Below are 121896 nucleotides of genomic sequence, written 5' to 3'. Positions count from 1 at the left end.
AGGTGCAGCGGTTCTTAGGGTTTGCCAATTACTACCGGAGGTTTATCCGGGGCTTTGACCAGGTAGCGGCTCCTATTACCTCACTGCTGAAGGGGGGGCCGGTGCGTTTGCAGTGGTCAGCAGAGGCGGACGGAGCTTTCCGTTGTTTGAAGGCGCTGTTCACCAACGTGCCAGTGTTGGCGCATCCGGACCCTTCTTTGGTATTCATAGTAGAGGTGGACGCATCCGAGGCTGGGGTTGGAGCTGTGCTCTCACAGCGCTCGGGTACGCCGCCGAAGCTCCGCCCCTGTGCTTTTTTTTCAAAGAAGCTCAGGCCAGCTGAGCGGAATTATGATGTGGGAGATAGGGATGTATATCCGATCAGCTAGGAGACTGAATCCTCGTCAGGCAAGGTGGGCCATGTATTTCACCCGATTTCGTTTTACGATCTCGTATCGACCAGGTTCCTTCAATACTAAGGCCGACACGCTGTCCCACCTATATGACACTGATGACCGGTCCATCAATCCTACTCCCATCATTCTGGCTGCCAAGCTGGTAGCACCGGTAGTATGGGAGGTGGACGTGGACATCGAGCGGGCACTAAGGGAGGAACCTGCGCCTCCACAGTGCCCGGAGGGTCGTAGGTATGTGTCGCTCGCTGTACGTGATCAATTGATTCGGTGGGCTCATAGTCTACCCTCGTCAGGTCACCCGGGTATTTCGAGGACTGTGCGAGGTCTTAGAGGGAGGTACGGGTGGCCTACCTTGTTGAGAGACGTGCAATTCTATGTCTCCTCCTGCTCGGTGTGCTCCTAGGCTCCTAGGCACTTGACACGAGGGAAATTACAACCCCTCCCCGGTCCACAAAGGCCGTGGTCCCATCTATCGGTGGATTTTCTTACTGATCTTCCCCTGTCTCAGGGGAACACGACGATCATGGTCGTTGTGGATCGGTTCTCGAAGTTCTGCCGTCTTATCCCGTTGCCCGGTCTCCCTATGGTCCTACAGACTGCGGAAGCACTGTTCACCCATGTCTTCCGGCACTACGGGGTGCCCGAGGATATCGTTTCTGATCTGGGTCCCCGGTTTACGTCCGGAGTATGGAAGGCGTTTATGGAGCGTCTGGGGGTCTCATTCAGCCTGACCTCGGGTTATCACCCAGAGAGTAATGGGCAGGTGGAGAGAGTGAACCAGGAAGTGGGTAGGTTTCTGCGGTTGTATTGCCAGGACCGGCCAGGGAAGTGGGCGAGATACATCCCCTGGGCTGAAATGGCCCAGAACTCACTAAACCACTCCTCTACCAACATGTCACCGTTTGAGTGTGTGTTGGTGTACCAGCCGGTTCTGGCACCATGGCATCAGAGCCAGACCGAGGCTCCTGCAGTGGAGGAGTGGGTGCAGCGCTCTAAGGAGACATGGAGAGCCGTCCAGGAGTTATTGCGTCAGGCGAGTGGATGGCAGAAGAGGAGCGCTGACCGTCACCACAGTGAGGCCCCCTTGTTTGCACCGGGGGACAGGGTCTGGCTCTCGAACCGAAAGCTGCCCCTCCGCCTGCCCTGCCGGAAGCTGGGTTTGCAGTGTGTAGGGCCATTTAAAGTCCTGAGGAGAATAAACGAGGTGTGTTATTGATTGTTACTCCCTTCGTATTATCGTATTAACCCCTCGTTTCATGTGTCTCTCCTCAGGCCGGTGGTAGCTGGTCCCATGCAGGGAGGTGAGGTTCCGGAGGTCCCTCCACCCCCTCTGGACATCGATGGGTCCCCGGCGTACACGATACGGGCCATTCTGGGACTCGAGACGCCGGGTGAGGGACCTGCAGTACCTCGTGGACTGGGAGGGGTACGGGCCCGGAGGAGAGGTGCTGGGTCCCGGTGGGGGATATATTGGATCCAACTATGCTAAGGGAGTTCCATCACCTCCATCCGGATCGGCCTGCGCCTCGCCCCCGTGTCGTCCCCGAGGCCTGTGTTGGCGCGCTGCGGGAGCCGCGCGTCAGGGGGGGGGACACTGCCACGATTGTGCATCTGTAAAAGTTTGTCAGGGTTTTGGGTTTCACCACACTGTCTGTGTGGTTGGACCATTTTAGTTTGTCTGTGATGTGTACGCCGAGGAACTTAAAACTTTCCACCTTCTCCACTGCTGTCCCTTCGATGTGGATAGGGGGGTGCTCCCTATGCTGTTTCCTGAAGTCCACGATCATCTTGTTTGTTGAGGTTGAGTGAGAGGTTGTTTTCTTGACACCACACTCCGAGTGCCCTCACCACCTCCCGGTATGCTGTATTGTCGTTGTTGGTGATCAGGCCTACCACTGTAGTGTCATCTGCAAATTTGACGATTGAGTTGGAGGTGTGCATGGCCACACAGTCATGGGTGAACAGGTAGTACAGAAGAGGGCTGAACACACACCCCTGTGGGTCCCCAGTGTTGAGGGTCAGCGAAGTGGAGATGTTGTTTCCTACCTTCACCACCTGGGGGCGGCCCGCCAGAAAGTCCAGGACCCAGTTGCACCAGGCGGGGTTGAGACCCAGGGCCTCCAGCTTGATGATGAGCTTGGAGGGTACTATGGTGTTGAATGCTGAGCTGTAGCCAATGAACAGCATTCTTACATAGCTATTATTTTTGTCCAGATGGGATAGGGCAGTGTGCAGTGTGATGGCGATTGCATCATATGTGGACTTGTTGGGGCAGTATGCAAACTGGAGTGGGTCTTGGGTGGCCGGTAAGGTGGTGGTGATATGATCCTTGACTAGCCTCTCAAAGCACTTCATGATGACAGAAGTAAGTGCTACCGGGCGGTATTAATTTAGTTCAGTCATCTTTGCCTTCTTGGGTGCAGGAACAATGGTAGCCATCTTGAAGCATGTGGGGACAACAGACTGGGATAGGGAGCGATTGAATTTGTCCGTAAACACACTAGCCAGCTGGTCTGCACATGCTCTGAGGATGTGGCTAGGGATGGCGTCTGGTCCAGCAGCCTTGCGAGGGTTAGCAAGTTTAAATGTTTTACTCACGTCAACCACGGAGAAGAGACGGTGGCACTGTATTATCCTCAAAGGGGACAATGAAGGTGTTTCATTTGTCTGGAAGCGTGACGTCGGTGTCCGTGAGGTGACTGTTTTTGTAGTCTGTGATTTCCTGTAGACCCTTCCACATACGTCTCATGTCTGAGCCGTTGAATTGAAACTACTGGCATTTTGCTTGTTTGATTGCCATGCAGAGGGAATAACTACACTGTTTAAATTCAGCAATATTTCCAGACCTCTTTCCATGGTTAAATGCGGTGGATCGTGCTTTCAGTTTTGTGCAAATGCATCTTCGGTTTCTGGTTAGGATAGGTGTTAAACGCACACAGAGTCAAGGTATAGGTCAATGTTGTTCTCTGAGGCTGACCAGAACATATTACAGTCCGTGTGATCAAAACAATCTTGGTTAGACCAGCATTGAATGGTTCTCGTCACTGGTACATCCTGTTTGAGTTTTTGCCTATAAGACGGAACGAGCAAGATGGCATTGTGGTTGGATTTGCCAAAGGGAGGGCGGGGGAAGGCTTTGTATGCATCCCGGAAGTTAGAGTAGCAGTGATTGAGAGTATTAGCCCTGCAAGTCGTGCAATCAATATGATGATAGAATTTAGGTAGCCTTGTTCTCAAATGTGCTTTGTTAAAATCCCCAGCTACAATAAATGCATCCTCTGGATATATGGTTTCCAGTACGCATAGAGTCCTGTGAAGTTCCTTGAGGGCCGTATTGGTGTTCACTTGAAGAGGAATGTACTATGACTATAACTCACAAGAATTCTCTAGGTAGGTAAAATGGCCGGCATTTGATTGTAAGGAATTATAGGTTGGGTGAACAGAAGGACTTGAGTTTCCTGTATGTTGTTATGATTACACCATGAGTCATTAATCATAAAACATACATGACCGCCCTTCCTCTTCCCAGAGAGGAGTTTATCTCTGTCGGTGCAATGCATGGAGAAGACCGGTGGCTGAACCGATTCTGACAACAAATCCAGAGAGGGCCATGTTTCTGTGAAACAGTGAATGCTGCAATCTCTGATGTCTCTCTGGAAGGCAACCCTTGCTCGAATTTTGTCTACCTTGTTGTCAAGATGCTGGACATTGGCAAGTACTATACTCGGAGCGGTGAGCACGTCTACAGAGCGTGACCAGAAGGCCACTCCGTCTGCCCCTCTCTGGTGCCCCTTCTGCGGATCCATTGTCCTGGGTGGTGGTCTGAACAGAGGATCCCCTTCGGTAAAGTCGTATTCCTGGTCGTAATGTTGGTAAGTTGACATTGCTCTTATGTCCAATAGTTCTTCCCGGCTGTATGTAATAAGACTTAAGATTTCCTGGGGTAACAATGTAAGAAATAATACATAAAAATCAAAATACTGCATAGTTTCCTAAGAACGCAAAGTGAGGCGACCATCTCTGTCGGCACCATGTTACATCAACATCTTTACGTCATACCACAGATTCTCAATTGGATTGAGGTCTGTGCTTTGACTAGGCCATTAAAAGACATTTAATTGTTTCCCTTTAAACCACTCGAGTGTTGCTTTAGCAGTATGCTTAGGGTCATTGTCCTGCTGGAAGGTGAACCTCCATCCCAGTCTCAAATCTCTTGAAGACTAAAACAGGTTTCCCTCAAGAATTTCCCTGTATTTAGCGCCATCCATCATGCGTTCAATTCTGACCAGTTTCCCAGTCCCTGCCGATGAAAAACATCCCCACAGCATGATGCTGCCACCACCATGCTACACTGTGGGAATAGGGTTCTCGGGGTGATGAGAGGTGTTGGGTTTACGCCAGACATAACGTTTTCCTTGATGGCCAAAAAAAATCTATTTTAGTCTCATCTGACCAGAGTAGAGTAAGTTCTTCCTTCCAATTGTGTTTGCTTATTTTTTTCTTTAAGCAATGTTTTTTTCTGGCCACTCTTCCATAAAGCACAGCACTGTGGAGTGTACATCTTAAAGTGGTCCTATGGACAGATACTCCAATCTCCGCTGTGGAGCTTTGCAGCTCCTTCAGGGTTATCTTTGGTCTCTTTGTTGCCTCTGATTAATTAATGCCATGAGTTTTGGTGGGCGGCCAACTCTTAGCAGGTTTGTTGTGGTGCCATATTCTTTGCATTTTTTAATAATGGATTGAATGGTGCTCCGTGGGATGTTCAAAGTTTCTGATATTTTTTTATAACTCAACCTGGTCTGTACTTCGTCACATCTTTGTCCTTGACCTGTTTGGTCTTCATGGTGCCGCTTACATGGTGGTGCCCCTTGATTAGGGGTGTTGCAAACTCTGGGGCCTTTCAGAACAGGTATGTACAATGCTCCAAAAAATAAAGGGAACACTTAAACAACACAATGTAACTACAAGTCAATCACACTTCCGTGAAATCAAACTGTCCACTTAGGAAGCAACACTGATTGACAATAAATTTCACATTTCTGTTGTGCAAATGGAATAGACAACAGGTGGAAATTATAGTTCTGCAGGGGGTGACCAAAATCAAATCAAATCAAATTTATTTATATAGCCCTTCATACATCAGCTGATATCTCAAAGTGCTGTACAGAAACCCAGCCTAAAACCCCAAACAGCAAGCAATGCAGGTGTAGAAGCACGGTGGCTAGGAAAAAGTCCCTAGAAAGGAAACCTAGAGAGGAACCAGGCTATGTGGGGTGGCCAGTCCTCTTCTGGCTGTGCCGGGTGGAGATTATAACAGAACATGGCCAAGATGTTCAAATGTTCATAAATGGCCAGCATGGTCGAATAATAATAAGGCAGAACAGTTGAAACTGGAGCAGCAGCACGGCCAGGTGGACTGGGGACAGCAAGGAGTCATCATGTCAGGTAGTCCTGGGGCATGGTCCTAGGGCTCAGGTCCTCCGAGAGAGAGAGAGAGAGAAAGAGAGAACTAGAGAACGCACACTTAGATTCACACAGGACACCGAATAGGATAGGAGAGGTACTATAGATATAACAAACTGACCCTAGCCCCCCAACACATTAACTACTGCAGCATAAATACTGGAGGCTGAGACAGGAGGGGTCAGGAGACACTGTGGCCCCATCCGAGGACACCCCCAGACAGGGCCAAACAGGAAGGATATAACACCACCCACTTTGCCAAAGCACAGCCCCCACACCACTAGAGGGATATCTTCAACCACCAACTTACCATCCTGAGACAAGGCTGAGTATAGCCCACAAAGATCTCCGCCATGCCACAACCCAAGGGGGGGCGCCAACCCAGACCAACACAGTAGGACATAACTGATACCACATCAGTGAATCAACCCACTCAGGTGACGCACCCCTTCCAGGGACGGCATGAGAGAGCACCAGTAAGCCAGTGACTCAGCCCCTGTAATAGGGTTAGAGGCAGAGAATCCCAGTGGAAAGAGGGGAACCGGCCAGGCAGAGACAGCAAGGGCGGTTCGTTGCTCCAGAGCCTTTCCGTTCACCTTCCCACTCCTGGGCCAGACTACACTCAATCATATGACCCACTGAAGAGATAAGTCTTGAGTAAGGACTTAAAGGTTGAGACCGAGTTTGCGTCTCTGACATGGGTAGGCAGACCGTTCCATAAAAATGGAGCTCTATAGGAGAAAGCCCTGCCTCCAGCTGTTTGCTTAGAAATTCTAGGGACAATTAGGAGGCCTGCGTCTTGTGACCGTAGCGTACGTGTAGGTATGTACGGCAGGACCAAATCAGAGAGATAGGTAGGAGCAAGCCCATGTAATGCTTTGTAGGTTAGCAGTAAAACCTTGAAATCAGCCCTTGCTTTGACAGGAAGCCAGTGTAGAGAGGCTAGCACTGGAGTAATATGATCACATTTTTTGGTTCTAGTCAGGATTCTAGCAGCCGTATTTAGCACCAACTGAAGTTTATTTAGTGCTTTATCCGGGTAGCCGGAAAGTAGAGCATTGCAGTAGTCTAACCTAGAAGTGACAAAAGCATGGATTAATTTTTCTGCATCATTTTTGGACAGAAAGTTTCTGATTTTTGCAATGTTACGTAGATGGAAAAAAGCTGTCCTTGAAATGGTCTTGATATGTTCTTCAAAAGAGAGATCAGGGTCCAGAGTAACGCTGAGGTCCTTCACAGTTTTATTTGAGACGACTGTACAACCATTAAGATTAATTGTCAGATTCAACAGAAGATCTCTTTGTTTCTTGGGACCTAGAACAAGCATCTCTGTTTTGTCCGAGTTTAAAAGTAGAAAGTTTGCAGCCATCCACTTCCTTATGTCTGAAACACATGCTTCTAGCAAGGGCAATTTTGGGGCTTCACCATGTTTCATTGAAATGTACAGCTGTGTGTCATCCGCATAGCAGTGAAAGTTAACATTATGTTTTCGAATAACATCCCCAAGAGGTAAAATATACAGTGAAAACAATAGTGGTCCCAAAACGGAACCTTGAGGAACACCGAAATTTACAGTTGATTTGTCAGAGGACAAACCATTCACAGACACAAACTGATATCTTTCCGACAGATAACATCTAAACCAGGCCAGAACTTGTCCGTTTAGACCAATTTGGGTTTCCAATCTCTCCAAAAGAATGTGGTGATCGATGGTATCGAAAGCAGCACTAAGGTCTAGGAGCACGAGGACAGATGAAGAGCCTCGGTCCGATGCCATTAAAATGTCATTTACCACCTTCACAAGTGCCGTCTCAGTGCTATGATGGGGTCTCAAACCAGACTGAAGCATTTCGTATACATTGTTTGTCTTCAGGAAGGCAGTAAGTTGCTGCGCAACAGCCTTTTCAATTTTTTTTGAGAGGAATGGAAGATTCGATATAGGCCGATAGTTTTTTATATTTTCTGGGTCAAGGTTTGGCTTTTTCAAGAGAGGCTTTATTACTGCCACTTTTAGTGAGTTTGGTACACATCCGGTGGATAGAGAGGCGTTTATTATGTTCAACATAGGAGGGCCAAGCACAGGAAGCAGCTCTTTCAGTAGTTTAGTTGTAATAGGGTCCAGTATGCAGCTTGAAGGTTTAGAGGCCATGATTATTTTCATCATTGTGTCAAGAGATATAGTACTAAAACACTTGAGCGTCTCTCTTGATCCTAGGTCCTGGGAGAGTTGTGCAGACTCAGGACAACTGAGCTTTGAAGGAATACACAGATTTAAAGAGGAGTCCGTAATTTGCTTTCTAATAATCATAATCACTTCTCAGTTCCTATGCTTCCTGGCTGATGTTTTGGTCACTTTTGAATGCTGGTGGTGCTTTCACTCTCGTGGTAGGACCTCTACCTCCGCCTTTGTGCAAGGAGGAGCAGGAGGAGCACTGCCAGAGCCCTGCAAAATGACCTCCAGCAGGCCACAAATGTGCATGTGTCTGTTCAAACGGTCAGAAACAGACTCAATGAGGGTGGTATGAGGGCCCGACGTCCACAGGTGGGAGTTGTGCTTACAGCCCAACACCGTGCAGGACGTTTGGAATTTGCCAGAGAACACCAAGATTGGCAAATTCACCACTGGTGCCCTGTGCTCTTCACAGATGAAAGCAGGTTCACACTGAGCACGTGACAGACGTGACAGAGTCTGGAGACGCCGTGGAGAACGTTCTGCTGCCTGCAACATCCTCCAGTATGACCGGTTTGGCGGTGGGTCAGTCATGGTGTGGGGTGGCATTTCTTTGGGGGGCCGCACAGCCCTCCATGTGCTCGCCAGAGGTAGCCTGACTGCCATTAGGTACCGAGATGAGATCCTCAGACCCCTTGTGAGACCATATGCTGGTGCGGTTGACCCTGGGTTCCTCCTAATGCAAGACAATGCTAGACCTCATGTGGCTGGAGTGTGTCAGCAGTTCCTGCAAGAGGAAGGCATTGATGCTATGGACTTGTCCGCCCGTTCCCCAGACCTGAATCCAATTGAGCACATCTGGGACATCATGTTTCGCTCCATCCGTTGCACCACAGACTGTCCAGGAGTTGGCGGATGCTTTAGTCCAGGTCTGGGAGGAGATCCCTCAGGAGACCATCTGCCACCTCATCAGGAGCATGCCCGGGTGTTGTAGGGAGGTCATACAGGCACGTGGAGGCCACACACACTACTGAGCCTCATTTTGACTTGTGTTAAGGACATTACATCAAAGTTGGATCAGCCTGTAGTGTGGTTTTCCACTTTAATTTTGAGTGTGATTCCAATGTTGTGTAAAATCAAATGATACAAAAAAAAACTAAATCAATTTTAATTCCAGGTTGTAAGGCAACAAACAGGAAAAATGCTAAGGGGGAGGGTGAATATTTTCGCAAGCCACTGTATGCCATTCCAGTGAACTACAGTGCATTCAAAAAGTATTCAGACCCCTTCACTTTTTCCACGTTTTGTTACATTAAAATGTATTAAGTTGTTTTTTTCCTCATCAATCTACACGCAATACCCCATAATGACAAAGTGAAAACAGGTTTTTTGACATTTTTTCAAATGTCTTAATTATAACTTCTTAACTCCTTAATTTTTCCCAATTTTCGCCTAAAATGACACATCCAAATCGAAATGCCTGTGTCTCAGGGCCTGCAGCAAGGATATGCATATTCTTGGTACCATTTGAAAGGAAACACTTTGAAGTTTGTGGAAATGTGAAAGTAATGTAGGAGAAAATAACACAATAAATCTGGTTAAATATAATGAAAAGAGAAAAACAACCGTCTCTTGTAATTATTATTATTATTATTATTATTTTACCATGATCTTTTAAATGTAAGAGAAAGGCCAAAACATATTTTTCCAGCCTAGATTTTGGCCACTAGATGGCAGCAGCGCACATGCAAAGTTTTGGGCTGATCCAATGAACCATTGCATTTCTGTTCAAAATGTTCTATCAAGACTGCCCAAATGTTTCAAATTTGTTTATTAATAACTTTTCATATTCAAAATTGTTAACTCGCCTAAAACAATAACAGGGTATTCTTTCACTGTAATAGCTACTGCAAATTGGACAGTGCAGTTAGATTTAACAATAATTTAAGCTTTCTGCCAATATCAGATATGTCTATGTCCTGGAAAATGTTCTTGTTACTTACAACCTCATGCTAATCACATTAGCCTACGTCAACCATCCCGTGGATGGGACACTGACCCTCAAAATAAAAAAACAGAATTACCTTATTTACATAAGTATTCAGACCCTTTGCTATGAGACTCGAAATGGAGCTCAGGTGCATCATGTTTCAATTGATCATCCTTGATGTTTCTACAACTTGATTGGAGTCCACCTGTTGTACATTCAATTGATTGGACATGATTTGGAAAGGCATACATCTGTCTACAGTTGAAGTCTGAATTTTCATACAACTTAGCCAAATACATTTAAACTCAGTTTTTCCCAATTCCTGACGTTTAATCCTAGTAAAAATTCCCTGTCTTAGGTCAGTTAGGATCACCATTTTATTTTAAGAATGTAAAATGTCAGAATAATAGTAGAGAGAATTATTTATTTCAGCTTTTATTTCTTTCAACACAATCCCAGTGGGTCAGAAGTTTACATACACTGAATTAGTATTTGGTAGCATTGCCTTTAAATTGTTTCATTTGGGTCAAACGTTTTGGGTAGCCTTCCACAAGCTTCCCACAATAAATTGGGTGAATTTTGGCCCATACCTCCTGACAGAGCTGGTGTGACTGAATCAGGTTTGTAGGCCTCCTTGCTCGCACACGCTTTTTCAATTCTGCCTACACGTTTTCTATAGGATTGAGGTGGGGCTTTGTGATGACCACTCCAATACCTTGACTTTGTTGTCCTTAAGCCATTTTGCCACAACTTTGGAAGTATGCTTGGGGTCATTGTCCATTTGGAAGACCCATTTGCGACCAAGCTTTAACTTCCTGACTGATGTCTTGATATTGCTTCAATATATCCACAATATTTTCCTTTCTCATGAAGTCATCTATTTTGTGAAGTGCACCAGTCCCTCCTGCAGCAAAGCACCCCCACAACATGATGCTGCCACCCCCGTGCTTCACGGTTGGGGTGGTGTTCTTCGGCTTGCAAGCATCCCTCTTTTTCATCCAAATATAATGATGGTCATTATGGCCAACCAGTTCTATTTTTGTTTCATCAGACCAGAGGACATTTCTCCAAAAAGTATGATCTTTGTCCCCATGTGCAGTTGCAAACCGTAGTCTGGCTTTTTTATGGCGGTTTTTGGAGCAGTGGCTTCTTCCTTGCTGAGCCTCCTTTCAGGTTATGTCGATATAGGACTCGTTTAACTGTGGATATAGATACTTTTGTATCTGTTTCCTCCAGCATCTTCACAGGGTCCTTTGCTGTTGTTCTGGGATTGATTTTCACTTTTCGCACCAAAGTACGTTCATCTCTAGGAGACAGAACGCATCTCCTTCCTGAAATGTATGACGGCTGCGTGGCCCCATGTGTTTATACTTGCGTACTATTGTTTGTACAGGTGAACGTGGTACTTTCAGGCATTTGGAAATTGCTCCCAAGGATCAACCAGACTTGTGGAGGTCTACCATTTTCTTCTGAGGTCTTGGCTGATGTCAAGCAAAGAGGCACTGAGTTTGAAGGTAGGCCTTGAAATACATCCACAGGTACACCTCCAATTGACTCAAATGATGTCAATTAGCCTATCAGAAGCTTCTAAAGCCAATACATCATTTTCTGGAATTTTCCAAGCTGTTTAAAGGCACAGTCAACTTAGTGTATGTTAACTCCTGACCCACTGGAATTGCGATACAGTGAATTATAAGTGAAATAATCTGTCTGTAAACAATTGTTGGAAAAATGACTTGTGTCATGCACAAAGTAGATGTGCTAACCGATTTGCCAAAACTATAGTTTGTTATCAAGAAATGTGTGGAGTGTTTGAGAAACGAGTTTTAATGACTCCGACCTAAGTGTATGTAAACTTCTGACTTCAACTGTATAAGGTTCCACACTGACAGTGCATGTCTGAGCAAAAACAAAGCCATGAGGTGAAGCAATTGTCCGTAGAGCTCTGAGACAGGATTCAATCGAGGCACAGATCTGGGGAAGGGTGCCAAAAGATTTCTGCAGCATTGAAGGTCCCCAAGAACACAGTGGACTCCATCATTTTTAAATGGAAGAAGTTTGGAACCAACAAGACTCTTCCTAGAGCTGGCCGCCCAGCCAAACTGAGCACTCAGGGGAGAAGGGCCTTGGTCAGGGAGGTGACCAAGAACCCCATGGTAACTCTGACAGAGCTCCAGACTCTTCAAAAGGTTCACCTTCCAACAGGGCAATGACCCTAAGCACACTGTCAAGACAACACAGGAGTGGCTTCGGGACAAGTCTCTGAATGTCCTTGAGGGGCCCAGCCAGAGCCTGGACTTGAACCGATCGAACATCTCTGGAGAGACCTGAAAATAGCTGTGCAGTGACTCTCCCCATCAAATCTGACAGAGCTTGAGAGGATCTGCAGAGAAGAATGGGAGAAACCCCTCAAATACAGGTGTGCCAAGCTTGTACCGTCATACCCATGAAGACTCAAGGCTGTAATCGCTGCCAAAGGTCGCTTCAACAAAGTACTGAGTAAAGGGTCTGAATATTTATGTAAATAAGGTATCTTTTTTTTATAATACATTTGGAAAAGTTTGTTAACCTGTTTTGGCTTTGTCATTATGGTTTATTGTGTGTTGATTGATGAAAAAAAAATGTTTCAATCCATTTTAGAATAAGGCTCTAACGTAACAACATCTAGAAAAAGGGAAGGGGATTGAATACTTTCCAAAAGCACTGTAAATAAAGTTTGATTTGATTGATGACTGTCAAGGATTTCCTCCTCTTCATCTGAAGAGGAGAGGCGAGAAGGATCGGAGGACCAATATGCGGCGTGGTAAGTGTCCATGGTTCTTTTAATATGTAAATGTACACATGAACACTACAAAACAATAAACATGGAACGTGTGAAACCCTAAACAGTCCTATCTGGTGCAAAGACAGAGACAGGAACAAACACCCACAAACAGACAGTGAAACCCAGGCTACCTAAGTATGATTCTCAATCAGAGACAACTAATGACACCTGCCTCTGATTGAGAACCATACTAGGCCGAAACATAGAAATACCCAAATTATAGAAAAACAAACATAGACTGCCCACCCAACTCACGCCCTGACCATACTAAATAAATACAAAACAAAGGAAATAAAGGTCAGAACGTGACAATGACATTACAGCTGTAGAATATTTAATACTGTAATTTTAACTAGGACAAGTTCAGTTTTTCTATGAACTTTTAATTGATAACTTGACATATCTATCCTGAGCTGGGCCTTCTCCTTGGCAGAGGGTAACTTGGGGAGAGGAATGAAGTGGGCGGCATTGGATAAAGCGGCGATAAAAGTTGGCAAACCCCAGGAAGTGTTGCAGCTCCACCCTGGACGTAGGCTGAGGCCAATCCTCCACCACTTTCACCTTCTTGGGATCCATCTGGACACTCCCAGCAGAGATTATGTAGCCCAGAAAGGGAATGGTGGGGTGATGGAACTTGCAATTTTCCACCTTAACGAACAACTGGTTCTCCAGAAGGTGCTGGAGAACCTGCTGGACATTTAGCATGTGTTCTTTGGGGGAGTGGGAGAAGACGAGGATGTCATCAAGGTAGACGAAGACGAACTGGTTCAGCATGTTGCATAGAACGCAATTCACCATAGCCTGGAACATGGTAGAAGCGTTGGTGAGGCCAAAGGCCATGATCAGATATTTGTGGTGGCCGCGTTGAAGGTGGTCTTCCACTCGCCCCCCTCTCATATCCACACCAGGTGGTAGGTGTTTCATTCATCCAGCTTGGAGAAGATCATGGCCCCCTGGAGGTGCTTGAAGGCTGAGGAAGTGAGTGGTAGTGGATAACAGTTCTTCACTGTGATGTCATTGTGTCCCTGGTAGTCAATGAGCAGGGTCTTGTCCTTCTCCACGAAGAAGAACCCTGCACCAGCGGGAGAGGAGGAGGGACAGATAAATCCTGTAGCTAGGGAGTCCCCAATGTAGTCCTCCATAGCTTTGGTCTCTGGTCCCGACAGCGTGTACAAGCGTTTCCGGGGAAGCGTGGTACTGGTGAGGTCAATCCCGCAGTCATGGGGTGGTGCGGCAGAAGGGAAGAGGCCCGGCCTTGCTGAACACCTCCTGCTGGAGGTCCTGGTAGTCTGCGGGAATGGCAGAGAGGTCCGGAGCCACCTCCGAGGTCCCAGGAAGATATCCCAGGGCAGGATGCACCGATTTCAGACAATGGGCGTGGAACAGACTCCAGCCCATGATAGCCACCGTAGACCAGTTGATGAGTGGATTGTGTAACTGGAGCCAGGAGAATCCCAAATCCCAATCCCATGTGAAATCTGGGGGGACTTGATGAGCAGGAACTGAATGGTCTCGCTATGATTCCCTGACACACGAAGGTTGATGGGAGTGACGGTATGGGTGACGCAACCTATAGGGCGCCCGTCCAGCGCTCTAACATCCACGGGACTGGAGAGAGGCTGAGTGGGGATGTTCAGCTCGGAAGCCAGTGTGGCATCCAAAAAGCTCTCATCGGCCCCAGAGTCAATGAGGACCCGGAGACATTTGGACTGGTTTCCCCACAGCAGAATGACATGAAAAGGGGTGCGAGTAAGGGAAGCAGAAACATTATCCATATGGCCCTCCAGAGTACTCGCTCCCTGGTGAGCCTGGTCCTTTACCGGGCACGAGGACACAACATGACCAAAAGTCCCGTAATACAGACAGCTCCTTTTGCTGATCCTGTGGTGCCATTCCGCTGGCGACAGCCCAGCTCTGCCTAGTTGCATGGGCTTGGGAAACAGTGCCTCGGGCCCTCTTCGTTGACTCTCGAGGACGGTTGGGAAACCTCGGGTGCTCTCGGCCACGTCGGGTTCATCCGGGATGGCTCAGATGCAAGGTGGAATCCCTGGACGTGTGAGTGACATTGAATTCCCTTTCCATCTGTCGTTCCCGCAGTCGCCCATCGATGCGGATGGTCAAAGCGATGAGGGAGTCAAGAGTCGTGGGTAATTCCCGAGCCGCAAGCTCGTCCTTAACCTCCTCTGAGACGCCGTGCAGGAACATGTCAAACAATGCTTCCGGGTTCCATGCACTCTACGCTGACGTGTAGAAATCTATTGCATAGTCGGCCACTGTGCGGGTGTCCTGCCGGAGCTGGATTAGCTTCCGGGCAGCTCCTCTCCTGGAGAGCGGGGCATCAAAAACCTTCCTCACCTCCCCATGAACCCCTCCAGGCTCATGCATATGGTCGGCCCAGGTGAGAGCCCTTCCAGACATCAACATGATGAGGTAGGCTATTCTGGAGCAATCCGAGGGGAAGGAGGAGGGCTGAAGCTCAAAAATGAGGACTCACTTAGCTAAAAACCCCTGCCAGGTGCTCGGCTCTCCATTAAAGCATTCCGGGGGAGGTAACTGGGCTCCCAGGAAGGTGGGGTGGACGGTGAGGCGGCGCTGCTAACCGCCGAGTTAATGAGTTGCGGTTACCACCGTGCAGGCTGCCCCCCAGCCAACCCGCGGAATTGCTCCTGCAGCATGTACAACGCCCAGTCATGTTGCTCAGCCAACGTTTGGACCCCCTCCATCAGCCCACAAAGAAACTCCTCATGCCTACCAATGGAGGCTCCTTGGGAGGAGATGAAGTTAAGCACCTGGCCTGGGTTTGCTGGGTCAGTCATGGCCAGTTCGTATTATCAGGTTTAAGGTAAGACCCCGATGCAGACCGTGTTGAATAAACAATAGTTTAATGATCCAATAGGGGCAGGCAAGAAAGGTCAAGGCAGACAGGGGTCAGTAACCAGAGGTGAGGCAACGGTACCGGACGGCAGGCAGGCTCAGAGTCAGGGTAAGCAGAGGTCAAAAATCCAGGGGGGGGGGGCAAAGGTACAGGTAGGTAGACAGGGTCAGGGGCAGGCAGAATGGTCAGGCAGGCGGGCTCGGAGTAAGGACAGGCAGAGGTCAAAACCAGGAGGAAGAGAAAAGAGAGACTGGGGAAAAGCAGGAGCTGAGAAACAAATCGCTGGTTGACTTGACAAACAAGACGAACTGGCAACGGACAAACATAACACCGATATATCTACACAGGGGATAATGGGGAAAATGGGCAACATCTGGAGGGGGGTGGAGACAATCACAAGGACAGCTAAAACAGATCAGGGTGTGACACATATAGTGGGAAGGATACTATCAATCAAGACTGTGTGAATGCAGGTACCACTCCATATAAATAAATACTGTGCTTTTGAAGATTTGTCTCTGGTCATGCAACCACAATGCAGGCTGGATGTCTAAATGTCAATTCTGAATGTCAATAGACATTTAGACTCATTCTCATCAGTGACAACATTCTAGAACTGAGTTATCACTCATTTAAGTCTAGTATCCGGGGTAATCTGGTTAAGGATTATATAATTAATGAATTGTATTTCTAAGATGCTCAAACTTAACTTAATAGCTACACTCACCGACACAGGATAAACTTTATCCCTCATGCTGGCCCTGACCAAACCGGTAAGTTGCCTCTCACTATAGCTGCACTTCTCCACATGGGCAGACTTATCGTGGTCTTCTCCCCTTTTAATGGTCTCGTGCTCGTCCTTGAAAATTGCCATAAGATCTGAAATAGACTCCAAAGTCGACATACTGCATACCAAAAGATCTAGGTTAAGTAATAGAGAATAAATGTTTTGTCTACTGCTCTGCTAACTAGCTAGCGAAAGTGGCTAGCTAAGACAGAGCTAGGGGACTGAAGATGTGAAATACTTTATTCAATTCATTTCAATAGAGCGCACGGATTCATCAGGTTTTCTGATTGCGCTGGTGAACGGTAGCTGACAGTGTCGGCTAGAGATGACATGCAGGATCTTCTTGCAGGAATTTGTAGTCTTGCTGAGGTCTTCTCTGTTGCTAATCAGCATTTTGAATTTTGAGGCAAATATATTCATAGAATATTGTCCGAGAAAGAATTACATGGTTATCAAACATCACACCAAGATAAGCCTACACCAAACACAGTAATGATTGGAACCACTTCTGTGTTTGACCACTAGGTTTTATGGGATGCATCCACAGTGGAGGACAATAAATGGTCTCTGGCTTGTGGTCAGACTCGCTCAGGTGGAACAAACTTAAATTTGGGCCTTTTCAATTCTTATTTAAATGTCATTTAGAAAATAAAATTTGTCAACAAAAAAAAAATCATTCTTTCTGAATTAAAATTAATCAAAAGTAACTCTAATCTGATTACAGTATTTTAGCTGTAGTTAACTGTAGTCCAGTTACAGTTGATTTGTAATCCGTTACTCCCCAACCCTGGATACACAGCAGCAATGACTCTTTCATACTGCTGCGCAGAGTTTTCACGAGAGTGGTGAGTGTAGCCTGTTCGTCCAATTACAAGTCATCAAAGTAGCACTAGCTTCTGGCTCTGTGTGTGACGTGGCAAGCATGTTAGGAGATCGAACCCACCCCCTCCTGTTTGCACTGGCAATTGAACCGCTTGCAGAAAGAATTAGACAGGACCCAAACGTAACAGGTATCAATATTGGTAAACATGGATATAAACTAGCCTTATTTGCAGATGATCTCCTGATATACCTGACCAATATTGAAAACTCAATGCCCCCTTTTGCAAAACATATTTTCAGGAGATATAATGGCAATAGGAAAGGAAAAACAATAACTCACAATGTTCAGCAATCCCTTAAGTTGACCACAAAAAAAATATTAAATAATTACAATACTTAATAAGTGACAAACAACAAATATATACATATACATTTATTCCATTACTTAACGATATGAAAGCAGATCTAATTAGAGTGAATAATCTTCCCATAAATCCTATAGGTACAATAAACCTCTTTAGAAAGACATGTCTGGAGTTTCTGTATTTAAATGTTCAATAATACCAATTACCCCACCGAAGACATTCTTTGAAAAGCATACTCAGGTCATAACACTTTATATGGGCAAAGACAATTCAAAGAATAAAACGTCTGAGGGTGGTTTTAACCTTCCAGACGTGGAATTGTATCAACTTGCTACCCAAGGCTTTTACTTGCGACATGATGTCTGGTTAAATGCACTAAAGAGGAACAATGGGTACATATTGAAGATGTGTATGCTCATGCCCAGAAACTTTTTAAGTGTCTAGTTTCAAAGGATAAAGTTTAGAACAATAACAACTTCATAGTTAAGAACAATATGGAAGAAAATGAAACATTCTACAATAACCAATATCACACTCTAAAAACACAACCTCATGGAACAATCCTTGGATAGCATTTCAGAATTGACTGTTAAATTGGTCCACATGGAAAACTAAAGGCATAGAATCCATCCATTACATTAACAGGAAATTCTTTTTATTTCTGTCATGGAAATAATTGTATGTTTTGAACTGACCAAATAGTTTCAAATGACATGCAACTTAACAGTTACACATCACAAAATGTCAATTTGAAACATTTTGGAAATCAGAACAACCTTGAGGGCATCTTATTTGAGTCAGAAAATGATCTTCATATGATAGGGAAGATATGCTCTCTGCAAGCTTTTGTATATCTAATTGACAATTAGAAAACAATATACACTGTTGGAACCAAGACTTAAAAAGAACTGATGCTGGCACAAGATGGAAGGAAAGTTGGAGCATAACTAACAAAATTGCAGTTAATGAAAATGTACGCTTAATCCACTATAATCTAATATATAGAATATATTATACAAGAGACAAAATTAACAAATTCTACAGCACAACGGCAGAGTCATGTCTTAAGGTAAAACTAATAATGACTCAATAATCCATACTTTTTGGGAATGCTATAAAGTCCAGAAGTTGTGGGCGGAACTAGGAAGTTGGTTGTCAGAAGTATTATAATGTACACCTTAATCCGTTTGTCTGCATATTTCAAGACATGGCATACGGGGTTGTAGTGAGACCCAATGGGCTGGACGATTTTCTTCTCATCACTTAACTTGAAAAAAAACGTGTACTAAAAACGTGGAAATCAATCAATCAGCCATCATAAACACAATGGAAAAATCTCAAGAGTGACTGAGAAAAACAAATTGGTTCAATTTAATAAGGCCAAGTGGCAAACAATAATGCAGGCAATAGGGATGGGGATGTGAGCATGCATTTCTGGGAAGATGAGATGTAGTCATTGTTTGTGTGCGTCTTTAATTTGTTGTTTGTATGTATAAGTTTGTATCTGGAGTGGATTTTGATTTAGATTTTATTTTAAAAATATATACATTTAAAAAAAAGTTATTGTGTAGCTAGGACAGGGAAAACGTTGCCTCAATTAGCCCACTGTCGTGTCTTTGGCTATGACGGATTAAGTGATATGACATGCTATTCTATAAAATAATTTCTCCGTAATTAATATTATCTGATTGAGCTAATCATGTAAATGTAATTAACTAGAGAGTCAGGGCACCACGAAAGAATATTTATAGAGCTGTTATCTTCCGAAGAAACTCTTAAAGACCTAGTAATATTTTACATCAATAGCAGTCAATATTAATCCTCACCTTAATTCAGTCTCATCTGAAAGTTGTACAATCTTGGTTATCTGCATGAACCCTGCCTAACAAGTTGAATCAGCAATACAAAATTGGGTTTAATTATTTATTTACTAAATACCCAACTAATCACACAGAATTATACATACACATAATTAATCATAACTTGATTATAAATTACATCATAAAGGAAAACGTCCCTAGCGGGCGGAACAGATATGACACTTGTTACACAAAAGAAAAGGGGCTGGGTTTGAGTGAAAGAGCGGGAAGACTGAGGGACACAGGGAGAAGCTGTCCTATCATAAATATCTTATGCATTCTAAATTACCGCCCATTTGGAAAAGGAAAATGCAATAATGGCGACCCGTCATTCAGGGCAGGTGGGGCACCTGTTTTGAGCCTCACATTTATTGCATCTTTTTTTGTCAAATGAAGAGAAATAATGAAGATAAATTATAGATAAACCGTATTGGTGCTCATCGTCCATTGGACATAAACATTACATAAGTTTGAAATTGCAAATTCAACAATGAGTGGTTTGGAAGGAATCATGACAGTGGCTAACTGCAAGCAATGCAACTGGGAAATCATTAATAAACAAGCTCAAACTGGGAAAATGTGTTTTGAATGTCCAACTCGTAATTGTAAATCCAGCCTCTCTTTCTTTGATGCCTCCTTCCTGTTCAAGTGAGCACATCACAACAAGGTGAGTCCTATAATGTCTTATATGCTGCTGCATAAATGATGTAATATGCCATGGAGATATGTATACTGTAGCTAAGAAAGTAATACTAAGTGTATGTTGTCTAGTAAGATATTAGTAGCCCATGTGCCTCACCCTAATAATTTGGTATATTTTCACCTCTTAATTTCGACTACTGTTCTGACTTGGTGGTGCACATCTAGCCTATAACCTGTTTTTGAGAAATGTAGTCATCGAATATTGTAAGAGCTTTCATTGTCTGCTTGTATGCCCTCTTTATTTATCCTACGGTTCTGACTTGGTGGCAGTAAATGAGGCTGAATGAACTGTTTTGCTGCCAGACAAGGTTCCACTGATAGCCAGGTGTAGCAGTGGTAAGGTGTTGGGACTGCTGTTGGGACAGCTTTATGTAGGCCCTAACAGTTTGTGGGAACCGTTTGTCATCGTTATAGTGTAATTAATGTTTTGTTTAATGTTGTGTTGTGTAGTGGCTTTGCTGGCATGCATCCCACTTTCTTTTTTTTTTGCCCCACCAAGATTTACATGCTGAAATTGCCACTGAAGTTATTGCATAGCTTCAATAGCACTCACACATAGGTGCCAGGCCTACTGTAAATTGCATTATGGCTGAGCATGGACACGCAAAACATTGCCAATAAGCAAGATTAAATGCATTGATAAGGCATAAAAAGATGAATAATTCTAATCAAATTCTAAACAAAACAGCAACTTGCTTTAAATAGCCATGTCACACTTACAGGCCCCATCTGTAAGCGAGAATGTCCACTCATGCTGCTACCAAATAGGCCTATTTTATATGAACATAATCGTAACCATTTTACAGATCAGATCACATTCACACATCTCCAGACAATGCATTGCATGTGCCCAACGGACGATGCACCCATAAATACCAGGGAGGTGAATCATTCTAATAAGATTGGTTGTAATAAAAGTAAATGAAAAACAAGCAATCTGTTTTTTTTTTATAACAACAACAATAAATAAACGTAAAATGTAATTATATCATAAAATCAGCAGGATAAATAAGACACATATTGCTTTTGAACCAGCCTTCTTTATAGTAGGCTGAAGAAAGGGCTTGGGTTTTTGAACATATGAAAGGGAAAAAAATACAATCAATTTTTGCAGGTTAACAGATAACTTCTAAATTACGAGGGTTACTGGTATTCGCCGAGGTTCTAATCTCTCGTTTCATGATGGTCATGGACACGTATAACCTACATCATGGAGGTGGTTTTAGGCATGTGCTAAATGGGCCCTGCATGGCTAAAATAATGTGGACCTGCTTACAAAGTGTAGATAAAAAGGGAATGTCAGCTCACTGTTTTACTCTCAAACTTTATATTCTAATAAAGCTTCGGTGATTAAGCTTCATTTCCAAGAGGTTTCAGGAGCCAAACCCTTTATCGGCCATCTCGACTACTTTGTGATTGCATTGGGCAGGACAAAAAAAAGGGGAGGCTATGCTTGGTTTTTAACCAAATAAAACAAAACGGGAAAAAACATATTTTTTACATTTCTAAATATGAGGTACAGTATAAAGGAACCTAAAGCACATTAGGCTACTCATGTTCCATGCACATACGGGCAAAGTGCGTCACGGCTGGATAGGCTGCATTTCCCCTGTCAAGATTCATGCCATAACAAACTGCGTTACCACTAAAACCAGCTTGTGGTTGGTCTTAAATATCCCTATCAGCAATACCTGAAATTTGCACTTTGCTGAAATGATCACTTTGGATCATGTATTTCCTTCATGTTTCCGCCCTTCCCGTCTGAGTGCAAGCGAGCTGATATAAGACAGGTAAATTGCCGAACCTGGCGTTCGGGTTGGAAAATGCCAGTGCGGCAGTTTTTACATGCAAACTAACAGGTGTTTGACACTAGTGCCGCAAAAAAAAACACGTTGCCTTAATGCCAGTGAAAATAGAGCCCAGTGTCCTCATGCCATCTTCTTCCACACGGCAGCCCTCACACATGCATTGTCTCTCATCTACCTCAGACCACAAAATAACACACACACAGTGAGAATAAACAAGCCAACAGCCCTGAGGTCCCATCTGACCTAACTAGCGCACACACACACACACTGAGAAAACAGGCTAATCCTGGCTAGCAGGAGGAAGGACAGCTAACAACCTCATTACAGACACTGCAGAGAGGATGTTTACCAAGCAACAAACAACAGTTCCTTCCTCTCACCAGGAGCCTCCTTAAGTGTGGAGAGAACAAATAGCCTTCATGCTGAGTTCGAAGACAACCATGAAGTGAGAGAATCAGTTTAAAGGCTCAGTGCAGTCAAAAACGTGATTGTACTGTATTTTATATATATTTCCACACTCTGAGGTTGGAATAATACTGTGAAATTGTGATAATGCCGATAATGCCATTTCCCTATTAGTGTAAGAGCTGTTTGAAAAGACTGCCTGAAATTTCTGCCTGGTTTAGAGGGATTGAGTTTTGGCCTTTCTGGTGACATCAACAGGCGATAAATGTGTAAACAGACCGCAAATAACAGCTAGTTTTGCCCTTTTCCTTCCCCACTCAGAACACTCCCAGACAGTCCTCGAAAAATTATTGGTTGAGAAATTGCTATTTTTGTTTCACTTTGACAATTTTACAGTAAGGTACTTAATTGTTACTCAGAAATGATTTGATATTGAGATAAAAACAGCTGCATTGGACCTTCCCCAACCAAAGTGGGGAAAAGTAAGTGCCAGGGAAAGATGAGTGAGAGGGTGAAAAGAGAAGAGGAGGTCCAGAATGAAGGTCCAGAATGAAGGTCAAGGGAGAGACAATGACAATGGGCTCGATTTTAACAAACCTAACGCAATGGTAAATCTGAGAGCTGGCGGTAGCGCTATAGGTCAGGGGGTGTGTCAGAGATATTTTTGCTATTTTCACAGCCAGAATTATGAGCGGAGTAGCATTGTTGTAATTGGCTTCAACAAGCCTAGCCGTATAGGTCTTTACGGATCACAATTCTGCTAAATAAGAATTACTAGGCTTCCGTCGATTGTATTGTATGTCTGAGGCATGTTCTCAATAAGCAAAATTTAGCCTAGGCCTATACCATAAGAGGCTTGTGGGAGGAGCTATAGGAGGACAGGGTCGTTGTAATGCCTGGAATGGAAAACAAGCTGTTTTTTAAAACAACAAAAATATTTCTAAATAGGATGGGGTCAAAAGGGTGATATCATCAATTCCATCTTTCGTTTCACCTAGGCCTAAATGTCATTACTCATAACATTCATAACATTCGCACATCTATACAAAAACTAGACTCCTGTCAATTTTATTGTTACCTACAGTGCCTTTGGAAAGTATTCTGACCCCTTGACTTTTTCCACATTTAGTTACGTTACAGCCTTATTCTAAAATGTATTACATCGTTTTTTTTCTTCCACTCAGCAATCTACACACAATACCTCATAATAACAAAGCAAAAACAGGTTTTCAGAATTTTTTGCAAATGTATTAAATGTCATGTTTTTACAAGTATTCAGACCCTTTAGTCAGTGCTTTGTTGAAACACCTTTGGCAGCGATTACAGTGTTGAGTCTTCTTGGGTATGATGCTACAAGCTTTACATACCCGTAGTTGTGGACTTCCTTTCTCTGCAGATCCTCTCAAGCTCTGTCAGATTGGATAGGGAGGGTTGCTGCACATCTATTTTCAGGTCTCTCCAAAGATGTTTGATCAGGTTCAAGTCCGGGCTCTGGCTGGGCCACTCAAGGACATTCAGAGACTTGTGTCGAAGCCACTCCTGCACTGTCTTGGCTGTATGCTTAGGGTCGTTGTCCTGTTGGAAGGTGAACCTTCACCTCAGTCTGAGGTCCTGAGCGCTCTGGAGCAGATTCTCATCAAGGATCTCTCTGTACTTTGCTCCGTTCATCTTTCCCTCGATACTGAGCAGTCTCCCAGTCCCTGCTGCGGAAAAACATCTGCCACCACCATGCTTCACCGTAGGGATGGTGCCATGTTTTGTCCAGACGTGGTGCTTGCCATTCAGGCAAAATAGTTCAATCTTGTTTTCATCAGACCAGAGAATCTTGTTTCCCATAGTCTGAGAGTCCAAGCAGGCTGTCGTGCCTTTTACTGAGGAGTGGCTTCCGTCTGGACACTCTACCATAAAGGCCTGATTGGTGGAGTGCCACAGAGATGGTAGTCCTTCTGGAAGGTTTTTCCATCTCCACAGAGGAACTCTAGATCTCTTTAAGAGATCGGGTCTATCCAGTACCACCTCCACACACCAGCCCTCCGGTGGCAGCTCCCCGCACCAGCTCTAGGAAAAGTCTTGGCGTTTTCAAACTTCTTCCATGATGGAGGCGACTGTGTTCTTGGGGACCTTCAATGCTGCAGAAATGTTTTGGTACCCTTCCCCAGATCTGTGCCTGGACACAATCCCATCTCGGAGCTCTATGGACAATTACTTCGACCTCTTGGCAATCAAGTTGTAGAAACATCTCAAGGATGATCAATGTAAACAGGATGCAACTGAGCTCAATTTTGAGTCTCATAGCAAAGGGTCTGAATACTTATGTAAATAAGGTATTGCTGTTTTTTCTATTTAATTTATAAAAACCTGTTTTCTCTTTGTTATTATGGGGGTAAGGTGTGTAGATTTCTGAAGAATTATTTGATTGAATCCATTTCAGAATGCGCCTGTAATGTAATGAAATGTGGGAAAAGTCAAGGGGTCTGAGTGCTTTCCGAATGCATTGTATTAATATGTCATTATAGGAGGACTGAATAGTTTGGACTGGAGGAGCGTGACCTTGGTAATCGGTCGAGGGGCGCTCTTTGAAAATGAGGCTGGATAGCCTACTTGAACAAGCAAAATTAAGGGTGCAGGTATGTGAATTGTGAATTATGAAAAAGCCCGATGGCCAAAAACTTAAAAAAATATTCCAAAGCACTCTCAGTAGACCATTTAAAACCATTTCTTCATAGGCTACTTTGCTAATTGCCTTAGATAAAACGTTACACCTATGTGATTCCGCTAAACCAGGTTAGGCTACGCTTGGTTTATAATCAAATTAGACGAAATGCAGTGTCAACCAATCGTTTTTTAAAAGGTTTCTAAATACGACATTCACCGGCACAAAAGGCACATCTCTCTTCCACTGTGCATCATGGCTGAATAGACTGTGCTTCCGCTCTCAAATGCATGCCATTATCAACTGGGCTACGGTTAAGTCCTGCTTTTTGTGGGTCTTAAAACTTCCAATTAGCGCTGCATAAAATGGTGGCTTTTTTTTATTAAGGTCACACCTCAAATATTGCCACCCCTCCCACATCAACACAAACGAGATGATGTTACACATTAGAGCGTTAGACCTGAAAAATGCCAGTGGACCAGTTTTGTTTTTAATGATGGAATTGCGAACTAACTTGCATCTGACACTTGCGCCTCCTTAGTGCACGCCGAAGATAGAGCCCGGAGTAGCGTTAATACCACACTCGCACACTGTCGGAATGCCTATGTCTGGGCGAGAGAGATATGAGAGAGATATCTCATCCATATGGACGAGACTCTGAGGTGAGGACTGCTTGTTACACCCTGACCATAGTTTGCTTTGTATGTTTCTATGTTTTGTTTGGTCAGGGTGTGATCTGAGTGGGCATTCTATGTTACATGTCTAGTTTGTCTATTTCTATGTTTGGCCTGATATGGTTCTCAATCAGAGGCAGGTGTTAGTCATTGTCTCTGATTGGGAACCATATTTAGGTAGCCTGTTTGGTGTTGGGTTTTGTGGGTGATTGTTCCTGTCTCTGTGTTTGCACCAGATAGGGCTGTTTTGGTTTTTCACGTTTCTTGTTTTGTTAGTTTGTTCATGTGTAGTTGCTTTATTAAAGAACCATGAATAGTAACCACGCTGCGTATTGGTCCGCCTCTCCTTCACCGCAAGAAAACCGTTACAGAATCACCCACCACAACAGGACCAAGCGGCGTGGTAACGGGCAGCAGCAGGAGCAGCGAAATAAAGACTTCTGGACTTGGGAAGAAATCCTCGACGGGAGAGGACCCTGGGCAAAACCAGGGGAGTGTCGCCGCCCCAAGGTGCAGCAGGAGAAGCGGCAGCAGGAGCAGCGCGAGGAGGAATGGACATGGGAGGATGAATTGGACGGAAAAGGACCCTGGGCACAGCCAGGAGAATATCGCTATTATATCGCTAATATGGGCTATTCCACCTCGCCGCACTGGCAGGGCGACCGGGAGCATTCAACCGGGTAAGGTTGGGCAGGCTCGGTGCTCAAGAGCTCCAGTGCGCCTGCACGGTCCGGTCTATCCAGTACCACCTCCACACACCAGCCCTCCGGTGGCAGCTCCCCGCACCAGGCTTCCTGTGTGTGTCCTCGGCGCAGTACCACCAGTGCCAGCACCACACATCAGGCCTACAGTGCGCCTCGCCTGTCCAGCGCTGCCGGAGCCTTCCTCCTCTCCAGCGCTGCCGGAGTCTCCCGCCTGTCCAGCGCTGCCGGATTCTCCCGCCTGTCCAGCGCTGCCGGAGCCTTCCTCCTGTCCAGCGCTGCCGGAGCCTTCCTCCTCTCCGACGCTGCCGGAGCCTTCCTCCTCTCCGACGCTGCCGGAGCCTTCCTCCTCTCCGGCGCTGTTGGAGTCTCCCGCCTGTTCGGCGCTGCCAGAGCTCCCGCCCCTCAGTCCAGAGGCGCAAGATCCCCTCAATCCAGAGGCGCCAGAGCTCCTCAGTCCAGCGCTGCCAGAGCCTTCCTCTCCAGCGTTGCCGGAGCTTCCCGTCTGCCCAGCGCCATCTGAGCCGCCCGTCTGCCCAGCACCGCCTGAGCCGCCCGTCTGCCCAGCACCGCCTGAGCCACCCGTCTGCCCAGCGCCGCCGGTGCCGCCAGTCTGCCCAGCCCCGCCGGTGCCGCCAGTCTGCCCAGCGCCGCCGGTGCCGCCAGGAGCCGCCGGTGCCGCCAGGAGCCACCAGTGCCGCCAGTCAGCCAGGATCCGCCAGTGCCGCCAGTCAGCCAGGATCCGCCAGTGCCCCCACTCAGCCCAGAGGCGCCAGAGCCCTCACTCAGCCCAGATGCGCCAGAGCCCCCACTCAGCCCAGAGCCCAGAGCTTCTGCCCCTCTGTCCCGAGCTGCCGCCCCTCTGTCCCGAGCTGCTGCCCCTCTGTCCAGTGGGGTCTATTAGTAGGGTCGCCGTGGTTAGTAGGCCACGGAAGCGGACAATGGGGCGGACTAAGACTATGGTGAAGTGGGGGCCACGTCCAGCACCAGAGCCCCCACCGCGGACAGATGCCCACCCAGACCCTCCACAATAGGTTCAGGTTTTGCGGCCGGAGTCCGCACCTTGGGGGGGTACTGTCACACCCTGACCATAGTTTGCTTTGTATTTCTCTATGTTTTGTTTGGTCAGGGTGTGATCTGAGTGGGCATTCTGTTACATGTCTAGGTTGTCTACTTCTATGTTTGGCCTGATATGGTTCTCAATCAGAGGCAGGTGTTAGTCATTGTCTCTGATTGGGAACCATATTAAGGTAGCCTGTTTGGTGTTGGGTTTTGTGGGTGATTGTTCCTGTCTCTGTGTTTGCACCAGATAGGGCTGTTTTGGTTTTTCACGTTTCTTGTATTGTTAGTTTGTTCATGTGTAGTTGCTTTATTAAAGAACCATGAATAGTAACCATGCTGGGTATTGGTCCGCCTCTCCTTCACCGCAAGAAAACCGTTACACTGCTTGGGAACGTAATCCAGCAATTCTGAACGAATGTCACAGGGCGGGCTCCCATGCGTGCGTTCACACACACAATCTTAGGTAAAGTGCTGTCTGAGTGCGTTGGTTCGTTTTGGAATTCCACAGGTGTGTATGTTGGGGCTGTGTCACACGTGGAAGTTATATTTGGAATTAATAGTTTAAGTTCTAGGTAACCACCATCCCTTACACACATACAAACAGACACACTCACTCACTCACTCGCACGCAGATGCGCGTACACACACACGCACACACACCTCTACCCTCCTGTTCTTCATCCCTTTGCCTGCAGGCGGATACTGTGTACACACACATAGACACACACACACCTCTACCCCTTCCTTCCTTGTACTTCAGTCATACATTATATTCATCAGTATTCCACATACAATCTCAGACACACAGAGAAGCTTGGGGTTTGTCGCAGATTATGGTCATATCCAAGCCAAGATCCAAATGTTTCTTTCATCTTTACACATTTCCTATTGTCAAGATCTCTCAGCCCAGTCCTGCACACCTGTAATAGTCATGGACCAACTTTGAAAATGGTACTTCGGTCAGCCAATAAAGATAAACTAAACTCCATGGACTGCATTTACCCATGCAGCCCAATTCTGATCTCTTGCCAATGTCTTTTGTCTTTTGACAAATCAGATCCAATCTTTTGCCAATAATTCGTAAAAAGATCAGAATTGGACTGACTGTGTAAACACCGCCTTAGAGTCTAAATGAATAAACAAATTTGAGTGCTAGGGTGTGTTTCAGATCTATCCAGATTGACTGATGAATGCATTAGGCTGTTCTTTATGTAAAACGATGTACTCAGCAAATCTCTCTTACCAGTCTTCCTTGTATTACTGTCCTGTAAACAATACAGCCCTATCATCAGTACCGTGCTGCTGTGTCTATTATCAGGCCATCACTCACTTCCTTATTGAATTATGCTAATACCAATGAAAGCCTGATGGATGACTGACAGCAGGCTGAGCCAATCAATGTCATCACTCCAATGGACGAAGCATTGGTTAATCATTCCCTGCCCCCCGTACTTACTTCCTGATAACAGTATCCTTCAGTCTCTGGCTCCGTAATGAACTGTAATATAGCAGAGTAATGATGACGCACAGATATTGTAATCAATATCCACCTTATGCATATTTTATCCAAGCGGCGACACAGCCAGGGAAGCAGAGGAGGAGATGAGAGGTGATTAAAACCTATAGCTCTCTGTGTGGTTTGATGAATGGCTTGTGACAGAAGGATTATTGAGTTACAAGACAAACAGAGCTCGGAGAATTACGGAGGAGAAGTGCCTCACGCTTCATCCTCAGTCACTCACATGCACACAGACATTCACAGTAAGCTAATGCAAAAGGAGCACGCACAATGTTGGATACCTCAGGTCACTTCCAATCACCCAGGCTGCTATATGGGAAATGAGGATCCTCTGTGTGATAGGACTCAGTCACATTCTGTTCATTCACTCAGTCTGTTCGTTCTGAATACGGCGCTTATCCTGTCTTATTGCACACCCCCATAGTAGTCTCTCTAACACACACACACACACACACACAAAAAGCTATCCTCTCACATGGCATGTTATTCAAAACATGATCCTTTACCATCTTCGAGCAAACAGTCATCTACTCTCACAGCCAGCTAGTTCCAGTGCACTGTTGCTGATCTAAATTAATCTCTCTTTATTTTTGATGAGTGGACTTGAGAGCAAGAGAGAGAGAGCTCCCCTTTCATCTCTTTGGTAGCCTATTGAAGGACATACAAGGACAAAGCATCCCTCCCTACCTCTCTGCCCAAAAGCACCATCTTGCGTTCCTCCCTCCTTCCCTCTCTGCCTCTAAATCACTCCTCTGTCCTACTCCCCCCTCTGCCCCATAACACTACTCTGATTGACTTTAGGGTTCACTGCTGCCCTGTACAGTTTAAGGCCCTCTGGGATATCCCTTGTCCAGTGTTGTGTGAATAACTCCCTGTGACATCTGCTACCTCCCTCAGTCTCAACTCAACTCAACAGTCTCGACTAACTCCCACTACAACTCCCCCACCGCCACACCTAACCTAACCCTCAAACTCATCTTCGCCAAACTCAAACCTCAATCCCACCTATCCCCAAAACTCACCGTACCCCAACCTCCTTCCTAGACCTCGCCTCACCCTCAGTCTGACCCCAAATCCTCACAGTCACTCCCTCTCCCCGTTCCACTTCCCAGCCACAACCAAGCCACATCCTCCCATCTCCTCAGCTTTCCTCTCACTCAGCTACAGAGTACATGTTAGTGTGTGACTGGGCGCTCTACCCCTCTCGACACTTTGAGGCAAAGCCTTTTATCTCGTCAGGGCTCACGCTCCAGTGACGATCGTTTCCATTTAAAGCCGTTCTGTTCTAGCAATCATCCCCATTTGCATATAAAGCACTTTCATTCCACAAGTTCTGAGAACATGTCTACGACTACAACATGCATACCGTGCTAACCCGCCGCTGACGACACACACGCACATGGACGCACGTTGAAATGCTTGATTTGAATCCACAAATCATATTACAGTCAACAAGGATTCCAAAATGTCTAAGGACACGGCTATCCCGGACACTTGGATAGAAAAAGCACTTTCTACTCTGTACAGCTAGGCTGCCTATGACTGCCGACACATAGCAGTACCTCGTTAGCTGCTCCGCCTCTTGTCCTTCGCCTCTTGTCAGCCTACGCACATGGCCGAGACTCCCAAGTAGCGGCACCGCAAGTTTGCACCGACGACCAAGTCTGTTCAGTCGCGACACGAGGGGCTGGCAGTGACTTGGTAGCGGAGGTCCTTGTAAGAGGCCTCCTGAGTGGCACCGCGGTCCAAGGCACTGCATCTCAGTGCAAGCGGCGTCACTGCAGTCCCTTGTTCAAATCTAGGCTGCCTCACATACGGCCGGGATCGGGAGTCCCATAGGGTGGTGCACAATTGGCCCAGCGTCGTCCGTGTTTGGCCGGGGTAGGCAGTCATTGTAATTAAGAATTTGTTCTTAACTGACTTGCCTAGTTGAATAAAGGTTCAAATTTAAAAAATTGTCAAAAGAGCATCCAACTTCCAAAATGAGCACCTCCCTGTGGCCTCCCCCACAACAACAACAGCTGGCATATTTGGAATATAAGAAAACGCATCATCATCAACATCAAACTATCCTCCACTGACAAGAGAAAGAAATTGCACTCATTTTTGGACTGTCTGTATCACCACAGTAGCTATAAGGCCAACCAGACGTATGGATGGCAACCATTAACAACGTGTGCAAGAGACGCAATTACATTTGACAACTGTGATAAACAAAACAAGGTACCAAAAGTGCTGGGTTGTATTTAGTTGGTAGAACCTGCAACCTCGCCTTAACAGTAAAAGTTAGAATGTCACACACACACACACACACACACACACACACACACACACACACACACACACACACACACACACACACACACACACACACACACACACACACACACACACACACACACACCCTTTAGAATCACACACTTATCCAATAAGGCCCTTTTCATCACATAACTCTTCTCTATACCACAGTATCTTACTGAAGGAGCAATTCAAATGAGAAGCCAATGTGTTCTCACTCATTTAATTGGAGTAAGAACTGAGTGGTGTTGATTGACATAGTGTTAACCCTGTACATCGCAGGGTTGTGATGTGCTGTGCTGTCCAAAGTAGGGTTCATTCTGAGCCTGACCCATGGCTAATGAGCACAGGTTTCTATAGGGGAAGGATATCCAGCTAGCTAGCTATATATATATATATATATATATATATATATATATATATATATAGAGAGAGAGAGAGAGAGAGAGACAGAGAGAGACAGAACAGGGATATAGGAGAGAGAGACAGAACAGGGATATAGGAGAGAGAAACAGAGAGAGACAGAACAGGGATATAAGAGAGAGAGAGAGACAGAACAGGGATATAGGAGAGAGAGAGAGAGACAGAACAGGGATATATGAAAGAGAGAGAAACAGAATAGGCATATATGAGAGAGAGAGAGAGAGACAGAACAGGGATATAGGAGAGAGAGAGAGAGACAGAACAGGGATATAGGAGAGAGAGAGACAGAACAGGGATATAGGAGAGCGAGAGAGAGAGAGACAGAACAGGGATATAAGAGAGAGAGAGAGACAGAACAGGGATATATGAAAGAGAGAGAGAGACAGAACAGGGATATATGAAAGAGAGAGAAACAGAACAGGGATATAGGAGAGAGAGAGACAGAACAGGGATATAGGAGAGCGAGACAGAGAGAGACAGAACAGGGATATAAGAGAGAGAGAGAGACAGAACAGGGATATAGGAGAGAGAGACAGAGAGAGACAGAACAGGAATATATAGGAGAGAGAGAGAAAGAGAGAGACAGAACAGGGTTATCTGAGAGAGAAAGAGAGAGACAGAATAGGGATATAGGAGAGAGAGAAAGAGAGAATGTTCTCTGCTGATCCTTAGACCTGAGGCTGTCTACTGCTGTGTTATAATGATAAATAACCTCCACCTGTATTACAGTGTATTAACATGACTTACAGAACACAGATAGATACTCTGCCTTAGAGCATTATATTGTTTATGTTTCTGGTGCTCTTGCTGTGAGCTCCCAGACACCCTTGTGGTAGGCATGTGGTCAGCTCGTTAACGAGGATTGTGTGTGTGTGTGTGTGTGTGTGTGTGTGTGTGTGTATGTGTGTGTGTGTGTGTGTGTGTGTGTGTGTGTGTGTGTGTGTGTGTGTGTGTGTGTGTGTGTGTGTGTGTGTGTGTGTGTGTGTGTGTGTGAAAAAGAAAGAAACAAAAAGAAAGAAAGAATGAGAGAGAAAAAAAGAAAAGAAATAGAGGGATAAAAGACCAACACCCAAATCTGATCTTATACAAACAAAGTGTAATGAAATACTTAATTCTGTAGGGAGGCAAGTTGACAGATGCAATCCCAAATGGAATTACATGTCATTCACTTTCCTCTGTTATGATTGTCATCCAGCGATCTAATTTTCGTTAGGTAGCAGGGGAAGGGAAAACTATGCTGACTCTCGGATGGAAAAGATTGTTTGCCAATAAATTACGGGAACCCGCCTCATCATCTTCTCTGGTATCTCTCTAGCAACAAACTTTAAAAAAGCAATTTCTCCCAAGATGGTCCTTGTCAGGTTTTGAGAGCAGTGTGTGCTTTCGGAGTGCTGTTAAACAGAGTTCTAACCCAGAAAAACAATGTGAAATAGGCAGAGAGGAATTTAATCTCCGATTCAGAGACTCATACGTACGGAAGAATAAAACATTAAAGCAACTGAGCTCAAGTGAATTCTGGGATGGATAAAGGAGGAAAACAACAAAAACAGATTGAGTAGAAATTGGAATATTCCCGAAACAATGATGGTTCTGCCACGCCAATTTGTTTTACCATTATGACATCACAGAGGGAGATCATTGGAGGGCAGTGAATCTGGAGTGGAGGTCTCTTCACAAGGGTTATCTCTCTCTGTCCAGCATCCGCTGGCCAGGCTGGCTGAGCTAGAGAGCCAGGGTGTGTGTGTACACACACACACACTCTCACACACATACACACACACACATACACCACAACCTCGTATCACGAGCTCTCAATAACATCTCCACTGTGAAAGGAGGAGACAGAGACAGAAAGGGGGGGAGTGTGAGACACAGTTGGACAGAGTCAGATAAAGAGAGAAAGTGAGAGAGGGTGAGGTTAAAAAGGAGAGAGAGGAAATAAGTTATTGAGAGAGAGAGAGAGAGAGAGAGAGAGAGAGAGAGAGGAAGAATGAGAGGTAGAGAGAAAAAAAAACGTTTGTTCTTGTTTGTCACTCTTGGTCTCCTTCAAACAGCCTAAAAACAGCCTGTCTCAGTTAATCATCAAGGCGATTGACAAATTCACCCTCCAGCTGTCAGTTCAGCCATCCAGATGGGAGATTATACCTCAGCCCTGTCAGTACAACAGAGACTGCAACAACATCACGGTGGAAAAACGCATGCAAAAGTAACAGGGGAAAACAGTATAATATAACAACATCAATCCCTTGAAAAGAGCCCCAGAGAATACAATAATGTTAATAAAAGGAAGAATGTCTGGACATGTAATGGCAATGGCCCCACTTGTACTCCTCTTTTCCATCAGCATCCAAATGAATAAAAAGTTTAAATTGACTGAGGAAATAAAAATGTGTGTAAACACACTTGACATAACAAGGCGAATGAGAGAGCATTCAACAGAGGAGTGTGTGTGTGTGTGTGTGTGTGTGTGCATGGCTAAACTAACAGGTGGCCAGGCAAGATGCGACACAATGATTCACCTTTGACCCCAGACCTTGCCTGTCATTGGTTAATGAGCTCACAGGTGCTCATCACACCTCTGACCTCTTGACACATTGTCATCCTTATCTTCGTGGAGGGGTTAACTTGTCATGGACAGACCTGAGGGAGAGGAGGGGAGGGAGAGCAGGAAAGAGAGAGAGAGAGAGAACGAGAGGCACATGGAGGCATACACACGGGCTCGCACGCACATTCTCAAACACACACACACACACTTGTTAAATTGATTGGTAATGCAGGCAGCGGTGGCTGTGGATAATAGCTGTGAAGGTTGACTCTGTGGAGGGTCTTATTAGTGATATTTCTACAGACAAAAAGGTTGTGCATGTCTGTGTTCTAACAGTAGGACACACACAGCCACAGCCTGATTAAACACATTACATTAACGAAAGGCCTTCATTACATTTAGAATATTGTTAGAGATCAAATACCTGGAAGCTCTACAAATGTACTAAGAACTGTGTGAACTTGTAATCGATCCCTGACAACGCCCAGGCACAATCACTCACACAATAGCATATTTCACATTTCGGAAGGGGAGGGGACATTTGGCCCCCACACTTGCCTGTAAATTGCAAAAAGAGAGGGCGGGGCTTCTCGTTCTCGTGACGCCCCTCGTTTAAGCATCTATTCATCCCTTCTCTTAACATGTATGGACCCAGAATTAATCAAGCATCTGACCAATTAAGCAAGAATTTAGTTCTGGGTTAACCAAGATGATATGTCAATAGACACACATCATTGAATATCAGGTAAACAACAGAATATAACACACACTATCTTGCTTTTTAAACAGAATCAGTTGCAGAACACATCTCCCTTTTCCCAGTACAGTCAATCTACAGTGGTCATTTTCTTCTTGAGCTGTGTGGGGAGAACACAGTGGCACTACGGGAAGAAAAGCAGAGATGTTTCAATTACATAACCGTGAATAATAGATGCCAATTAATTTGATTAGCATATTCAAATACAGAACGGATGGGCATTATGATTACGAACCCATCGAATAGGATTAGCTATTAATTGTACAAGCTTTTCAATAATTCAAGATGAGGCCAGGATCAAATGAATTGCTGCCCACGTACCTGTTTATATACGCAGTTCGGAAGTCCTTGTCATTTCACCAAGGCACGTTCTAGGGGTTGAACTCCAGAGAGGACTCTCAGTGTTCATTTCAGGGCTATTGATGTCACCTTCGGTCCAGAAGACAAAAGAAATACTTCATTGATTTGTTGTTAAGACTTCCAATCACTGGAGTGAGAAGGGAATCTCTCTAAAATGGAGTTATTCATATTTAATATGTGTTAAACAAGATGTCAAGTTGAATTAAACTGCCATTGTCTTTTGACAAGACGGGGAAATTAAACTTTTCTCGAACTTCTTTCCGCCCAGCTTAGTGTCCCGCTGGGATGAAGGGCTGCCTGCACAGAAAGGACTGCAGCTTTCATCATGCCATCCACCCCACAGAATCTCCCATGGTGCAATGCTCCACAAGGAACCAGAGGCTATTCAAGGCATTAAATGGTTATGCAAAATGATACTATTTTTAGGAACATTTTCTCCTGATATACCCAAGTCTGTAGGACAAGTATTCTAAAGTAAAGCTCAAACATGCTTCAACCATTGACATAATTCATAGTTTAACATTCTACACAAACACACATAATTCCCATCATTAAAGGACCAGTGTGGTCAAAAAAATGTGATTTCCTGTGTTTTATATATATTTCACACTATGAAGTTGGAATAACTACTGTAAAATTGTGAAAGTGATAATGGTGTTTTAGTGTAAGAGATGTTTGAAAGGACCGCCTGAAATGTCTGCCTTTTTTGGTGGGTTGGAGATTTAGCCTGCCTGCCAATAACAGCTAGTTTTCAGGTTACATATCCCTCGTCCAATTAGATCCCTCACTCATACCACTCCCAGACACTCCGAACAAAATTCTAGCTTTAGAAATTGTTCTTGGCATAGAAGCTATTTTTTGCTTATTTTCATTTTTATTTTAATTGAACAAAATAACAGTAAGGCATTTCATTGTTACACAGAAATTATTTGATATTGAGATTTTTTTTAAAACGTCTGTATTTGGCCTTTAAAGTCCTTGGTGAGAAAATGCAAGGACAGACAGATAACATATATAGCCCCCACACTCACCCACTCATCCCCATTAAATGGCTAGAGCACATCTGCAAGGAAGGTCCCATATTGGACGACTTTAGACATATTCTGTAATGTGGTTCTCTGATGATTTATAAAACCCACAATCACAATGTGAAGATGTGTTTGCTTTGGGTGAGTTGTGATCCAATCTAAATCAAATCCATCCACCAATCCTAGCCCTGCGTGTATCGTTTCAACCAAAACTCTGATCCCACACGCTCAACCTCACTTTGCAATGCCAAGCACACACACACACACACAACACACAATACACACTTATAATACGATCCAAGGTTGTTTTCAGGAGTATATTCTCATCTTTTGAGTCCTTAGTCAGCTAAGACACTATCCATTCATCCATTGCCTGGAATGACCGCTGCATTTACTCTCTTCCAAGATAAGCCTCGTATTCATCTACTGACCTGGTTTAAACTACAGCACTAGGCAAAGCTCCCTTGTAAAATGGATTTCTGTCTCGATGCCTGATCAGATAAAGGATGAAGGAGATAGTGGGGGTTTTGATGGTGTGGATTTGAGGCAGACGAGTATGAGAAGTGGACATAAGGACCGGGTGACTTCAGAGTGCTTCCCAAGAAGAGAGGAAAACACATCCGGGTCAATTAATTGTGCATTAGGCTTGACTCTCTCATTATTCATTTCATTTCTCTGTCTCGTCCAGTTGTGACTAGAAGGAGTACGGCTACTCCTTTTCGTAGCAGGTTAGGAGATCATTTTAGCTAACCTAACCCTAACTCTTTCCCTGAACATTTTCCTAACCTGCTATGTTAATTCTCCTAACCTGCTGCGTAAGTTCAACTAACCTGCCACTTAAGTATTTAGAGGGAAGTGGCATTAGAAGACCATATTATTATTCCCCTCTTGAAGAGCTGAGGGAGAGTCAGTCATCCTGTTCATTAATAAAAGAAGGAGAGAAGGAGGGGAGAGGAAAGGTGGAGCAGAGGGTAAGATATATAGTGACAACCTCATGTCACCAGGCTTCCATTCTTTACAGTAGTAATTATTTTTCATTACAGCCCTGAGACGACTACTAATCTAGACCTCTGCTTGCATCCCTTCTCCTCAACGCCCCTCATATCCTCTCATCCCCGCTCATCCCGCTTTTTGGACCAATTTTGAATTAATACATAAACTCTTTTAAACCCAATCTGAGATAAGAAAAGCTACAACTCCTATCATTTGAAATAAGACATTTAATACAGCTGTCATGCCCTGACCATAGAGAGCCCTTGTTTCTCTATGGTGTAGTAGGTCAGGGCGTGACTATGGGATATTCTAGTTTCTCATTTCTATGTTGTGTTCTAGTTTTATTTTCTATGTTGGTGTTTTTGTATGATTCCCAATTAGAGGCGGATGAGATAGCAAAAGCTCAGGTTGCCCAGCCCGGCGGAGATACAATCTTCGGCAAAATCATTCGCAAGGAGATTCCTGCAAAAATATTATTTGAAGATGATTGTTGTCTCTAATTGGGGATCATATTTAAGTAGCTGTTTTTCCCACCTCTGTTTGTGGGATATTATTTTTGTGTTTGTGCACCACGTAGTCACTTTCCGTTGTTTGTTTATTTGATTTATTGTTTTTGGCTTAAGCTTCACTTTATAATAAATATGTGGAACTCAACATCCGCTGCGCCTTGGTCCTGTTCTTGCAACAACCGTGACAATAGCAGGGTTTTAAATATCCTCATGTGAATGTAGGACTTTAATTTCTCTGTGTGAAATCATTTGTTTGTGTGTTCCACCATTGGAAATAAAAGCAACCCAAATCTGATCATCTACTGGCGCTAAGAACTAACAAGGAGTCCGATGGAAGTGGAGCATCGCTCATTGAAAGGGAGTTTGGAAACCAAGAAGCCAAACAGTGGGCAGCCTTACATCAACAACACAAGAGAAATGACATCACAACAACTCAAGAGAAGTGACATCAACACATGAGAGGTGACATCACAAGAGAAATGACATCACAACAACAGAAATGACATCACTACAACACAAAAGAGAGGTTACCTCACAACAGAACAAGAGAAATGGCTAACCGGACTATTTGCATTGTGTGCCCCCCCAACCCCTCTTTTACGCTGCTGCTACTCTCTGTTTATCATATATGCATAGTCACTTTAACTATACATTCATGTACATACTACCTCAATTGGCCCGACCAACCAGTGCTCCTGCACATTGGCTAACCGGGCAATCTGCACTGTGTCCTGCCACCCACCACCCGCCAACCCTTCTTTTACTCTACTGCTACTCTCTGTTTATCATATATGCATAGTCACCATATCTACATGTACATACTACCTCAATCAGCCTGACTAACCAGTGTCTGTATTATAGCTTCGCTACTTTTATAGCCTCGCTACTGTTATTTTTCACTGTCTTTTGACTGTTGTTTTATTTCTTTACTCACCCATTGTTCACCTAATACCTTTTCTGCACTATTGGTTAGAGCCTGTAAGTAAGCATTTCACTGTAAGGTTGTGTTGTGTTTGGCGCACGTGACAAATCAACTTTTGATTTGATATGGCATCGAAACGACATGAGATGAACGGCCCCACGATAATAAAACAGAGGTGACGTCACAAGAAGCAGCAGCATTGTAAACCTCCATGAAACAGAGCGACATCCTAACAACCTCCGTCCCAACTCTTAATTGTCCTAAAGAGCCCCCCTGCATCATTAGTACTAAACACAGTCCTCATCTACACACTGTCGCTGACGTCCCATTCCCTGATAATAATGTGTCCTCGAGTGCCCCGGGCTACAGCGTGTCTCTGTTAGTTTAACACCGGAGCGCTGTGTAAATTACTTTTATCATTAAGGCACGAAGACTCATCAAATATGAATGGGATATTGATGCAGGGACTGTTCCAACAGAGAAGGCTGTTAAATATATATTATTAAAAGACTGAACGTAGAGCTACACATATGAATGACGTCAGACTCGGCTTTTACAATGCAGGCAGTTCTGAGGTGGTTTCCCCTGGTCACAGAGAGGTCAGTGTAGTAGAGAGAACAGCCGTGCTCATTCAGGTCAACACAATCCACACGCTTTGGCAGATATTGTTCTGGACTGCTGCTGAGTCTGGGAGTTCTAACAGGAGTTTTAGATCCATTTCTGGGAATAGGAGAGAGAGATGGTGGGAATAAGGGGGAGGGGGGGGAGGAGAGTGAGTAGGGAACGAAGAGTTCACCATCTCATCAATATTCAGTGCTGGTGTACAATGTTTGGCTGAAGATTGTGCTCATAAAACAAGGTCTGTACAGTACATATTTGTATAACACCAACCAACGTACACTGAGTTTACGGAACATTAAGGACACCTACTTTTTCCATGACATAGATTGACCAGGCGAATCCAGGTGAAAGCCATGATCCCTTATGGCTGTCACTTGTTAAATGCAATTCAATCCATGAAGGGGAGGAGACAGGTTAAAGGAGGATTTTTAAGCCTTGAGAGAATTGAGACATGAATTGCGTGTGTGTGCCATTCAGAGGGTGAATGGGCAAGACAAAAGATTTCGGTACCTTTGAATGGGGTATGGTAGTAGGTGCCAGGTGCACCATTTTATGTCAAGAACTGCAACGCTGCTGGGGTTTTCCACACTCAACAATTTCCCGTGTACCTCAAGAATGGTCCATCACCCAAAGGACATCCAGCGAACATGCCACAACCGTAGGAAGCATTGGAGTCAACATGGGTCAGCGTCCCTGTGGAACGCTTTGACACCTTGTAGAGTCCATGCCCCGAAGAATTGAGGCTGTTCTGAGGGCAAAATGGGGGGGGGGGGAACTCAATATTAGGAAAGTGTTCTTAATGGTCTCTACACTCAGCGTATATCGGCAACTGCTAGAGTCGCATTCACTATCATCGTGCTGGTTTTGGAATACAAATGGGTGATATGGGCAAAGAGAGAAAGAAAGAGAGAGAAAGAAAGAGAGAGAAAGAAAGAGAGAGAAAGAAAGAGAGAGAAAGAAAGCAAAAGAAAGAGAACTGAAGACATCTGAGAGTCACATCAGCGATACCAATTACAGCTCAGGGGCTCATTTCCTAATCAGAGCTCTAATGAAGACTAACGTGCAACTTGTGTGTGTGTGTGTGTGTGTGTGTGTGTGTGTGTGTGTGTGTGTGTGTGTGTGTGTGTGTGTGTGTGTGTGTGTGTGTGTGTGTGAGAGAGAGATAGCGTGCGCGCATCCATGCATGTGTGCGTGCGTGTCTGCTACATTCGGTATCAATTCCTGGGAATGTGAGAAAGATGGTGGTAATAGAGGAAGGAGGGGAAGGAGAGAGGAGAGCGACAGAAGAGGAAAGAGAGTGAAAAGGAGAATGTGTGAGATAAATTGCAAGAAAATTCAAGAGAAACAGAGCGAGAGAGTGACAGTAAAAGAGTGGGACAAACAGAATGAGAGAATCTAGAAGTATTGGGAATGAAGGAGGCTGTATGTACAGCCTGATAGCGCTGGGCTGCATGCTGGACTATACAGTAGTTGCCATGGACTACACTGTATTGCCGTTTGGGAAATGAAATAGTCATAGAGGCAGAAGAAGTTGAGCAACCCTCTAGACACCCAAACAGATGGACCCTCAAATCCTACCTCACTGAACCAGAACAACACAAACACAATTAGTACACACTCTGCTTTCTTGGATTTCTCCATTTCATCAGTATTCATTGCTGGTGTAAGATTATGGTGTGGTTAAGAGTAAACATAACGCTGTGATTTATGGCTCAAGATTGCACTCATAAAACAAGGTCTGTACAGTACATATTTGTATAACACCAACCAAAGTATATGATGTGCAATTGCTAGAATAGCATTCACTATCACTGTGTCGTTTTTGGAATACAAATGGAAGATATGGACAAAGAGAGAGAACTGACATCTGAGAGTCACATCAGCTATTCCAATTACAACTCAGGGTCTCATTTCCTAATCAGATCTCTAATGAAGACTAATGTGCAACCTCTTTGTCTGTGTGTGTGTGTGTGTGCGCGTGCGTGCGTGCATGCGTGTGTGCTTGCGTGCGTGCGTGTGTGCGTGAGTCTGTGTGTGTGTGCGCGTCTGTGTGTGTGTGTGTGCGTGCGCGTGCGAGTCTGTGTGTGTGTGTGTGTGTGTGTGTGTGTGTGAGCGTGTGTGCTACGTTCTGTTTAAATTGTCAGCTATGGGCACAGTATCTTTGCAACATTGCCAACACTAATATGTTGCTGTTATAAAAGCAGATATAAAGTCGGGGACTGTAATACATGCATGGCTATACCTACAGCTGTGAAGCACCCTTAACTACCTAACAGGAACTGTACATATCAACAGACCATCTGTTTGAATGAGGTATGACTGCCAACAGCTATACCCTCAACACACAGTCACTTAAAAAAATGAAATGATTTGCATTTATTACAACCCGCACTGCATAGCATGATAATGATGTGGTTAGGGCGCAGGGAGTGAAGATTCACTGGTTATTAGGCAATCGTTCCAGGAGTTTGCGATTCTGAAATCAGATTTTATTGGAGGGGGGGAAAAAATCAGCAATTCCCTGCATTATGTGCAAAGGTTTGCAAATTTGACCAACAACCACATGGTTCCTGCATAAAACAGTCAAGTCATCACACATTTACTGCATATACGTGTCCAGTCACCACACTACAAAAAGACTGCTCGCAATTTTAACCTGTTACTTCACTTTTAATATGTAAAGTTGTGAAATCAATAAATCAACAAACCTTTACCCCTGTCAGCACAAGTTCCATGACAAATTTGACAAAATAATCACACGTTTTCATGCAAAATGCCAAATTGCCACAGCAAAATCAAACATTTAGGTGGACAGAAAACAGAAGAAACTGCAGAATCCTGAAGCGACTGATTAGGTTTCTGCAGACTATCCATATGATGTGTGTCTCAGTAATGACTTGGTCTAGTGAAGAGGGCAGGCAGACGTCGAAGAACTGATGTCTCCCCAACCTGTACACACACACACACACACACACACACACACACACACACACACACACACACACACACACACACACACACACACACACACACACACACACACACACACACACACACACACACCAATTTCCCAGCACCAGGGACACTTGACAGCCACTTGCTTTCCTATTAGAAGAAATTCTATCCATACCAAACTTGAAATTGTATTCCCAGACACTGGTATTAGTTTTGACACGATTCCTCCGCCCCCTGGCAGAGTATAGAGAGAAATATGGTGTCTCCTATTGCCCTGGAATAGGTGGTCTTCACTGTATACCCCTTAAACTATGTAATATGGTGTCTCCTATTACCCTGGAAGAGGTGGTCTTCACTGATATATCCCTTAAACTATGTAATACGGTGTCTCCTATTACCCTGGAAGAGGTGGTCTTCACTGATATATCCCTTAAACTATGTAATACGGTGTCTCCTATTACCCTGGAAGAGGTGGTCTTCACTGATATATCCCTTAAACTATGTAATACGGTGTCTCCTATTACCCTGGAAGAGGTGGTCTTCACTGATATATCCCTTAAACTATGTAATACGGTGTCTCCTATTACCCTGGAAGAGGTGGCCTTCACTGATATATCCCTTAAACTATGTAATATGGTGTCTCCTATTACCCTGGAAGAGGTGGCCTTCACTGATATATCCCTTAAACTATGTAATATGGTGTCTCCTATTACCCTGGAAGAGGTGGTCTTCACTGATATATCCCTTAAACTATTAAACTATGTAATATGGTGTCTCCTATTACCCTGGAAGAGGTGGCCTTCACTGATATATCCCTTAAACTATGTAATACGGTGTCTCCTATTACCCTGGAAGAGGTGGCCTTCACTGATATATCCCTTAAACTATGTAATATGGTGTCTCCTATTACCCTGGAAGAGGTGGTCTTCACTGATATATCCCTTAAACTATGTAATACGGTGTCTCCTATTACCCTGGAAGAGGTGGCCTTCACTGATATATCCCTTAAACTATGTAATATGGTGTCTCCTATTACCCTGGAAGAGGTGGTCTTCACTGATATATCCCTTAAACTATGTAATATGGTGTCTCCTATTACCCTGGAAGAGGTGGTCTTCACTGATATATCCCTTAAACTATGTAATATGGTGTCTCCTATTACCCTGGAAGAGGTGGTCTTCACTGATATATCCCTTAAACTATGTAATATGGTGTCTCCTATTATGGAATCACCCTTAAACTATGTAATACGGTGTCTCCTATTACCCTGGAAGAGGTGGTCTTCACTGATATATCCCTTAAACTATGTAATATGGTGTCTCCTATTACCCTGGAAGAGGTGGCCTTCACTGATATATCCCTTAAACTATGTAATACGGTGTCTCCTATTACCCTGGAAGAGGTGGTCTTCACTGATATATCCCTTAAACTATGTAATATGGTGTCTCCTATTACCCTGGAAGAGGTGGCCTTCACTGATATATCCCTTAAACTATGTAATACGGTGTCTCCTATTACCCTGGAAGAGGTGGTCTTCACTGATATATCCCTTAAACTATGTAATATGGTGTCTCCTATTACCCTGAAGAGGTGGTCTTCACTGATATATCCCTTAAACTATGTAATATGGTGTCTCCTATTACCCTGGAAGAGGTGGTCTTCACTGATATATCCCTTAAACTATGTAATATGGTGTCTCCTATTACCCTGGAAGAGGTGGCCTTCACTGATATATCCCTTAAACTATGTAATATGGTGTCTCCTATTACCCTGGAAGAGGTGGTCTTCACTGATATATCCCTTAAACTATGTAATATGGTGTCTCCTATTACCCTGGAAGAGGTGGCCTTCACTGATATATCCCTTAAACTATGTAATATGGTGTCTCCTATTACCCTGGAAGAGGTGGCCTTCACTGATATATCCCTTAAACTATGTAATATGGTGTCTCCTATTACCCTGGAAGAGGTGGCCTTCACTGATATATCCCTTAAACTATGTAATATGGTGTCTCCTATTACCCTGGAAGAGGTGGCCTTCACTGATATATCCCTTAAACTATGTAATATGGTGTCTCCTATTACCCTGGAAGAGGTGGCCTTCACTGATATATCCCTTAAACTATGTAATATGGTGTCTCCTATTACCCTGGAAGAGGTGGCCTTCACTGATATATCCCTTAAACTATGTAATATGGTGTCTCCTATTACCCTGGAAGAGGTGGCCTTCACTGATATATCCTTAAACTTAAACTATGCCTTCACTGATATATAAACGGTGTCTCCTATTACCCTGGAAGAGGTGGTCTTCACTGATATATCCCTTAAACTATGTAATATGGTGTCTCCTATTACCCTGGAAGAGGTGGCCTTCACTGATATATCCCTTAAACTATGTAATACGGTGTCTCCTATTACCCTGGAAGAGGTGGCCTTCACTGATATATCCCTTAAACTATGTAATATGGTGTCTCCTATTACCCTGGAAGAGGTGGCCTTCACTGATATATCCCTTAAACTATGTAATATGGTGTCTCCTATTACCCTGGAAGAGGTGTCTCCTATTACCCCTTCACTGATATATCCCTTAAACTATGTAATATGGTGTCTCCTATTACCCTGGAAGAGGTGGTCTTCACTGATATATCCCTTAAACTATGTAATATGGTGTCTCCTATTACCCTGGAAGAGGTGGCCTTCACTGATATATCCCTTAAACTATGTAATATGGTGTCTCCTATTACCCTGGAAGAGGTGGCCTTCACTGATATATCCCTTAAACTATGTAATATGGTGTCTCCTATTACCCTGGAAGAGGTGGCCCTGGAAAGGTGGCCTTCACTGATATATCCCTTAAACTATGTAATAATTACCCTGGAAGAGGTGGTCTTCACTGATATATCCCTTAAACTATGTAATATGGTGTCTCCTATTACCCTGGAAGAGGTGGTCTTCACTGATATATCCCTTAAACTATGTAATATGGTGTCTCCTATTACCCTGGAAGAGGTGGTCTTCACTGATATATCCCTTAAACTATGTTATACGGTGTCTCCTATTACCCTGGAAGAGGTGGTCTTCACTGATATATCCCTTAAACTATGTAATACGGTGTCTCCTATTACCCTGGATGAGGTGGTCTTCACTGATATATCCCTTAAACTATGTAATATGGTGTCTCCTATTACCCTGGAAGAGGTGGCCTTCACTGATATATCCCTTAAACTATGTTATACGGTGTCTCCTATTACCCTGGAAGAGGTGGTCTTCACTGATATATCCCTTAAACTATGTTATACGGTGTCTCCTATTACCCTGGAAGAGGTGGTCTTCAACTGATATATCCCTTAAACTATGTAATATGGTGTCTCCTATTACCCTGGAAGAGGTGGCCTTCACTGATATATCCCTTAAACTATGTAATATGGTGTCTCCTATTACCCTGGAAGAGGTGGCCTTCACTGATATATCCCTTTAAACTATGTAATATGGTGTCTCCTATTACCCTGGAAGAGGTGGTCTTCACTGATATATCCCTTAAACTATGTAATATGGTGTCTCCTATTACCCTGGAAGAGGTGGTCTTCACTGATATATCCCTTAAACTATGTAATATGGTGTCTCCTATTACCCTGGAAGAGGTGGCCTTCACTGATATATCCCTTAAACTATGTAATATGGTGTCTCCTATTACCCTGGAAGAGGTGGCCTTCACTGATATATCCCTTAAACTACTGATATATGGTGTCTCCTATTACCCTGGAAGAGGTGGCCTTCACTGATATATCCCTTAAACTATGTAATACGGTGTCTCCTATTACCCTGGAAGAGGTGGCCTTCACTGATATATCCCTTAAACTATGTAATATGGTGTCTCCTATTACCCTGGAAGAGGTGGCCTTCACTGATATATCCCTTAAACTATGTAATACCCGGTGTCTCCTATTACCCTGGAAGAGGTGGCCTTCACTGATATATCCCTTAAACTATGTAATATGGTGTCTCCTATTACCCTGGAAGAGGTGGTCTTCACTGATATATCCCTTAAACTATGTAATATGGTGTCTCCTATTACCCTGGAAGAGGTGGTCTTCACTGATATATCCCTTAAACTATGTAATATGGTGTCTCCTATTACCCTGGAAGAGGTGGTCTTCACTGATATATCACTTCACTGATATATGGTGTCTCCTATTACCCTGGAAGAGGTGGCCTTCACTGATATATCCCTTAAACTATGTAACCCTAGAGGTGTCTCCTATTACCCTGGAAGAGGTGGCCTTCACTGATATATCCCTTAAACTATGTAATACGGTGTCTCCTATTACCCTGGAAGAGGTGGTCTTCACTGATATATCCCTTAAACTATGTAATATGGTGTCTCCTATTACCCTGGAAGAGGTGGCCTTCACTGATATATCTTAAACTGATATATCCCTGGAAACTATGATATATCCCTTAAACTATGGTGTCTCCTATTACCCTGGAAGAGGTGGCCTTCACTGATATATCCCTTAAACTATGTAATATGGTGTCTCCTATTACCCTGGAAGAGGTGGCTTCTTCACTGATATATCCCTTAAACTATGTAATATGGTGTCTCCTATTACCCTGGAAGAGGTGGTCTTCACTGATATATCCCTTAAACTATGTAATATGGTGTCTCCTATTACCCTGGAAGAGGTGGTCTTCACTGATATATCCCTTAAACTATGTAATACGGTGTCTCCTATTACCCTGGAAGAGGTGGTCTTCACTGATATATCCCTTAAACTATGTCCTATACCCTGGAAGAGGTGTCTCCTAAAGGTGGTCTTCACTGATATATCCCTTAAACTATGTAATATGGTGTCTCCTATTACCCTGGAAGAGGTGGTCTTCACTGATATATCCCTTAAACTATGTAATACGGTGTCTCCTATTACCTGGAAGAGGTGGTCTTCACTGATATATCCCTTAAACTATGTTATACGGTGTCTCCTATTACCCTGGAAGAGGTGGTCTTCAACTGATATATCCCTTAAACTATGTAATATGGTGTCTCCTATTACCCTGGAAGAGGTGGCCTTCACTGATATATCCCTTAAACTATGTAATATGGTGTCTCCTATTACCCTGGAAGAGGTGGCCTTCACTGATATATCCCTTAAACTATGTAATATGGTGTCTCCTATTACCCTGGAAGAGGTGGTCTTCACTGATATATCCCTTAAACTATGTAATAGGTGGTGTCTCCTATTACCCTGGAAGAGGTGGTCTTCACTGATATATCCCTTAAACTATGTAATATGGTGTCTCCTATTACCCTGGAAGAGGTGGCCTTCACTGATATATCCCTTAAACTATGTAATACGGTGTCTCCTATTACCCTGGAAGAGGTGGTCTTCACTGATATATCCCTTAAACTATGTAATATGGTGTCTCCTATTACCCTGGAAGAGGTGGCCTTCACTGATATATCCCTTAAACTATGTAATATGGTGTCTCCTATTACCCTGGAAGAGGTGGTCTTCACTGATATATCCCTTAAACTATGTAATACGGTGTCTCCTATTACCCTGGAAGAGGTGGTCTTCAACTGATATATCCCTAAACTATGTAATATGGTGTCTCCTATTACCCTGGAAGAGGTGGCCTTCACTGATATATCCCTTAAACTATGTAATACGGTGTCTCCTATTACCCTGGAAGAGGTGGCCTTCACTGATATATCCCTTAAACTATGTAATATGGTGTCTCCTATTACCCTGGAAGAGTGGCCTTCACTGATATATCCCTTAAACTATGTAATACGGTGTCTCCTATTACCCTGGAAGAGGTGGCCTTCACTGATATATCCCTTAAACTATGTAATATGGTGTCTCCTATTACCCTGGAAGAGGTGGTCTTCACTGATATATCCCTTAAACTATGTAATATGGTGTCTCCTATTACCCTGGAAGAGGTGGCCTTCACTGATATATCCCTTAAACTATGTAATACGGTGTCTCCTATTACCCTGGAAGAGGTGGTCTTCACTGATATATCCCTTAAACTATGTAATATGGTGTCTCCTATTACCCTGGAAGAGGTGGTCTTCACTGATATATCCCTTAAACTATGTAATATGGTGTCTCCTATTACCCTGGAAGAGGTGGTCTTCACTGATATATCCCTTAAACTATGTAATACGGTGTCTCCTATTACCCTGGAAGAGGTGGCCTTCACTGATATATCCCTTAAACTATGTAATATGGTGTCTCCTATTACCCTGGAAGAGGTGGCCTTCACTGATATATCCCTTAAACTATGTAATATGGTGTCTCCTATTACCCTGGAAGAGGTGGTCTTCACTGATATATCCCTTAAACTATGTAATATGGTGTCTCCTATTACCCTGGAAGAGGTGGTCTTCACTGATATATCCCTTAAACTATGTAATATGGTGTCTCCTATTACCCTGGAAGAGGTGGTCTTCACTGATATATCCCTTAAACTATGTAATATGGTGTCTCCTATTACCCTGGAAGAGGTGGTCTTCACTGATATATCCCTTAAACTATGTAATATGGTGTCTCCTATTACCCTGGAAGAGGTGGTCTTCACTGATATATCCCTTAAACTATGTAATATGGTGTCTCCTATTACCCTGGAAGAGGTGGTCTTCACTGATATATCCCTTAAACTATGTAATATGGTGTCTCCTATTACCCTGGAAGAGGTGGTCTTCACTGATATATCCCTTAAACTATGTAATATGGTGTCTCCTATTACCCTGGAAGAGGTGGTCTTCACTGATATATCCCTTAAACTATGTAATATGGTGTCTCCTATTACCCTGGAAGAGGTGGTCTTCACTGATATATCCCTTAAACTATGTAATACGGTGTCTCCTATTACCCTGGAAGAGGTGGCCTTCACTGATATATCCCTTAAACTATGTAATATGGTGTCTCCTATTACCCTGGAAGAGGTGGTCTTCACTGATATATCCCTTAAACTATGTAATACGGTGTCTCCTATTACCCTGGAAGAGGTGGTCTTCACTGATATATCCCTTAAACTATGTAATACGGTGTCTCCTATTACCCTGGAAGAGGTGGCCTTCACTGATATATCCCTTAAACAATGGAAACTACGCTTTGGTCCTATTATTTCTCACACAGTCACTATTTGGTGCAAAATTGAAAAACAATGTAACTGGGAATGACAATTACATGCTCATACCTCAATATTTCCCAATAAAGCCTTGTGGTCTGGAGGGCGGCCTTTTGCATCCCTCCAATGGTCTAAACGTAGAATCCGTACCCTTACCGATATCATGGACAGTAATGGTTTGAGAACATTCCAAGATTTGAAAGATACCTACACATTACCAGGCAGCTCCATTTTCTATATTTACAAGAAAGGTGGGCTATACTGGCCTGTGGAATCTCTTGGGAAACCCAATTACTGAACCAACCAATGAAGGGATTCATAAATGAATTATCTGGGTTCCCGAAAGGACTGATATCTTTAATATTTTACACTTTTGGAAAGCTCATATTCTGAGGTAGCCATTAAAAAAGTATCTAAGTGAATCTGAACAACCCTTTAACTGGAGCAGAATATCAACAAATATGACCTTGGCATCCCATAATCCGGATCATCAGCGTGTACAAGACCAAGGAAAAGTTTTAGGATGAAATTGTCCCTAACTCCAAATGGTTCACTGTGTCCTCTAAATCAGGCACATGTATTCATATCATGTGGGAGTGCCCTGCAGTTAAATGCTTCTTGACAAAGTTATACAATTCATTTTGAGTGCATGAATGTAAATACTCAATGCTTTGCATCTATTACGTTACTTAATGATCGGAGACGATTACTGCTGGCAGGCAGCACTGCTGCAAAAAAAAGATGTTGGCTCTTAGATAGCAATCACCTCGCTCTCTCCCAATTCGCCAGTGGATACAGTTACTACTAGAAGGTATAACATTTGGGGCCTCCCTAGTGGCACAGAGGTCTAAAGGCACTGCACCACAGTCCTAGAGGCATTACTACAGACCTGGGTTCATTCACGGGCTGTTGCACAACCGACCGTGGCCGGGAGTCCCATAGGAAGGTGCACAGTCGTCCAGGTCACGGGAAGGTTTGGCTAGGGGTGGCCTTACTTGGCTCATCGCGCCCTAGCAACTCCTTGTGGTGGGCCGGGTGCCTGCAAGGCGCTCAAAAGGTGTTTCCTCTGACACATTGGTGCGGCTGGCTTTTTCTTAAGATGATCATAATGATCAATAACTTTTTTCTGAAAAATGGTTACTCATAAATAAATTATTTTGAAAAATATTAAAATAAAGTTCCTTCCTGGAAGAGAAACAACTCTGGGAGGGAGATTGGGTCTGTGACCTCTTCATTCTGTCAGAACTAAGGGAGAAGGAATGGTGTCCGTACAGACACAGGAAGAGGGAAAATAATAACAATGATAGTACAGGGAGATAAAGGAAACACACACACGCACAGCCATAATCAGCTAACTGCGAGCAGATCCCTATAAACCCAGCTGGGTTAATAAAGTGTGTGATTAAAACTGCGATCAAAGCCCCATAAAAATGTATGACAGCGTTATCAGCCCTAGAGGAACAGCCACATAGTTAACCACGTGAATCTAATCGAGAGGAGACAGTACAGTAGTGACAGGGTTACCATCAGACACGCACACAGCTCAGTTTAGCACAGCACACCACTGCACTGCAGGATGAATGAGAGATTGTCTAATCCAATGTCACAGTGCTCTCCCAGAGACAGATTCATGACACATGTGACAGGTATTCTGTGTACAGCCCTTCCTTTGACTGACTGACTTACACACACACGGTGTAACTTCCGTCACACACACACACACACACACACACACACACACACACACACACACACACACACACACACACCTAATTTATCAAAGTTTCAATACAAGTCTAGATTCCAATTGGCATTTTAATATTTCCATTCTACTGACAATAACTCGAACGTTCAAGCAATAGGCAGCCAGCATCCTAGAATAATGAGGCAGCTCCAACCTACCAGATACCCACCTCTTTTGAGGCCCAGACACTGAATGCACTATATCTAAACCTCCATAAAGTGGCATCCATAGCGAATGTGCCAGTGCCTACCCAGGTCAGTGGCCAGATTAAACTCACAAATAAACCTTGATGAAGCCCAAGTTCACTATACAACAGATAGCTCCAGTAGCCAGAGTGACCATAGGCTATTAACTGAAATTGCCAAAAATGTTCACCAAAAGTAAATACCAATGAAGCCAAGATACACTATCCTCTAATGCCAACAATATTTCATATCATCTGACTGCCCAGCTGCTGGAGGCTTCAAGAAGCACTCAAACTAGTATCGGTGCGTGGGTAAAATCATCAGGGATATACCACCGTGATATATAGGCCTAAGGCTGAGACAAGAAGACACAGTGGCAGAATGAATTCAACCACATGTTGTTTCATGACAAAACCAGAGATCAACATCTGTCCTGTGAAGTCCAGAAAACATATTGCATGTAACAAACAGTTACATGAGATACAGCAGGTCAAGCAAGGTAATGTTTCCGACATTTTCAGACCACTAAACTACTATTGATTTAGAACCACAGAAAGTTACCGCAAGTCACAAAGAAAACAGGAGATGCCTCCACTATTCCAGCACCATTTCAACTTCAACGTTTCAACTAAATCTAATCACCTATGCTTGGTCTAATACAGTGACAACTGAAAGAAACTAACTAACTAAGTATGTGTATGTTTGGAAGGAGGGGGGTCTCACACATTCATGTCCACAAACACACAGTGGTGGAAAAAGTACCCATTTGTCATACTTGAGTAAAAGTAAAGTAAAAGTAAAGATACCTTAACAGAAAACGACTCAAGTAAAATTGAAAGTCACCCAGTAAAATACTACTTGAGTAAAAGTCTAAAAGTACTTGGGTTCAAATACCTTACATTAAGAAAACCAGACGACACAATTTTTTTATTTTTTATTTACGGATAGCCAGGAGCACACTACAACACTCAGACATGAATTTACAAAGCATTTGTGCTTAGGGAGTCTGCCAGATCAGAGGCAGTAGGGATGACTGGGGATGTTCTCTTGATAAGTGTGGGAATTGGACCATTTTCCTGTCAAAATGTAATGAGTACTTTTGGGTGTCAGGGAGTGAAAAAGTAAATGTACGGAGTAAAAAGTACATTATTTTCTTGAGAAATGTAGTGAAGTACAAGTAAAAGTTGGCAAAAATATAAATAGCATAGTTAAGATACAGATACCCCTTAAAACTACTTAAGTAGTACTTTAAAGTATTTTTACTTAAATACTTTACACCACTGCACACACACACACACACACACACACACAGAGAAAAATCTTCCAGCTCCACAGACAGTTCAACCAGGTGAGGAATGCACTCAGGAATCAGCACCCTAGCTCAGAGCAATAGCAATCACACTGTCAGAATATCAAACCCAACCAAGCATGTCTACCATATCGACCTTCATTACACTACCTGCAGCGCCCATTCAACAGCTGAGCCGTGCGCATCTAGATAAATATAAACAATTCCCACTGATGATGCCTCGCTTTGACAGTGATGGGTATACATGTTACTACAGTGGGGTCCAAAATGATTGACACCCTTGATAAAAATGAGTAATAATGACTGCATTAATAATGATTGCATTTTGGGGGGGGCGGCAGGTAGCCTAGTGGTTAGAGCGTTGGGGCAGTAACTGAAAGGTTGCTGGATTGAATCCCAGTGCTGACAAGGTACAAATCTGTCGATCTGCCCCTGAACAAGGCAGTTAACCCACTGTTCCACAGTAGGCCCTCATTGTAAATAAGAATTTGTGGCTTGCCTAGTTAAATAAAAAATGAATGTGAATGATTATGGTTAATCCTGAATTAATCGTGAATAATGATGAGTGAGAAAGTTAGAGGGTCAAATATCATACCTCAAAGATAAGCTTATAACATCCTCTGTTATTGGTAATGGTGAGAGGTTAGCATGTTTAGGGGGTATGATCTTTGTCACTAAATTTCCTGATTCATTCAGGATTAATCCATAATCATAGAAACATATTCTATTCTTATTTATAATAAAAGTGATTCCAAAATGACACAACACATAATTTACCATTCAATTCTATTGGGCACAAAATCATCTGAAACAATCAAAACAAACTAAAAATCCATCCAACATCCATCTGTAGTCACAAACTTCATGTAGTTATTGTGTGCTAGGAATATGGGACCAAATACTAAACTTTTGACTAATTTATTTCTAAGAATTTTTTAGGGGTTTCAATCATTTTTACCCCTACCTTTTTGAGAAAAAATGTATTCGTTGTAGGGCTAGGTGTCCCTCTAGCCGGACAACTTCCGGTGGAACTGGAGGGCGCTGTAAAGGTTTTCCTGTGGTGAAGGAGAAGCGGACCAAAATGCAGCGTGGTGGTTATTCATGTTCTTTAATAAAGGAACTAGACATGAAATAACTAACAAAACAATAAATGTGCGAAAACATAAACAGTCCTATCTTTTTTTTTTTTTATAAAAAATAATTTATTACCTTCAATACCATTAATTCTTTACAACTCATAATTTTCATTCATACTCCAATAATGGTATTTTAATTTAACTAAACAAAAACCCCAAACAAAACCTCAGGGGAGCATCTTCCCTCCCCGTCACCCTACAAACTACCTTTCCCTATCTCCCCGTCCCTAATCTATCCCCTTACAAATCTAAATGACACCCAGCCCTAAACCCCCCTTCCACCTCTCCCGAGCAGCATGCTACCCCCACTTCCTCTCCTCCCTCTTCATCCTCCCCCTCAAATCTCCTCCCCCCTCTCCTCACTATCCCTTCCACCCCCCAATCTCTCCCTGTCTTCACCATGTTCTGCCTGGCTTCCCACAGCCCCCGTTTAAAGAGACTCATGAGAAGCCAGAGCAGAAACCTGTCCCTATCCGTCCCTCTCGCTCTCCCTACACCTCTCTCTAACCTGGCCCATGTCAATACAAAATCCCCCCTTACCAAACCTAACAACACCCGTGCCCTAGCCCATACTACTCCGGCAAAGGCACAGTCCCAAAAGACATGGCGCACAGTCTCCTCCCTGCCACAAGAGGATCTTGGACAGGTGGGGGATTGCACCAAACTATACCGGTACATGATGGAATGTACCGGCAAGCACTTATAGAGGCTCAACCAATTCAGGTCCTTGAGCCTGTTGTCCAGACCCTGCGCCTGCACTCCCTCCCAGACCACTCCCGAGATGCCCACTACAGGCGCCGGACTCCCTGCCTTTCTGACCTCCTTGTACAGGTGCCTGTGATCTAAACCTACTCGGGCAACTTCAACCTCAGGGTGCGCACGCAGCCACTTCGCTGCATGACCAAAGTGCCACGGCAGCTGTTCCACCCGAGGACCCGTGTTAGACCACACCATTACGCTTCTCGCCTGATACGAGAAGAACACCCGCAGGAGGTAACCGGACGGGTGTATCACTGGATGAGCAAGCTCCGTTAACAAGAAAGAAGCAAAAATTGCGTCCAGCTTGAGGGGGAAATGTGGTACCCCCCTACCTCCCTCCCCGATGGGACAGAGCATGCGTGCCCTGGCGACCCACTCGCACCTGCCACTCCACATGAACTGAAACACAAGCCTCACTAGAGGCCTCCTCAGACAAGCCGGCAATGGGTAGATGTACGCCAAATACAAAAGAGACGGCAACACATCCACCTTTAGGACCAGGACTTTGCCCATAAAAGACAAATACCTAGCCTTCCACATTGCTAGCTTCCTCTGTACCACTGCGATACGCATGTTGGAGATCTTTGTGGGCTATACTCGGCCCTGTGTCAGGATGGTAAGTTGGTGGTTGAAGATATCCCTCTAGTGGTGTGGGGGCTGTGCTTTGGCAAAGTGGGTGGGGTTATATCCTTCCTGTTTGGCCCTGTCCAGGGGTGTCCTCGGATGGGTCCACAGTGTCTCCTGACCCCTCCTGTCTCAGCCTCCAGTATTTATGCTGCAGTAGTTTATGTGTCGGGGGGCTAGGGTCAGTTTGTTATATCTGGAGTACTTCTCCTGTCCTATTCGGTGTCCTGTGTGAATCTAAGTGTGCGTTCTCTAATTCTCTCCTTCTCTCTCTCGGAGGACCTGAGCCCTAGGACCATGCCCCAGGATTACCTGACATGATGACTCCTTGCTGTCCCCAGTCCACCTGGCCGTGCTGCTGCTCCAGTTTCAACTGTTCTGCCTTCTTATTATTCGAACATGCTGATCATTTATGAACATTTGAACATCTTGGCCATGTTCTGTTATAATCTCCACCCGGCACAGCCAGAAGAGGACTGGCCACCCCACATATGCTCTCTCTAATTCTCTCTTTTTTTCTCTCTCTCGGAGGACCTGAGCCCTAGGACCATGCCCCAGGACTACCTGACATGATGACTCCTTGCTGTCCCCAGTCCATGTGACCGTGCTGCTGCTCCAGTTTCAACTGTTCTGCCTTATTATTATATGACCATGCTGGTCATTTATGAACATTTGTACTGTGTCATCTTAACACGCAGCCCACCACTTCCAGGGATCAACAAGCCTTCCACCCCTGTGTCTGCCCTAATGGCAGCCCCCAGAGGCTCCATGTACAGAACGAAGAGGAGAGCCGAGAGTGGGCACCCCTGCCTGACCCCAGACGAGAGGTCAAAAACGTCACCCAAGTGACTATTTACACTAACTCGGCACCCCGCTCCGACATATAATGTACGAATCCATCCTATGAACTTCTCCCCAAATCCAAATCGACCTAACACTCTGAATAAAAAGGATCTATTCACGCGATCAAAGGCTTTCGCCTGATCTAGCGCTGCTACCATTAAAGGCAGTCCTCTATCTTCAACCCAAGCGATGGAGTCCCTGATTAACTGTAGGTTCCATCTAATAGAGCGGCCCTCTACCCCGCACGTCTGATCCTCATGGACGACGTAGGGAAGGGCTGTGCGCAACCGGTCTGCTAAAACCTTTGCAAGTAGCTTGTAATCTACACACAGCATGGTCAAAGGCCGCCAGTTGCCAAGGTCTGTTACTTCCCCCTTCTTATACAAAAGTGACAGCACACCAACAGCCATTGATACCCCCGGGACCCCCGTCTAGAGGATGGCCTTCAAGACTTTGAGGACCACTGGTCCAAGTATACCCCAAAACTTGAGATAAAACTCACCCGGCAGCCCATCCATCCCAGGCACCTTCCCTTTTCCCATCCTCCTAAGAGCGCTCTCACCCTCTTCTAGTGAGATCTGGGCCTCCATCACTTCTCTAATGTCCTCCGGCAACCGCCTGGACAAGTGTTCTAAAAACACATTTCCCTGCTCTACATCTATTTCCCTTTCCTTAAATAAACCTTGGAAATAATCAGTTTCAATCTGACCATATCAATCTGACCATATCCTCTGGTTCTCTAACTATACTACCATTTTCTTCCCTAACGCCATGCATTACCTTCCTACTCTGTCTGGCCCTAACCGACTTAAAGAACATAGCAGAACAAGTCTCATTGTGTTCTATAAAGCCGCTATGCACACGCTCCAGGAAAGCTCGAGCCTTCCGCTCCTGCAACTCCCTGAGCTGCGCCTTTAGGGTTGCGGATCTCTCCCAGTCAAACGACCCGCCGAGGTTGCCTGCCTCGTACTCGAGTTCAATTAACCTTTGGATACGTTCCACCTCCCTCCTCTCCTCCCTTTTTTTCCTCTTGCAATACCCTATTATAAAAGCCCTAATCCTCACCTTAACTAATTCCCACCACTCTAACACCCCCTCGCACATGGACCGGAGGCCTTCAAGCCTCCAAAAGAAACCAAAAAACCCGTCAACAAAAGCCTGCTCCTCCAGCACATCCCGATCTAACTTCCAGTACCCCCTACCAAAGAGGCAGACTGGCGACCCCACCTGCAGGAGCACCCCGTCGTGATCCGAAAAGAAAACAGGCAACAGCCGCCCAGACAACTTACCCAAAGACCTGGGTACAAAAATATAGTCGAGCCTCCGCTCAACCCCCCTGGAGTTGCGCCATGTAGGACCGGCCATTTTCGGAGTAGTGTGCAGACCACCATCAACCAGACCATGGCAAGCCATTAGCCCGGTGATGGCGCCTGCACTGCCATCCCCCCCTATTCCTAAATCGGTATTAAAATCCCCCCTATCACTAGTTTCCTATTTGTGACACACATGGGCGTCAGACAGTCCACCATCTCCCTCCTGTCTGCCACCACCTGTGGCCCATACACTACCACTAATCTAAATTTACAATCCCTTATCGTGACATCCACCCCTATAACCCTCCCCTGCATCACCACAAAAGAACCCTCCACTTTTACCTCCCTGTGCCCACACAAAATCCCTACCCCCGATGAGTGCACCCCCCCAATACCCCAAACCGACTCCCCCTTGTCCCACTCCCTCTTAAACCTACTAACATCCCCTCCATCCCTCAGGTGAACCTCCTGTAAAAAACAAAAATCAAACCCCACACCCTCCAAATAACTAAAAACTGCCCTCCTCTTAACAAAATCCATTAAACCCCTTACATTTAAACTAACAAAAGTAAAATTAGACCCCATGAAAGAATAAAATAAAAACATGTAATACACTCAAATACTAAACCCAGACAGAAAAAAAACAAAAACAGGAGACTCACCCGATGCTCCCCTGCTCCATATCTACCTGTGAAAACACCATCCGTACTCCCGACACCCCCCTCTTCCTCCATCTCACCAACCCAGGATGCAGGAATAGTGTTTGGCTCTGGGGTGCCCTGCACCCTGGGTCTTCCCCCACACTCCTCCCCCTCCCCAGTGCTGCAGCTGGTTTGGAAAAAAATAGGGGAGGCTGAGTCCCCAAACAAAAAACTCCCCACCTCCTCCTGTACCCAGTCCTGAGTCTTGTTAGGTGTGTCCCCACCCAACAGAAGTTGAGGGCCTGGGGAAACCAGCAGCAACCCAGAGGTTTCTCCCACCCCCATCACTCTCTTGACCATCCCCTCCCTCTCACTGTCGGCCAATCGCACCCTCCTCTTCATTCTCTTCTTTGGTGATGGCAGCAGTGGAGAGATACCACCCTCCCCCCTGCCAGTTCCTCCACCATACCCCTCATCTCTTCCACCAGGGCACTTTCCCACCACTCCACTTGCTCTTCCACCGTCTCCTTCTCCACCACTCCTCCCTCGCTTTCTTCTCTCTCATGCTCCTCCACTCGGTTGCCTTCTTCCGCCGCTTTTCCTGTTTCTCCTACTCCCGTGCCTTCCGTTTCCTCCTCTCTTCCATCCGCCGCTTCTTGCTCCTCCTCCTTCCTTGCGACCCTCCCCTCTGGACCTGTACTCTGGTCATGAGGCATGCTTCCTTCCCCTCCGCTTCTTCCCCCATCCCCCGCTCCTGCTCCCCCCCAGCCGCAGACGCGTATGACCTCTGACGAGCCGGGCACCCCCGCCACAGCTGTGCTAACGAGCCACACCCGTGGCACGCCTTAGGCTCGTCACAATCCTTCGCCTCGTGCTCCCCAGATCCACAACATCTGCATTTTCTTGTGCTGCACGAGGCGAAGATGTGGCCATAGGCCATACAGCGCCTGCAAAATGGAGGCTGACGTGCATAAAACAACGTCCCCCTGTCAGCCCCCAGGGAGAACATAGCAGGAGGATGGATGTAGCCACCATGTCCCTTTGGGTCCTCCCTGAGGAGGGCCTGGAAGCCTCTCCTCCCATTCCAAAACCCAAGGGAGTCTTTGAGGTGCCTTGCTGAGGAGACGTTATCCATGTATCTCCCCAGAAAGGCCCTCACATCTTCGTCCTTAACGTATGGGTTGTAAATGTTGACAGTTACAACCCTAAAATTGTTCCTCGCCAGGCTTGTTATTTCATAGTGGCTCATCGGCCTCTCACCTCCCACTGCTCTTGCCCTTCTCAGGATATCATCATGTTTCTCCTCTGTATGTAATGCCACGTCGTATGCTCCCTCCAACGAGTTGCCTTGGAAACAAAACACGTCCTTCACCGTCAGCTTTAGAATCCCCATCAATATTATCCTTCCAAAAGTTTCCCGTCCTAAAGGCTCCAACTCCTTTTCCTTCCAAGCAAACCGAATCGTGTTGGCCAGCCCAATCCCAGGGACCGACCGTGTTGATGGATTTTGCACCATCTCCGCAAGGAGACCTTGAACATAGACTGAAACCTTGAACATAGACTGCAGACACCCTGTGGAAGCCATAGGAATTGCATCAAGGAGCAATTATTTTTTTGCCCGTATTACTTTCCTTTGTAAGAGCATTGTCTTTCAAAACTTTAAAAATTCCGGTTGGTTTTTCTTTGGATTTTCTCCTACCATATCTATTGTGTTCTCCTACATTATTTTAACATTTCTACAAAGTAACAAGTGTATTCTTTCCAATGGTACCAATTATATGCACATCCTGGCTTCAGGGCCTGAGCATCAGGCAGTTTACTTCGGGCACGTCATTCAGGTGGAAATTGAGAAGAAAGGGGCCTAGCCCTAAGAAGTTGTCTTTCTCTGAACAATTGTACTAGTATAAAATAATAAAATGTCTCAATTTTTTTTGAGAATATAATATAGCTCAGTGTTTTAATTATTTATTTTATACAGTCATTATTGCTTATCTTTCTCAAGGGTGTCAATCATTCCAGACCCCGCTGTATAATGTTGTATTTATTCCCATTAAGCCTATAGTGTGTGGATTTGTAGCCTCAAGCATTTTTAGTAGCTGGGTCATTCCACCAATTCGGTGCCATTTAAGATGTGTAACTTAAAGGGTTGAAAAAAAAGTCAAGTGCGCATTTTCAACTTGATAAAAAACAAGTTTTCCCATCTCAAGAGGTTTTAACCTTTTACTACAGTGGGCTGAATCAGGGTGACACAGTGTTTATTGGTAGTCTTAAACAAATCTACTCACACACTTGGTTATGGGCTTAAAAAAAATAAGACACCTGTACTATTATACTTTATATACATCACAGAAGACCGAAATATAACAAAACCGTTTGACATAGGAGCACCGGATTTTCGCCGGCTTTTTTGAAATAATGCTTATTCATTATTCATTATGAAAAATATAACATTCCATCCATGAAGCCAACAGGTCATTTGACTGCAGGAAAGGACTACATAAAAAAAATACAATAGTAATTGCCTATTAAGTGCCAAATAAAGTAACAGGGTTGACAATTTAACCTTAAATCAGCCACAATTCTCATTGTGACAGGGTGAATGGAAGCTTGTTGTGTGCAACAACAGGGAGGGGCAATTGAATACAAGCTTCAAATGTCAAAATGAAATTGTTAAAACGTTTCTAGCCTGTCTATCTATGGGTAACAGTGTTGACATGTTATGTTGGACCACTCAGTGTTCCACCACAAAACACCAGAAAATGGTCCAAAAAGAGTAGAACAAGCCCACCTGCTTTTACACTATGATTTGACTGTTAGATGTTCACCGTTTTGGTGGAAGAAATCCCCTTTATAATAAAGCATTTCATGCATCTATGTAGACTAACAATAAAATACAATTCCTAATGTGATGAGTAGCCTGAGCATAGGACAAGATTCGGTAACAATATCACTCCAGCCTAAGTTAATTTAACTTATGGCTGTTGACAAAAAAAAAAGCCTGTGCACATATCTTTTTATTGCATACTTCCAACAGTTTAGAATGGCAACCCAATAGACAACACAAGTGGGAGACTATTGCCAGCGCTGCTCCAGAGGTCTTGATATCCGCCACAAGGGGTAGAGAAAAAAAGAGGGAGGGCGAGAGAGACCCGACTAACTCAAACTAAACTGTCTATCGTACAGCAGAGCGTGTGTCAGACTCAAAACTCCCACAAATCAACAGATAAGAGCACACAGTGCCTCCAGAAAGTACTCATACCCCTTGACTTGTTCCACATTTTTTTGTTGTGTTACAGGCTTGAATTCAAAATGGATTACATGTATTTTTTCTCTCTCACCCATATACACACAATACACCATAATGACAAAGGGAAAACATGTTTTTACGAATCTTTGCAAAGGTATTGAAAATGAAATACAGACATATCTCGCTTGCATAAGTATTCGCACCCCCGAGTCAATACTTTGTAGAAGTGCCTTTGGCAGCGAGTCTGTCTGGGAAAGTCTCTAAGAGCTTTCCACAGCAGTATTGTGCAAGAAAACACAGGTTAGAAAGCAAATGGCTCCTGCTGAAAAGAGATGACTCTAATCTGTCTGCTGTAGGCTACCAAAATATTTTATCAACTTCCTACGAGGCCTATTGAGCGAACACTGTTTTACAAAGTTAAAAAAGAGAAAGGTAGGCTTTTGGCATGAGCACATCAGCCATTAGCCATCGGCGGTGAGTGAGCTGCACATCATTGGGTTAGTCAGTGAAACTGGAAAGCTTTTTTTAGGACTATAATTTCCTCCTCATATTGTAAAATAGACTGAGTATACAAAACATCAGCTCTTTCCATGACTGACCAGGTGAATCCAGGCGAAAGCTAGGATCCTTTGACGTCACTTGTAAAGTCTACTTCAATCAGTGTAGGTGAAGAGGAGGAGACCGGATAAAGAAGGATTGTTAAGCCTTGAGACAATCGAGACATGGATTGTGTATGTGTGCCATTCAGAGGGTGAAGATTTAATTGCCTTTGAACCGGGTATGCAAGTAGGTGCCAGGTGCACCGGTTTGATTGTGTCAAGAATGGTCCACCACCCAAAGGACATCCAGCCAACTTGACAACTGTGGGAAGCATTGGAGTCAACATGAGCCAGCATCCCTGTGGAACGCTTTCGACACCTTGTAGAGTCCACGTCCCTTGAGTGCCAAGGGGGGTGCCAATGTTTTGTGGTCGTTTTATTTGATCTCAGATTCTCAGTTTGTCCGTGTCATAGTAGCCTGTAATTTCTATAATTTGCGATGATATGCATGCAAAGATTGATTATAGAAATAAATAAAATATCTCAAGCATTCCGGTACCTCAAAGCTCCCCAGGTCACTTTTTGTTCCAGCACCTCCTGGTTTACAAATGAAAGCACTGAACACAGGTTGTCTTGACTCTAGTGAACCACCTTCCAGCCAGCCATATATCATGAGTTATAAGATGATGAATATTAGGCTATATTAGGAAGTTATTATTTAAGAGCATTGAAGATAAATCACAATCAATAGAAAAATGATCGCGCCTGCTAACTATCAGATTTATATCAATCATTGACATCAACGATCAGCTGACAGCCTACCCTCTTTTCCCAATGTCAATCATGTCTTTAGGAGGCACTGTAACTAGCTTGCTTTCAACTTCTGACGAGTGAGTGTGTTGTTGCAGATATAAATAGGCTTATGCAAAAAAAAAAAATATGTAAATAGTCAAAGGGGGTTTTTGTGAACCTGCCCCCTGAAAGGTCTGTGCATGGCCTTATCAGACCACATGTTCTGATGTTTTGTTGTGTTTTATTCATTTATCTCTCGGCTTGTTTATTTCTCTTCCAGGAAATTGAAGTGTGTGGCTAGGCACAGTTTTGATCCCTTGCTTCTGGCATATCGCAAGAAGGGTCACAAAATCTTGCAATCGTTTCGAAGAAAAATGTCCTGAAGATAATTGACTTGACAGAGGCCATACAGCACTCTCATAGTCTCACTCCTAACTACTCTCCCTCTTTCCCTCTCTCGCTCTCCTCCTAACTGTGTTCTCTTTCCACCTCCCTCCCTCCCTCCCTCTGTCATTCCCAGGTGAGCAGGTAGTAATTCAGGATAGTGATATGCAGATGGTCAGTGTAACAGCTCCAGACGTTCAATTATTTCTGGTTGTTCCTTTTGTTCTTTCATTAAAATATCCCATTTCAGCTGCACAACACTGGCATGAGGACAGACAGAGGAGTCCCTGAGGCAAACTACCAATCCTGACACGCGGAGCCCTTTTATACATCACTCGGCTACACATGCCTCTCCCCAATCTCTCCCTTTATCTTGGCCAGGTCGCAGTTGTAGATGAGAACTTGTTCGCAACTAGCCTACCTGGATAAATAAAGGTGAAATATATATTTTTTAAATAAAGAAAAAATGTCAATATGCCTTGTCTATTGCTGTTCTGGTCAGTGATATTTGTCTTATTTCTCTGTAGAGCCCCCAGCCTTGCACAACATGCCTTAGATAGCACATTTGTTCCACCCTCCACTATTTTTATGTTTGGAAAAACAAAGTTCCCAAAGTAAACGGCCTATTTCTCAGGACCAGATGCTAAAATATGCATATAAATTGACAGATTAGGATAGAAAACACTCTAAAGTTTCCAAAACTGTCAAAATATTGTCTGTGAGTATAACAGAACTGATATTGCAGGCGAAACCCTGAGATAAATCCAATCAGGAAGCGCCTCTTATTTTGAAACCCTTCTGTTCCTATGCATGCCTATCCTCCATTTCTCTGGCTTCCCTAAGGTGTCAGTCTTTAGACATATTTTTCAAAATAAAAGCCTGAAACTGAGCGTGAAAGATCACATTGCATAAGTGGATAGGTGGGGGCTCTCAGAGTGAGTTTTTGCGCTACAGAGTAAAGCCGCCATTGTTCCTCCCGCTGTTATTGAAAAACCTACACACTCGGTTGATATATTATCGAATATATATTTTTAAAACTACCTGAGGAATGATTTAAAAAAACGTTTGACATGTTTTTGTGGACATTATGAAGACTATTTGGAATTTCCGTCTGCGTTGTCGTGACCGCTCTTTCCTGTGGATTTCTGAACATAACGCAACAAACAAACGTTGGTATTTTGGGTATGAAAATGATCTTTATGGAACAAAAGGAACATTTGTTGTGTAACTGGGAGTCTCGTGAGTGAAAACATCCGAAGATCAAAGGTAAACGGTTAATTTGATTGCTATTCTGATTTTCATGACCTAGCTTCCTGATGCTAAGTGTACATAATGCTATGCTAGGCTATCGATAAACTTACACGAACGCTTGGATTGCTTTCGTTGTAAAGCATAATTTAAAAATCTGAGATAACAGGTGGATTAACAAAAGGCTAAGCTGTGTTTTGCAATTTTGCACTTGTGATTTCGTGAATATGAATATTTCTTAGTAATATTATTTGACTGTTGCGCTATGCTATTCAGCGGTTGCTGACAAAATTGATCCCGCGACAGGGATGGGTAGCATCAAGAAGTTAACCAAGGCCCTGCAGCCCCCAGCACCATTCCCATTCCCCAGGCGCTCTCATTTGTTAACTTCTGTAACAGTAAAAGCCTTGGTTTCATGCATGTTAACATTAGAAGCCTCCTCTCTAAGTTTGTTTAACTCACTGCTTTAGCACATTCCGCCAACCCTGATGTCCTAGCCATGTCTGAATCCTGGCTTAGGAAGGCCACCAAAAATCCAGAAATTTCCATCTCCAACTACAACTTTTTCCACAAGATAGAACTGCCAAAGGGGGCAGAGTTGCAATCTACTGCAGAGATAGCTTGCAAAGTTCTGTCATACTATCCAGGTCTGTGCCCAAACAATTCAAGCTTCTACTTTTAAAAATCCACCTTTCCAGAAACAAGTCTCTCACCGCTGCCACTTGTTATAGACCCCCCTCAGCCCCCTGCTGTGCCCTAGACACCATATGTGAATTGATTGCCCCCCATCTATCTTCAGAGTTTGTACTGTTAGGTGACCTAAACTGGGATATGCTTAACACCCCGGCCATCCTAAAATCTAAGCTAGATGTCCTCAATCTCACACAAATTATCAAGGAACCTACCAGGTACAACCCTAAATCCACAACCATGGGCTCCCTCTTAGATATCATCCTGACCAACTTCCTCTCTAAATACACAAATGCTGTCTTCAACCAGGATCTCAGTGATCACCGCCTCATTGCCAGCATTTATAATGGATCCACGGTCAAACGACCACCCCTCATCACTGTCAAACACTCCCTAAAACTCTTCAGCAAGCAGGCCTTTCTAATTGACCTGGCCCGGGTATCCTAGAAGGATATTGACCTCATCCCGTCAGAAGAGGATGCCTGGTTGCTCTTTAAAAGAGCTTTCCTCACCATCTTAAATAAGCATGCCCCATTCAAAAAATGTTGAACTAAGAACAGATTCTTGGTTCACCCCAGACTTGACAGCCCTTGACCAGCATAAAAACATCCTGTGGCGTTCTGCATTAGCATCGAATAGCCCCTGCGATATGCAACTTTTCAGGGAAGTCAGGAACCAATATACACAGTGAGTTGGGAAAGCTAAAGCTTTTTCAAACAGAAATTTGCATCCTGTAGCACTAATTCCAAAAGGTTTTGGGACACTGTAAAGTCCATGGAGAATAAGAGCACCTCCTCCCAGATGAGGCTAGGAAACACTGTCACCACCGATAAATCTATGATAATCGATCATTTCAATTAGCATTTTTCTACGGCTGGCCATGCTACCCCTACCCTGGCCAACAGCTCTGCACCCCCTGCAGCAACTTGCCCGACCCCCCCCCCACTTCTCCTTCACCCAAATCCAGACTGCTGATGTTCTGAAAGAGCTGCAAAATATGGATCCCTACAAATCAGCTGGGCTAGACAATCTGGACGCTCTCTTTCTAAAATTATCCACCGAAATGGTTGCAACCCCTATTACTAGCCTGTTCAACCTCTCTTTCGTATCACCCCCCTTTTCGAAGGGGGAGACACTCTAGACCCAAACTGTTATAGACCTATATGCATCCTGCCCATCCTTTCTAAAATCTTCGAAAGCCAAGTTAACAAACAGATCACCAATCATTTTGAATCCCACCGTACCTTCTCCTCTGTGAACAGCCTTTGCAGATGTATTTCTTACACCTGCAGCACACCGTGTGTGTCTTGGAGTCCTTCTTGGGTGGGCAGAGCTGACACCTCTTCCTCTTACTTGCCTCGGTGGTGGCCGGGGCAACGAGCGGGGCAGCGGCCGTGCCAGCGGCGGGGCCCTGGCGCTGTTGATCAGGAGGCGCCTCCGCAGCACTCTGTAGGACTTTGACAAGGGCTGATGCCGCTTCGGTGCGGGGCAGATGCTGCCTTCTTTGGATCAGTGGCTTCACGAGTGCCTTTCCCAGCTGCTCGAGGAACACCCTGCGCTTGTTCCGCTTGCCAGGCATCCAGTCAGGCTTGATCTCTCGCCATATGACAAAGGCGTTGTAGGAGGACACGTCGAGGATGTTGTGGAAGACGACCAGGGGCCAGCGGGCAGTCATCCGTCTGCAGCTGTAGGTGCCCACCACCTTGCCTAGGTTGTCCACGCCCCTTGTTGCAGTTGTAGTCTAGGATGAGGGCCGGCTTCTTGTCGCGACGATCGCTGATGTGGCCCTCTGTGTGCAGCGTGCTCAAGAGTAGCACGTTCTTGTTTCTCTTTGCCAGGTAGGACACCAGAGTGGCGGTGGGCGTGAAGGCGAACCTGGAGGACAGGACCTGTCTGCCCCTGGACTCGAGCAGCGCGGGCGGGAGCTCGGCCTTGTTCTTTCTCACCGTGCCCACCATGGTGAGGTTCCTCTCGAGGAGCCGCTGACCCAGGTCGTAGGAGGTGAAGAAGTTGTCGCAGGTGACGTTGCGACCGCTCAGGCCCGTTGTCAGATTGAGGACGACGCGCATCCCCTGGTTCTTCTCGGGGCCTCCGCCGGCCGCCTTGCCGGTGTACACTTGCATCTTCCAAGCGTAGCTGGACTTGGCGTCGCAGGCCACCCACGACTTGATGCCGTATTTGGCCGGCTTGCTGGGGATGTACTGACGGAAAGGACAGCGGCCTTTTTGGAAAGGGGACAAGACATTAGTGTGGTTACCGTGTGCAACGGGGTAGACAAAAGGGCCAACCGTTGTGTCACACACGCTCTGTATAGACATGTAAGCACACGCGCACGCACGCGCACAAGCGCAAGCACAGTACCTCTGAACGGGACCAGTTGCTCGTCCACCGTCACGTCGGGCCCCGGGTTGTAGAGGGCCGGCAGCCGCGCCTCCCACAGGTCCCAGACCTCCCGTATGGCTGCGAGTTTGTCCGTGGCGAGTCTGGCGGGTCTCGACTGGCGGTCGTCGAATCGCAGCAGCCTCGAGTACCTGTGAAAGACCTTGAGCGACATGGTGGCTCGGAACACGGTCCTGCCGCTCTCGGCGTCCCACAGGCTTGCCGCGGCCTCGCCCCGGGACCTGTAGACGCCCGCTAGGATCAGCAGCCCTAGGTAGGCGCGCAGGTCCGTGGCGTCCATGGGTCGCCAGCCGTCGCCGTATTTTCTGGCCCCGTGCAGGTTCGTCATTTCCACAATTATCCTTTCTATCGCCGGTGTGACAAACAGGTGGAAGGCGGACGCGATGTCGCGGGCCTGTGTCGCGGCATAGGCCGTGGGGCCCGGAGTCTGGTCCGGCCCGGCGTGGCAGATCGCCAGGGGCCCGCGGTGGCGGCCGTAGGCCACGGGGGACCACTCGATTTTGCCGTTCTTCGACAGCAACGGCGGCTCCCGTCGGTCCGGGGCCGAGGAGATCTCTTCCTCGTCGCGGTCCTCGCGCTCGTCCTCGGGCAGCTCTTCCTCGGGCTGCTCTTCCTCAGAAGAGGGAGAAGAGGCATCGTCGACCTCGCGGCGCTCGGGGTTGTATTCCTCCCCGTCTTCGTCTTTCGAAACCTCTTCCTCTTCCTCCTCCTGGCAATCCGAGTAGTATTCTTGGTCCACGCTGGACAAGATCTGTTCTACAACCTGCGCGGCCGTAAAACGCGCGGCCATGGCCGATCGGTGGAGCCGAGCGGGTCCGCTGAGCTGCGGGGAAGAGCGCACTTGGCACGGGTGGGGCGCCGGTCACTTTGTGTGTGTGTGTGTGTGTGTGTGTGTGTGTGTGTGTGCGGGTTGGTGTGGGTGGGCGCCGATGACAATATTAGTATCCTCTCTACGTAGGGCCGGCCGGAAGGCTTACGCGGGATACCGAGACCCGAAAATGCTTGAGGCTCGCTTGCGCGCACCTGTGTAGCCCTGTGCAGTCGACCCAAACCCGAGCCGAGCAACAAGAACACTCGGCTGCTCTCTAGCACACAGCGGAGCACGTCCGGACCTGTGCAGTGGCTGGCTGGGTCGCTCTGAATCGCAGAGCGCAACTGCAACACTCGGCTGCTCTCTAGCACACAGCGGAGCGCGTCCGGACCTGTGCAGCGGCCGGCTGGGTCGCTCTGACTCGCAGAGCGCAACAAGAACACTCGCCACACTCGCAGACACTCTAGTACACTCCACGGCATACGCCTCGCCAGTGGCTGACAGGGTCGCTCGGACTCGCAGAGCGCAGAGCGCAGAGGGCCAGCCCTGGAAACACAGGGCCTGGGTCGCAGAGCGCAACTGCAACACTCGGCTGCTCTCTAGCACACAGCGGAGCACGTCCGGACCTGTGCAGCGGCTGGCTGGGTCGCTCTGACCCACGAGAGCAGAGCGCAACTGCAACACTCGGCTGCTCTCTAGCACACAGCGGAGCACGTCCGGACCTGTGCAGCGGCTGGCTGGGTCGCTCTGACCCACGAGAGCAGAGCGCAACTGCAACACTCGGCTGCTCTCTAGCACACAGCGGAGCACAGGTCCGGACCTGTGCAGCGGCTGGCTGGGTCACTCTGACCCATGAGCGCAGAGCCCAGAGCGCAGAGCGCAGAGCTGTGAGCCCAGAGCACAGCCTCGCCACACTCGCAGACACTCTACTACGCTCGACGGCACACGCCTCGCCAGTGGCTGGCAGGGTCGCTCTGACCCGAGAGCGCAGAGCACAGAGGACAGAGCACAGAGCGCAGAGCGGGGAGCCCGGCACAGCCTCGCCACACTCGCCACACTCGCAGACACTCTACTACGCTCAGAGGCACACGCCTCGCCAGTGGCTGGCACGGTCGCTCTGACTCGGGAGAGCAAAGCGCAGAGCCCTGGAAACACAGGGCCTGGGTCGCTCTGACCCGCGAGCCCAGAGCGCAACTACAACACTCGGCTGCTCTCTAGCACACTGCGAGGCACGTCCGGACCTGTGCAGCGGCTGGCTGGGTCGCTCTGACCCAAGAGCGCAAAGCGGCGAGGACAGAGCACATAGCGCAGAGCGGGGAGCCGGGCACAACCTCGCCACACTCGCCACACTCGCAGACACTCTACTACGCTCAGAGGCACACGCCTCGCCAGTGGCTGGCACGGTCGCTCTGACCCGCCAGCGCAGAGCGAGAGCCCTGGAAACACATGGCCTGGGTCGCTCTGACCCGCGAGCGCAGAGCGCAGAAAGGGGAGCCCTCCACACACAGGACCTGGGTCACACTGACCCCAGGACCACGGGAGGGTTATATGGTTTAACTTGGGTCAAACATTTCGGGTAGCCTTCAACAAGCTTCCCCCAATAAGTTGGGTGAATTTTGGCCCATTCCTCCTGACAGAACTGGTGTAACTGAATCAGGTTTGTAGGCCTCCTTGCTCACACATGCTTTTTCAGTTCTGCCCACACATTTTCTATAGGATTGAGGTCAGGGTTTGTAATAGCCACCCCAATACCTTGACTTTGTTGTCCTTAAGCCATTTTGCCACAACTTTGGAAGTATGCTTGGGGTCATTGTCCATTTGGAAGACTTATTTGTGACCAAGCTTTAACTTCCTAACCGATGTCTTGAGATGTTGCTTCAATATATACACATAATTTTCCTCCTCATGATGCAATCTATTTTGTGAAGTGCACCAGTCCCTCCTGCAGCAAAGCACCACCACAACATGATGCTGCCACCCCCGTGCTTCACGTTTTTTCCTTCCCTTTTTCCTTCAAACATAACGATGGTCATTATGGCCAAGCATTTCTATTTTTGTTTCATCAGACCAGAGGACATTTCTCCAAAAGTACGATCTTTGTTCCCATTTGCAGTTGCAAAGCATAGTCTGGGTTGTTATGAATGTTTTGGAGCCGTGGCTCCTTCCTTGCTGAGTGGCCTTTCAGGTTATGTTGATATTGGACTAGTCTTACTGTGGATATAGATACTTTTGTACCTGTTTCCTCCAGCATCTTCACAAGGTTCTTTGCTGTTGTTCTGGGATTGATTTGCACTTTTCGCACCAAAGTACGTGCATTTCTAGCAGACAGAATGCGTCTCCTTCCTGAGCGGTATGACAGCTGCATGGTCCCATGGTGTTTATACTTGCATACTATTGTTTGTACAGATGAACGTGGTACCTTCAGGCATTTGGAAATTGCTCCCAAGGATGAACCAGACTTCTGAGGTCTTGGATGACATCACTGCTCTGGACAGTTCTGACTTAGAATATGTGGACAACTACAAATACCTAGGCATCTGGTTAGACTGTAAACTCTCCTTCCAGACTCACATGAACTTTTTAGGGATAGGTGGCAGTTTTTGGAAATTTGGATGAATGATGTGCCAAAAGTAAACTGCCTGTTACTCAGGCCCAGAAGCTAGAATTTGCATAAAATAAAACTCTGAAGTTTCTAAAACTGTTAAAATATGTATGTGAGTATTATAGAACTGATATGGCAGGCGACAACCGTTTTTTTTTTTTTAGGTCAACACCTACTGAAATCGCTGTCTATGGGAAGATCAAAGGAATTACCTCCCAGATTGCAGTTCCCAGGGCTTCCACTAGATGTCAACAGTCTTTAGAAAGAGTTTCAGGCTTGTTTTTTGAAAAATGAGCTAGAATTTGTAGTTTTTCTAAGTGGCTCTCATTTTGACTGTAGTATTGTGGTGCGCGTGGATGAGGGCACTTCCTTATTTATCTCCGTCTTAAATTTCATCATTTATTTACATATTAGGGAACCTGAGGATTGATTAGAAATTTTGTTTGACTTGTTTGGACGAAGTTTATTGGTAACTTTTGGGATTCCTTTGTATGCATTTTGAACAAGTGAAACAGATGGTTTACTGAATCAAGCACGCCAACTAAACTGACTTTTTTGGGATATAAAGAAGGACTTTATCGAACAAAATGACCATTTGTTATATAGCTGGGACCCTTGGGATTGCAAACAGAGGAAGATCTTCCAAGGTAAGTGATTTATTTTATCACTATTTCTGACTTTTGTGACGCCGCTGCTTGTTTGGAAAATGCTTTTAATGCTTTTGTATGCGGTGAGCTGTCCTCAGATAATCACATGGTATGCTTTCGCCGTAAAGCCTCTTTGAAATATGACAATGCGACTGGATTAACAAGACGTTAAGCTTTTGAACGATATAAGACACTTGTATTTTAATGAATGTTTAATATTATGAATTCTGTATTTTGAATTTCGCGCTCTGTAATTTCACAGGATGTTGTCGAGATGAGCTGTTAGCACCCCACCTGTCCCAAAGAGGTTTTAAGCATATCCAATCCAAAATTAAATCTAGAATTGGCTTCCTATTTATCATGCTGCCAAACATACCCTCGTAAAACTGACTATCCTATCGATCCTTGGTTTTGGCGATGTCATTACAAAATAGCCTGCAACACTCTTCTAAGCAAATTGGGTGTAGTCTATCACAGTGCCATACATTTTGTCACCAAATCCCAATATACTACCCAGCACTGCGACCTGTATGCTCTCGTTGGCTGGCCCTCGCTACATATTCGTCGCCAAACCCACTGGTTCCAGGTCATCTATGAATCTTTGCTAGGTAAAGCTCCGCCTTATCTCAGCTCACTGGTCACCATAGCAACACCCATGCGTTGCACGTGCTCCAGCAGGTACTGGTCATCCCCAACGCCACCACTTCCTTTGGTCGCCTTTCCTTCCAGTTTTCTGCCAATGACCTGAATGAATTGCAAAAATCACTGAAGCTGAAGTCTTATATCTCCCTCTCTAACTTTAAGCATCAGCTGTCAGAGCATCTTACCGATCACTGTACCTGTTCACAGCCAATCTGTAAATAGTACACCCAACTACCTCATGCCCATATTGTTATTTATCTTCTTGCTCTTTTGCACCCCGGTATCTCTACTTGCACATCATCTTCTGCACATCTATCACTCCAGTGCTAATGCTAAATTGTAATTATTTAGCCTCTATGGCCTATTTATTGCCTCCCTACTCTTCTACATTTGCACACACTGTACATAGATTTTTCTATTGTGTTATTGACTGTACGTTTGTTTATTCCATGTGTAACTCTGTGTTGTTGTTTTTGTCTCACTGCTTTGCTTTATCTTGGCCAGGTCGCAGTTGTAAATGAGAACTTGTTCTCAACTGGCCTACCTGGTTAAATAAAGGTGAAAATAAATAAAATAATAACACTCTCTCTCTCTTTCCGTCTGAGCTCCATTTTCCAACCCGTGTTTATATCGGATTGACCTTTTGATTACCTGATCTCTCTTTAAATGTTTCTATCTTCTATCTGGTCTATTTTTCCTATTTCTCTTATTCACCTGGGATGTATTTATTTTTATCCATCCACTCTCTCTTCTGTGTGCCTGATCTGTCTGTCTCTACTGGTCTGAAGTGTTTTGCAGGTGAGGCACTGTAACAGGAGCCCACTCTAGATCTGAAGGCCAAAAGAGTGTTGACTGCTGTCCTGTTGATATGAACCTCAGCACTAACACTGTAAGATCTGTATCCAGCCAGACACACACGCCACTAGTTTTGACATTGAAAACTGTGTGTGTGTGTGTGTACATGTGTGTATATGTGTGTATGTATATGTGTGTGTACATGTGTGTATATGTGTGTGTGTGTGTATTGCGGGCTTTAGGTGACATTGAAACAGCCTATACTGAGATGTAAACTTCAGAGAGAGATGGAGTAGAGGAAAGGAAGGGAAGAAAAGGAGAGAAAACAATAAGGATCCTGTGTTTAATTAGGCTCTTACAGATGATGGGGTTTTTCCACCGGGACCATACAGCCATCCTGGCTTCATCCAATTAATCTACCACTGAGAGACAGAGAGACAGAGAGACAGAGAGACAGAGAGACAGAGAGACAGAGAGACAGAGAGAGAGAGAGAGAGAGAGGGAGAGAGGGAGAGAGGGAGAGAGAGAGAGAGAGAGAGAGAGAGAGAGAGAGAGAGAGAGAGAGAGAGAGAGAGAGACAGAGAGACAGAGAGAGAGAGACAGAGAGACAGAGAGAGAGATGGAGAGAGAGAGGGAGAGAGAGAGAGGGAGAGAGAGAGAGAGAGAGAGGGAGAGGGAGAGAGGGAGAGGGAGAGGGAGGGAGAGAGAGGGAGAGGGAGACAACAAAATAAAAGACAGAAAACTTAAGAGAAAGACAAGAGATAAAAGTGACAAAAGTTTCCAGGTGGTTATATGTAAATAACTAGTCTGTGATACATAATTTCACACTCTAGCATCCATCTGCTGTTGAAGCTTACCCAGATGGGGGGGTGGGCTATGTCTGCCATGCAGGCCAGGCAGTAGAATGATGAGCTGCTCTGGGACTCTGTTCTCCATGTAGACTCCTGGCCGCCTCACACATCCCGGCTCTAACACAGTTTCAACCCCCCAGGGCCAGCAAACAGTGACTGGGATGCAGGGTAATGGGACAGGGACAGCTGGAAGTGTCAACTGAACACACACACACATGCAGAACCGCACACATGCACATACACGCATACACACACACACTTCATCCGTCCATCCCCCACTCTGATTGAGAGGGCATATCAATTCGTGCTGTCTGAAGACCAACCCTCAGCTGGCAAAATATTGCCATGCTGTCCCCACTATCGCTGGGGGAAACGAGAGTTCTCTCCATGACTTACAACACACACATACAGACACAGACACAATATCCCACCTGCACACGCACACACACACGCCTACTCACACACCTACTCATACACACACACAAACACACCTCAAGTTTAAAGGAGTGTTGCCCTTTTGAGAGAGTGAGAGACAGAGTGAGAGAGAGAGGAAGAGGGAGAGAGACTGGGAGAGAGAGAAACATGGGTTGAAACCGAGGAGGGGGTCACTGTTACCATGGAAACCAGACCATCTCATTACGGCAATCAAATCACTGGGTGGACATGGAGAGGGGAGGGTTCTCTACTGGACTCTGCACTCTCACCCCATTGGTTGTGCATAATATCAACAGAAGCTATTGATTGGTTAACCAGTCCACTAACCTGGTTTGTCAGGTGTCTAAGTGTTACTGATTAACCCCTGGAATATTATGATTGATATAGACAGTCATGGGTCCAGAATTTGGACCTTCCGGTTCGGTATCATACAGGTTGATCAGAATCTCCCCTCTGACCTCTAGAATTCTCTTGAGACAGTTTATTTAGAATCTGATTGAGAGAAAGAGAGAGAGAGAGTATTAGAACCAATAGTTTGACCAATCAGAGTTGAAGTACACGTCATTCCTCGGCTGTGGCCTCCGTCTTGGTGTCCCATGACAACTGGGTCAGTGAAGTCACCCTGAGTGACAGCCTATTTGCCAAATCGGCATCACACACCCGTTCTAATGGAGTCACTGCTGACGAGGTCACAATCACATCACACCCTATCAGTCAACGGTGGTGTGGTGTGTGTGTGTGTGTGTGTGTGTAGTTTTGTGTGTCTTTGTATCGCTGTCTGGCTTTCCATTCCTCCATCAGCCCCCACCTCTCCACTCCTCCACCACTCTATTTCCTGCCTCTCCATCAGATATCTCTCCTCCACTCAGCACAGGTCCATCTCTCTATCTCCTCTCCTCCTCTGCCTTTGTGCTGTCATTAGGTCTGGGAAATAGCAGTCTGCTGACACACACAAACACACACACACACACTCCCGTTTATACGCACACTGTCGTGGAAATTTCCTGTATTACCAAATCATGAGAGAGCAACCCACACACAAGTCAGAGTTATCAGGAAGTCCATCTTTAATTATATGAGCTTCACCATAGCCCTGTGACTCTCAGATCAATTCAGTGTATATCAATGAATTCCCTGAGAGTGTCAAGATAATGGCAACTGAGATCCTTCATAGCAAAGATTCACCCCCTAGTCGACATGACAAACCACAGGTCTTAGGAAAACTGCACAAAGGAAGAATTTTACTTGAGAGAGGAGTATCCCATAGCCAGACAGCATTAACTATAATTCAGTTTGCTCTCTTAGACGAGGTTCTACTTCTCGTTCTTGGTACAACATAGTACCAAAACATTACCTCATCCAATGGCATATATCAATTGTCAATTCTAGATACTCCCATATCAAATACAACCCCTCCTGGACAAGATCACAGAGAGGAGTGACTGGCACACAGACATTGTGGAGCCAACTAGCTGGTTCCCCTTTAATCACGCCATCCCTTCACATGGTTTAGGAATAGTTACAGACACATTCACAGATAAGACTAACCTGACCTCTCCCCTCTCTGGGCCCCAAGTAACTGAGCCCTAGCAGAAAAGGGATAACTGCAAACTGCCAACAGTATTATTAAAAAAGAAGACATTCTAATGACAATAAATAAGATAAAACATCTTATTTATCTATGTTACCTAACTAATTCTGATTCTGCTACCACAACGCGCTGGCACACACACACACACACACACACACACACACACACACACACACACACACACACACACACACACACACACACACACACACACACACACACACACACACACACAGAGCAGGATCAAAACTCAGTTAGCACCACTCTCACATACACAAGAACACATGCACATACACACAGCAACAACACAACTACCTAAACATAACTACGGAAGCCTTGAAGCCCTAAAAGAACAACTTAGTATCTTGTTTGAACGACTTAATCTCTAGTTGGAATGACATGGTACAAATTATTATTATTTTTTTTTACTACGTCTTTTAAACGAGATACTTAGTCGTTCGAACGAGATACTAAGTTATTTGAAAAACTTGTTATCTCGTTCAATAAACTTTTGTCGAATTCATTTGTCGAATTAGGCCTCCTTTGTTATGCAGTGCCAGTTGTGTTTGTCAGACCGTTGCTGCAGCCATTCGTTCACTGATTCCATCCATTGATATAATTCTTAATTGATGTTCATTTGATATGGCTGCTTTTGAATGCCAGAGCATGTAAGTGTTTTTGACCGCCTGGTTTGCTCTTCATGCTCAGAGTCATCCTTCCGAGGGTCACGTGTTCAATCCCAGTGGGATCCCAAACCTTAACCCTTTTACCATAACCATTTGGAATGAATGCCTGAACTTAACAGTGTCGTTGTTTAAGTTTGAAAACCTTAACCCTTAATGGACAATTCTGCCACTTATTCATCAACTCCAGCACCAAACCAGTGTCTACACATGTGAAAATAGCAGCTTTTATGATCTGTGGTTAAACCGATAAGAAGAAAGGTCCTAAAACATTTGTTTTCTCTGTGACATCACAGGGTAGGATTCATAGCTAAAAACAGTGATTTTCAAAATGGAGTTTTTTGACCAAGGAAAGGTATTTTCTCGCTCCCCACATCCCCTCGAATCTCATAGTGTTTGAAAATCACTGTTTTTAAAATGTTTTAACTTTTTATGTTATCAGGTAGAACTTTTTAAATTAATATTTGTTTTTATACAAACACAGAAACGCACCATTTTCCAATCTTTTTTTTACATTTTAATTTTAATTGTACCTTTATTCAACCAGGTTGGCTAGTTGAGAACATTTACAACTGTGACCTGGCCAAGATAAAGCAAAGCAGTGCGACACAAACAACAACACAGAGTTACACATGGAATAAACAAACATACAGTCAACAACACAATGGGGGGAAAAAAGTCTATATACAGTGTGTGCAAATTAGTTAAGGGAGGTAATGCAATAAATAGCCCGTAGTGGCGAAATAATTACAATTTAGCAATTAAACAGTGTAGTAGTGATAGTGATAGATGTGCAAGTAGAGATACTGGGGTGCAAACTAGCAAAAAAAATAATAACAGTATGGGATGAGGTAGTTGGATGGGCTATTTACAGATGAGCTATGTACAGGTGCAGTGATCTGTGAGCTGCTCTGAAAACTAGGTTCTTAAAGTTAGTGAGGGAGATATGAGTCTCCAGCTTCAGTGATTTTTGCAATTCGTTTCAGCCATTGGCAACAGAGAACTGTAAGGAAAGGCGGCCAAAGGAGGAATTGGCTTTGGGGGTGCCCAGTGAAATATACCTGCTGGAATGCGTACTACGTGTGGGTGCTGCTATGGTGACCAGTGAGCTGAGCTAAAGTGGGGCTTTACCTAGCAAAGACTTATAGATTGACACTGATATTGTGCTGGAGATTATGAAAATGAGGTTGAAAAATTGGTGGAGTTGCCCTTTAACTTAAGCATTCAGAATGCATAATGAATGATGCTGAGCAGGAGGAAAAGAGCAACCAAGGGTGTCAAAAACACTTTCAAATGTGAAGTTTGGAGAAACGTGGAAAAACGTCAAAATCTGAAGTCAAATTGGTAAAACTGTGAGTTTAAGTCACACACTTACGTCCGCTGGCATTCAAAAGCAGCCCGATCAAAGAACTGTCTGACAAACGGACAAACGGTCTGACAAACACAACGGGAGTTGCATATTAAACTAGGCAGAATTAGACAAAAGAAGAATGAAGTAGTTCAAACAAGATACTAAGTCAATTGGACGAGATAATTCCAAGAGTGTAAGTAAAAATGGTTCTTGCTTTGTGCTTCAGGGTCTGGCTCTCACAGTGTGTTCATATCATTCCAGACAGGCAGAAAGACAGAGCAGAGTTAAGCAGATCCCAGTACAACAGGGAACTGTAGCCGGAGTAGCTAATATCTGCTTATTGTTATTCAACTGGTGGACTGGGAACAGATAAAACCACATCTGGTACTCAGTTCTGCTTCATATATCCATTGTCTACTACTGTATGTAAAACCTTAAAAATGCTCTGCCAACAGGGAGACTGGCAGCGACTCATGCTCCTGTTGCTCAAAGCCCTTTTGTGACTTCGGTAGTACTGTGTTTTCAACTCTCCTCTCCTCTTAATCCACTGACACATTCACTGTGTGATGTAACGTCTGTGAAGGGCGTTGATAAAAACACACATCCTCTTGGGAGAAAATGTAAATGGTATTCCTGGTTTGATGTGCTGTCAGATTTGGGATTACCAGGCATGCAATTAAAGCTCTCAGCAGCAGCAGCAGCAGCAGCAGCAGCAGTAGCAGTAGCACCAGCAGTAGCAGTAGCACCAGCAGTAGCAGTAGCAGCACAGTCATTTTAAGAAATTACTGCCTTTTGCATCCCTTTGATATATCAAGTAGAAATTGTGCACAAATTAAGCCTGTTATATTAAATGACGTTCCCTCTAATATAAACCACATGGAAAATATGACACATCAGATTTTTTTATGAATAACAACTTGCTAAAGTGCCAAAATTCAGCATTTTCACATGTCCCTCTGTGAATCATCTGTGATTCTTCTGTGAATCTTCTCTGATTTTAACCCACTTAACAGGGCGGCAGGGTAGCCTAGTGGTTAGAGCGTTGGACTAGTGATCGGAAAGTTGCAAGTTCAAACCCCCGAGCTGACAAATCTGTCGTTCTGCCCCTCAACAGGCAGTTAACCCACTGTTCCTAGGCCATCATTGAAAATAAGAATTTGTTCTTAACTGACTTGCCTGGTTAAATAAATGATGTTTTCACCATCATTGTAAAGCCCTAGTCATTCATTGTAAAGCCCTAGTCAATGTTAATGTCCCTGTTTCTTTGACAAAGTAATTGGGGGGACCGATCCTGTAGAGGTTAACATAGCAAATTAAATGTGACAATACTTTATCACTCATACAGAATATCATCAATGATGCTGTTTAGGCCTCCAGTATGTAGCATTTGCAAAGTCATCAACACCTATTGTTTCAGTTCAACCCAGAATTGAACAAAACATAGACAATACAATAGTTTCAAGCTCTGGTTGATTTCCAATTGAATGATATGTTGACCCAACCAAATACATACATTCAAAGGATATGTCATTTCTGCTTGAATAGTTCCTACTGTGCCACTGACTTAGTCTGGCTTGAATTCCAGTTGACTAGAAATGAATAATTGATACGTTGGATTTACATCTTCAACTTAACCAAAAATTCAAGTTTAAGAATGTTAATAAGCCAGTGGCGCATATGGAACTATCCACGCAGTAGATACATCTACTTTAAATGTTGATATTTGGTTGCATTGTCAACCAAACACAATTCAATATGACTTTTGTAATACAGTAAATAGTAGATAAAACTATTGTCACGCCTGCTCCCGCTCTTCCTCCCTCTTGCGCTCGAGGGCGCCAGACTCCCCAACATTACGCACTCAAACCACCTTCAGTCCGCACACCTGCCTATTCCCCAGGCACCCGCATTAGCACTCATCGGACTCATGTGGACTCAATTACTTGTGTCATTTCCTTCCCTATGTCTCTCTGTTTCCTAGCTCTGTTCCCTGCATGGGGATTGTTGGTCATATGTCCTTGTTTACCCGTGTGCTGACGCTGTTCCTGTCGTGTCCTATGTCTGTTCCTGTCGTGTTCTATGTCTGTTCCTGAATAAATGTTTGACTCCGGCCCTTACACCTATACCCTTGGAAGGACTTCGATAGCAACAGTGAATCTATCTAGTTTTTTAAGTAGAGAACTCTGTACAATCATTCTTATGATAGCACATTGGTGATAGTGAGTGACAAAAAAACATAGCTAATGTCACGCCCTGGTCAAAGTATTTTGTGTTTATCTTTATGTATTTGGTCAGGCCAGGGTGTGGCATGGGGTTTTTGTAATTGTGGTGTGTTTGTCTTGGGGTTTTTGGTGGTGGTATTGGGATTGTAGCTTAGTGGGTTGTCTAGCAAAGTCTATGGCTGTCTGGAGTGGTTCTCAATCAGAGGCAGGTGCTTATCGTTGTCTCTGATTGGGAACCATATTTAGGCAGCCATATTCTTTGAGTTTGTCGTGGGTGATTGTCCTTAGTGTCCTATGTGTCCTCTCGGTTAGTTTGCACTAGATAGGCTGTTTCGGTTTCGATTACGTTTATTGTTTTGTGTAGTGTTTCTTTATTTGATTAAACATGAATCTCAATCGACACGCTGCAGTTTGGTCCGACTCTCCTTCATCACCACTAGAAAACCGTTACAGAATCACCCACCAACCAAGGACCAAGCGGCGTGGTAAACAGAGGCAGCAGCAACAGCAGCAGCAGGAGAAGCGACAGGTGCAGCAGGAGCAACAGCAGCAGCAGCAAAGGCAGCAGCAGGAGCAAAGGCAGCAGCAGGAGAAGCAACAGAGGCAGCAGCAGCATTGGGAGAGGCTGCACTCTTTGGATAAATGGACTTGGGAGGAGATCCTTGACGGACAAGGACCCTGGGCAGAGCCATGGATGGATTTGGAGCTGTCGGCGAAGCAGAGTGCTGAGTCTGAGAGTGTGGAGGATGTATTGGACAGATTAGAAAGAAAGGTGTGGGCTTGGCATAGCATGCACGGCATACCAGTGCCAGCACCACGCATCAGGCCTACAGTGCGTCCCACCTGTTCAGCGCTGCCGGAGCCTTTCTCCTCTACAGCGCTGCTGGAGTCTCCCGCCTGTTCAGCGCAGCCAGAGCCTTTCTCCTCTCCTGCGCGGCCGGAGTCTCCCGCCTGTTCAGCAGCCAGCCAGGAGCTGCCAGTCTACAAGGAGCTGCCAGTCTACAAGGAGCTGCCAGTCTGTAAGGAGCTGCCAGTCTGTAAGGAGCTGCCAGTCTGTAAGGAGCTGCCAGTCTGTAAGGAGCTGTTGGTCTGCACGGAGCTGTTGGTCTGCACGGAGCTGTTGGTCTGCACGGAGCTGTTGGTCTGCACGGAGCTGCCGGTCTGCACGGAGCTGCCGGTCTGCACGGAGCTGCCGGTCTGCACGGAGCTGCCGGTCTGCAAGGAGCTGCCAGTCTGAGCTGCCGGTCTGCAAGGAGCTGCCAGTCTGCACGGAGCTGTCAGCCAGAGCTGCCAGTCTGCACGGAGCTGCCAGTCTGCAGAGCTACCATGGAGCAGCCAGAGCTGCCAGTCTGCATGAAGCAGCCAGAGCTGCCAGTCTGTAAGAAGCAGCCAGAGCTGTCAGCCTACATGGAGCAGCCAGAGCTGTCAGTCTGCATGAAGCAGCCAGAGATGTCAGTCTGTATAGAGCAGCCAGTCTGCATGGAGCAGCCAGTCTGCAAGGAGCTGCCAGTCTGCAAGGAGCTGCCAGTCTGCAAGGAGCTGTCAGTCTGCAAGGAGCTGTCAGTCTGCACGGAGCTGCCAGTCTGCACGGAGCTGCCAGTCTGCAAGGAGCTGCCAGGCTGCAAGGAGCAGCCAGTCTGCACGGAGCCGCCAGAGCTGTCAGTCCTACATGGAGCAGCCAGAGCTGTCAGCCTATATGGAGCAGCCAGAGATGCCAGTCTGCCCAGAGCAGCCAGTCTGCCCCGTCTGCCCAGAGTCACCAGTCTGCCCAGCTGTCAGTCTGCCCAGAGCTGTCAGTCTGCCCAGCTGTCAGTCTGCCCAGCTGCCAGTCTGCCAGCAGCTGTCAGGCTGCAAGGAGCTGTCAGTCTGCCCAGCTGCCAGGCTGCCAGGAGCAGCCAGTCTGCCAGCGCCGCCAGAGCTGTCAGTCTGTAAGAAGCCGCCAGAGCTGTCAGCCTATATGGAGCAGCTAGTGCCGCCAGTCTGCCCAGCGCCGCCAGTGGTCTGCCCAGCGCCGCCAGTCTGCCCAGCGCCGCCAGTCTGCCAGTCTGCCAGACTCTTCCAGATCTGCCAGTCAGCCAGACTCTTCCAGATCTGCCAGTCAACCAGACTCTTCCAGATCGCCAGTCTGCCCAGCACTCTTCCAGATCTGCCCAGTCACCAGACTCTTCCAGATCTGCCAGTCTGCCCAGCTCTTCCAGATCTGCCAGTCAACCAGACTCTTCCAGATCTGCCAGTCAATCAGACTCTTCCAGATCCGCCAGTCAGCCTGCCCAGCGGATCTGCCAGAACTGCCAGTCGACCAGGATTGCCCAGTCGACCAGATCTGCCAGTCAGCCAGACTCTTCCAGATCTGCCAGTCGGCCAGACTCTTCCAGATCTGCCAGTCAGCCAGACTCTTCCAGATCTGCCAGTCAACCAGACTCTTCCAGATCTGCCAGTCAACCAGACTCTGCCAGATCTGCCAGTCAACCAGACTCTTCCAGATCTGCCAGTCCGCCAGACTCTTCCAGATCTGCCAGTCAACCAGACTCTTCCAGATCTGCCAGTCAACCAGACTCTTCCAGATCTGCCAGTCAACCAGACTCTTCCAGATCTGCCAGGATCCCCCAGACTCTTCCAGATCTGCCAGTCAACCAGACTCTTCCAGATCTGCCAGTCAACCAGACTCTTCCAGATCTGCCAGTCAACCAGATCTTCCAGTCTGCCAGATCCACCAGTCAGCCAGGATCTGCCAGAACTGCCAGTCTGCCAGGATCCGCCAGTCAGCCAGGATCCGCCAGTCTGCCAGGATCCGCCAGAACTGCCAGTCGGCCAGGATCCGCCAGTCAGCCAGGATCTGCCAGTCGGCCAGGATCTGCCAGTCAGCCAGGATCCGCCAGTCTGCCAGGATCAGTTAGATCCGCCAGTCTGCCAGGATCAGTTAGATCCGCCATTCTGCCAGGATCCGCCAGTCTGCCAGGATCCGCCAGTCTGCCAGGATCCGCCAGAAGTGCCAGTCAGCCAGGATCTGCCGGAACCACCAGCCAGCCAGGATCTGGTAGATCCATCAACCTGCCTGAGCTTCCCTCACTCACTCCCGAGCTTCCTCTCACTCCCGAGCTTCCTCTCACTCCCGAGCTTCCTCTCACTCCCGAGCTTCCTCTCACTCCCGAGTCCCGAGCTTCCTCTCGGTCCCGAGCTTCCCTCGGTCCCGAGCTTCCCCTCGGTCCCGAGCTTCCCCTCGGTCCCGAGCTTCCCCTCGGTCCCGAGCTCCCGAGCTACCTCAGTCCAGTGGGGCCCGTTGTTAGGTTTCCTAGGCCAAGGTTAGCGGCTAGGGTCGCCACTCAAGGGACACTAAGGAGGTGGACTAAGACAATTATGGAGTGGGGTCCACGTCCAGCACCAGAGCCGCCACCGCAGACAGATGCCCACCCAGACCCTCCCCTACAGGTTTAGGTTGTGCGTTCGGGAGTCCGCACCTTAGGGGGGGGGTTCTGTCACGCCCTGGTCAAAGTATTTTGTGTTTATCTTTATGTATTTGGTCAGGCCAGGGTGTGGCATGGGATTTTTGTAATTGTGGTGTGTTTGTCTTGGGGTTTTTGGTGGTGGTATTGGGATTGTAGCTTAGTGGGTTGTCTAGCAAAGTCTATGGCTGTCTGGAGTGGTTCTCAATCAGAGGCAGGTGCTTATCGTTGTCTCTGATTGGGAACCATATTTAGGCAGCCATATTCTTTGAGTTTGTCGTGGGTGATTGTCCTTAGTGTCCTCTCGGTTAGTTTGCACTAGATAGGCTGTTTCGGTTTCGATTACGTTTATTGTTTTGTGTAGTGTTTCTTTATTTGATTAAACATGAATCTCAATCGACACGCTGCAGTTTGGTCCGACTCTCCTTCATCACCACTAGAAAACCGTTACAGCTAAGCAGGGCAGGGCTTGGTTAAAACCTCTTATACAGTATGTAACTACATGTAATCCAAAATGTAATCTATATGATCCCTTGAAAATAATGATTTATCATGAGAGGACTGTGAACAATAACTAGTAATACTGCATACTCCAAGAAAGGTATAAGTCTCAACTTTCTGGTAGAAAATAGTTATGGAATGCTGAGTAGTGGAGTCACTATTGAGGTCACACAGTACAAATATGATACAAATGTGAAATATTTCCTATTCAACAAAACCGTATAAATAAGCCCTGAAATGACATATGATTTCTCAATATAGTATAATCAATTCATAAAATCACTAACTAAGATTTCACTTTGCCTATAACTGTAAAATACATATCTGTATGTTTTACTCGCAAAACACCAGTCTCAACGTCAACAGCGAAGAGACAACTCTGGGATGCTGGCCTAGGCAGAGTTGCAAAGAAAAAGCCATATCTCAAATTGGCCAATAAAAATAAAAGATTAAGATGGGCAAAAGAACACAGACACTAGACAGAGGAACTCTGCCTAGAAAGCTAGCATCCCGGAGTCACCTCTTCACTGTTGACGTTGAGACTGGTGTTTTGCGGGTACTATTTAATGAAGCTGCCAGTTGAGGACTTGTGAGGCGTCTGTTTCTCAAACTAGACACTCTAATGTACTTGTCCTCTTGCTCAGTTGTGCAACGGAGCCTCCCACTCCTCTTTCTATTCTGGTTAGAGCCAGTTTGTGCTGTTCTGTGAAGGGAGTAATACACAGCGTTGTACGAGATCTTCAGTGTCTTGGCAATTTCTTGCATGGAATAAACTTAATTTCTCAGAACAAGAATAGACTGACAGGTTTCAGAATAAAGTTCTTTGTTTCTGGCCATTTTGAGCCTGTAAGCGAACCCACAAATACTGATGCTCCAGATACTCAACTAGTCTAAAGAAGGCCAGATTTATCGTGTCTTTAATCAGGAAAACAGTTTTCAGTTGTGCTAACATAATTGCAAAAGGGTTTTCTAATGATCAGTTAGCCTTTTAAAATTCTATACTTCGATTAGCTAACACAACGTGCCATTGGAACACAGAAGTGATGGTTGCTGATAATGGGTCTCTGTACGCCTGTGTAGATATTCCATAAAAAAAATCTGCCGTTACCAGCTACTATAGTCATTTACAACATTAACAATGCCTACACTGTATCTCTGATCTTAATGGACAACAGAATATAAATATTACCCCTCTACATTGTCTATGTTGAAATGTGGGATTACTGTGATTAAACAACAGTTTAAGTTGATGACATTTTTTAAATCCAATCTATTTTCCACTTAGATTCCACATCACAATACGTTGACGAATTACACGGAAACAATGTTGATTCAATCCGATTGTTTGCAGTGGGTGGTGATTCATCTTAAGCCCCCACGCAGTCTCTCATTTCATTTTGAAATCATCACTAATACATTCATGTGAGTGTTTATTTGTTTAATAATATCACTCCAAAATGTATATTTTTGTCATTATTTCCCTGAGCCACTGAAATGCTCAGTCTGATCATGTGGGCTTTAAGAAACCAATTTGACCATGACATTAGAAATGTACGTACACAGCCCTGATTGGCTGATAGGATGGTCTAAAACCCATCAACTTACCCATTGAAAAAAAAAAAATCCACAGTTGTGTAGGCTACTTTGTCTTGTCATCAAAACAAAAGGCATAATGCAATTTGCTATATAATTGTTCTACAGTTTTCAATAGGTTACCAGAAGATGCAGGACCAGAACAGCCTGTTTGGATGGTGGACCATCTGGGCATATACCCTGCTTGCCATCTATTCATTGCAGAATGCCATGATTATCTACAGGGCAGGCTATATGGTATAATCTTGGAACCAAGTATGCTCTTGTCTCACAAGAAAATGCAACGAAGCACCTATGCAAAGCCCTCACTCTGTCACTCAGAAAAATATTCCAGCGTCTGCCTGCAAACGTAACATCTTTGCCTGTGCGTGTTTAGGCTACCTGCCCCTCCCTCGTCTGAATTATAGACTACTGTACTGACGTTACAAGCTTGATTCAGAAGATAGGAGAGAGATTTTTAATTAGCTCGAGAAGAATGGATTCACTTTTTCAATGCTAGTTAAAGTGGAACTGACAGCGCTTTAACAACGTGAAATCTTATTAAAATCTGATCATACACACTTCCATGAAGAATAGAATGACACCTTCAAATAATTCTATAGCAGTATAGTGTGGTAAAACGGTTGTGCGTTTGGACTATTACAGACACGGCAGTAAATAAAACCGAATTAAAAAAACATCTGACGTTCCAGCTCTTACACCACAAAAGGGGTATTAGTACAATTTTCACAATTTCAGAGTGTTATTTTGACCTCATGGTGTGGAAATATCATTTGAAAGAACAGAAAAATCTGTTTTTTAACTGCACTGTCCCTTTAAAGCAAAAAATAATAATCTGTTCCTCATTTTAAACCACCTCGATGTAAAGTCCCCTGTTTAGGTGACCTGTGTGGTTCTGGTACCAGCTCCGACCAACTTTCTCCCTTATAAATCGATCTGTGGACACTGTAGATCGAAATGCTTATATTGAGCGATAGCCCTGATTCTCACAGACACAGGACTATCTCTTTAGTCTGTATGAAGCAGGATGTGAAATCTGACACCACTTGAACCTGGGAAGTCCCTCCTACCATTTCATTCCCTCTTCCGACTGTCCATCAACTCCATGAACCCTACTTCACAGCCACTAACAACTCATACAGTGCCTACCGGAAAGTATTCAGACCCCTAGACTTTTTCCACATTTTGTTACGTTGTAGCCTTATTCTAACATTGATTAAATAAATACAAATCCTCAGAAAACAATACCCCTTAACGATGCAGCAAAAACAGGTTACCGGTAAACATTTTTTGCAAATGTATTCAAAAATAAAAAACAGATACCATATTCACATAAGAATTCAGACCCTTTGCAATGAGACTCGAAATTGAACTCAGGTGCATCCTGTCTCCATGAATCATCCTTGAGATGTTTCTACAACTTGATTGGAAAGGCACACACCTGTTTAGGGTCCCACAGTTGACAGTGCATGTCAGAGCAAAAACCAAGCCATGAGGTCGAAGGAATTATTCGTAGAGCTCCGAGACAGGATTGGGTCGAGGCACAGATCTGGGGAAAGGTACCAAAACATTTCTGCAGCATTGAAGGTCCCCAAGAACACAGTGGCCTCCATCATTCTTAAATGGAAGTATTTTGAAACCTCCAAGACTCTTCCTAGAGCTGCCCGCATGGCCAAACTGAGCAATCTGGGGAGAAGGGCCTTGGTCAGGGAGGTGAACAAGAACCCAATGGTCACTCTGACAGAGCTCCTGAGTTCATCTGTGGAGATGGGAGAACCTTCCAGAAGGACAACCATCTCTACAGCACTCCACCAATCAGGCCTTTATGGTAGAGTGACCAGACAGAAGCCACTCCTCAGTAAAAGGCACATGACAGCCCGCTTCGAGCTTGCCAAAAAGCACCTAAAGGCTCTCAGACATTGAGAAACAATATTCTCTGGTCTGATGAAACCAAGATTGAACTCTTTGGCCTGAATGCTAAGCGTCACGTCTGGAAGATACCTGGTACCATCCCTACGGTGAAGCGTGGTGGTATTTTTCAGCCAGGCACTGGGGGAACGAAGAAAAGTACGGAGAGATCCTTGATGAAAACCTGCTCCAGAGCACTCCCAACCTCAGATTTGGGCGAAGGTTCACCTTCCAACAGGACAAGGACCATAAGCACACAGCCAAGACAACGCAGGAGTGGCTTTGGGACAAGTCCCTGAATGTCTTTGAGTGGCCCAGCCGGAGCCTGGACTTGAACCTATCGAACATCTCTGAAGAGACCTGAAAATAGCTGTGCAGCGACGCTCCCCATCTAACCCGACAGAGCTTGGAGGGGATCTGCAGAGAAGAATGGGAGAAACTCCCCAAATATAGATGTGCAAGCTTGTAGCGTCATACCCATGAAGACTCGAGGCTGTAATTGCTGCCAAAGGTGCTTCAACAAAGTACTGATTAAAGGGTCTGAATACTTATGTAAATGTAATATTTCTGTTTTTTATTTTTAATAAATTAGCAAAAATGTCTAATAACTGTTTTTTTGCTTTGGCGTTATGGGGTATTGTGTGTAGATTAATGGGGGGGGAAAAAATATTTTAGACATTTTAGAAATGAGGCTGTAACCTAACAAAATGTGGAAAAAGTCAAGGGGTTTGAATACTTTCCGAAGGCACTGTATTCCCGGGATCCTTACATCGTAACGCAGCAGGAGAGACTGGATTCATCGCTGTCGTAAATGAAGATATTGATTTATTGGCAGTAATCTAAAATAATTAATAGATTTGAACCAAAAATCACTTTCTTTGTCATAGACAGATAAGATTGATATGAGATGAAACCTAATGAGTTCAGGAAGCCAAGCTAAAGGTCTGTCAGACATTCACAGTAATGACACTGACATTTAGATCAAGAGAGACCTTTAGAAAATATGCATATTTTCTCTAACACTTAATATACAAATATGTATTTGAAGTTATAAAGAAGGTGAAATCTTATAGTTATTTTATCAATAGATTATACTATAATTAGAAAAGATAAAAGTAATTTCAAGCCTTACTCATACAGTCTTGTTCAATAGGAAATACAGCATACAAAATATTTCATATTTTTATCATATTTCAAATCTAAATCAAATCAAATATTATTTGTCACATGCTCCGAATACAACAGGTGTAGGTAGACCTTACCGTGAAATGCTTACTTACAAGCCCTTAACCAACAATGCAGTTCAAGAAATGGATTTAAGTAAAAATATTTACAAAATAAACTAAAGTAAAAATTAAATAAAAACCAACACATTAAAATAACAATAACAAGGCTATATACAGGGGTACCGGTACAGAGTCAGTGTGCGGGGGTACAGGTTAGTTGAGGTAATTTATCATCAAATCAAATCAAATTTATTTATATAGCCCTTCGTACATCAGCTGATATCTCAAAGTGCTGTACAGAAACCCAGCCTAAAACCCCAAACAGCAAGCAATGCAGGTGTAGAAGCACGGTGGCTAGGAAAAACTCCCTAGAAAGGCCAAAACCTAGGAAGAAACCTAGAGAGGAACCAGGCTATGTGGGGTGGCCAGTCCTCTTCTGGCTGTGCCGGGTGGAGATTATAACAGAACATGGCCAAGATGTTCAAATGTTCATAAATGATCAGCATGTTCGAATAATAAGAAGGCAGAACAGTTGAAACTGGAGCAGCAGCACGGCCAGGTGGACTGGGGACAGCAAGGAGTCATCATGTCAGGTAATCCTGGGGCATGGTCCTAGGGCTCAGGTCCTCCGAGAGAGAGAAGGAGAGAATTAGAGAACGCACACTTAGATTCACACAGGACACCGAATAGGACAGGAGAAGTACTCCAGATATAACAAACTGACCCTAGCCCCCACGACACATAAACTACTGCAGCATAAATACTGGAGGCTGAGACAGGAGGGGTCAGGAGACACTGTGGACCCATCCGAGGACACCCCGGACAGGGCCAAACAGGAAGGATATAACCCCACCCACTTTGCCAAAGCACAGCCCCCACACCACTAGAGGGATATCTTCAACCACCAACTTACCATCCTGAGACAGGGCCGAGTATAGCCCACAAAGATCTCCGCCATGGCACAACCCAAGGGGGCGCCAACCCAGACAGGATGACCACATCAGTGAATCAACCCACTCAGGTGACGCACCCCTTCCAGGGACGGCATGAGAGAGCCCCAGTAAGCCAGTGACTCAGCCCCTGTAATAGGGTTAGAGGCAGAGAATCCCAGTGGAAAGAGGGGAACCGGCCAGGCAGAGACAGCAAGGGCGGTCCGTTGCTCCAGAGCCTTTCCGTTCACCTTCCCACTCCTGGGCCAGACTACACTCAATCATATGACCCACTGAAGAGATGAGTCTTCAGTAAAGACTTAAAGGTTGAGACCGAGTTTGCGTCTCTGACATGGGTAGGCAGACCGTTCCATAAAAATGGAGCTCTATAGGAGAATGCCCTGCCTCCAGCTGTTTGCTTAGAAATTCTAGGGACAATTAGGAGGCCTGCGTCTTGTGACCATAGCGTACATGTAGGTATGTACGGCAGGACCAAATCAGAGAGATAGGTAGGAGCAAGCCCATGTAATGCTTTGTAGGTTAGCAGTAAAACCTTGAAATCAGCCCTTGCTTTGACAGGAAGCCAGTGTAGAGAGGCTAGCACTGGAGTAATATGATCAAATTTTTTGGTTCTAGTCAGGATTCTAGCAGCCGTATTTAGCACCAACTGAAGTTTATTTAGTGCTTTATCCGGGTAGCCGGAAAGTAGAGCATTGCAGTAGTCAAAAGCATGGATAAATTTTTCTGCATCATTTTTGGACAGAAAGTTTCGGATTTTTGCAATGTTACGTAGATGGAAAAAAGCTGTCCTTGAAATGGTCTTGATATGTTCTTCAAAAGAGAGATCAGGGTCCAGAGTAATGCCGAGGTCCTTCACAGTTTTATTTGAGACGACTGTACAACCATTAAGATTAATTGTCAGATTCAACAGAAGATCTCTTTGTTTCTTGGGACCTAGAACAAGCATCTCTGTTTTGTACAAGTAGAAAGTTTACAGCCATCCACTTCCTTATGTCTGAAACACAGGCTTCTAGTGAGGGCAATTTTGGGGCTTCACCATGTTTCATTGAAATGTGCAGCTGTGTGTCATCCGCATAGCAGTGAAAGTTAACATTATGTTTTCGAATGACATCCCCAAGAGGTAAAATATATAGTGAAAACAATAGTGGTCCTAAAACAGAACCTTGAGGAACACCGAAATTTACAGTTGATTTGTCAGAGGACAAACCATTCACAGAGACAAACTGATATCTTTCCGACAGATAAGATCTAAACCAGGCCAGAACTTGTCCGTGTAGACCAATTTGGGTTTCCAATCTCTCCAAAAGAATGTGGTGATCGATGGTATCAAAAGCAGCACTAAGGTCTAGGAGCACGAGGACAGATGCAGAGCCTCGGTCCGATGCCATTAAAATGTCATTTACCACCTTCACAAGTGCCGTCTCAGTGCTATGATGGGGTCTAAAACCAGACTGAAGCATTTCGTATACATTGTTTGTCTTCAGGAAGGCAGTAAGTTGCTGCGCAACAGCCTTTTCTAAAATTTTTGAGAGGAATGGAAGATTCGATATAGGCCGATAGTTTTTTATATTTTCTGGATCAAGGTTTGGCTTATTTATACATGTAGCTAGGGGTGAAGTGATTATGCATAGACAATAAACAGCAGCAGTGTAAGAACAGGGGGGGGGGGATTTGATTAATTGATTAGCAGTCTTATGGCTTTGGGGTAGAAGCTGTTAAGGAGCCTTTTGGACCTAGACTTGACGTTCTGGTACCGCTTGACATGTGGTAGCAGAGAGAAGTCTTTGACTGACTTGGGTGACTGGAGTCTTTGACAATACTTTGGGCTTTCCTCTGACACCACCTAGAATATAGAGCCTTATGGAGGAGGCCGAGCAGTTGCCATACTAGGTGGCGAAGCAACTGATATGCTCTCGATGGTGCAGCTGTAGTACTTTTTGAGGATCTGGGAACCCATTAAAAATCTTTTCAGTCTCCACCACACTGCCAGGTCTCTGACCTCCTCCCTATAGGCTGTCTCATCGTTGACAGTGATCGGGCGTACCATTGTTGTGTCGTCAGTAAACTTAATAATGGTGTTGGAGTCGTGCTTGGCCAGGCAGTCTTGGAGAACAGGAGGAGACTAAGAACGCACCCCTGAGGGGGCCCCGTGTTGAGGATCAGCATGGCAGATGTGTTGTTGTCTACACTTACCACTTGGGGGCGGCCCGTCAGGAAGTCCAGGGTTGAGTTGAGGAGGGAGGTGTTTAGTCCCTGGGTCCTTAGCTTAGTGATGAGCTTTGTGGGCACTATGGTGTTGAACTCTGACCTGTAGTCAATGAACAGCATTCTCACATAGGTGTTCCTTTTGTCCAGGTGGGAAAGGGCAGTGTGGAGTGCGATTATGATTGCCACATCTGTGGATCTGTTGGGGTGGTATGTGAGTTGTAATGGGTGTAGGGTTTCCGGGATGATGGTGCTTCAGTGTTGCTTGCCTCAAACCGAGCATAAAAGGCATTTAGCCCATCTGGTAGGCTCGCGTCACTGGGCAGCTCGCGGCTGGGTTTCCCTTTGTAGTCCGTAATAGTTTGCAAGCAATGACACATCAGACAAGCGTCAGAGCTGGTATAGGATTCTATCTTAGTCCTGTATTGACGCTTTGCCTACTTGTACTGTGTACTTTAGTCCTCAAAAGTGACTACACCATAGCAATTTCTAATTATTTTTACTAGAAAGGTGAGATTGTAAACTTTCTTGGAGTATGCAGAATTACTAGTTATTGTTTATGGCCCTCTCAAGACAAATAATTACTTTTGGGTATTACGTAGATGGGAAAACGTGTTTTTTAAATTCAATTTAACATGTGCTCTTTAAGACAAATTGTTCAAATTAGGTGAAATAAAACATTTTTTTTTGTAATTTTTTGTTTTGTTTCACTTCTCAAAAGGCACCTAATTTGTGGAATGACCCAGCAGCTCTCCTGCTCCTCACACATCAGATCAGTAGTGCTCTGATACTCCTCGTGTCTCAGAGTGAGAGAGGGAGGTGGGGAGAGAGAGGGGAGAGAAGAATGGGGTGGGAAGAGGGCGAGAGAGTGTTTATGTGTGTGTGTGTGTGTGTGTTTGCATGTGTGTGTGTGTGTGCTTGCGTGTGCTTGTGTGTGTGTGAGAGAGAAAGACAGAGACAGAGACAGAGAGGGAGCAAGAAAGATAATTCAGAGAGAGAAGAGAGAGGCAGACAGAGAAATTCATCTTCAGCCTTATTATATTTATTTATTGAGGCATGGATTAAACCTGAAAGGAAATGTTGTGCTGCAAATTATTTCTTGAGTCGCCACAGATAGGAAAACACTCTCTGATGTCACAGTACAACACTGCCCTCTTCAGGTTACAGAGGGAACTGATAGGCTATGTTATGTAGAAAGTAATCTAAAAATGCAGTGAATACAAAGATTTATAGAAATATAATAGGCAGATAAACAAGTTTGTGGCTGAATCAAACTACACAAACATATTTCAGTTTATAGAACTGAAATTTAAAAAAGAGTTGAGGATTTGTTATCAAGTTTATCTGTAGCCTAACAAATGTTTTTTAATCTAGTTCATTCCGGTGTGATGCTTTAAATTAAAGTAACGAATGGGCTAATGTTTACACTGAACAAACAAACACGCCATGGTCTGTCTCTATATTTCTACAAGGAATTAAATAGTCATGGATTTGATCTCGGTTATGGTTGTCATTTACAGTACACGACAGTCCTACTGGTTTATTAAACAAATATACCGTTCTGTAGTATTGTAACGCATTCAGTAATGCATTCAGTTTGAGTTTTTAATGTTTACTGAAATAAAGGCACTCATGGCCATTGGCTCTCAATGAAAGTGCTTTCCATGAGCCTTTCACTGCAGTGGGCTGAATCAGGGTCACACAGAGTGAATGTGGGTAGTCTTAAACCAATCTAATTTGAAACAGACGTTTACACCTCACACAAATGGTTATGGGGTTTAATAAAAAAGAAGACACGAGTACCATGTCAGATATAGAGTTGTACTCTATTACATGTAGAGTTTGCATCCTGATATTACACTTTACACGCATCACAGAAGACTGACATAAAGCGAAACTGTTTTGACAGTCAAACACCGTATTTTCGTCGTTGCATTAAAAAAAAAACTTTATTGTGACATTATGAAAAATACGAATAACACCCCACTCATGAGACCAAAGAGGGTGCTTTCGATCATTGAATGCAGGAAAGGGCTACATTGTCAATAACATTTGAAAAAAACAACTCTGTCAAACACTGGGGAGAAATTGACTCAGATATCTTTTTACTCATTATTTCATCAAGTTAATTAAATTGAATGCTTGCCAACACCATTACTTTAAGAAGGACAGTTAATTCAAATGTTCTCTATTGAAATGATTATAAAATATATGAGAGCAGAAGTTTAAAAAGCATGAATTTCTTCAGAATCTGTCAGTCTCTCTCTCTCCACCTCTCTCTCATGTGTGTGTGTGTGTGTGTATGTGTGTGCCTATGTGCCTGTGTGAGCGCAAACAAGTCTTTAAAACCTGATAAAAAAAGAAAAGATCAGATAGCTCTTTCCAAACAGGGGTTTTCAGCAAGGCAATAGCCCCTGGTGGTAACTGGAATTCAAAGCAGAGCAGGTTAAAAGGCACTGAGGGCACATCATGTCTGATGGATGGCTGTTAGAATTGACTGGCTTTCCTGTTGCTTGGATCAGTAGACGACTTGTTGCTCTGTTGCTCAGACTTGTTGCTCTGTTGGAACAAAAGATAAACATACATCCCTTTAGATAGAACACACAATATACCTAGTTGTTGTTGAGTGTGTGTGTGTGTGTGTGTGTGTGTGTGTGTGTGTGTGTGTGTGTGTGTGTGTGTGCATCCGTGCGTGTGTGTGTGTGTGTATGTGCGTGCGTGCGTGCGCGTGCATCCGTGCGTGCGTGCGTGGGTGTGTGCATCCGTGCGTGCGTGCGTGTGTGCATCCGTGCGTGCGTGCGTGTGTGTGTGTGTGTTCGTGCGTGTGTGTACCTTGGTCCCGAACAGCATGTTGATGACCCCTTTGGAGCGTCTGTCAGCAGTGCGGTCTCCAGGAAGACACACAGACATACTCTTACTGTCCCTTCTGAACCGGGATGACTCCGCCTCCTCACTACCATTGGCCACAGACAGAGACTGGCCTGTGGGCAGGGAGAGGGTGTGTGAGGGAGAGGGTGTGTGAGGAAGTGTGTGTGTGTGTGTGTGTGTTATACCTGTAATAGCAGGCAGAGATCTGGAGTTGGCGTTGGTGAGAAAGACATTGTCTTGAGAGCCAGGTTCAGACAGGTTGGTGTCACTGCGGAACTCCTGCTTCTTGGACAGCTAGAGGGAGACAGAGAGCAGAGAGTCTCACTGACACTGGTATACAGCCACAGGCATGTCCAAACTCTTCCTCTTTTTTCCTCCATGATTTCAATGAAACAGTGTCTGACCCTGTAAAACATTGCACCTATCTGTTTTTGTATATACACTTACCGTTCAAAAGTTTGGGGTCACTTAGAAATGTCCTTGTTTTTTACATTTTGAAAAAATTATTATACCACTTTTTTTCTCCCCAATTTCGTGGTATCCAATTGGTAGTAGTTACAGTCTTGTCTCATCGCTGCAACTTCCGTACGGGCTCGGGAGAGGCGAAGGTCGAGAGCCATGCGTCCTCCGAAACATAACCCAACAAAGCCGCACTGCTTCTTGACACAATGCACATCCAACCCGGAAGCCAGCCGCACCAATGTGTCGGAGGAAACACCGTGCACCTGGCAACCTGGTGCACTGCGCCGGGCCCGCCCCAGGAGTCGCTAGTGCGCAATGAGACAAGGATATCCCTGCCGGCCAAACCCTCCCTAACCCGGACGAAGCTGGGACAATTGTGCGCCGCCCCATGGGCCTCCCGGTCGCGGCCGGCTGCGACAGAGCCTGGGCTCGAACCCAATGTCCTTGTTTTTGAAAGAAAATAAAATATTTGGTCAATTAAAATAACATCAAATGGATCAGAAATACAGTGTAGACATTGTTAATGTTGTAAAAGTATAAAGAAGGCCAGTTTTTCTGTTTTAGTGTTGCTTTAGCAGTATGCTTAGAGTCATTGTCCTGCTGGAAGGTGAACCTCCGTCCCAGTCTCAAATCTCTGGAAGACTGAAACAAGAATTTCCCTGTACCTAGCGCCATCCATCATTCCTTCAATTCTGACCAGTTTCCAAATCTCTGCCGATGAAAAACATCTCCACAGCATGATGCTGCCACCACCATGCTTCACTGTGGGGATGGGGTCCTCGGGGTGATGAAAGGTGTTGATGGCCAAAAAGCTCAATTTTAGTCTCATCTGACCAGAGTACCCTCTTCCAAATGTTTGGGGAGTTTAAGCAATGGATTTTTTCTGGTTACTCTTCCGTAAAGCCCAGCTCTGTGGATTGTACGGCTTAAAGTGGTCCTATGGACAGATACTCCAATCTCAGCTGTGGAGCTTTGCAGCTCCTTAAGGGTTATCTTTGGTCTCTTTGTTGCCAATTTGATTAATGCCCTCCTTGCCTGGTCTGTGAGTTTTGGTGGGCGGCCCTCTATTGGCAGATTTGTTGTGGTGCCATATTCTTTCCATTTTTTAAATAATGGATTTAATAGTGCTCCATTGATGTTCAAAGTTTCTGATATTTTTTTAGAACCCAACCCTGATCTGTACTTCTCAATATGTGAGTGTGGGTGAATAAATGATCTCTGTATGTGTATTTCCCACCGTAAATCATAGAGGAGGAGGTGTGATGGTGTGGGGGTACTTTGCTGGTGACACTGTCTGTGATTTATTTAGAATTCAAGGCACACTTAACCATCATGGCTAGCACAGCATTCTGCAGCCATACGCCATCCCATCTGGTTTGGGCTTAATTGGACTGTCATTTGTTTTTCAACAGGACAATGACCCAACACACCTCCAGGCTGCGTAAGGGCTATTTTACCAAGAAGGAGAGTGATGGAGTGCTGCATCAGATGACCTGCCCTCCACAATCCCCCGACCTCAACCACATTGAGATGGTTTGGGATGAGTCGGACCGCAGAGTGAAGGAAAAGCAGCCAACAAGTGCTCAGCATATGTGGGAACTACTTCAAGAGTGTTGGAAAAGCGTTCCAGGTTAAGCTGGTTCAGAGAATGCCAAGAGTGTGGAAAGCTGTCATCAAGGCAAAGGATGGCTAAATATAAAATATATTTGGATTTGTTTAACACTTTTTTGGTTACTACATGATTCCAAATGTGTTATTTCATAGTGTTGATGTCTTCACTATTATTCTACAATGTAGAAAATAGTCCAAATAAAGAAAAACCCTTGAATGAGTAGGTGTTCTAAAACTGTTGACGGGTAGTGTATATCTCCATCTCTCTCTCTCCCTCTCTCCCCTTTCCCCCTGTTTCTCTCTCTCTCCCTCTCCCACTGTCTATCTCTCTCTCTCCTGCTCTCTCTCACCTGTTTGCTGTCCAGTGTGTTGGTCCTGTCTCTCTCTCTCCTGCTCTCTCTCACCCGTTTGCTGTCCAGTGTGTTGGTCCTGTCTCTCTCTCTCCTGCTCTCTCTCACCTGTTTGCTGTCCAGTGTGTTGGTCCTGTCTCTCTCTCTCCCGCTCTCTCTCACCCGTTTGCTGTCCAGTGTGTTGGTCCTGTCTCTCTCTCTCCCGCTCTCTCTCACCCGTTTGCTGTCCAGTGTGTTGGTCCTGTCTCTCTCTCGCTCTCTCCCACTGTCTATTTCTCTCTCTCCCGCTCTCTCTCACCCATTTGCTGTCCAGTGTGTTGGTCCTGTCTCTCTCTCTCCTGCTCTCTCTCACCCGTTTGCTGTCCAGTGTGTTGGTCCTGTCTCTCTCTCTCTCTCTCTCTCCCACTGTCTATCTCTCTCTCTCCTGCTCTCTCTCACCTGTTTGCTGTCCAGTGTGTTGGTCCTGTCTCTCTCTCCCTCTCCCACTGTCTACCTCTCTCTCTTCCGCTCTCTCTCACCTGTTTGCTGTCCAGTGTGTTGGTCCTGTCTCTCTCTCCCTCTCCCACTGTCTACCTCTCTCTCTCCTGCTCTCTCTCACCTGTTTGCTGTCCAGTGTGTTGGTCCTGTCTATCTCTCTCTCTCCCGCTCTCTCTCACCTGTTTGCTGTCCAGTGTGTTGGTCCTGTCTCTCTCTCTCTCTCTCTCTCTCTCTCTCCCACTGTCTATTTCTCTCTCTCCTGTTTGCTGTCCAGTGTGTTGGTCCTGTCTCTCTCTCTCTCCTGCTCTCTCTCCCACTGTCTATTTCTCTCTCTCCTGTTTGCTGTCCAGTGTGTTGGTCCTGTCTCTCTCTCTCTCTCTCTCTCCCACTGTCTATTTCTCTCTCTCCTGTTTGCTGTCCAGTGTGTTGGTCCTGTCTCTCTCTCTCTCTCTCTCTCTCCCACTGTCTATTTCTCTCTCACCCGTTTGCTGTCCAGTGTGTTGGTCCTGTCTCTCTCTCTCTCTCTCTCTCCCACTGTCTATTTCTCTCTCTCCCGCTCTCTCTCACCCGTTTGCTGTCCAGTGTGTTGGTCCTGTCTCTCTCTCTCTCTCTCTCCCACTGTCTATTTCTCTCTCTCCCGCTCTCTCTCACCCGTTTGCTGTCCAGTGTGTTGGTCCTGTCTCTCTCTCTCTCTCTCTCCCACTGTCTATTTCTCTCTCTCCCGCTCTCTCTCACCCGTTTGCTGTCCAGAGTGTTGGTCCTGTCTCTCTCTCTCCCTCTCTCCCACTGTCTATTTCTCTCTCTCCCGCTCTCTCTCACCCGTTTGCTGTCCAGTGTGTTGGTCCTGTCTCTCTCTCTCACCCGTTTGCTGTCCAGTGTGTTGGTCCTGTCTCTCTCTCTCTCTCTCTCCCACTGTCTATTTCTCTCTCTCCCGCTCTCTCTCACCCGTTTGCTGTCCAGTGTGTTGGTCCTGTCTCTCTCTCTCTCTCTCCCACTGTCTATTTCTCTCTCTCCTGCTCTCTCTCACCCATTTGCTGTCCAGTGTGTTGGTCCTGTCTCTCTCTCTCCCTCTCCCACTGTCTATTTCTCTCTCTCCCGCTCTCTCTCACCCGTTTGCTGTCCAGTGTGTTGGTCCTGTCTCTCTCTCCCTCTCCCACTGTCTATTTCTCTCTCTCCCGCTCTCTCTCACCCGTTTGCTGTCCAGTGTGTTGGTCCTGTCTCTCTCTCTCCCTCTCCCACTGTCTATTTCTCTCTCTCCCGCTCTCTCTCACCCATTTGCTGTCCAGTGTGTTGGTCCTGTCTCTCTCTCTCCCTCTCCCACTGTCTATTTCTCTCTCTCCTGCTCTCTCTCACCCATTTGCTGTCCAGTGTGTTGGTCCTGTCTCTCTCTCTCCCTCTCCCACTGTCTACCTCTCTCTCTTCCGCTCTCTCTCACCCATTTGCTGTCCAGTGTGTTGGTCCTGTCTCTCTCTCTCCCTCTCCCACTGTCTACCTCTCTCTCTCCTGCTCTCTCTCACCCATTTGCTGTCCAGTGTGTTGGTCCTGTCTCTCTCTCTCCCTCTCCCACTGTCTACCTCTCTCTCTTCCGCTCTCTCTCACCCATTTGCTGTCCACAGTGTTGGTCCTGTCTCTCTCTCTCCCTCTCCCACTGTCTACCTCTCTCTCTCCTGCTCTCTCTCACCCATTTGCTGTCCAGAGTGTTGGTCCTGTCTCTCTCTCTCCCTCTCCCACTGTCTACCTCTCTCTCTTCCGCTCTCTCTCACCCATTTGCTGTCCAGAGTGTTGGTCCTGTCTCTCTCTCTCCCTCTCCCACTGTCTACCTCTCTCTCTTCCGCTCTCTCTCACCCATTTGCTGTCCAGAGTGTTGGTCCTGTCTCTCTCTCTCCCTCTCCCACTGTCTACCTCTCTCTCTTCCGCTCTCTCTCACCCATTTGCTGTCCAGAGTGTTGGTCCTGTCTCTCTCTCTCTCCCTCTCCCACTGTCTACCTCTCTCTCTTCCGCTCTCTCTCACCCATTTGCTGTCCACAGTGTTGGTCCTGTCTCTCTCTCTCCCTCTCCCACTGTCTACCTCTCTCTCTTCCGCTCTCTCTCACCCATTTGCTGTCCAGAGTGTTGGTCCTGTCTCTCTCTCTCTCCCTCTCCCACTGTCTACCTCTCTCTCTCCTGCTCTCTCTCACCCGTTTGCTGTCCAGAGTGTTGGTCCTGTCTCTCTCTCTCCCTCTCCCACTGTCTACCTCTCTCTCTTCCGCTCTCTCTCACCCATTTGCTGTCCACAGTGTTGGTCCTGTCTCTCTCCTCTGGGATGAAGATCATGCTGCTCCTTTTCCTTCTCCTCTTGGAGTTCCTGAGTTTAACCTCCCCCTCTGCCCCTCTCTCATCCACCATGCTCACACTCCCACTGGAGTGCTGCAGGGTGGGGGTCTGGGGGGCCGCCATGTCAGGGAGACCACTGGGGAGGGAGGGAGGCAGGTGGGGGGAGAGGAAGAGAAGGGGGAGAAAGAAGAGGGAGAGAGGGGGGTAAAGGTGTGTGTTTGTTAATCTAGTATGGTTGCATGTTTGCACCCATGTGTGTGAGTTTGCATCTGTGTGTGTGTGTATGTGTGTGTCTGTGTGTGTGTGTGTGTGTGTGTGTGTGTGTGTGTGTGTGTGTGTGAGTCTGTTTCCCATATTGTGAATGGTTGCTGTTCGTACACGGATTGTATATTGCTAGACATAATCGCCTTGTCGAGCTGATAGCCAGCAAGGTGAGACAGGTAGTCTCACCAACAGCACACCTCCATTAACATTCTTGTGTAAGAGGAAGCTGGTTTGATGTTGATGATGATGTGTTTCCCTGTGTGCCAAATATGCCAGATGTTGTTGCTATGGGGGGAGGCCAGGGGGAGGTGCACATTTTGGTAGTGGGCTCCTCAACTGACCGCTAAATGGAGGGGGCCTTTGCCAAGAAGCTTCTTACATACCAGCCCCTTGTGGCGCTTTGACAGCCTCCCGTGTAGGTGCAAGCTTGTGGAGCTGATCTTTGCCAGTCTCGGCCACTGCGTGGACTCCAGATTGTGGGCCAGCCAAAAACTAAGGCGAAGAAGTTGGCTATGTAGTGCTGTGTTTCAACTGTTGTGGGAACCCTAGCTGTTTGGAGAAGGAGGTGCTTTCTGTACCCTTGAGTGCCATGCATACAGGGACCTTTGAAATGTTCAGATCCTTTTTTTCATGTAAATTTGATTGGTGGGTTCAAATAAAAGTTATTTAAAATGTGTGTGAGTGTGTATTTGTGTATGTGAGTGTGTATGTGAGTGTGTATGTGTGTGTGTGTGAGTGTGTATTTGTGTATGTGAGTGTGTATTTGTGTTTGTGAGTGTGTATTTGTGTATGTGAGTGTGTATTTGTGTATGTGAGTGTGTATGTGAGTGTGTATGTGTGTGTGTGTGAGTGTGTATTTGTGTATGTGAGTGTGTATTTGTGTTTGTGAGTGTGTATTTGTGTTTGTGAGTGTGTATTTGTGTTTGTGAGTGTGTATTTGTGTTTGTGAGTGTGTATTTGTGTATGTGAGTGTGTATTTGTGTTTGTGAGTGTGTATTTGTGTATGTGAGTGTGTATTTGTGTATGTGAGTGTGTATTTGTGTTTGTGAGTGTGTATTTGTGTTTGTGAGTGTGTATTTGTGTGTGTGAGTGTGTATTTGTGTTTGTGAGTGTGTATTTGTGTATGTGAGTGTGTATTTGTGTTTGTGAGTGTGTATTTGTGTGTGTGAGTGTGTATTTGTGTATGTGAGTGTGTATTTGTGTGTGTGAGTGTGTATTTGTGTATGTGAGTGTGTATTTGTGTATGTGAGTGTGTATGTGTGTATGTGAGTGTGTATTTGTGTATGTGAGTGTGTATTTGTGTATGTGAGTGTGTATTTGTGTATGTGAGTGTGTATTTGTGTTTGTGAGTGTGTATTTGTGTATGTGAGTGTGTATTTGTGTTTGTGAGTGTGTATTTGTGTATGTGAGTGTGTATTTGTGTATGTGAGTGTGTATTTGTGTATGTGAGTGTGTATGTGTGTGTGTGAGTGTGTATTTGTGTTTGTGAGTGTGTATTTGTGTATGTGAGTGTGTATTTGTGTGTGTGAGTGTGTATTTGTGTATGTGAGTGTGTATTTGTGTTTGTGAGTGTGTATTTGTGTTTGTGAGTGTGTATTTGTGTGTGTGAGTGTGTATTTGTGTATGTGAGTGTGTATTTGTGTATGTGAGTGTGTATTTGTGTATGTGAGTGTGTATTTGTGTATGTGAGTGTGTATTTGTGTATGTGAGTGTGTATTTGTGTATGTGAGTGTGTATTTGTGTATGTGAGTGTGTATTTGTGTATGTGAGTGTGTATTTGTGTATGTGAGTGTGTATGTGTGTGTGTGTGAGTGTGTATTTGTGTATGTGAGTGTGTATTTGTGTATGTGAGTGTGTATTTGTGTATGTGAGTGTGTATGTGTGTATGTGAGTGTGTATTTGTGTATGTGAGTGTGTATTTGTGTATGTGAGTGTGTATTTGTGTATGTGAGTGTGTATGTGTGTGTGTGAGTGTGTATTTGTGTATGTGAGTGTGTATTTGTGTGTGTGAGTGTGTATGTGTGTGTGTGAGTGTGTATGTGTGTATGTGAGTGTGTATTTGTGTGTGTGAGTGTGTATGTGTGTATGTGAGTGTGTATTTGTGTATGTGAGTGTGTATTTGTGTATGTGAGTGTGTATTTGTGTATGTGAGTGTGTATGTGTGTATGTGAGTGTGTATTTGTGTATGTGAGTGTGTATTTGTGTATGTGAGTGTGTATTTGTGTATGTGAGTGTGTATTTGTGTATGTGAGTGTGTATGTGTGTGTGTGAGTGTGTATTTGTGTATGTGAGTGTGTATTTGTGTGTGTGAGTGTGTATGTGTGTGTGTGAGTGTGTATGTGTGTATGTGAGTGTGTATTTGTGTGTGTGAGTGTGTATGTGTGTATGTGAGTGTGTATTTGTGTATGTGAGTGTGTATTTGTGTATGTGAGTGTGTATTTGTGTATGTGAGTGTGTATTTGTGTATGTGAGTGTGTATTTGTGTATGTGAGTGTGTATTTGTGTATGTGAGTGTGTATTTGTGTATGTGAGTGTGTATTTGTGTATGTGAGTGTGTATTTGTGTATGTGAGTGTGTATTTGTGTATGTGAGTGTGTATGTGTGTGTGTGAGTGTGTATTTGTGTATGTGAGTGTGTATTTGTGTATGTGAGTGTGTATTTGTGTATGTGAGTGTGTATGTGTGTATGTGAGTGTGTATTTGTGTATGTGAGTGTGTGTATTTGTGTATGTGAGTGTGTATTTGTGTATGTGAGTGTGTATGTGTGTGTGTGAGTGTGTATTTGTGTATGTGAGTGTGTATTTGTGTGTGAGTGTGTATGTGTGTGTGTGAGTGTGTATGTGTGTATGTGAGTGTGTATTTGTGTGTGTGAGTGTGTATGTGTGTATGTGAGTGTGTATTTGTGTGTGTGAGTGTGTATGTGTGTATGTGAGTGTGTATTTGTGTGTGTGAGTGTGTATGTGTGTGTGTGAGTGTGTATGTGTGTGTGTGAGTGTGTATTTGTGTATGTGAGTGTGTATTTGTGTATGTGAGTGTGTATGTGTGTGTGTGTGAGTGTGTATTTGTGTATGTGAGTGTGTATGTGAGTGTGTATGTGTGTGTGTGTGAGTGTGTATTTGTGTATGTGAGTGTGTATTTGTGTGTGTGAGTGTGTATTTGTGTATGTGAGTGTGTATTTGTGTGTGTGAGTGTGTATTTGTGTATGTGAGTGTGTATTTGTGTTTGTGAGTGTGTATTTGTGTTTGTGAGTGTGTATTTGTGTATGTGAGTGTGTATTTGTGTTTGTGAGTGTGTATTTGTGTTTGTGAGTGTGTATTTGTGTTTGTGAGTGTGTGTTACCTGTCTGGATAAGGTTTGGTGGGGGTCCCACACTCAGAACCCTGGAGGGAAGAGATGGAGATGACGGACTGACGGAAGGAGCGAAGGACAGAGCGCGGACGACTTGACTTCCTCTCATCCATATCCGGCTAGGAACGAGGCGTGACGAAGAGGGAAAAGAGAGGGATGGATAAAAATGAGACAAAAGATTAAAGGTGAAGTTGGATGAAAGAGAGAGATTAAAAAGAGAGTTAATATAATGCTTTTCACAAACAGGAGTTAAGCTTTGGCATTGCTAGCGTCATTCCTAAAGCTCTTTTCACAAAATAGTTTTTCAGATTGAAATTCTCCTCTGCCCCCAGATACTAGCTCCTTCTTGCTAGCCTATCAGGCCTCACATAAACACTCTCTTTTTCTCTTTCGATTTCACTCTTTCTCTTACCAGCTCCCTCACTCCATACTCCTTCTCCACCTTCTTCCTCATATGCGTGAAGCACTCCTCCATGCGCTCGTGGAAAGGTCGTAGGTCATCTGTCACTCTCTTCCCATGTAGAGAGATTCCCCCACCCAGCAACGGGATCTACAAGAGAGGTATATGATAAAACAGTGTGTTTGTGCGTATGCTTGAACATGTGTCGCTGCACGTGCCTGAGTGTGTGTTTGTGCGTATGCTTGTACATGTGTCGCTGCACGTGCCTGAGAGTGTGTTTGTGCGTATGCTTGTACATGTGTCGCTGCACGTGCCTGAGTGTGTGTTTGTGCGTATGCTTGTACATGTGTCGCTGCACGTGCCTGAGAGTGTGTTTGTGCGTATGCTTGTACATGTGTCGCTGCACGTGCCTGAGTGTGTGTGTGTGCGTACAGTACCTGCCATGCGATGAGGTCTTTGAGACCCTCCAGCTTATCTCGGTCCTCTGGGTGTTGCAAGTTGTACTCCTCAGTGAAGAAAGCCTGTAAAGAGGAGAGGGATAGAAATACGCTGTACTTTTACAGATGAGACAGTTCTGGGATGGGGTTGAGACGTGCGGGTAGGTGGGTGGGTGGACGGACGGATGAACTCTGACCTTCTCGTACTTGGCGAAGCCGCCCATGACGGCAGGGTCCACAATGCCGTTGAGCAGCATGGAGAGAGGGTTGATGGGAAGGGCGTCGTCGGCCTGGTATTGGTTGATCAGGGTGAGGATCTTGTCATTGGTGCTCTGCATGGTCTCTATGGCATTCTCCAGAGGACTAATGGTGGTCTGAGAGAGAGAGAGAGAGAGAGAGAGAGAGAGAGAGAGAGCGAGAGAAACGAACGGGGTGTTGTAACTAAATTAGTAAACACAAGATTATGCCGAAAAAAACTGAGCAAAAGAAATAAACAGTTTCAGGACCATCAACAGTTATGCTACCCATTGCAGAGAAAAGCACTCACCTTGATCCAGCACTGGCAGTGAGAGATAGATAATGGTAAACAGGCAAACTGGTCCACCAAAAGAGAGAGAGAGACAAACAGACACACTTACATGTTTCATGTCTGTGGCCTCAAACCAGCGCAGGATCCCAGGGAGTTTATACACTGTGGTGAACGTGGTGCGCTCAATCCACATGGACTACAAAAGAGGAAGAGAGGAGGAGACAGACAGAAAGGAAGAGAGATACAGAGAGGGAGATACAGAGAGAAAGGGAGAGCGAGAGAGAGAGAGAGAGAGAGAGAGAGAGAGAGAGACAGAGAGAGAGAGACCATGGGAGAGATAGATACAAAATGAAAAAAGTCCTGGTGTGATCATGTATTGGACCTGCGATACATTGTATTCAGTACAGTCAGGGATCCGGTCAGACACTTACAACAAACTCATTGCTGGGATCCACTGGGCCTTTCCTCACTGGTCTGGAGTAGTGGAAACGCTGCACGTAGTTGGACTTGTAGAAGCTACAACACACACACACACAGACACACAGACAAACACACACATAGAGCGGGATAGAAAGAGGAGGTTTAAACAGTCATCTTTGTGAGACAGAGGTGAAAGGTTGAGGGCAGAGAGGGACTGACTTGATGATCTGGTCAGGGACGGGTTTGCTCTTCAAGCGAGATGGGATCTCCAGGACAGGCTGAACAGTGAAACACTGGATGTCTGAGACAACCAGGTCAGGAAGGCAACATGACTACAACCTAACCATAGAGGAAGTGAAACGTCTTCGTGTTCACGTGTGTGACTATAAAGCCATGGTGGTCCATGCGACTTAGGACAATGTTAGCCCACTGAACTAAAGACTGAGTGTGTGTATGTGTGTGTATGTAGTGGCGACCCATCATTCAGGGCAGGGCCACAACTATATTGAGCCCCACATTTTTAGCAAAAAAGAATACTAATAAAAAAGGCTTACCTGTTTTGCATGTTATTTTGGCATTAATACATGTCACATATCAGTTTGCAAACAATGTAAAAAAAAAAAATTCAAATCATTGAGTTAATAAAGCCGCATACAAACATGGTCTCTTTCTTGCTTTCTTGAGTAAGTCAGCTCCAAAATGCAGGTTTTCAGGTGCAGGTGTTGGTAATGTTCTCCAGTTGCGCCATGATTAGATCACTGATCTGACAGTACGTCACCGCCAAGTCTAAGGGTAGGCTTTTACGCTACTGCTACTCTCTGTTTATCATATAGGAATAGTCATTTCAACCATGCCTACATGTACATACTACCTCAATCAGCCCGACTAACCGGTGCCTGTATATAGAATCGCTACTGTTATAGCCTCGCTACTGTTATAGCCTCGCTACTGTTATAGCCTCGCTACTGTATATAGCCTCGCTACTGTTATAGCCTCGCTACTGTTATAGCCTCGCTACTGTATATAGCCTCGCTACTGTTATAGCCTCGCTACTGTATATAGCCTCGCTACTGTTATAGCCTCGCTACTGTTATAGCCTCGCTACTGTATATAGCCTCGCTACTGTTATAGCCTCGCTACTGTATATAGCCTCGCTACTGTATACAGCCTCGCTACTGTTATAGCCTCGCTACTGTATACAGCCTCTCTACTGTATATAGCCTCTCTACTGTTATAGCCTCGCTACTGTTATAGCCTCGTTACTGTATACAGCCTCGCTACTGTTATAGCCTTGCTACTGTTATAGCCTCGCTACTGTATATAGCCTCGCTACTGTATATAGCCTCGCTACTGTTATAGCCTCGCTACTGCATATAGCCTCGCTACTGTATATAGCCTCGCTACTGTTTATAGCCTCGCTACTGTATATAGCTTCGCTACTGTTATAGCCTCGCTACTGTATATAGCCTCGCTACTGTTATAGCCTCGCTACTGTATATAGCCTCGCTACTGTATACATCCTCGCTACTGTTATAGCCTCGCTACTGTTATAGCCTCGCTACTGTTATAGCCTTGCTACTGTATATAGCCTCGCTACTGTATATAGCCTCGCTACTGTTATAGCCTCGCTACTGTATATAGTCTCGCTACTGTTATAGCCTCGCTACTGTATATAGCCTCGCTACTGTTATAGCCTCGCTACTGTATATAGCCTCGCTACTGTATATAGTCTCGCTACTGTTATAGCCTCGCTACTGTTATAGCCTCGCTACTGTTATAGCCTCGCTACTGTTATAGCCTCGCTACTGTATATAGCCTCGCTACTGTTATAGCCTCGCTACTGTTATAGCCTCGCTACTGTATACAGCCTCGCTACTGTTATAGCCTCGCTACTGTATATAGCCTCGCTACTGTATATAGCCTCGCTACTGTATATATCCTCGCTACTGTTATAGCCTCGCTACTGTATATATCCTCGCTACTGTTATAGCCTCGCTACTGTATATATCCTCGCTACTGTATACAGCCTCGCTACTGTATATATCCTCGCTACTGTATATATCCTCGCTACTGTATATAGCCTCGCTACTGTTATAGCCTCGCTACTGTATATATCCTCGCTACTGTTATAGCCTCGCTACTGTTATAGCCTCGCTACTGTATATATCCTCGCTACTGTTATAGCCTCGCTACTGTATACAGCCTCGCTACTGTATATATCCTCGCTACTGTTATAGCCTCGCTACTGTATATATCCTCGCTACTGTTATAGCCTCGCTACTGTATACAGCCTCGCTACTGTATATATCCTCGCTACTGTTATAGCCTCGCTACTGTTATAGCCTCGCTACTGTTATAGCCTCGCTACTGTATATAGCCTTGCTACTGTATACAGCCTCGCTACTGTATATAGCCTCGCTACTGTTATAGCCTCGCTACTGTATACAGCCTCACTACTGTTATAGCCTCGCTACTGTATACAGCCTCACTACTGTTATAGCCTCGCTACTGTATACAGCCTCGCTACTGTTATAGCCTCGCTACTGTATACAGCCTCTCTACTGTATATAGCCTCTCTACTGTTATAGCCACGCTACTGTTATAGCCTCGTTACTGTATACAGCCTCGCTACTGTTATAGCCTTGCTACTGTTATAGCCTCGCTACTGTATATAGCCTCGCTACTGTATATAGCCTCGCTACTGTTATAGCCTCGCTACCGCATATAGCCTCGCTACTGTATATAGCCTCGCTACTGTTTATAGCCTCGCTACTGTATATAGCTTCGCTACTGTTATAGCCTCGCTACTGTATATAGCCTCGCTACTGTTATAGCCTCGCTACTGTATATAGCCTCGCTACTGTATACAGCCTCGCTACTGTTATAGCCTCGCTACTGTTATAGCCTCGCTACTGTTATAGCCTCGCTACTGTATATAGCCTCGCTACTGTTATAGCCTCGCTACTGTTATACCCTCTCTACTGTATATAGCCTTGCTACTGTATATAGCCTCGCTACTGTATATAGCCTCGCTACTGTTATAGCCTCGCTACTGTATATAGTCTCGCTACTGTTATAGCCTCGCTACTGTATATAGCCTCGCTACTGTTATAGCCTCGCTACTGTATATAGCCTCGCTACTGTATATAGTCTCGCTACTGTTATAGCCTCACTACTGTATATAGTCTCGCTACTGTTATAGTCTCGCTACTGTTATAGCCTCACTACTGTATATAGCCTCGCTACTGTTATAGCCTCGCTACTGTTATAGCCTCGCTACTGTATACAGCCTCGCTACTGTTATAGCCTCGCTACTGTATATAGCCTCGCTACTGTATATAGCCTCGCTACTGTATATATCCTCGCTACTGTTATAGCCTCGCTACTGTATATATCCTCGCTACTGTTATAGCCTCGCTACTGTATATATCCTCGCTACTGTATACAGCCTCGCTACTGTATATATCCTCGCTACTGTATATATCCTCGCTACTGTATATAGCCTCGCTACTGTTATAGCCTCGCTACTGTATATATCCTCGCTACTGTTATAGCCTCGCTACTGTTATAGCCTCGCTACTGTATATATCCTCGCTACTGTTATAGCCTCGCTACTGTATACAGCCTCGCTACTGTATATATCCTCGCTACTGTTATAGCCTCGCTACTGTATATATCCTCGCTACTGTTATAGCCTCGCTACTGTATACAGCCTCACTACTGTATATATCCTCGCTACTGTTATAGCCTCGCTACTGTTATAGCCTCGCTACTGTTATAGCCTCGCTACTGTATATAGCCTCGCTACTGTATACAGCCTCGCTACTGTATATAGCCTCGCTACTGTTATAGCCTCGCTACTGTATACAGCCTCACTACTGTTATAGCCTCGCTACTGTATACAGCCTCGCTACTGTTATAGCCTCTCTACTGTTATAGCCTCTCTACTGTTATAGCCTCGCTACTGTATATAGCCTCTCTACTGTATACAGCCTCGCTACTGTATATAGCCTCACTACTGTATACAGCCTCGCTACTGTTATTTTTCTCTGTCTTTTTAGCTGTTGTTTTTATTTCTTTACTTATCTATTGTTCACCTAATACCTTTTTTAAACTGTTGGTTAGAGCCTGTTAGTAAGCATTGCATTGTATTCGGCGCACGTGACAAATAAACTTTGATTTGATTAGACCTCAAAAAATTCAATCACTAGCCTGCCATTCAATGGAGTGGCTGTGTGTTCCAAAATCTGGGAATAAGGGTCTCTTGTACAAGTTTAGAATGATGAACATTCACCATTGGCCCTGCCAAGACAAAACGAATGTATCAGTGACAAATGGAGTGGCGTTGGCTAGAAAGCCCGTGACGTCGACCGTCGCACGAACAAGGAGAGGAGCCGGCTTCGGGCGGAAGTCGTGACAGTTACATCTGTCCTAGCTCGCTCATTAATGTCTTAATCAAAATTACGGAATGCCTCATATCCGCTTGTTGTGCCCTTATGCTATAGTTTGTTCAATCTCAATTGTCATTAGAAACCACTTTTGTTTAAGCTGAAGAGACTTCTTCTACAGTTAAGCCAGAAAAAACGATCCAGGATCAGATCAGAGTTTAAAAACTCACTGAAGAAACAAAGTGACAAGTTCAAACTGATATTTGGAAAAGAAAGTCTATCTGTGGATGACCTAGATGAAGCAGAAAATGTTATTAGATTTGAGCAACAACAGCACTTTAAACAAGAATTTGCACTCGTTGTGAAAGGAAAACAATGTGCCAAGAGAAGCGTCTCAATCTGTAAGCTTCATCCAATTGTTGACAATGGCATTCTGAGAGTGGGAGGAAGGCTAAGCAAAGCTGCTATGCCTACAGAACTAAAGAATCCTATGATTCTTCCCAAAGACTCCTACATCCCCAGACTCATCTTACTCCACATCCATGAGCAGGTTGGCCACTCTGGGAGAGGTCACATGCTTTCCAGACTTCGACCAGTGATATTGGATACCCTGTGCCAACTCCTTAGCAAGGAAGATCCTTAAGAGGTGTGTCTTCTGCAGGCGGATGCAAGCTAGAGCTGGAGAACAGAAGATGGCCGACCTTCCACAAGATCGGGTGTCACCTGATTTGCCACCTTTCACCCATGTGGGCATAGATTACTTCGTCCCCATAGAGGTGAAGCCAGGCCGCGTTCGTGTGAAGCGGTATGGTGTGATCTTTACTTGCCTTGTGAGTTGAGTTGTCCATCTAGAAGTTGCTAGTTATCTGGATAATGATTCCTGCATCAATGCCCTGTGCAGGTTGATCTGTCGAAGGGGCCCAGTAACAAGTATCAGAACCGACAATGGCACCAACAAAGAACACACAGAGAGCTAGGAGAAGCTCTGAAAGAGCTGGATCACAACAATATTCAAAATGAATTACTGAAGGAAGGAGTGACATGGTCATTCAAACCTCCCTCTGGAGCCCACCATGGGGGGGAGGGGGGGGGGTTATCGGTTGATCGGACTGGTGAAAAATATCCTCTATTCAGTCCTTAAAGAGCAATTATTGCATGATGAGGCTTTGCAGACTGCTTTGTGTGAAGTTGAGGCGATCAAGAACGACAGACCAATCACAACTGTGACAAATGACCCTAATGATCTGGAACTCCTGACCCTGAACCATCTGCTTCATCTGAAAGTTAAGCCAGTCCTGCCACCAGGACTATTCCAGAGAAGCAACCTACAATATAAGTACAATATATCACTGACCTCTTCTGGAAGAGATGGCTAAGGGAGTATCTTCTACATATGCAGAAGAGGAACAAGTGGAACAAAACTAAGAGAAACTTATTGTTGTCTTCTGTCGATGACACCTCCCCAAGGAACTCTTGGCTAACGGGGCATGTCGTGGAGGCTTTTCCAGGGGCCAAAGGTCGTGTCATGGTTAAGACCAAGACCATTATCTTACAGAGACCTATCAATAAACTCTGTCTGCTCCTGGAGGTTGATGGAGACACGCACACACACACACACACACACACACACACACACGAACACACACACACACACACACACACACACACACACACAGTGTTTCAAAACACGTGCACCTCTGAATCCTGGATGTCGTACTCATACATTTTTGGACGTCAAAACTCTTGACATTTTTGGAAGTTGAATATATTAGGTACGTACCTTTTATGATTTATCTTCACCTGATTGAGATATATTCCTTTGTCATTAGTGCAACTTTGTTTCTGGCTCCACCTCTTGCCCATTCATTGTACTGTGGTGTGTGTTAGTAATAGGATAAAGGCGGGAAGTTGGGCCTTCGGGGGGAAGAGGGCTCCTATCTAGAAGCGGGAGAGGAACAGTCTTTTGACCATACAGACATACAGACATATATATGTCGAGTAATCTATGATCTAAGTTGATTGGAGAATCAGTTTTTGTTAGATATAAGAAAAGGAAAACTTTTTGTTGCACCGTATCCCTGGATCTCATGGAATGTTTTTGCCGTTTTGGGAACGTCGAATGTGGACTGTATGCGTCCCTAAACAATCCCGCTTCAGGCTTGGGCAGTGGCTATGGTCAATTGGTAAGGAAGCCACTACAAGGCTGAATGAACTGTTTCGCTGCCAGACAAGACTCCGCTGATGTAGCCAGGTGGTAAGGTGTTGGCACTGCTGTTGGGACAGCTTTATGTAGGCCCTAACAGTCACGTGTGCTCCCTCTCCGGGCCTCTAGGTCACATGTCATGGCGCACACCTGTCACCATCGTTGCACACACCTGCACGTCTTCAGACTCACCTGGACTCCATCACCTCCCTAATTACCTTCCCTTCGGGTTCCTTCCCCAGGCCTTCTTGTCTCTGTCTCGTTACATTTATTTGACGTTACATTTATTTGATTAAAACACTCACTCCCTGAACTTGCTTCCCGACTCTCAGCGCACATCGTTACACTAACAGTTTGTGGGCTCCGTTTGGCACCGTTATAGTGCTGAGTATTGTTTAGTGTTGCGTTGTGGCTTTGCTGGCACTTTTTCCCCCCGTTTTTTTGCCCCACCAAGATTTACCTGCTGAAATCGCATCTGTGTGTATGTGTGTAGGTGTGTGTGTGTGTGTGTACATTGTGTGTGTGTACATAAGGATACACTGCAAAGGGGAGAGTCTGACGTCGTCTCCAGGCATGGTGGTGATATTGAGACGGACAGCGCTGGGGAACTGACTCATCAACTGGTTCTGGAAGTCGTCTCTACGCTCGTACTCCTTCCCCCGGTGGATAAACACCTTGTTCTGAGGTTAGAAACAGTTATACACAGTCATAAGGTGGTTATGAACAGTCATAAACACTACATAAGACTGCATTCTTTAAAAATGTGGATGTTGATATTGCTTCCTCTTGTGGATTGACAATCTGTTGTTTACTTTGTAATAAATCATTATTGACCTCCTCGAAATCATGTAGATATAAGCTCTTTCACAGTTCATTTGGAGCTAAAACGAGACATTGTGAATATAAGGTTAGGCAGATGCTTAGACATACCCTGAGGAAGGGAGGGTAACCCTGTCCGTAGTAGCCCACAGCAAAGTAATCTGGCTTGGGCCTCAGGATCGTCATAATGTTCTCATAGAACCTAGCCTGCTGCTTCTGCAGAGAGAGGGGGAGGTGGGGGGGGGGGGGTAGAGAGGTATAGGAAAGAGGGAGAGAGATGAAAGGTTTGGGAGAGAGATAGAGAGAGAGGATGTTGGGGGAGATAGAGGTAGTAGGGGTGGGAGAGAGGGTTAGGGGTAGGGTGGAGAGGGTTAGGGGGTATAGGGTGGAGAGGGTTAGGGGTAGGGTGGAGAGGGTTAGGGGGTAGGGTGGAGAGGGTTAGGGGGTATAGGGTGGAGAGGGTTAGGGGTAGGGTGGAGAGGGTTAGGGGGTATAGGGTGGAGAGGGTTAGGGGTAGGGTGGAGAGGGTTAGGGGGTATAGGGTGGAGAGGGTTAGGGGTAGGGTGGAGAGGGTTAGGGGGTAGGGTGGAGAGGGGAAGAGAAACAGACAGACAGACAGAGAGTGTGTGGGAGAAACAGACAGACAGACAGAGAGTGTGTGTGAGAAACAGACAGACAGAGAGTGTGTGTGAGAAACAGACAGACAGAGAGTGTGTGGGAGAAACAGACAGACAGAGAGTGTGTGTGAGAAACAGACAGACAGAGAGTGTGTGGGAGAAACAGACAGACAGAGAGTGTGTGGGAGAAACAGACAGACAGAGAGTGTGTGTGAGAAACAGACAGACAGAGAGTGTGTGTGAGAAACAGACAGGCAGAGAGTGTGTGGGTGAAACAGACAGACAGACAGAGAGTGTGTGGGAGAAACAGACAGACAGACAGACAGAGAGTGTGTGGGAGAAACAGACAGACAGACAGACAGAGAGTGTGTGGGAGAAACAGACAGACAGACAGACAGACAGACAGACAGACAGACAGAGAGTGTGTGGGAGAAACAGACAGACAGACAGACAGACAGACAGAGAGTGTGTGGGAGAAACAGACAGACAGACAGACAGACAGAGAGTGTGTGGGAGAAAAAGACAGACAAGAGAGTGTGTGGGAGAAACAGACAGACAGAGAGTGTGTGGGAGAAACAGACAGACAGAGAGTGTGTGGGAGAAACAGACAGACAGAGAGTGTGTGGGAGAAACAGACAGACAGAGAGTGTGTGGGAGAAACAGACAGACAGAGGAAGATAGAGAGTGTGTGGGAGAAACAGACAGACAGAGGAAGATAGAGAGTGTGTGGGAGAAACAGACAGACAGACAGACGGAGAAACAGACAGACAGAGGAAGATAGAGAGTGTGTGGGAGAAACAGACAGACAGAGAGTGTGTGGGAGAAACAGACAGACAGAGGAAGATAGAGAGTGTGTGGGAGAAACAGACAGACAGAGAGTGTGTGGGAGAAACAGACAGACAGACAGACGGAGAGTGTGTGGGAGAAACAGACAGATAGAGAGTGTGTGGGAGAAACAGACAGACAGAGGAAGATAGAGAGTGTGTGGAGAAACAGAAACAGACAGACAGACAGACAGACAGACAGACAGACAGACAGACAGACAGACAGACAGACAGACAGACAGACAGACAGACAGACAGACAGACAGACAGACAGACAGAGAGTGTGTGGGAGAAACAGACAGACAGAGAGTGTGTGGGAGAAACAGACAGACAGACAGACAGACAGACAGACAGACAGACAGACGGAGAGTGTGTGGGAGAAACAGACAGACAGAGAGTGTGTGGGAGAAACAGACAGACAGAGGAAGATAGAGAGTGTGTGGGAGAAACAGACAGACAGAGGAAGATAGAGAGTGTGTGGGAGAAACAGACAGACAGAGGAAGATAGAGAGTGTGTGGGAGAAACAGACAGACAGAGAGTGTGTGAGAGAAACAAACAGACAGAGAGTGTGTGAGAGAAACAGACAGACAGACAGACAGAGAGTGTGTGGGAGTAACAGACAGACAGAGAGTGTGTGGGAGAAACAGACAGACAGACAGACAGAGAGTGTGTGGGAGTAACAGACAGACAGAGAGTGTGTGGGAGAAACAGACAGACAGAGAGTGTGTGAGAGAAACAGACAGACAGACAGACAGACAGAGAGTGTGTGGGAGTAACAGACAGACAGAGAGTGTGTGGGAGAAACAGACAGACAGAGAGTGTGTGAGAGAAACAGACAGACAGACAGACAGACAGAGAGTGTGTGGGAGTAACAGACAGACAGAGAGTGTGTGGGAGAAACAGACAGACAGACAGACAGACCGAGAGTGTGTGGGAGAAACAGACAGACAGAGAGTGTGTGGGAGAAACAGACAGACAGAGAGTGTGTGGGAGAAACAGACAGACAGAGAGTGTGTGGGAGAAACAGACAGACAGAGAGTGTGTGGGAGAAACAGACAGACAGAGGAAGATAGAGAGTGTGTGGGAGAAACAGACAGATAGAAAGTGTGTGGGAGAAACAGACAGACAGAGGAAGATAGAGAGTGTGTGGGAGAAACAGACAGACAGAGGAAGATAGAGAGTGTGTGGGAGAAACAGACAGACAGAGAGTGTGTGGGAGAAACAGACAGACAGAGGAAGATAGAGAGTGTGTGGGAGAAACAGACAGACAGAGGAAGATAGAGAGTGTGTGGGAGAAACAGACAGACAGAGAGTGTGTGGGAGAAACAGACAGACAGACAGACAGACAGAGAGTGTGTGGGAGAAACAGACAGACAGACAGACAGAGAGTGTGTGGGAGAAACAGACAGACAGACAGACAGACAGACAGACAGACAGACAGACAGACAGAGAGTGTGTGGGAGAAACAGACAGACAGAGAGTGTGTGGGAGAAACAGACAGACAGAGGAAGATAGAGAGTGTGTGGGAGAAACAGACAGACAGAGGAAGATAGAGAGTGTGTGGGAGAAACAGACAGAAACAGACAGACAGAGGAAGATAGAGAGTGTGTGGGAGAAACAGACAGACAGAGGAAGATAGAGAGTGTGTGGGAGAAACAGACAGACAGAGAGTGTGTGGGAGAAACAGACAGACAGAGAGTGTGTGGGAGAAACAGACAGACAGAGGAAGATAGAGAGTGTGTGGGAGAAACAGACAGACAGAGAGTGTGTGGGAGAAACAGACAGACAGAGGAAGATAGAGAGTGTGTGGGAGAAACAGACAGACAGAGAGTGTGTGAGAGAAACAGACAGACAGACAGACAGAGAGTGTGTGGGAGTAACAGACAGACAGAGAGTGTGTGAGAGAAACAGACAGACAGACAGACAGACGAGTGTGTGGGAGTAACAGACAGACAGAGAGTGTGTGGGAGAAAAACAGACAGACAGACAGACAGACAGACAGACAGACAGACAGACAGACAGAGACAGACAGACAGACAGACAGACAGACAGACAGACAGACAGACAGACAGACAGACAGACAGACAGACAGACAGAGAGTGTGTGGGAGAAACAGACAGACAGAGAGTGTGTGGGAGAAACAGACAGACAGAGAGTGTGTGGGAGAAACAGACAGACAGAGGAAGATAGAGAGTGTGTGGGAGAAACAGACAGACAGAGGAAGATAGAGAGTGTGTGGGAGAAACAGACAGACAGAGAGTGTGTGGTAGAAACAGACAGACAGAGAGTGTGTGGAGAAACAGACAGACAGAGAGTGTGTGGGAGAAACAGACAGACAGAGAGTGTGTGGGAGAAACAGACAGACAGAGAGTGTGTGGGAGAAACAGACAGACAGAGAGTGACAGTGGGAGAAACAGACAGACAGAGAGTGTGTGGGAGAAACAGACAGACAGAGAGTGTGTGGGAGAAACAGACAGACAGAGGAAGATAGAGAGTGTGTGGGAGAAACAGACAGACAGAGGAAGATAGAGAGTGTGTGGAGAAACAGAAGACAGAGTGTGTGGGAGAAAAACAGACAGAGAGTGTGTGAGAGAAACAGACAGACAGAGAGTGTGTGAGAGAAACAGACAGACAGACAGACAGAGAGTGTGTGGGAGTAACAGACAGACAGAGAGTGTGTGGGAGAAACAGACAGACAGACAGACAGAGAGTGTGTGGGAGTAACAGACAGACAGAGAGTGTGTGGGAGAAACAGACAGACAGAGAGTGTGTGAGAGAAACAGACAGACAGACAGACAGACAGAGAGTGTGTGGGAGTAACAGACAGACAGAGAGTGTGTGGGAGAAACAGACAGACAGAGAGTGTGTGAGAGAAACAGACAGACAGACAGACAGACAGAGAGTGTGTGGGAGTAACAGACAGACAGAGAGTGTGTGGGAGAAACAGACAGACAGACAGACAGACCGAGAGTGTGTGGGAGAAACAGACAGACAGAGAGTGTGTGGGAGAAACAGACAGACAGAGAGTGTGTGGGAGAAACAGACAGACAGAGAGTGTGTGGGAGAAACAGACAGACAGAGAGTGTGTGGGAGAAACAGACAGACAGAGGAAGATAGAGAGTGTGTGGGAGAAACAGACAGATAGAAAGTGTGTGGGAGAAACAGACAGACAGAGGAAGATAGAGAGTGTGTGGGAGAAACAGACAGACAGAGGAAGATAGAGAGTGTGTGGGAGAAACAGACAGACAGAGAGTGTGTGGGAGAAACAGACAGACAGAGGAAGATAGAGAGTGTGTGGGAGAAACAGACAGACAGAGGAAGATAGAGAGTGTGTGGGAGAAACAGACAGACAGAGAGTGTGTGGGAGAAACAGACAGACAGACAGACAGACAGAGAGTGTGTGGGAGAAACAGACAGACAGACAGACAGAGAGTGTGTGGGAGAAACAGACAGACAGACAGACAGACAGACAGACAGACAGACAGACAGACAGACAGACAGACAGACAGAGAGTGTGTGGGAGAAACAGACAGACAGAGAGTGTGTGGGAGAAACAGACAGACAGAGGAAGATAGAGAGTGTGTGGGAGAAACAGACAGACAGAGGAAGATAGAGAGTGTGTGGGAGAAACAGACAGACAGAGGAAGATAGAGAGTGTGTGGGAGAAACAGACAGACAGAGGAAGATAGAGAGTGTGTGGGAGAAACAGACAGACAGAGAGTGTGTGGGAGAAACAGACAGACAGAGAGTGTGTGGGAGAAACAGACAGACAGAGGAAGATAGAGAGTGTGTGGGAGAAACAGACAGACAGAGAGTGTGTGGGAGAAACAGACAGACAGAGGAAGATAGAGAGTGTGTGGGAGAAACAGACAGACAGAGAGTGTGTGAGAGAAACAGACAGACAGACAGACAGAGAGTGTGTGGGAGTAACAGACAGACAGAGAGTGTGTGGAGAGAAACAGACAGACAGACAGACAGACAGACAGACAGAGTGTGTGGGAGTAACAGACAGACAGAGAGTGTGTGGGAGAAACAGACAGACAGACAGACAGACAGACAGACAGACAGACAGACAGACAGACAGACAGACAGAGAGTGTGTGGGAGAAACAGACAGACAGAGAGTGTGTGGGAGAAACAGACAGACAGAGAGTGTGTGGGAGAAACAGACAGACAGAGGAAGATAGAGAGTGTGTGGGAGAAACAGACAGACAGAGAGTGTGTGGTAGAAACAGACAGACAGAGAGTGTGTGGGAGAAACAGACAGACAGAGAGTGTGTGGGAGAAACAGACAGACAGAGAGTGTGTGGGAGAAACAGACAGACAGAGAGTGTGTGGGAGAAACAGACAGACAGAGAGTGTGTGGGAGAAACAGACAGACAGAGAGTGTGTGGGAGAAACAGACAGACAGAGAGTGTGTGGGAGAAACAGACAGACAGAGGAAGATAGAGAGTGTGTGGGAGAAACAGACAGACAGAGAGTGTGTGGGAGAAACAGACAGACAGAGAGTGTGTGGGAGAAACAGACAGACAGAGAGTGTGTGGGAGAAACAGACAGACAGAGGAAGATAGAGAGTGTGTGGGAGAAACAGACAGACAGAGAGTGTGTGGGAGAAACAGACAGACAGAGGAAGATAGAGAGTGTGTGGGAGAAACAGACAGACAGAGAGTGTGTGGGAGAAACAGACAGACAGAGGAAGATAGAGAGTGTGTGGGAGAAACAGACAGACAGAGAGTGTGTGGGAGAAACAGACAGACAGAGGAAGATAGAGAGTGTGTGGGAGAAACAGACAGACAGAGTGTGTGGGAGAAACAGACAGACAGAGGAAGATAGAGAGTGTGTGGGAGAAACAGACAGACAGAGGAAGATAGAGAGTGTGTGAGAGAAACAGACAGACAGACAGACAGAGAGTGTGTGGGAGAAACAGACAGACAGACAGACAGACAGACAGACAGACAGACAGACAGACAGACAGACAGACAGACAGAGACAGACAGACAGACAGACAGAGAGTGTGTGGGAGAAACAGACAGACAGAGGAAGATAGAGAGTGTGGGGAGAAACAGACAGACAGAGTGTGGGGAGAAACAGACAGACAGACAGACAGACAGACAGAGAGTGTGTGGGAGAAACAGACACAGACAGAGGAAGATAGAGAGTGTGGGGAGAAACAGACAGACAGACAGACAGACAGACAGAGTGTGTGGGAGAAACAGACAGACAGAGGAAGATAGAGAGTGTGTGGGAGAAACAGACAGACAGAGAGTGTGTGGGAGAAACAGACAGACAGAGGAAGATAGAGAGTGTGTGGGAGAAACAGACAGACAGAGAGTGTGTGGGAGAAACAGACAGACAGAGGAAGATAGAGAGTGTGTGGGAGAAACAGACAGACAGAGAGTGTGTGGGAGAAACAGACAGACAGAGGAAGATAGAGAGTGTGTGGGAGAAACAGACAGACAGAGGAAGATAGAGAGTGTGTGGGAGAAACAGACAGACAGAGGAAGATAGAGAGTGTGTGGGAGAAACAGACAGACAGAGAGTGTGTGGGAGAAACAGACAGACAGACAGACAGACAGACAGACAGACAGACAGACAGACAGACAGACAGACAGACAGACAGACAGACAGACAGACAGACAGACACAGACAGACAGACAGAGAGTGTGGGAGACAGACAGACAGAGAGTGTGTGGGAGAAACAGACAGACAGAGAGTGTGTGGGAGACAGACAGACAGACAGACAGACAGACAGACAGACAGACAGACAGACAGACAGACAGACAGACAGACAGACAGACAGACAGACAGACAGACAGACAGATAGAGAGTGTGTGGGAGAAACAGACAGACAGAGAGTGTGTGGGAGAAACAGACAGACAGACAGACAGACAGACAGACAGACAGACAGACAGACAGACAGACAGACAGACAGAGAGTGTGTGGGAGAAACAGACAGACAGAGAGTGTGTGGGAGAAACAGACAGACAGAGAGTGTGTGGAAGAAACAGACAGACAGAGGAAGATAGAGAGTGTGTGGGAGAAACAGACAGACAGAGGAAGATAGAGAGTGTGTGGGAGAAACAGACAGACAGAGAGTGTGTGGGAGAAACAGACAGACAGAGAGTGTGTGGTAGAAACAGACAGAGAGTGTGTGGGAGAAACAGACAGACAGAGAGTGTGTGGTAGAAACAGACAGACAGAGAGTGTGTGGGAGAAACAGACAGACAGAGAGTGTGTGGGAGAAACAGACAGACAGAGAGTGTGTGGGAGAAACAGACAGACAGAGAGTGTGTGGTAGAAACAGACAGACAGAGAGTGTGTGGGAGAAACAGACAGACAGAGAGTGTGTGGGAGAAACAGACAGACAGAGAGTGTGTGGGAGAAACAGACAGACAGAGAGTGTGTGGAGAAACAGACAGACAGAGTGTGTGGGAGAAACAGACAGACAGAGAGTGTGTGGGAGAAACAGACAGACAGAGAGTGTGTGGGAGAAACAGACAGACAGAGAGTGTGTGGGAGAAACAGACAGACAGAGAGTGTGTGGGAGAAACAGACAGACAGAGAGTGTGTGGGAGAAACAGACAGACAGAGAGTGTGTGGGAGAAACAGACAGACAGAGAGTGTGTGGGAGAAACAGACAGACAGAGAGTGTATGGGAGAAACAGACAGACAGAGAGTGTGTGGGAGAAACAGACAGACAGACAGAGAGTGTGTGGGAGAAACAGACAGACAGAGAGTGTGTGGGAGAAACAGACAGACAGAGAGTGTGTGGGAGAAACAGACAGACAGAGAGTGTGTGGGAGAAACAGACAGACAGAGAGTGTGTGGGAGAAACAGACAGACAGAGAGTGTGTGGGAGAAACAGACAGACAGAGAGTGTGTGGGAGAAACAGACAGACAGAGAGTGTGTGGGAGCAACAGACAGACAGAGGAAGATCGAGACAGGATAAAGCTACAGCAAGACAAATGACACACCCTGTTTTTCAACGCTGAAATACCGGAGAAAAGATAAAAGGGCAGAATCTATCATATTTATTGCACAACGACACATTTCAGAGGAGTGAAGTGAGACTCTTGGGAGGCGAGAGAGGAGAAAAACCACGAGAGGGGAAGCGGAGGAGAACAGTCCAAATGTGATGTACTGTAAGGGCTGAAGGAGAGGAGAAGTCAAGAGAAAGCGAGAAGAGTGGAGGAGAGTTCTCGGGGGTCCCTGTGAAGGGTGTTAGAAGTCAAGAAGAAACACTAAATGAAGGCAGCTTGCCGACAAAACATCCATATGCGGAATAGGACGCAACAGTGTGTCTTACCAGACTCTGGCTGAGCAGCTCGTATTCAAACACTTCCATCTCGTACTGGTCAGCCAGCTCCTTACACAGAGTTATAGCTTCCTCCCACATCTACACAACCCAGAGAGACGAACGATTACCAACACACACCCATGGAGAGAAGAGAAGGTTCTACGAGATAACCAACTCCAACACTTCTACAGAGAGCAGAGACGTACGTAACATAGCAAGATCACCGACTCCGCAACAGAGAGCACAGAGACTGTGTCCAACTTCAATGCATCTATCCATCCAGCCAAGACACTATACAGAATCAAGATTAGCCGACTCTGCTCCTGACCTTGCCCTTG

The 121896-nt window shown here is 45.4% G+C and overlaps 1 protein-coding gene and 1 pseudogene across 1 annotated transcript in view; both read right to left on the bottom strand.

The window, feature by feature from the left end:
• Positions 1-15077: 15077 nt before the first annotated feature.
• On the bottom strand, positions 15078-68265 carry LOC121840318 (annotated as a pseudogene).
• A 25430-nt stretch (positions 68266-93695) lies between these two features.
• The window catches only part of LOC112220473 (dedicator of cytokinesis protein 2), a 186137-nt gene continuing 157936 nt past the window's right edge, over positions 93696-121896 (bottom strand). The window contains exons 38-52 of the mRNA XM_042302941.1: positions 121887-121896; positions 121568-121657; positions 112931-113035; positions 112539-112680; positions 105629-105710; positions 105421-105505; positions 105099-105185; positions 104658-104834; positions 104461-104544; positions 104036-104173; positions 103615-103742; positions 99959-100148; positions 94985-95093; positions 94764-94912; positions 93696-94490 (exon numbers count right to left, since the gene is read on the bottom strand). The exon at positions 121887-121896 is cut by the window's right edge and continues 101 nt beyond it. Of these exons, the coding sequence (XP_042158875.1) occupies positions 94419-94490; positions 94764-94912; positions 94985-95093; positions 99959-100148; positions 103615-103742; positions 104036-104173; positions 104461-104544; positions 104658-104834; positions 105099-105185; positions 105421-105505; positions 105629-105710; positions 112539-112680; positions 112931-113035; positions 121568-121657; positions 121887-121896 (1648 nt within the window). The 3' untranslated portion in view covers positions 93696-94418. The remainder of the gene's footprint in view (positions 94491-94763; positions 94913-94984; positions 95094-99958; positions 100149-103614; positions 103743-104035; positions 104174-104460; positions 104545-104657; positions 104835-105098; positions 105186-105420; positions 105506-105628; positions 105711-112538; positions 112681-112930; positions 113036-121567; positions 121658-121886) is intronic.

The sequence above is a fragment of the Oncorhynchus tshawytscha genome, linkage group LG21 (genome assembly GCF_018296145.1).
Source record: "Oncorhynchus tshawytscha isolate Ot180627B linkage group LG21, Otsh_v2.0, whole genome shotgun sequence".
NCBI lineage: Eukaryota > Metazoa > Chordata > Actinopteri > Salmoniformes > Salmonidae > Oncorhynchus > Oncorhynchus tshawytscha.
The sequence above is the reverse complement of the archived record's forward strand: the minus strand, read 5'-3'. Positions and strand labels throughout refer to the sequence as shown.